General features: G+C 35.0%; 1 protein-coding gene across 4 annotated transcripts; it reads right to left on the bottom strand.

The window, feature by feature from the left end:
* Positions 1-25,746: 25,746 nt before the first annotated feature.
* ZNF280D (zinc finger protein 280D) lies at positions 25,747-136,110 on the bottom strand. Of its 4 annotated transcripts, none has more exons than XM_069459494.1 (22): positions 136,059-136,110; positions 115,597-115,642; positions 115,416-115,484; positions 113,075-113,221; positions 110,190-110,255; positions 109,950-110,089; positions 99,027-99,144; positions 95,653-95,823; positions 95,394-95,503; positions 80,685-80,908; positions 77,095-77,252; positions 76,349-76,449; positions 75,194-75,340; positions 69,889-70,023; positions 67,764-68,071; positions 67,477-67,617; positions 58,233-58,295; positions 52,815-52,933; positions 52,628-52,664; positions 37,280-37,325; positions 30,053-30,108; positions 25,747-27,696 (listed from the first exon to the last, which is right to left on the bottom strand). In XM_069459494.1, exons 3-22 carry the CDS (start codon positions 115,441-115,443, stop codon positions 27,069-27,071), a joined length of 2,943 nt encoding a protein of 980 aa, XP_069315595.1. In that variant the 5' UTR covers positions 115,444-115,484; positions 115,597-115,642; positions 136,059-136,110; the 3' UTR covers positions 25,747-27,068. The 4 variants fall into 4 exon arrangements, with proteins under 4 accessions (XP_069315595.1, XP_069315598.1, XP_069315605.1 ...); XM_069459497.1 differs by having other exon boundaries at positions 115,416-115,477; XM_069459504.1 differs by lacking the exon at positions 115,416-115,484.
* Positions 136,111-144,179: the final 8,069 nt, after the last annotated feature.

Here is a 144,179-nt window from a genome sequence, read left to right as displayed (position 1 = left end):
TCTTATAGAATCCTAGAAGTATTGCCTTGGTGGTCTTGGATAAGATCTGGGAGAGTTCTTTGGTTTACCAGGCAAACTCTCACTCTCTTCCCTCACTTTCCACCAAACAGAAACAGTCTTTCTTTGTGCTGGGCTGCTTGGAGTTGGGAGAGGGGTGACTTGAGCATTCCTATGGCCACCACAGCTGACACTGCACTGGTTCACACCAAAAGCCAGTACAGTACTGGGTCTTGCCCACAGCCTGTGGCAACTACTGCCTTGCTGCTACTATTCTCTTTCTGCATGGTACGGCTGGGGAATCAGGAAGGGGTGGTTTAGACAATGCAAGAGCATCTTTCCTACCCTCTTCAGTGCCTCTTTCCTTGATATGATGTCAAAACCAAGTACTGTGTTTGCTCACCTGATTTTTTGGTTCTTATGAAGGTGACTTCTTATGTGGATATTCAATTTGGTGTTTCTGCAGGGGGTGATCCCTGGAGTGTTCTATTTGGCCATCTTGCTCCCTAATTTTTTAATATCTACATTAGGAGTGTTGCTTCTTCAATAAAGACTTTAGCAATCCTGGGCCCTCATCAGTTGTCTTCCGTATGTACAACCATTCCACTGGACCAGTATATGTAGTTTTAGGCTTACTCCTACATTTCAGCAAACTACTATTTTAACTAATTTTGGACATTCATTTGGGTTAGATTCTTTGGCATAATCAATGTATCATATTTTTAGCCACCATTTATTTTCTCTATCAGTGAAGTCAATATACATGACATGTCTTTCCTAATAGTTCATCAAATTCTTCTCAATTTAGACTTTGGTTTTAACTGCCTGTTAAAGAACATTCATCTTGTACCTTAGCATCAGTTCTAAGTTAGTTAACCTATCTAAACCTTACTTTCATTGTCTTTAAATGATAATAATACTTGTATTACCAAAGAAAATTGTGATAGGTCATGACAAAACATTCTTAGGATAGTTTTTGGTACATAAGGTTGTGAATTATAAGGGTCTTCTGACAAATATAGTTTTCTTTGGAATCCTCCAAAACAAATAATAATCTGTTTATTGAACAACAACATGAATTAAATGTTAGGTACAAAATAGTAACATAGAGTATTAGGTAAAGACAGTGGGATATGTTCCAAAATTGCAGTGTATGAAGAACTTTTTAAATATATCTTTTTAAAATTAAGGATTAGGTTACATAAAGGAAATTGGGTGACTGATACTATGGCCCTGAGATGATTATTTTAGCAGTTATTTAGCAGTTAAAAGCCACAGAATCATTTCAGTGAGCCACATTAACATCTGTCTGTTGGATTCTATTACTGTGTTTGAAAAACTAACTTAAAAATTTATATTCATAGTTTTTATTGACCTAAACTGGCCACATCGAAACTGCTAATGATTCCTATTTTTACCACATAAAGGATGGAAAAACATTTCACTGTGAAATGTGTCATCCTCCAGGAGTTTCATCAAATTGTTTTTGCCCACCAGCTACAATAAAGCTAATGCATTTACTAACATAAAATAGTGTGCTGCTTTTTTTGAGGTTTATTTACTATTCTAATGATTATTTCAGTGAAGCTAGGGCTCCAAATGACAGCCACGTGGATAATTGCATTGTAATGTGTTTTCTTTTCAATTTAATCAGGTTTAATTCTGCATCTAACAGAACTAATGCCTTACAAATGTTGTGGTTGGTATAATATGAATGAAAAAGAAATAATTTATTTGTAAAATGTTTGAACATGTTAGTTCTTATAACATCTACTATATCCTTTTCAAAATACTGCTTAATAATAAATATCGACAAGTCATTTATTGTTCATTTGAGGAATGATCCCTGAGAGTATAGTCTTTATTGTTCATTTGATAAATTAATTTTTATATCTGAGAATAAGCATTCTAAATTTATTATAAATTCTAGTGACTAGGAAAGGAAAGATTGTCAGCTCTCTCTCCTGAAAACTTTGAGCTCTGTGATTGCTACACAATCCTACAAAGGCCACTTACTGGAACTCTTGCTTGTCATGGACTTGGCCATTTAAATTCTAAAGCACTATCACTTGCCTCTTTGTTCTCCTTATGGTATATTTTGACAAATAGAAGATCTTAATTGCAATGTAGTAAAATTTATAAATTATCTTTTATGGTTAGTGTTTTTTGTATTCTGTTTAAGAAAGCTTTCTATACCCCAAAGTCATAAAGACATTCTTTAATATTATCTCTCAAAGTTTATGATTTAGTTTTTCACACTTAGATTTATAATCCACCTTGAATTGTTTTCATGTATGATGTGAAGTAAGGTAAAGGGTACTTTTTCATCTGGATGGGATTTTCTTTCCCCTCTAAACTGCAATACTACCTTTGTCATAAGTCAAGGTTCATCTATGCATGGCTTTGTTCTAGGCTTCCTGTTCTAGGCTTCCTATTCTATTTCACTGGCCTATTTAGGAAGTTTTTGTAAAGCCTTTCTCATAGGCCAAAAGGTGTGGTAGTAAATATTTTGGGCTTTGTGGGCCAAGAGGCAAAATTGAAGATATACATAGATTTTTATGTAATGAGAGAAAACAAATTTCTATAAATTGCTAATTGATGAAAATCAAAATATGATCATAAAAACTGAGTACAATTTCTTATAATACTGGTCTACTAGTGAGAAGAATGAAATTCTTTTTTAATGGCAGGGAAAATATTTTGCTAAATTGGGATTCAGAGTTAATGTTCTCTCGCATAAAAATTAATTGCAAATGTTCATACGGTAATGTTGTAATGAGATTTTATATATTTCATCAAAAATATCTTTTCCCACAGAAAGTCCAGCCAAATACTGATATTAACTCACCCATATTTTAATTAGGCATACGATGACTTGAAAGGCACTGATTAGAATTTTTAGATTTTTCTCTTAAGGCATTGGCTTTTAGTATGTCATTACATTGCAGGTTAATCACTTCTAGTTAAAGAGTTATGTGGAAACTCCTCAATTGCACAGCTAAGTGGATTTTTTTAAATATGGATATTCCCTTTGCATTTGCATCAGGGTCCCCAAAACTCTCCTGGAGAGTTTGAGCTTGGAAAATGTATGCACTGCAAATCTGTGTGATAATGAAGATTTTTTTTCTTATTTCAACTTTTACCAGGACAAGAAGTGTATAAAGCTGCTTGCCATTTTATGTGATTCAAAAATTTGTTGTCAAAATGAGTTTAATTCAGTATCAATTTCACATGTAAGCATTGTTTTGCACTGTAATTTTAGGTTAAATTTATTAAACAACATTATCAATTTTGCAGGAAAAGATAATTTCTAAAGCAATCAGTATTTAATATAGTGGTTGAGGTGGCTCTTATTGTTCAGAAAAATTACAATCTCAGCCCTGAGCTAAAAAAAATCACAATAAAACTTTACCACTACTAAGCCACAGAATTGTTTGGTAAGGAAAGTCTGAGTATTCTAATTCTATTTCTGACAAAAATTCTTGGAAGTAATGACAGGTAAATCCACAAGACTATATGAAGTTCACAACTGTTGTCCTACTGGTTCAATATCACATGATAGATTCGAAAATTTTCTTCAAAATACCTGTTGATGAATAATACAATGAAAAACCAAAGGCTTTAAACAACTTACATTTTTTATAACCTCTGTAAATTTGTCCACCTAAGCCTTTTCCTGATCCACATGTTTTTACCACCATCAGCTGTAACACATCTTAGTAGATTCCACTTCAGGTTTTACTGAATTAGTGTTTTCCCAATGTCTCTGTAAATATGCTCACTTGTAGTTTATTCTACATAGACTATTCATAGAGTCTAATTCCTATTTCAAATTTGGCATTGACTCTTCCAGTAAACAATAATCAAACAGTAACAATAACATCTGAGGCTCATCGAGTCATGGAAAACAACTTGAAATCATCTACCTTATTTATTTCAGTGGTTATTAATATTGCTTGTCAATTCTTCGAGCAACTGTTTTAACCATAAAGCTTAAGTAAATCTATTTTTTCTAGACACTTTTCTTTTTTTCTTGCAATCAAACACAATTTAATTAACCCATGACTGGTAAATGGCTTAACTAACTTGGCTAACAAATGAGCCACTTGGAAACTTACTTTGGTGCAGCCTCCTTCACTGTTTATCTGTGTGAAGAAATTCTGTTGTGATAAAATATTCTGTTTTAAATTTTTCAATTTTTCTGACCATTGCTTTCCTGAGAGTTGGGAATATCATTATAAGTGTATAATCTGGTAAGCAGATATATATTACATTCTTGTATCATAACTATGATGTCATTGCATAATAAATACAATACTTTGCCATCCAATTTGACAACAAAATATTCCACACTTCACTGTGCCTTTAAAATATGACATTTGGAGTCTACTTTTCTCTTTCATTCTTGTTTTGACATGGTAAGTATTGTTTGGGTAAACACCAAACTCTGCTTTTCCTCTGCTGTCACACCATAATAATCATCAACACAGAAGAGTTTTGTGACCAAAAGAGAGAGACTTTCCCCACATACCAAGCAGTGGACACTAGCTGGGTGTCCTCTAACTCAATTCCAATATCATATACCTAGAGATAGTGTCAGATCCCATAGGATGTGGGCTCAGTCCCCAAAACTGCCTTCATTTTAGATACCAGTCACAAGTCTAGGCCTGTGGAACTTCTGACCAAGTGGATCTCACGACCCCCACTTTGGGTTTAATTTGCTGGAGTGGCTCACAGAACTCATAGAAATACTTATTTACATTTACTGGTTTATTAGAAAGGATATCACAAAGGAAACAGATGAAGAGATACATGGGGCAAGGTATGGGGGGGATGGAAGCAGAACTTCCATGCCCTCCCTGGGTACAGCACCCTCTAGGAACCTCCATGTGTTCAGCTATCCAGTCCTTTGGGCCTCTTATGGAGACTTCATTTGTTATCCATGACTGAAGCATGAACAACCATGTTGAAATATGATTGGACAAAAAGGGTATATTCTAAACCCAGAGAGCCCTGTCTGTTCAGATTCTTCCTGGTCTCCCTGTGCAACATTCCCTTCTTCAGCATATGGGGCAGGACCCTCTCTGGAATGATGGTTTTATGACTCACAATCAGCTTAGAGTCCTGCCTTGGGCAGATGAAAGGAGGGCAGGAGAGGGTCAGAGAGCAAGGTTCTGTTTCCTGAGGCCTGCTTCTGAGGCCTAAAGCACCTCAACATTATAACAGACATAACAAGGGCTATGGGAAGTATGAGCCAGGAACTGTGGATGAAAACATGTCTCTATATCTATCTCTATCTACTCATATCACAGGTATGCACTGGCAACAAAAAATAAAATAAAATGTTGTGGTATGGTGGTACATTGACACTTGAATTGCTGTCCAGTTATAACTGCATCACTGTGATTTATAGTGTACCAAGCAGCAGTGTGATGAGTACCACACATGATCTCTGTTGAAAATACTCAACTCTGTCATTGTAGTGCAAAAGCACAAATAAGCAATATGTAACCAAGTAAGTATAGTTGTGTTCTAATAAAACTTTATTTATGATCACTTAAATTTAAATTTTATATAATTTTCAGATATAAAATATTATTCTTTTGATTTTTCTCCAACCATTAAAACATGTAAAAACCATTCTTAGCTTGCAGCTTGCACAAAAATAGGCAGCAGGACAGATACGGCCCATAGGCCATAGTTTCCCAACTCCTGACACAGACGGTAATCCAGAATAGTATTTATCAAAATCTGTTTTGAACAACTTTACTCCTAGGCAATCTTTCTCAAGAATAAAAAGTAAAATAACTTTATAGAAAGCCATATACTATATATCCCATTCTAGATTTATGCTATACATAGTAAACACTCTGAAAACTTCTGCAATACAGAAACTCATTTATCTTTCCCTAATCCTGACGTAATGATATTTGCCAGGGAATTGTTATTTACACAGAATTCCTATTTGCATGCCTTAGAACCAAGGTGTAATACATAATTCAAGAAATGCTGATACAGTCCAGTCTATTCATTTTGCAAATGAGTAAAGTGAAATAACAAAGTGTTGAGAATAAAAAAAAAAGTTTTTATTCTTCTAGAAAAGTGCTGCCCATTAATTGGCCTTAATAACAATAACAACCAGAACCAGTTTTCAATCCATGCTAATCTACCAATAATGACATCAGTAATCAGCCAATCATTGATAGCCCCCTTTAAAAGTTAGCCAATCAACAGCCTCACTCTAGGAAACGTGCTTGTGAAAATCAGCCAATCAGCAATACTCTCATTTAAGTATTATAACTACATTTCAACAGGTTAAGGTTGTTAACCTAAAGGTTAACCAGTCATTAAACACTGTTTTCAAACCTTTAATCACCTTTTCCTATGAACCTAACCTTCTCTTAGTATTTGTTCCATTACACATAAGCTTGAAGATTTGAACACAGTGTTTAAAGAGCGGTTAACCTTTAGCTGTTGAAGTGTAGTTACTTAAATGAGAGGTTAAAGATTCCCAATACCTGTCCTAGGAAAGGACTGCATGTTCTCTGCCAGTAGCATAAGGTAACTCCCAGAATCAGGTTTTAAACGCATCCCAATCTATCGCTGAAAACTTTCCATCAGTAACCACGCTCCTGAAAGCCAGAACTTTTGTCAAGTTTATACTGTCAGCCTATCCTATAGCCTTTCTCAAGATAATCATTCAACTCTTTATTGAATACCTATTATGTGTTATAATGTTTTAGGTCAGTAGTTGTCAACTTTGATCCTATATAGAGATCACCTATAAAGGTTTAAAATCATGATGCTTGGGTTGTTAATCACACCAATGTCTCTATGTACAGTGTAGCCTGAGCACTGGTTTTTTGGGTTTTTTTGTTTGTTTGTTTTGTTTTTTATGAAGTTTGATTGGTTCTTACCTGCAAGAATTGAAAGCAGGGTCTTCAAGAGTTATTTGTACACTCGCTCACGGCAGCATTATTCACAATAGCTAAAACATGGAAGCAACATATATGTTTATCGACAGATGAATGGATAATCAAAACTTGTCATATATAAACAATGGAATATTATTCAACCTTAAAAAAGGAAGGAAATTCAGAAATGTGCTACAACACAGATAAACCTCAAGAACAATATGCCATTAATAAATAAAATAAGTCACTCACAAAAGGACAAATACTGCATGATTCCACTACTATGAGGTACTTATATTGGTCAAAATCATAGAGACAGAAAGCACAATGGTGGTTTCCAGGGGCTGGGGAAAGGGGACCATGTGGAGTTACTATTTCATGGGTGTAGAGTTTTAGCTTTGCAAGGTGCAAGAATTCTAGAGATAAATAGTGGTGATTTTGGCACAATATAAATGTACTTAATACCACAGAATTGTTCACTTAAAATAGTTAAGAAAGTAAATTTTATGTTATGTATATTAACCACAATAAAAAATTGAAAAAATCAGTTATGGACATATGATTTCTCGATTCTCATTTCTATTTCATTGATCTATATGTCTATCCTTATGCCAATACACTGTTTTAGTTACTGCAGCTTTGCAGTAAGTTTTGAAATGCAGAATTTGAGTCCTCCAACTTTGTTCTTCTGTTTTGGCTATTTTGAGCCCCTTACAATTACATACGATATTGAGTATTGGCTTTTCCATTCGTGCAAAAAAAGGAGGGGGGTTACTGGAGTTTTAATAGTGGTAGCACTGAATCTGTAGATCACTCTGGGTAGTATTGCCATCTTAACATTAATATAATAAGTTTTCCAATCCATAATCTAAGTATGTCTTTCCATTCAATTAGCTCCTCTTTAATTTCTTTCAGCAATTTTTTGTAGTTTTCAGTGCTTACGTTTTTCAACTCCTTGGTTTAATTTATTTCTATAGATATTTTACTTGTTTAGATGCTACTGCAAGTGGAATTTTCTTAATTTCCTTTTTGGATTATTTATTGCTGGTATATAGAAGCTAAATTGATTTTTGCATATTGAACTTACACCTTGCACCTTGGCTGAATTTGTTTATTAGCTCTAGTAGCTTTCCTGTGGATTCTTTGGGATTTTCTATGAATATAATTTTACTTTTTCCTTTTTAATATTTGGATGCTCAGCCAGATGTGGTGGTTCACGCCTGTAATTCCAGCAATCTGGGAAGATCACTTGAGGTCAGGAGTTCAAGACCAGCCTGAGGAAGAGCGAGACCCTATCTCTACTAAAAATAGAAAAATTAGCCAGGCATGGTAGTGCATGCCTGTAGTCCCAGCTACTTGGGAGGCTGAGGCAGGAGAATTGCTTGAGCCCAGGAGTTTAAGGTTGTTGTGAGCTAGGCTGATGCCATGGCACTCTAGCCTGGGGAAGAGAGCGAGACTTCATCTCAAAAAAATAAATAAATAAAAATTTAAAAAAATATCTGGATGCTCTCCTCCCTCCCTCCCTCCTTTCCTTCCTTCCTTTCTCCCTCCCTCCCTTCCTCCTTCTTTCTTCCTTCCTTCCTTTCTTCTTTCTTTTTTTTTTTTTTGCCTAATTGCTTTGGATAGAACTTCCAACAAAATGTCAAATAGCAATGGTGAAAGCAGTCACCCTTATCTTGTTTTTAATCTTGAGGAAAAAGCTTTCAGTCTTCCACCATGGAATGTGATTTTTAAAGTCATAGGTTTTACCTAACTGCCCCTTCTTATGTTGAGGAAGTTCCCTTTCATTTCTAGTTTTCTGAGTTTTTATCACAAAAGCATGTTGGATTTTCTCAAATGTTTTTTCTGCATCAATTGAAATGATCACGTAATATTTTTCATTCATTCTATTAATGTGATATATTACATTGAATTTCTTATGTTGAAACAAAATTGCATTCCTGGGAAAAATCCCATTTGTTCATGATGCATAATCTTTAATATGCTGTTGGATTTGGCTTGCTAGAATTTTGTTGGGGCCTTTACATCTATATTTCTTGGGGATATTGATCTATAGTTTCCTTTTCTTGTGATGTCTTTATCTGACTTTAGTATCACATTAATGCTAGCATCATAGAATGAGTGAAGAAGTGTTTCCTCTTCTATTTTTTGGAAAAGTTTGAGAAGGATTGGTGTTAATGCTTCTTTAAATGTTTGGTATAATTCACTGGCAAAGCCATCTGATCCTGGAATTTTCCTCTTTGGGAGGTTTTTTTCTTTTTTTTGGAGACAGCCTCTCACTCTGTTGTCTGGGCTAGAGTGCCGTGGCGTCAGCCTAGCTCACAGCAACCTCAACCTCCTGGGCTCAACCAATCCTTTCTGCCTCAGCCCCATGCCTGGCTAATTTTTTCAATATATATTTTTACTTGTTCAGCCAATTTCTTTCTGTTTTTAGTAGAGATGGGGTCTTGCTCTTGCTCAGGATGGTCTCTAACTCCTGAACTCAAGCAATCCTCCCACCTCAGCCTCCTAGAGTGCTAGGATGACAGGCATGAGCCACTATTCCCAGCCTTTTAATTTTTTTTTCTTTTTTTTCTATTTTTTTAATTTGAGCATATTATAGGGGTAAAAATGTTTAGGTGGCATATATTGCCTTTGCCCCACCTGAGTCAGAGCTTCAAGCATGTCCATCCCCCAGATGGTACACACTGCACCCATTATGAGTGAATATACCCATCCTCTCCTCCTCCCTCCCCGACACCTGATGAATGTTACTACTATATATGCACGTAAGTGTTGATCAATTAATAGCCATTTGATGGTGAGTACATATGGTGCTTGTTTTTCCATTCTCGTGATACTTCACTTAATAGAATGGGCTCCAGCTCTATCCAGGATAATACAAGAGGTGCTAGATCACTATTGTGTTTTTGTGGCTGAGTAGTACTCCATGGTATACATATATCACATTTTATTAATCCACTCATGTATTGTAAATTTTTAAGTTCTTTTTTTTCCTCTTTGTTTCATCTTGGATAGTTTCTATTGCCATGTCTTCAAATTCACCAATCTTTTCTTCTAGTATGTCTGATCTGCCACTAAGCCCATCAGCATAATTTTTATCCCAGACATTGTCATTCTAATCCCCAAAAGTTCAGTTTGGGTCTTTTTAGTAACTTCTTAACTGTTCTAATGCCCTCTACTAATTCTGACATCCATTCCAGTTTTGATTGGCTATTTTCCTCATTGTGATCATGTTTCCCTGCCTCTTTGTATGCCTAGTCATCTTTGATTGGATGCCAGATGTGAATTTTACCTCTGTGGATGCTCACTATTTTTTGTATTTATCTTGAATTTTATTCTGCGCTACAGTACCTTTACTTAGAAATTACTTGACCCTTGCAGGGCTTGCTTTTATGATTTGTTAGTTGGGTACAGATCAATGCTCAGTCTAGGGCTAATAAATTCCTTACTACTGAGGCAAGACTTTACTGAGTTCTCTACCCAGTCCCCCATAAATTATAAAGTTTTTAATTCTGGGTAGTGGGATTATGCACTGTTTCTGGCCCTGTTTTAAAGTGTCAAGCACTGTTCCTCCTAATTCTCTCAGATTTTTCTTTTCCACACCTCAGGTAGTTTCTTCACATACAACATAGTAGTACTCTGCTGAATACTGTGAATCTTTCTGTATAGCTCTCTCCTCTTTGGAACTTGGTCTGAAGAACTCTCATTCTCTGGGTCTTTCTGGGCTCTCAGTTCTTTCTCAAGGACTCTGCTAGCTTTTGCCTTAGTTCCCCTTCCCTGTGCTATGGCTTGGAAACTCGCAAGGCAGTAAGCAGGGGTAATCAAAGGGCTCACCTCATTTGTTTTCTGTCTCTCATGGATCACTGTTCTTCATTCCTGCCGTTACTGTCTTGACAACCATTGTTTCATGTTGTTTTTGTTTCAGGTGGGAGGGCAAATTCAGTCCTTATTACTACAAATTGGTCAGAAGTAAAAGTCCTAAAACTATTTTTTAAATTATGCAATAAGAGATGATATTTTAAAATCCCTAAAGGGACTAATATTATAAAATTACTATGCAGGAGGATAGCTTGCATAATAAAAGATAGGAAATGCGGAGATAGAGCCAAAAAAGATTAGAAAATTCTGATATGAGTCCATAGGCATTCTCATAAAAAGATTTTCATGATGTTATTAAGTCTATCAGTTAGGATAGGTTAGAATGACATTGTAGTCACCACCCCCAAATCTTAATGACTAAACGCAAGAAAGATTTGTTTCCTACTCATTTTTTAAAAAGTCCACTGCAAGTTGGAAGGTTGATTCTCTGCTCATTATAGTAACTCAGATGACAGAGCAACCACCATCTCAGATGTTGCCAGTAAACAAATTAGAAGAAAGACAAAAATCTAGAGGGTCTCAAATTGGCAATTTAATGCTCCAGTTCAGAAGTGACATGTCATATTTTCCCACAATTCACAATCCAGAACCAGACAGATGGTCCCACTCAACCATAAGGGAAGTGTAATCCTGCTATGTGTATGGTTCTCTGGGGAGAACCACTGTTATGTGGTGAATAGCTCTAATGGCTGTCACAGACCATCCTTCTGGTTAATAGTTATTCAGCGCAGCCTCCTTCTCACAGCCAAAACATTCTCTCTTCTGAAGAGAGAGAACTCAAAAGTCCCACTGGCATCAAATGGCATCAAAATTGGCATCAAAAGTTGTATTGGCATCAGTGGCATCAAACTTAAAGTCCACGATCTCCTGCTAGTCTCTAAATTGGGAGACAGTATGCATTAGTCTCCTCTTGATCTGCTAATCTATGGACTAAAAAGTTGCTACACATACAAGTTTGGAAAAGGGATAGAAAAACTATAATAAACACTTCTACTCAGAAAGAGAAAGATGGGAGACACACAGGCAGTCACTGATGTCAAGCAATTCTCTGCTACCCCTCAACAATAGGGGTATAAAAATTCCTGATTAGAATCTGATTCTGCTCCTTGGAAGGGGACCCCTAATTTATTGCTGTCCAAGGCACTTGATCCTATCATCCAGGAAGTCCTTCCTTTTATCTTTATCCTTACTGACCACATTTGAGGTGCCTGATGGGAAATATGTTCTATTTGGGAACCAAGCAGCTTTCTCTGTTTGCTACCAGCTGTAGCAGGTTGGGGGTCCAAGAGTCATAAATCTTCAAACAGTCATAAACTTTTAATCCAGGCTCATGGTTCCTTTCACAGTATAAGTCTCTCAAAAAATTGGTTTTTTTTATTTATATGATTGGAGTTAGCAAAGAGCCAAGAGGCACACTCACAATTCTTAAAGATATGTCTCCCCCAGTTCCTCCCCACACTTAACAGGAGCACCTTGGGCCCATCAAAAACTGGTGGAAGACTGACACTTTAGCACCTGTTTCTAAGACATTTGTCTAACTGAAAAGATTGGGCATTGGTATTTCCAAATTCTGGACAGACATTAACATTTAGGATATGAGAATGAAGAATCAAAATTTCTGGGAATTCTCAGGAATCCCCAAATTATACAGCATCACCATTCTGTTTATTTCATAACATTATACTTAATATATCTTTAAATAATTGTGAGTGACCATAATAAACACTGAATCTTTTTCTGTGATAATTATACTAAATGTTTCAGAAATTTCTCTTAATAAAGACATGATAAATGTATGGTTTATTATTATTATGAACCAATATATTGTGACAAGATGATATATTGCAATATCATTATTTCTGCTTGATACAGATATTAATAACAAAATGAAAGAAACAGTAACATAAATGCCAAATAAAAATCATTTTAAAAATTGAAGTACCACAAATATTTGTTTAAAAGTTGTTCTCAAAATAAAAATTTAAAACATACAAAGTATTAACTGCCCTGCCCAATAATCTTTATGCTTACTTTGTAACAAATGCTTCAGATATAAAAATATTCTCTTATTTTGCATTGATATTAGTCAAGTGGTTAAGGTTTTGTCAAAAAATATGCTCAAGTTAGGGTTAGGTTACATGCTGCTTCATAGAAGATCCTTTTCTTTTTTCAATGATAAATATTTTATCACAAGTCAAAACTGCCAGTTTAAGGACTTAACTTTGCTCCCACAATGTATTTCTTCGAACACCATTGACAGGATTTGTATGAAGTATACTCTCCATATAACCCTATTGATATTTATTATACTTACAAGAATGACTCACCATTAGCAGATAGGACATGAACATATACTTACAACAAGGCAATAGCTACAAATAAGACTGAGCAATTAGATCATGACCACTTCTCTTCTATGTGCTTCTGTTCCGGTTCCTGAAAACAGTGTCGTCACTCTTGAACTCCATGTGTCTGCATTCCCTGCTCTTGCTTTCGAGCTTGACTGTAATAGATTCCTTCAAAGAGTAAATGGCTCTAAGTCAGTTACTAAGCTTTAATTATCACAAGAGAGTCACGATACTTTTCCCTGTTTCAACAATTTATTGACTAATTTGTCTGAGATTCAGAAAATACACAAATTTCCCAAAAATGCTGTTAGAAATTCACACACAGAAACACTATGGACGGGACCTTTCCTTAACCTAGTTCGAAGTTTTAACAATCACTATAATGGCCATATTCTTTATTCAATTAAGCTTTGTTGCTTAAAAGACTTCTCCTTTTAATCATTGGGGGTGAGAAATTGTTGCTTCTTCCAACCTTGCAAGTATCTGAAATTCTAGACTTTTTCTATTCTTTTGTTTTCACTTCCCATCCTACCATTTCTTGTCTGAGTTCATTTTTTTCTTAAAATATCTTACCAAATGCAGCTAATATAACCACAATGAGATACCACCTTACCCCTGTCAGAATAGCCATTGTTGAAAAGTCAAAAAACAATAGATGTTGGCACAGATGCAGTGAAAAGGGAACACTTATACACTGATGGTGGGACTGTAAACTAGTAGAACCTCTATGGAAAATAGTATGGAGATTCTTCAAAGAACTAAAAGTAGATCTACCATTCGATCCAGCAATCCTGCTACTGGGTATCTACCCAAAGGAAAAGAATTCATTTTATAAAAAAGGCACCTGCACCTGAAAGTTTATTATAGCACAATTCACAATTGCACAGATACAGAATCAACCTGAATGCCCATCGACTGATGAGTAGATATAGAAAATGTCATATATATATATACATGGCATATATTTATATATGTCATAAAAAAGAATGAAATAATGTCTTTTGCAGCAACTTAGATGGAATTGGAGACCATCATCCTAAGTGAAGTATCTCAGGAAAGGAAGAACAAATACACATTCTCACTTATAAGTGGGAGCTAAACAAGGGACATATACAGTCATAAAGCAGTGTAATGGACATTGAAAACTAAGAAGAGGGGAGAGTGGGAGAGAGGTAAGGGACAAAAACCTACCTATCTGGTACAATGTACACTATTCTGGTGATGGGCACACTGAAAGCCCTGACTTTAGCATGATACAATTCATCCATGTAACAAAAAACACGTGTACCCCTTAAATCTACTAAAATAAAAAAAAATGCAGCTAATATAGGAATCAAAAGATGCTACTAACAGTCTGTTATCCAAAGTATTCCAATAAAGATACAAATTCATTAAGTACACTATTTGTCTTCCAAGTATTACAGGCAACAGTTTACCAAATCTTCCACCATAGCAGAATGTAGATCACTTCATGTAGCCTCACCATCTGTCACCTAAGCCAATGTAATAGTTTATGTTTTTTTTTTTTTATAGCAGCAATCCACTTTCAGGATTAATTCCTCTATTAGTCAAGGTAGGCTAGGTTATGCTGCAGAAACAAAAATTCCCTATTGCAGTAGCTTAGAACAAAAATACTTATTTTTCCCTTACATGTCCATCTGAACAAACCTCTGTTCATAACAATCTCTCACCAACCCAGCCTGATGGAGCAATCACTATCTTAAATATGATTAGTCACCAGGCCAAAAGAAAAAAAAGTTCTAAAGAGTTTCACACCAACAATTAAATGTCCCAAACCAGAAGTCACTTTCACTCACAACTCAATGGCCAGGAACCAGTTACACGGCCACACACAAGAGAAATATTTGCTGAAAAGCAAGAATGAAAATCACATTAGGTTTTTAAAAAGTAATAAATAAAATTGACTTTGAAGAACAAAAAAAAAAACCAAGATGAATAAATCCTCAATTCTTAGAATTTTATGCTGGGACAAGAAGCTTTCCACAAGTATTGTGGTAGAAGAATTTTCACATTTTACTTTATGAACATAAATATTATTTTAATATTTTTCTATAAAGATTATATTAATTTGATAAAATCAGTATGGATTTTTTTTTTTTTTTGAGACAAAGTCTCACTCTGTTGCCCTGGGTAGACTGCAGTGGCATCATCATAGCTCACAGCAACCTCAAACTCCTGGGCTCCAGCAATCCTCCTGCCTCAGCCTCCCAAGTAGCGGGGACTACAGGCGCATGCCACCAAGCCAGGCTAATTTTTTTCTATTTTTGGTAGAGACACAGCCTCACTCCTGCTCAGGCTGGTCTCAAACTCCTGAGCTCAAGCAATCCTCCTGCCTCAGCCTCCCAGAGTACTAGGATTACAGGCATGAGCCACCGTGCCTGGCCCAATATTTATTTTTAAATTAAAAAGCTGAAGACCCTTCAATCCAAAAATCACACACTTTAGAATTCTAGTACAGGTAATAAAAAAATTTACAAACTAAGTTTCACTGCAGTGTTTATATAATAGTAAAAATTAAAAGATGGTTATGAAAGTATGATATGACTATATAAAAATATAAAATAAGGATTGGCAAACTTTTTCTTAAAGAACCAGATTGTATACATCTGGTTTGTGGGCCATATGGTCTCCATCTCACGCTGTTGTAGTGCAAAAGTAACAACAGAAAATATGTAATTAAATGGCATGGTTGGTCTAATAAAATTTTGTTTATATAAACAGATGGCCAACTGTGGATCATAGTTTGATAGCCCCTAATCTAAAGCAAATAAAACGTTTTTTAAGGCAGTAGGTAAAGACTTAAAAAAAAATATATATATATATGTATATATGTTTTTTGAGACAGTCTCACTCTGCCACCCCAGCTGGAGTGCAGTGGTATCATCATAGCTCACTGCAACCTCAAACTCCTGAGCTCAAGTGATCCTCCTGCCTCAGCCTCCTGAGTACCTGAGACTACAGGTGCATACCACCACACCCAGCTAACTTTCCTATTTTTTGTAGAGACAGGGTCTTGCTCTTGCTCAGGCTAGACTTGAATTCCTGACTTCAAGCTCTCTTCCTGCTTCAGCCTCCCAGAGTGCTAGGATTAGACATGAGCCACCGCGCCCAGCCCAAGACTTAAAATATTTTTAAAGTTTAAAACTATACTTTATAGCTCCCAAACGCTCCACAAAGGACATGCTTTACTTTAATATTTAGGGGAGAAAAGGTCATTTTTAAAAAATGTTTGGAGTGGATGAGTAATACAGTGACAGTTTTTTTGTTCTGTTTTTGGAAAAGTGAAACGATCCCATATGTATGTGGGGCATCTTCTAGAAAACAAAATCCAAGGTAACTTCTGTGAGCAGCTATCATTCAAGCCATTAACATCTGCAGCTACAGCTTCATTTATTATAGTGTGGTCCAATAATCTTCATAATGATGACATACTGTGTCATCAATGAAGACTAAATTATGCATAGCATATCCTTTTAAATAATGAAGGTGATTTTACAGTACTTTTAACAAGCAATTAAAAGTTAGCTTTAGCTAACTGTAAAAGTAATTTCACCCAGGATACTTCATCCCTTGATGATATGATAAATGTTGCTACAAATATGTTTAAGTTCTTACTAAATGATCTGAGTGCATCTTTTAATTTCAAGATTTTAAGTTGAAAATTAAATATTGTCATGATTTTCAAAAATCTATTTGACTATTCATTTTGTCTACATTGATCAGAAGATGTGCCTCAGGCAAAAAAAAAAAAAATACAGTCGTGCATCACTTAATGGCAGGAATCCATTCTGAGAAATGTGTTTTTAGGTGATTTCATCATTGTGCAAATATCATAAAACATACTTACACAAACCTAGATTGTATAGCCTACTACATACATAGGAGCCTTTTGCTCCTAGGCTACAAACCTGTACAGCATGTTACTGTACAGAATACTGTGGGCAACTGTAACACAATGGTAAATATTTGTGTATCTAAACATATCTAAACATAGGAAAGGTACAGTATAAAAGAAAAAAGTGGTACACTTCTAAAGGACACTCACCATGAATGGAGTATGCAGGACTCACAATTGTTCTGGGTGAGTCAGGGAGCAGTGAGTGAATATGAAGGCCTAGCACATTACTGTTCATTACTGTAGACTTTATAAGCACTGCAAACTTAGGTTACACTAAATTTATTTTAAAAATTCTTTGCTTTCTTCAATAATAAATTAACCTTAGTTTACAATAATTTCTTCATAAATTTTTGAAACTTGGCTTTTGTAATAATACTTAGCTTAAAACACAAACATATTGTACTGCCATACGAAAATATCTTTTTCTTTATATCTTTATACTATAAATTTTTTCTATTTAAATTTTCTTTATTTTTTAAACTTTTTTATTAAACCCTAAGACACAAAAACATTAGCCCAGGCCTCCAGAGGATCAGGATTATCACGATGTCACTAGGCAATAAGAATTTTTCAGCTCCATTATAATGTTACAGGACTACCATCATATATGGTCTGCTATTGACCCAATCGTCATTATGAGGCACATGACTATTTAAAAAATAATTGTTGCTCTTCTTAAGCTTAGAAATAGGTAAGTTAAGTGTTTCATTACTTAACTGAATAAAACAAGTCTTAGTGTTATAGTAATCTAGTAAAAATGAAATACTTGAAATCCTCTTTTAGTACATATTTACATGCAAAACTCCTATTTTATTAAAGTCAGTACAAATGAGTAGTCTTGAAGCAACAATGATGGAACAAAAATGATCACATCAGCTATGAAGTCTAACAATGACATAAGAGAAGCCTACAAAAATGTAATGATATTAAAGCTTCAATAATTATTTTTTATGATAAAATTATAAAGATTTTTTACTTCTTTTCTATATCTTGATCTTTTCTAAGATTTTTTTTTTAAATTTCAATAGATTTAGGGATTACAAGTGGAGTTTTGTAACATGGGTATGTTGTATAGTGGTGAAGTCTGGGCTTTAGGTGTACCCATCACTCAAATAGTGTATGTTGTATCCAACAGATAACTTTTTACCCCTCATTTCTCTCTCTCTCTTTGGAGTCTCCAATGTCCATTATGCCACTCTGTATGCATACTCGTAGCATAGCCTCCACTTGTAAGTGAGAACACCTAGTATTTGTTTTTTATTCCTGAGTTACTTCACTTAGGATTATGGGCCCCAGTTCCATCTGACTTGCTGCAAAAGACATTATTTTATTCTTTATTATGGCTTAGTTATAGTCCATGGTGTGTATACGTATATATATATGTGTATATATACATACACACACCACATTTTCTTTATCCAGTCTTCAGGTGATGGGCACTTAAGTTCACAACTTATCTTTGCAACTGTGAATTATGCTGTGATAAACATATGAGTGCAGTTATCTTTTTGATATAATGAATTCCTTTGTCATTTGACTTTTTAATAGTAGCCATTCTGATTGGAGTAAGATGGTATCTTACTGTGGTTTTAATTTGCATTTCTCTGATGATTAGTGATGTTGAGCATTTTTTTCATATATGTGTTGGCCATTTGTCGCCTTTAAAAATGTCTGTTCATGTTGTTTGCCCACTTTTTCATTTTTTTTTATTCTTGCTAGGTTGCTTAAGTTCCTTGTAGATTCTGGATATTAGTCCCTTGTCAGATGCTTAGTTTGTGAGTATTTCCTCCCATTCTGTATGTTGTCTATTTTCTCTGTTGATTATTTCTTTTGTTGTGCAGAAGATTTTTAGTTGAATTAAGTCCCATTTGCTTATTTTTGTTGCATTCACTTTTAGGGTTTTAGCCAAAAATTCTTTGCATAGGCCAATGCCCAGAATTTTTCCTAGGTTTTCTTCTAGAATCTTTATGGTTTCAGGTCTTAAATGGCAGTCTTTAATCCATCTCGAGTTGATTTTTGTATATATAGAGAGATAGGGATTCAGTTTCATTCTTCTGAATATGGTTATCAAGTTTTCCCAACACCATTTATTGAACAGGGTGTGCTTCACCTAGGGTATTTTTGTTTGCTCTGTTGAAGATCAGTTGGTTGTAGGTATTTGACTTTATTTCTGGGTTCTCTACTCTGTTCTATTGATCTATGTGTCTAGTTTTACGACAGTACTCTGCTATTTTGGTTACTATAGGCCTGTAGTACAGTTTGAAGTTAGGTCACGTGATGTGTCCAGTTTTGTTCTTTTTGCTTCGGATTGTTTTATCTATTGGGTCTCTCTCTCTCCCTTTTTTTTTTTTTTTTTTTTTTTTTGGTTCCATACGAATTTTAGGACCTTTTTTTTTTCCTAATTCTGTGAGAAATAATGTTGGTATTTTGCTAGGAATTGCACTGAATCTGTAAATTGCTTTAGGAAGTATGGTCGTTTTAACAATATTGATTCTTCCAATCCATGAGCATGGGATGTTTTACCATTTGTTTGTGTCTTCTCCAATTTCTTTCATCAGTGTTTTGTAGCTTCCCTGTAGAGATCTTTCACCTCCTTGGTTAAATATATTCCTAGGTATTTTATTTTAATTTTTGCAGCTATTATAAATGGGACTCAGTTCTTGATTTGGTTCTCAGATTGGTTATTATTGGTATATATAAATGCTACTGATTTGTGTAGGTTGACTTTGTAATCTGAGACTTTACTGAATTCATTTATCAAATCTAGGAGTCTTTTAGAGGAGTTTTTCAGGTTTTCTAGGTAGAAGGTGATATCTTTGACAGATAATTTGACTTCCTCTTTTTCAATTCAGCAGCACTTTTATTTGTTTCTCTTGCCTGATAGCTCTGTTTAGAACTTCCAGTACTACGTTGAACAGAAGTAGTGAAAGTGGGCATCCTTGTTTTGTTTCAATTTTTAGGGGGAATGCTTTAAACTTTTCCCCATTCAGTATGGTGTTGGCTATGGGTGTGTCATATATGGCTTTCATTATTTTGAGATTTTTTTCCTTCTATGCCTAGTTTGTTGAGAATTTTTATCATGAAGGGATGCTGGATTTTATCACATGCTTTTTCAGCATCTATTGCAATGATCATACGGTTTTTGTTTTTAATTCTGTTTATGTGGTAAATCACATTTATTGACTTCTGTATGTTGGACCACCATTGTATCTCTAGGGTGAAATCCACTTGATTGTGATGAATCATCTTTTTGATGTGCTGTTGCATTTCGTTTGCTATAATAGTATTTTATTGGGCACTTTCTCATGTATGTTCGTCAGGGATACCAGTCTGTAGTTTCTTTTTTTGTTGTGCCCTTTCCTGGTTTTGGTATTAGGGTGATACTGGCTTAGTAGAATGAGTTAGAGAGGATTCCCTCCCTCTTAATCTTTTGGAACACCTGCAGAAAGATTGGTACCATTTCTTCTTTGTATGTTTGGTAGAATTTGGCTGTGAATCCATCTGGACCTGGGCTTTTATTTTTGTTGGAAGTTTTTTTATTATATTATTACTAATTCACTCTCACTACTTGTTATTGGTCTGTTCAGGATTTCTACTTCTTGATTCAAGCTTGAGAGATTGTATGTTTCCAGGAATTTATCCATTTCCTCTACATTTTCTAGTTTGTTGACACAGAAGTCTCAGATGATCTTTTGTATTTCTGTAGTATCAGTTGTAATGTCTCCTTTTTCATTTCTCTTAGAGCTTCTTTGAATCCTCTCTATTCTTTTTGTGGCTAATCTAGGTAGTGCCTTGTCAATATTGTTTATCTTTTCAAAGAACCAACTTTTCATTTTGTTGATCCTTTCTCTATTCTAGTTTATTGAGATGTGACATTAAACTGTCAATTTGTGATCTGTCTTTTTTTTTTGAGATGATCTGTCTTTTTGACGTGGACAGCACTATAAACTTCCCTCTTTGTACTGTTTACTGTATCCCAGAGGTTTTGATAAGTTGTATCACTATCATCACTTGTTTCAAAAAATTTTTAATTTCCATCTTGATTTCATTGTTTACCCAAAGATCACTCAGGAGCAGGTGGTTTAATTTTGTTATATTTGTATAGTTTTGAGAGTTCCTTTTGGAATTGATTTCTAATTTTATTCCACTGTGGTCTGGGAAGATACATGATATCATTTTGATTTTTTAAAATTTATTGAGACTTGTTTTGTGTCTTAACATATGGTCCATCTTGGAAAATATTCCATGTGCTGTTGAGAAGAATGTATATTCTGCAGTTGTTGAGTAGAATGTTCTTTAAATGTCTGTTAGATCCATTTGTTCTAGAGCCTCCTTTAAGCACAGTGGTTCTTTGTTGATTTCCTGCCTCAATTAGTGCTGTCAGTGGAGTGTTGAAGTCCCCCACTATTATTGCATTGTTGTCAATCTCTTTTCTTAAGTCTATTACTATTTGTTTTATGAATCTGGGAGCTTTGGTGTCAGGTACACCTACATTTAGGACTGTTATGTCTTCTTGTTTAATTGACTCTTTATCATTATATAATTACCTTGTCTTTTTTTTTTTTTTTTTTTACTGTTGTATTATCTAAGTATAGCTACTTCTGCTCACTTTTGGTTTCCATTGGTGGAATATTTTTTTTCCACCCCTTTACCTTGAACTTATGAAAATCTTTACCAGTTAAGTGAGTCTCTGAAAGGCAGCTGATATTTGGATTATATACTTTTATCTATTATGCCAATCTGTATCTTTTAAGTGGGGTATTTAGTCCATTTACATTCAAAGTTAATATTCACATGTGAGATACTTTTCCTGTCATTATGTTGATTGTTACCTAGTTGCTTTGTATTCTCAATTGTGTTATGAACTTCTAAGCTCTGTGAGTTTTATACTTTAGTGTTTTATAATGGCAAGTACTGACCTTTTGTTTCCACATTTAGAACTTATTTAAGTATTTCTTGTAGGGTCAATCTAGTGGTGACATAGTCCTTTAGCATTTGGTTGTCTGGGAAGGACTTTATTTCTGCTTCATTTATGAAACTTAGTTTTATAGGATACAAAAGTTTTTGATGATAGTTATTCTGTTTAAGGAGACTAAAAATAGGACTCCAATCCCTTTTGACTTGTAAGGTTTCTGCTAAGAAGTCTCCTATTAGTTCGATGGGATTTCCTTTAAAGTTAATTTGATTCTCTTTTTGGTCTTCGGATTCTTTCCCTCACACTGACTTTATAGTCTGATGACTATATGCCTTGGTGGTCCTTCTTGCAATGAATCTCCCAGGAGTTGTACTCCTTATATCTGGATGTCTAAATCTGTAGCAAGACCAGGAAAGTTTTTCTCAATTATTCCTTCATATAGGTTTTCCAAACCTTTTGCTTTTTCTTCTCCACTCTCCAGAATCCCTGGGATTCTTAGGTTTGAACATTTTATATAATAACATATTTCTTGGAGTCTTTGTTCATTTAATTTTTTTTTGCTTACTTTTGTCTGACTGGGTTAATTCAAAGCCTTGTTTTCAAGCTCTGAGATTTTTTTCTTCTTGGTCTAGTCAATTGTTAAAACTTTCCACTGTATTTTTTAATTCCCTGAGTCTTTCATTTCCAGAAATTATGTTTTAAGTATCTATCTCTTTATAACATTTTTCATTCATATCCTGAATGGTTTTATTTCTTCGTGTTGGTTTTCAACTTTCTTTTGGATCTTTATAATCAGTTTTTTTAAATTTTTTACCTGATATTTCAAAGATTTCATTTTGCTTTGGATTCATTGCTAGAGAGTTAGTATAATCCTTCGGGGGTGTTGTAGAACTGTTTACATATTACCAGAATTGTTTCTCTGATTCCTTCTCATCTGGATAGTCTATTTCTTCTTATTTTTGAATTTCCTTTCAATTGGACTGGGTTTGTTTTTCCCCACCCATTAAGGACGTGACTATGTGTATTATTTATGACAACCTGGCTTCAGCTCTGGGTGCTTTCCGTGGCAAAGCCTCTGTATGACTTCTTCAGTTATAAATAATTTTTGTGTGATAGCTTTCTCAGATGCTCCTTGTAGTAGCAATGTACTGGGTGTGTGAGCAGGTTCACTGCCTCCTGTCGGGCTTGAGTGGCAGAGTTGTCATGAAGCTTATCTAGTTCCCCAGTGTTCTGCACTTTTATTTACCAGCATTTTTTATACTGGGTCAAGTAGTTTAGCCTGCAGGCCAGTCGGTGACACTCATGGGTAAAAACCGGTTACAGCAGAAGCAGGTGGGTATATGGGATACCTCAATTGCAGGCAAAAGTCCCAGCCCAGATGAAGGTAGCAGGGAGAGCTCCTGGTGAAATGCACTGAGGTCTCTGCAGGGGGAATGGAGGGAGCCACCTCAACTCTACTATCAAGCCGGCAGGAAAGCAATCTGCCTCCCCATCATGCCCATTTTGGTGCTCAGGATATAAAGATCAAACTGACACTACTGTCCATCTGCAGAATGCTGGCATTTCATGTAGAGAGGGGGAGGGACTCCACCCCTTGTGCAAGCCTGAATCTGGAGGACAGACTTTCAGCATGTAGCTGCTCTGAAATGCCCTAGATAGGCTGTCTACACTGAGCTCCTAAAGGAGAAGCCCCACCTGTGTTCCCAGTAGTGGGCAAGTGGGAGGGCAAGTCCCATTCTCCACTTTCCTCCATAAGCACCAGGGCTGCTCAACCTCTAGGGCAGAACCACAGCCTTCCCCCACAAATCCCAGCATAGAGCCTGTGCCTTTGCTGAAAGAGGTGCAAGCAGTTCCTGCCCCCAGGCAGGAAGTTCTGGGACACAGAAAAGCATATGCTCTGGTTTCCTTTGTCCCAGGTACTGCTCCCTTGGTGGGGTACACTCCCACTTCCTATTCCCTGAAGGCTACACTACTAGGAATCCTGCTGTTCCTCTGGGTCTAGATTCCCTGTGGAGCTGCAGCAATCCCAGCAGGTGCTGGGAAATATCTGTGGGGAGATCTGGTGGAGTTAAGACACAATAGTTGAAGGTCCCTGGGCAATACAAAGTCCCACAACAGGTGTGAACCCAGTATGGCACCTGCCACCACAGCTTGGGTACTGGGGAAAAGCAAGGGACACTACATCACGAGCTAGCAGCCTGATGTAATGCCTCAAGAAGTCCCCAAATTGCAGTTGCAGTGCACTCCAGTACTTGGGCTCACAAGGGCAAAAAACTTCAATAATTATTTTATAAATTATATCTTTAAAATATATGCTATCTTTCCTATTAATAAAATGACTCACTAACCCCTCCTCTTTTGGTAAAAGTCCTCAATTTCTATTAATAAAAGAGATTATGGGCCCTCTTTCTATAGGTTAAGAAATCTTTCATTCCATATGCATATAGTCACTGTAGGGAAAATAAATAGAACTATAATTAGTACTATCAATGGGAGGGTTATTTGCAAAAAATAAGTTATTTTAAAAGAGAATATTCAATATAAATGCTAGGAACCAGAGGACTGATGGAAAAACAGTAACTTGAATCAGATCAAATCAGGTTCAAATATTGGCTTTGTAACTTTAGGCAAATAATTGCCCAGATATTTGGTTTTCTCATCTTTTTACTTATAGCCAAAACAAAGTGACTCATATTTTATTAGTTCATTTTATCAAATGTTTAGAATAGTTCTTTTAAAAATCATAGGGTGGGCCAGGCACGGTGGCTCACGCCTGTAATTCTAGCACTCTGGGAGGCCAAGGCGGGTGTATCATTTGAGCTAAGGAGCTCGAGACCACCCTGAGCAGGAGGGAGACCTCATCTCTACTAAAAAAATAGAAAGAAATTAGCTGGACAACTAAAAATATATAAAAAAGAATTAGCCAGCCATGGTGGCACATGCCTGCAGTCCCAGCTACTTGGGAAGCTGAGGCAGTAGGATCGCTTGAGCCCAGGAGTTTGAGGTTGCTGTGAGCTAGGCTGACGCCACAGCACTCTAGCCCAGGCAACAGAGTGAGACTCTGTCTCAATAAATACATAAATAAATAAATAAAAGTCATAGGGTGAAAAAAATTGTAATTTCTTCCTTAAAACACTGGAGAGCTGGAGAGATGCAAAAGGGAAGAAATAATACAAATAACTACGGTATGTAGAGTTTCAATATAAAAGTACCATCCAACAAAATGAATACCATGCTTCTTAATATCATTAAACTACACTTATAATCAATCATAACTGTATTGTTAGGTAACAGGGAGCTGTAATACATTAAGGCATCTTGATATTTCGTTGGCAGTCACTAGAGTATATCACTGGCTTTCATATTCTTATCAAAGAAGTCTAAGCACTCCAAAGCAGGAGTATTCAAACTTTAGTCCATGGGCCAAATCCAGCCAACGTCCTCTTTGTGTTTATAAAGTTTTATTGGAACATAAACAGGTTCCTCATTTACATATAATCTACAGTTGCATTCATGATACAAGGCAGAATTGAGTAATTGCAACCACATGGCCCACAATTTTTTATCATCTGGCCCTATAAAGAAAAAGTTTCCCAACCACTGCTCTAAAGCACTGCTACCAAAGTTTTGGTTTGCATACCTGAATTGCTTGCTCCTGACTGGAGATGAGATAATTACCACTAATTTTAACATGAAATTTCTTTGAACAAGTATACAATTTCTAAAGGCACCAAAGGTAATCTGAATCAAGCAGTGATCTGAAAAATAAAATTATTCAGGGACATATTTTTATTTCAAATATTTACTCAAAAACTACTATATACAGCAGAATTTTAATAGTCATTTAAAACATATAACATTCAGTGAAACAAAACTGAAGAATTCAAAGCACATTTGAAGAAGTAAAAATGTAGCATTTTAAATAAAAGTTTATTAGTACTTCAAAGCAAACTATTGTTCTTCATATTATTCATTTCTATATCTATTCTTTTCTAGATGATAGAAAACAACTGAAAAATCAATTTAGCAGCCATCTTATGGATAAATTAGGCTAAATTCCCAAAACCAATTTTTTACATCACTGCTTTAGGTCCCATTTGAAGTTTCTATTTTACAATTAAAGAAAAGTCACTTAAACATGGCTGAATACATTTCAGGACATGTTTTCAGTTTACGGCTTTACAATATTTACATTATACCATACTTTGGTTTGGCTTCCAGACCATTTTTATGGGTCTATTTCTAAAGAAGATCATTAAAACAATATTAAAAGCATAAGAGATACAGGAGTTTCTACAATGGGTTTCTGCTTTATACAACTAGTACATCAAGGAGTTTCTACACAGCTTATACAGACAAAAAAAGCACAAATATAAATTTATATTTTAATAATTTCACTTTCACTGAAAGTTTAATTAAGGTAAGCTTACAGCCTGGCAGGCTAACATTTGTATGGAGGTACACAGATTCAAATATTCTGTTTACATGCTTCTGACGGACTGGAATGTTATATTAAATCCAAAATTAAGTTTATGTTGATCCAAATTCTCATTAGATCAATTTAGCACTCTAAGCATGCTCCATTTACCAGTATCATATGCAAAATAAAGCCTTTATTAACAATGCCAATCAACCATTATTTTAAATCAATTATTCCCAAAAGGTAAAAAGTTTCCAAATCTCTTCCTTTAAGTTAATTAAAAAGGGTATATAGTTAATAAGGATTTATTTAAGGACTGATGGAAGTCTGAAAAGTTTTACTACTATAACTAATATTCTTACAATCAACTCATATTAGCAACTAAGTCCCATTTCCTCAAAAACTATTAAATGAGATCTTTCTGTTGCAAACTTAACTTTCTTTAAAATCCTGTTCATGTTTTTAAAAACTTCTTAGAAATCCATGCTAATAGTGCTATTATTGGTGAATTGACTTGTTTAATAACCCATTTTGAACATACAGGTAAAATGTATGAATGACCTCCCTCATATTTTTCTATTTCTGAACTCTACACCACCACCACTGAGTTCACCTGATAGCAGTGTTCCAAATGCCCTTACCGTTGGTATACTAAAACTTAGAATGACTAATTTCAACTTCTTTCTTTTTCATCTGCCAGGTCTACCGTTGTCTCTGTTGTGCTAGGGTTATTTTCTTCAGGAATGTGATCTGCTTGCTCAGACACTGCTTCATCAGTATTGGCTGAAGGATCACCACTACCTTTTTGAAGAATCTCTGTGGCTTCATACTCAAGTACCTCCGATGGAGTCAGAGGTTCCAAATGACTACTGCCTTGCTTGCTAACATCAGAACTAACAGATTCAGGTTCATTTCTTCTCCTTAAAAACTGATCAATGCTAACATCACCTGATGTTAACCGCAAATCCTTAATATTCTTCGAAGAAAACTTAGCTTTGCTGGAGTTGTAATCTTTAATCTGATCACATAAAGTTACGTTTTCTGAACTTTGGCACATCTTCAACTCCATTTCCTGACAAACATGCTGTATTTGTTCTTCCTTTTCCACTTTATCTGCACCAATATTTGAGTCATAATTGAAGATTTTCTTTGAGCCAGTTTTCTGGTCTGCAAGACAGGTAACATTTTCCTTATCTGAAACTGTTACTAGGCTTTCTTCACTTTTTGCTGCCGATGAGCCTTCAAATGAATTTGCATCACATTCATTTTTTTCTCCTGAAGCAGCAGCCTTATCTTGTTTACTGAAAAAATAAAGCCATTTATTATCTATTCCATCATAAAACAATGTTTTTGAACACTATCAAAATAAAGATATACTCTAAAAAATAAAAAATGTCAAGGTACATTTTCCTACCAAAAAGGAAAACAAATCCAAGTCCCTAGTCCTTGCCATGACATTACAATTTAGGAGGAAGCCAATTTCTTAGGCAAGATTGTGAGACAAACTCTAGAGTCACATATTAAAAGGAGACCTGGGGAGTTCATCAACTGGTGTTAGTCCTGGCTGTCATTATTTTCATCTGTTCATACCTCCTGCTTATTTTTAACTAAAATTTAAGTGTTTCTGTTAATTTTTGAGAGCACCTAAAATAAGGAATATATTTGGGAAAAAAATCTATTTTTCTTCTACGATTTAAACTATCTTGTGGTTGGAATGTCTTTCCCTATGCACAATTAGATAAGCATTCATAAACATTTCCTTAAATTTTAATAGCCTAATTTAAAATATATAAACACATGTCCGAAAAAAAATGTATAAACATACAACATACATATGTTTGCACATGTATTTATTTTTGTGTGTGTGTTTGACCCTGGTGTGTTAACAGAAACTATTTAGTGAATCATAAAATATCAGAAAAAGATTTCTAAGATCTCCAGTTCCTTATCCAGATCTAAGGATGCTTATTCTACCAAAAATAAATTTAATGATCATATATACCTTATGTCTCACATTTAATCCACCTAAAATTTGGACTTTTTTCTAATGAATTGCACAAATATCCAGGGAACATTTTCAATGGTCATTTATTATTTACTTTGTTATTATTTGTATAAGGTTATTTCTCTGCTATTTATAATATTTTGTTCTACTGATCTATCTTTAGACTATTCCTGGGCCAATAGCACACAGTTTTAACAACTGTTGATTAACAATGTACTTATTATCATTCACATTCTACAACTTTTCCCCATAAATTTCGTAGTTTAAAAATGTAAAAGATATTTGTCAAGGATGCTCATTAAAACAATGTTTGAAATAGTGAATACAGAAACAATCTAATATTCAATAACAGAAGAATGAGTAAATATATTATGGTATTAATAAATGGAAAAATATGAATGTTATTTTAAGGCTGTCAGTATCTAAAACAAATCTCATCGTGATTTTCAACTAAATGTTTATTAAATCCATAAATTAATTTGTAAAATGGTCTGTCATGCAAGTTAATGTATTATTTTCTGTCACAGTATATTTTCGCTTTTCTTCATTTAGCTTCTATAAATTTCTCATTTTTGTTACTAATGTGAATGAACTTGTTTGTCCATTATATTCTGTAATCATATGTTAGTGGTATAAGATCCTTATGTTTATACCAAGCTACTTTAATTAATACTTTCATTAATTTTAATCATTCTTAGCTCATTTCTTGGATATTATTGGTCAATCACATCATATGCAAAAAATTTTAATTTTTTCCTCATTCCAAATTTGTATAGTTCTTATTTTTGTTCAGATCATATTGGACTAACTACAATTTATAAAAATATTAAATAATATAGAGATAACTAGTCTGCATTTTCTAACTCCTTAGTTGAACTGTTGTTTACTTTGCCCCCAGAACTCTAGGAAAAATGCTAGGTGAAGAAAAAGCTAGATAACTTTACTAGCGAAGTCTAAGAAACACCTTCATAAAGATTTATTCCATAATTTGCTTTTTAGGGGCAATAGGTTAATCAATTTCAAAAGATTAACAAGCAACCTACCATAAAAATAAATGGCATAAACATAGAAAAGGGGGAAATTACTTAATTTAAAAGGCAAAATAAAATCATCTTTATCTGGAATAAAGTTCTAATTAGAATGCTGGGTTACTCTTTTGCTAAAAAGGTTTGTGTTCCTTAGTGTTCTACCTAAGCATTAAAATTTTAAAAACCAATCTCCAGGTTTTGAAACTCTTATGTCGAGATCCTACCACAGAAGTAGTTCCACAGCTTTTTGAAAATAGTTAAAAAAAAAAAAAGATTTTAAGATTACCTATTAGCAATCATTGTCCCCATCTTATAACATGTAGCATCATGTAACTATTTTCATTTAATAGCGCAAACAAAATTTGTTAACAGTTTACTTACTAGTAAGTAATTTTTAAAAAATTTAACAACTTATAAAATGTACCCTGTATTTTAAAAGATTTAAAAGCCAAGAATCTAGAGTATATTTTTGTTGTATTAAAATTTTAATTAAGAGTCATTACTGAAAGCAACACTATACACAAAAATTTAAATAGCCCTTCACCAATTAATGTGAAATAATTCAGCTCAAGAGTTTTTATATATACTTGCATTTCAAGAGATTCCATTTTTCCTTATATTTACCTTTCAGAATTTGATGTTTCTGTTTCTCCTTCAGCCACATTAGGTCTTGCAATTTCCTGAAAAGATTAATAATACTTTTCTTTTACATACATAGCTAAGCTTAAAGAAACCTATGTTTATTATATTCAACTTTTAGATAAAAAGGAATGTAAATGTGCAACTTATTATAATTAAGAAATAGAAAAATAATTTTTTAAATATAAAGTATGTGCTAGAATAATTCTCATAAATAAAAGCAGGATTAAAACAATTTTTTTTAACCTATAAGAATTTCAGTGTACCAAAAGGTGCTGAATCAAGGCCAAGAAGCAGTTACCAAATTATATTATACCTACTTTCCTTAACCTCTATTTCAAGGGTGGGTCATAATTACAATTACTTGAATAGAAAACTAGCAAAATACAACTTGAATCTGAACACCAAATATATCCACAGTATTTTATGTAAACATATTAAGGACAGACATTTAGATAAAACATTTCTGAATTTATGACTTTATAGTTAGAGTCATGGTAACTCTTCCACTGTCAAACCAAGAATATGAAACCAAAAGACGAATTAAAGAAATATTCTGCTTATTTCAAATGTTTTATGAGGAGGAAAAAATATAGTAAAACCTCAGTAAGCCAGAGGCCAGCCTAACAGTTTATAACAATTACCAGTTATTGAGCACATATGATGCGTGAGGCAGTATGTTAAGAACTTTACATTCACTATCTCATTTAATCCTCATATTAGATATTATAAACACCACTTTTACAAATGGGAAATAAGATTGAGGGGGTTAAGCAGAGAACCCAAGGTAATACCACAGTAAGTGGTAAAGATTCAAATCTAGGTCTAGCTCTCGACCACTATAGTAGATTGACTCAAGCCCGTAAAATTGATAATGGTGTCTTAATCACACACATTTATCTCCTTACCTCCCAAAACCCTGCTAAAATGAAGGCAAAGAAATAAAAGATTTTCACTCATAAAGACCAAGAAAACAAAATACTAATTGCTAAAGAGATCTGAACAAATTTTCAGAAGATGGAAAGTAGTTGGAGGAGTTGTAATTGACTTAGCATTATGGAGGAAGTTACAACAAAATGTCTGCAGTGGGGAAGTGCAAGTAAAAGAGAGTCAATTTGCCCAGAGAACCTAAGACATTTGGTATTTGGAGGAAGCTGGTACAATATCTAGTACATAAAGCGTAAAAATGATGCACAGGGGCTGCTGGTTAATCTAAACGCTCATTCCCCCAACTCACACAACAGGTACCTATCCCTTCTCCTCCCAAAGAGGCTACAGGTTAACTTTCTGAACTGCAGACAGTCTAGACTTGTGAACACCAGGAACAGCAAAGGGCAGGTATGAGAAACTGAAAGAAAACAGAAAGATTTAGTAAAAGTCGACATACTGAGTAGAGAGATCCACAGTCCCTCTCCCTGCCTGGCTCCCAGAATGCCAGCAGCCAGAGGACTCACTCTCCATCCTACCATCCCAATAGAATCTATAAGATTTCTCTTTGGAGAAAATTATCAGCCTGAAAGAAAGATTTCCCATAATGACTTTGGAGAGCATCCTCCTCATCAAACTAATCAGTCAGCTCAGCACCTGATTTTCCTACATTGAAGTCTAAACAATTCCCATGCTGATTGTGCAGGTTGTACAGCACACAAATCCAGAAGGCAACCTTCACACTGAAATTTACATCAGTGGTCCTCCAAGTGGGAGGACATGGACACCTGGGGAATCCATGCCACTTTCAGGAGGCAAGTGAGGTCACAACTCTTGGCACCTAAACAGTGGTGAGTAAAAATGCTGGCACTTTAACACAAACCAAGGCAGTGGCATCAAATTCAAATTGTACTAGTAGTCATTGTATTCTTCACTACCACACACAAGCAATAAAATTTATTTTATTAAATCACAATCTTTGAGTTCATATCTTTTCCATGTTTTGGGTGACAAAAATGGAAAGTTATGCATAAAGCCCCATTGTTGCATACTGGAAACAGGTAGGTCTGTGATTGAGTTGAAAGTTGTACTTAGCCACATGTTTTTTTTCATGGAACAACATTTTTATTTTGAAGAGTAACTATCAAACTATGGATATTTAGACTTGAGAATTTAATAGGCATTTTCTTGAAAATTAACGAAGTGAGTCTGTCATATCAAGGAAAACAATGAAAGTATATGTTGCTAGTAATAAAATCAAGAAAAATTATACTTCAGGAAAACTCATTATCAGCCACTGATTAATACTAACATTAATGGGCGTGACTGCTTGATATTATATAATGAAATATGCCAACATTTGGAAGATTTATGTAACTTAGTGAACCAATATTTTCCAAATGACCAATGCACAATGTTACAAAATAATGTATGGATAAAAGAACCATTCAAAGTGTAAAATAGATAAATAGATTTTGATGTAACAAAGTGCAAAAAGTTCAGTGATTATGGAGTCAAATTCCACATTTCAACAAACAAATACAAAAACAAAGTACTGGGTAAGGCTAGATATTCCTCAGACATTTCAACCAAAACAACATTATCACAACAGACTGAATAGACATAAGAATCCAGTTTTCTTCTGTTAAGCTCAAGATTAAAGAGAGACACAAAAGTGTAAAATGATGCCATTCTTCTTAAGTTTCTTTTTTTTGGACAACAGTTATTTTTTAAAAATATATGTTATTTATGTTAATATATAATAGGTTTATGATTATTATTTTTGGCAATTAAGTATTTTTTAAATTTCACAATTTTAATTTCTAATATGGCAAACATTGATAATTTTTGAGGGTACTAAGCAGAATATAGTATCCTCTGGAGTTCTGCAGTACACAGTCTGTATGGCTATGCAAGATAGCCCTGTTCCCATCCAAAGACATAGGGTTTTCAATGAATTTTTCAGGCTCACTCTTCAATTAGGTATGGGCAGCCAAGGATCACTATACAACTAATGATATCCTTTAACATGAGAAAGATCAAAATAAACAAAAAGGAATAAAGAAAGGGACTTAGAGACCTCAGAGACATTGCTGGGAATAAAAGAAAAAAATATATGTAATTAATATCCCCAAAGAGGTATGTTGTTTTACTCATTAAAAAATAGCAAGAAACTATAAAAACATAATAATTAAAGAACAAATAAAAAATTAAAGAGCTCTTCAGAATTACACATATGGCAACCAAAATAAGTAATTAAGTTTAGAAAATCTTTTCAAAAAGATCGAACAGAAAAGACAGAAAGATGGAAGGCATGAAAGAAAATACCACACAATTAAAGGAGTTGATGATTCAGAAGGCCCAATGTCAGATCAATAGAAGTTCCCAAAAGAAAGAGAACAGAGCCAATGAAAGTGAAAATTTATCAAAGAAATAATACAAGAAAACTTCCTCCAAACAGAAATCTCCAAATTGCAAAGGCTTGTCAAATGCCTACCAGGATGAATAAAAAAAGGATGACGGGTGAACGTATGAAATTTGAAAACATCAGGGAAAGACATAATCATTGAAGTTTCCAACAAGAACAAAGTAACTAAATACCAAGAAACTGGAGTGAGAATTTTTATCAGACTTAACAAAAACAATATCAGACATAAGAAGACAGTGGAACAATATTTTAAAAACTGCATAGGAATTGTTTTCTATGTACTTCAGCCAAATTATCATTCAAGTAAATATATTTTTAGATATGGAAGGACTGAAAAAAGATACACTCCTTTTGTGGAAGCTAGTAGACGGCACAATTCATCAAAATGATGACTAAACCAAGAAAAGAGGAACTCATGGTTCAGCAAATAGGACATCCAACACAAGAGAGTAGCAAAGGAAAATTTTACTAACTATACACAAGTTTAGAGAGCAACCGGTTTAAATTGAGGCAAGGAGTCTGAGAGGTCTCCAGACCCTCCAACAATTTTCTTTGGATGGGTGTGAATGTTTGGAAAAAATATTTCCAAACATAAACAGACAAATTGTGAAATTTTTAAAAACAGCATTGGTGCACAGAAAACTAAACAAATGAGTAAAAAAGATACATATTATTAACTCCAGAAAAATAAAACAAGGTATAGGAAAGGAAAAGAAATCATAGTATACTTTCTGGCTCAGCATAAGTTATAGTCTCAAAAACTGTGATGTAGCTATGCTGGGATCAGTGCTGTGCCAAGCTATACTGGAGCCTGAGACAAAAGGAAAAATGTGTGCCCGTATATATAAATTTTGTGTACCTTTAAACTTTTCCTCCCAGAATATTAAAGTAGTCAAAACTATTGAAAAACCGAAAAGTAGGTGAACTGAAACTCAGAACACTAACTTAAGTCTAAACACTTTATTTCTCAGGGAGGGAGGGAGGGGGGAGGAAAACAAAATAAACATTTTATTTCTGCCAAAACCAGAATTTTATCATTTAACTTTCCTGACCTTAATGAAAGGAAATATCAATAATATATTTCTAAATCTAATTCTTTTTTTTTTAAATCTTGTTTTCAAATGAGCAAATTATCCTGTCTCACAATTTCTCTTGACCAAATGACAATCTTAAAAAATTTTAAATTAACTTCAGTTTACTAAAACTTTTGCTGAATGCTATTGTGGCTGGAATTGTTTAAAAATTCTGAATACCACTTCCAAATCTGTATAAGATTAAGCAAAATATGTTAATAAGTTTTAGAAAACTCAAATCTTGATTTTTATATTACAAATTACTGATATTATATGTTGCTTTAAATTATTTCATATGAAATTTCTATAGAACTTAAACTGTCAGAATATTTAAGTGCCAATTCGGTGGCTGCTTTCTGTAAATCAGATGTATTTATAGAAAACACTTTTCTCCAGCTTATAAATTCAAAATCTGAAGATATTTCATTTAATTTTTCATATCTCTATTTAAAATATGAAATTGGGGCATTTATAATCTTTTTTTTTTTTTTTTTTTTTTGAGACAGAGTCTCACTCTGTTGCCCAGGCTAGAGTGAGTGCCGTGGCGTTAACCTAGCTCACAGCAACCTCAAACTCCTGAGCTCAAGCGATCCTCCTGTCTCAGCCTCCCGAGTAGCTGGGACTACAGGCATGCACCACCATGCCCGGCTAATTTTTTCTATATATATTTTTAGCTGTCCATATAATTTCTTTCTATTTTTAGTAGAGATGGGGTCTCGCTCTTACTCAGGCTGGTCTCGAACTCCTGAGCTCAAACGATCCGCCCACCTCGGCCTCCCAGAGTGCTAGGATTACAGGCGTGAGCCACCGTGCCCGGCCCATTTATAATCTTGATTTCTATTTGATAAGCACTTTCCTCATCTTTATCGATACTCTTCACCCAGTGAGTGATTCATATGTTTCCGATTTCTTTACTTTTTTTTTTATTTTCATAGTTGAGAAGAAAACGGATATCTGTTGCTAAAGTTTTATATTCATCAAACATACTTTCCAAATTACTTTCAGTTGTTGTAAGCAAAAAGATAGGCCTTTTATTAAGTGTGTAGCTTTCACATATAGTCAAGTTTTCTGATTGTAATTACAGCTTTAACTTCTACTTGTTTCAAAAATATCATCCCATATAATCTGCATAAAAATTTGTTATCTATTTGTACCAACATGCTTTCAATTTCAGTATAATGTATTTTGTTATTTGATAGTATATCTTTTAATATTTGATAAACATCTTTAATTTGTGTGCAAACTGTCTTGATTACATGTCACCTTGATGCCCAGTGATATCTGTATGTGGTTTTATTAATAATGTCATTTTTTAGAATAGACAAGAATATCTTATTTGCTTATTCAACTCCCCTGCCCCCAAAATATATATCCTTTGTACAATACTAAAAAAGATGATTATATTTCAATTCACAGATGAAGCATTCTTTCATGTTAAATTTTGATTATGAGTTAAGCAAGGCACAAATTTAGCCTAATTATTTTAGGGGGGAACTATCAGCCTATACAACCTTGTATACACCGGCCATATTTGCTCCAGGAGAATTTTTAATGTAAATGTGCTATCTCTCTCTCTCTCTCTTTTTCACACACACACACACACACACACACATACAGAGAGAGAGAAATGGAGAGCTACATAAAGAAATAAAGAGCATAGAAATGGTAAAAATAAAGGTGAATATAAAGTTAATTTTTTAAGCTTTAAATTTAAAGATAAATGTCTACAGCAAAATTGAAACACTATATTCTGTCTTTATAACATATATAAAAGTATGTCTATATGACAACAATAGGAAAAAAAAAAAAGAACACACATATTACCAGTATCAGGAATGAAAGAGGGGATTATCACTGTAGATCCAACAGACATTAAAAGGATAAAAAGGGAATACCTCAAGCAACTCTATATATGTAATTGTATAGAGTTTAACATCTTTGATAAAAATGTACCAATCCTTGAAAACCACAGGCTACCAAAACTCACTCAAGAGGAAACATAATGAAAAAAATCTTGTGTCTGTTAATCTTATGTCTGTTAAAGCAATTTATTTGTAGTTAAGAACTTCTTAAACAAAAGAAAACTTTCCATGGTAAAAAAGAAAGCTGCTTGGAAGAAAGCTGCTACTTCTGCCTCAATTTATTTCACTTATGTACTATCCAAGACAAAAAGAATGGTCAAAAGATAAATGACAAAGCTGCTTCACTTTATTATACTCAAAAAGAGGCAAATAATATTAAGCAATACTAAAATAAATTAATATCAAGAAAGCAAGTACTCAAGGAAAACTGTTTCTACACTCAGACTGTCTAGTAAATAACATTTATACAATAATTCTGAGACTTATTAAGAGTAGCTGTTTAAGATAGCTGAAATATATTTAATATATATTCAAAATATTTCTATTTTAAAATTAGTTAAAATCTTTGACAGTTTAAATGTCCCAGAAAATTAAATCATCTGGGAAGATTAATTTTCCAATGCACCAAATGATTGAGTTTGTACAGATTTCAGGATTTTTAATTCATAAATTTATCTCCCTTACTCACTAGTTGAACTAAATAAGACAAGTGAAATACATAATGTCTTTGTCAAAACAAAAACACCTACAATTTTTACTTATTTATCTACTAAAAAATTTAAAGTCTCAATTATCTTTCTTCCTGATAACATCCCAATTATTATTGATGCATGCATATTGAAATTGAAATTTTTTAAAAAATCACACCAACAATCCTTTCAAATGTATAAACCTTTAAGGTATAAAATTAAAGAAACTTTACCTTAGACCCAGGTTCTTGTTCTTTGGTGGGAGCTTCATTTTTTAATCTTGAAAACAAAATAAGCATTGAATATATTATTTTATGCTTATGACAGTAAACTATGAAACACTTTTTTTGCATGTCCAAATAACTAAAACACAAATCTAATGTACATTTTATACTATAATAGTAAATGACTTCTGTAAAAATAAAATGAGAATAAACAGTAGATTCAATAAATGTGCTAAATAAATAAAGACATATATGAAGGTATTTCCTTCTCTAAAAACAAGAGCACTTAAGAAATGTTCTCTTTGCTAAGTACAATTTAAAATATAAGATATATACATTAGTAAAACAGTTTCAAAAAAAGAATTAACTCTTTAAAAAATAAAAGCAGGTTATATGCTTATATATGTAATATGCCTCAGCATTTACTATTGGACTTAAAAAGAAAAAAAAGATAAATATTTTATGTTTTGTGAAATTCAATATGATAATGCCACTTCAGTATCTATTACAATTAACTTACTCTGGAGGCAGTAAAATCACAGAAATAAGAATTTTGAAGGATATATTCTCTTAAAAATTTTCGTAAGCATTATTCAAATATCAACTATAAATTTTTTAAACTTCATTTCTAAAAAATATTAATTATAACTTATTGTAACACTGAAAGTATATGCCATCTAGGAAATCTTGCAAAATAATCAATTTAATATAAAAGCTAGCTTATCTAAAGGGCCTTTGTTTTAGAAACTGTTGATTCTGAATACTAATTCTGATATTATATACTAAAATCAATTTTAATCTGCATGAGTGCCTACCTGATCTGAAATGCCATTAATCAAGAGTTAAGTGATTCATAACTTTATGAACGCTTAACAGCTACGCCTAAAGAACTGTATATTTAACATAAGGAACAAGTATATTGATTTAAATTTCACTGATAAAAATAAAGATATCTAATAGTATAGAAATGTCAACCTTCATGGCTAGTCAATGAAATATGGAGTTGGCAAACACCTTCCTTCTTTATCCATACTCTGAGGGCACATTTTAAAATTTAGGGCTATAAATGCTTATGCTGTAATAGATATTAATAATAATAAGCTGTGTAATTATCTATCTACATTTTATTTATTACACAAAATTGCAAACAACTTAAAATAGATCATGTCCTTTTTTTGGCAGAACCACTATATTGGTAGTCCATTACAATAATTTGTAAGTAATTTGTCAAACAAATTGAAATGAATAAAACTTGCACAAAAAATTGACAAAATATACAAATGTCGATCATATTTTGGGTTAATGATTTTATAACTGCCTCAAGTATTTGTCAACAATAGTTTTATAAAGATGAGATTACATTAAGTATATAGTAAAACTTCATTGCTTTAATGAAGGACATGGGAAAATAATACTTTTAAGAATAACATGTGGCCGGGCGCGGTGGCTCACGCCTGTAATCCTAGCACTCTGGGAGGCCGAGGCGGGTGGATCACTCGAGGTCAGGAGTTCAAGACCAGCCTGAGCAAGAGTGAGACCCCGTCTCTACTAAAAATAGAAAGAAATTATATGGACAACTAAAATATATATATACAAAAAATTAGCCGGGCATGGTGGCGCATGCCTGTAGTCCCAGCTACTCGGGAGGCTGAGGCAGTAGGATCGCTTAAGCCCAGGAGTTTGAGGTTGCTGTGAGCTAGACTGACGCCACGGCACTCACTCTAGCTCGGGCAACAGAGTGAGACTCTGTCTCAAAAAAAAAAAAAAAAAAAAAGAATAACATGTATAAAGTATCAATAAGAAAACATGAAAAATTAGTCTAAACCAAAAGTAGATATTGAATTAATGAAGTTTTGAAATAAATTTGTATATTAAAACTGATTTTTATTTCTAAGCATTTAATCGTTTTAAATTTAGTTTGAAAAACTGAAATAAATTGGTCAAAGGAGTTTAAAAATATTTTATAAAAGATTTTTTCCTTTTCAGGTTACTGTTGCAAAACTTATCAAAGTAAGACCTTATATTCTTATAAAAGAAATATTACCATGCTAATCATTTTCACATATGGTTAGTATAATAAATTAATTTTATGCAGCAATTAAAATGAGAGCCATTAAGCATGTTTAATTATCACTGCTGGCATTTCAGTTGCAGAAACTGAGTCCTCTTAGTATATCTGCAATGAGAGTTGGTTACATTTTTATTACTCTTCACTTTGCTGGCTAAGAAAGTGGTAGGTGAAAAACACAATAAGTTATTGAAATAACTAGCATTAAGAGGCCCATGATCCCAATCTTGTTTTATGCCTTTTACCTTTGTCTCTAAGGGATCGATTGTAATAATGAGTGAAAACATTTAGCAAAACAAATCTAAAAAAAAATTTAAAAAAGTACATTACAAATTTTGAGTTATAAATTCATCACTAAAATGTACACTAAAATTCTGTAACTATAAAAGTATACTTTAATAAATTTTAATACAACTAATAATATAGGATTAAGACTTTTAGAAAAGAAGAAAAATTTTCTTACCTTTAATTCTTACTCATTAAAGATACCTGCTGAAATAGTCATCATTTCAAATATTCAATTGCTTTGGTAGACAACAGTGAAATTTGCTAAGCTCAAAGTTCTGAGCTAATGACCTGCCATTAGGTAATTATACTTTCACCCATGAATGTTGCAATAATTTAGTATATAAAAATGTAGTGTAATATTTAGAACAAACCCTATTACCCTATTTAAGATTTCAATGCAAAGAGGACTGAAGCACTGACTGGCGATTGATTTCAACATCTTTATTGATCAAGATTACAATTAAGTAATTTTTTTCTTCTATGGAAACCTGCTGAAATAACTCTTTCTGATATATTTCTAGAAGACAACCCTTTCCCTCTAAAGTCTAAAATTAAGTAAACGGCCCTATTTACATTTTTCTGCAGGTCATATGACCAATCCAAGGCCACACACAAATGAATATTCTGGTTCACTTACAGTAGTATGCTCCTTTGAAGTTTCATTCACACTATAAACATACCATGGGGGTAAGCAGTGGAGCTGTAAGGGGAAAAATATTCAGATTCATTTGAGCTAGGCCACAGTCCCTTTTTTTCCAATAAATTTAAAAGTTTACAATTTCCATGCTGATTTTTAAAACGTAATCTTCAATTTAAGAATCTTTGTAAACATAGTAAACAAGATGAAAAGAGGCTGTACAATAAGCCAGTAGTAAAGTCAACCAGTTCTCATGACCTTCCACTTAGCCATTCAAAACTAAATTTAAGACAGTAATCATCACACTAAGAAATAGCAGTAAAACATTTATTGTACCATTTCTGATTATTTGTTCTGAGAAGTGTAATAGATTTCTGTGCAGAAAGGGAAACTGAGCCTAAACATTTACCATACTGCACATACATCAGGTACTGTGTTAAATGTTCCGGTCCAAAGTTAAAAAAGACAGTCTCGGCCGGGCGCGGTGGCTCACGCCTGTAATCCTAGCACTCTGGGAGGCCGAGGTGGGTGGATCGCTCGAGGTCAGGAGTTCGAGACAGCCTGAGCAAGAGCGAGACCCCGTCTCTACTAAAAATAGAAAGAAATTATTTGGCCAACTAAAATATATATAGAAAAAATTAGCTGGGCATGGTGGCGCATGCCTGTAGTCCCAGCTACTTGGGAGGCTGAGGCAGAAGGATGGCTTGAGCCCAGGAGTTTGAGGTTGCTGTGAGCTAGGCTGATGCCACGGCACTCACTCTAGGCCAGGCAACAAAGCAAGACTCTGTCTCAAAAAAACAAAAAACAAAAAACAAAAAAAAAGACAGTCTCTCCTCTCAAGGAGTCTGTTGTCAAGAAAACACACTGAAGCAAATATTTAAAGAATTGTGGAAAGTTTTAGAAAAGAGACATCTATATGATGCAATAGCTATACAAAGAACTGCACGTAGGGGTGGGGAACTTGCAGCATTCTGATTTCAGGACTGTTCTTTTTAAAGCACCAAATGAGGCAAGAAAAGCTTCATCTTTCTCTGCTGCAGCCCTTTTAAAAAAAAGGATTTGTTATTTGGATTCAGTCAAAAAGCTGCACTGAAGGATCCAGAAGGCCACATGTGGTCCCAAGGCCCCAGGTTCCCTACCCCATTAATATCATGCTAAAGTGTTCGTGCTAAGAATATTAAGGCTAATAGAAAAGTATGGTCAAATTTGTATATCAGAAAAAGAAAGGGCAGTACTGGTAGAAGACAAGTTCCAGTCAAGGAGTCCTGTTAAGAGACAGTTAATGATCAGGATCTAGAATTTGTTTTAAAAAAAAAAAAAAGAGAGAGACAGAGACAGTTAATCACTGTCTCAACTAAAACAGCAGTGTCAATGGAGAAAAGGAAGCCTCAGGGACATTTTAAGTTAAAACCAACAGAATAGAAGCATCCATTGGATAAAAGTAAATGAGGAGAACAAATATGATCCCCAAATGTCGGCCTCGAGTGGCAAGAGATTAATCAAAATAAGGAACTCAGAGGGGGTAAAAAAAGTATATTTTGTGGGGAAAAATTAATTCCATTTTGACATACTGAATTTGTGATGCTTGCAGAACATTCACATGGAAATACTTACAACTCAGACCTTCTCGCTCTTGTGTATGTTCATCCTTATGCACAATTACAACCATCACTTCTATTCAGGTAACTCCAAAATCAACACCCAGAGCATGACCCCTCCATTTTTATTACTATTTATTATTTTTCCACCAGTTCAAAATTCAGTTCAGAAATATAGTATATTAGAGTTAGACTTGAGTCCTAAGAGATTACATCATTCAACTGCCCCCATCTTCTGAACGAGAAAATATGAGGCCTAAAAATGCTAAAGTAATGAAGCCATTAAGCAACAGAACCAGAATTAAATATGTGGGTTTCTGTCAAATTTCCACTGCAATGTCTCACAGCACATTGCTCTCCTGCGACTCAGGCTCCCTTATGATCATGCCAGGAAAAGTGAAAAAGCTTAACTGATCTGCCTCTAAATGTTTTCTACTCTAAAACATGCTGAGTCTCACTGCCAAATTAATATTACTACAAGAACAATTCATGCCATTCTTTGTTCAAATGTTTTACTGTCCATACATCATAGAAATACTGCCCCAAGATTGGGAGGCTAAATTATTGTCCCAATGCTATGGCTGTGTCAGTTGCTGCCTACTCCTCTGCAGAAAGGAGGTCTTCACAATGAAGCTTAGTCCTATCCGGTTCCTTAGCCAATCATAAGCAAGGCAAGTACATTTGGATCCACAAGGACAAGCAGAGAAGCAATAGTGTAAAGTACTCAGTAATTTAGTCCCGGGAGACAGACAGCCAGAATTTAAATTGAGGCTCTCCACTTAACAGCTATGTGACTTTGGGCAAATTATTTAACATATATCTGTATCTCAGTTTTCTCATCCATAAAATCAGGACAATAATAGTTCATATTTCATAAATCTGTGAGAATTAAATAAGTAAATGCAAAACACTTTGAACAGTGTCTGACACATTGTATGTGCTCAGTAAATGTTAGCTATTATTTCTACCGTGGGTAGTCTGGAATCAATCTTCCTGCTCAGAATTTGCTTCAGCATGTACAACACAGGCTCCTTTTACAACCTAAGTATCTCTACTGTTTTGAGATTCCTCTGCCTTGCTTCTGCCACACCCTCAAACACAACACATTAGACATTAATTTTGATTGTTGGTTTACTCCCCTTAGGGGCAGCCCTATTTGCTCTACTATGAGATGATCTACCCATTTCAAAACACCTGGGTAGGCTTTGGTCATCTAAAGCAAGCAAAGATAGAGCAGAAAAATCATTCTATATGGATAGAAGAAAAAACTAGGTAAAGACAGGGAGAAAGGAATCAAAAAGACCAAAATATTTGTGTGTAAAAATGTGAAGATAAAAAGAAGACAATCAATATAGGCATAAGATTTTAATGCCAGACTAGGGCTCTATTTTGTTATCTTGTTTTGTTGGCAATATTGAATTACATCCTGGATATTTAATTTATAATCTATAAGCAACTATCCTCAGGACCAAAAAACAGAAAAAATGGCAATAACCTCAGAATCACAGGTAGAGGTTGGTACCTCTTGTCCTAAATGGACTAAAGTTTCATTTATCTTTCCATCTCACTGGGTATCACATTCTTCCCTGCTTAGCAGATATCAAAAGAAGTCCAAACTGCCAGAAACCACCATATCTTGATATACAGGTCCTGTCTACTGACTTGCAATTATAGAAGAGGGGCAAATATATTACATCTATTTTAAAAGGGAACAACTATTTTATAATTCCTGAAGATCTTGTTTGAGATATTAATGTCTGGGGTAAGATGAGAGAATCTAGGAGCATGAGCCACCAATATCTCCAATCCCAATCACATTTCAAAAGTTTAGAGAAGGAAACAAGGCCAAAATGAACTAATAAATAGATAAGTCTGCTTTTTAAAAAGTTCTGCTAAATATGTGAAATGAAGACACCCTGACCATTTTTGAAGACGTAAAACTCTCTACTTTGGATTGTGACCAAAACCAGTAATTCCTCGAAGTAAGTTCAGAATCTCACAGGAAAATAATGGAATGACCTCTTACATATTCTTCAATGGTAACAGATTCAATGAGTAAACATTTTTAACTGAAGTAGTATTTTCAAATGTAAGACTTATAAAGTGGTTGAATATAGTGATACTTGACTTTGGGAATAGGTCTAGATTCCCATCTGGTATGGCATTTCACAAAAATAATATGACATATACATGGTATTAGTGATTTAACTGATTATGAAAATCTTGGCTGGGCGTGGTGGCTCATGCCTATAATCCTAGCTTTTTGGGAGGCCAAGGCAGGAGGATAGCCGTAGCTCAGGGGTCTGACACCAGCCTGAGCACAGTGAGACCCCGTCTCTATACCCTACAAATAAGAAACAAACAAACAAAAAGAAGACAAAAAAAAAAAAATACACAAAACCACAAAACCCAGCCGGGCGTCGTGGTACATGCCTGTAGTCCCGGCTACCCGGGAGGCTGAGGCAGGAGGGTCACTCACAGCCCAGGACCTCGAGTGTGTGGTGACTATAATCACTGCGCTCTAACAAGGGACACTGAGTGACACTCTGTCTCAACAACAACAACAAAAAGAAAATCTTCATAGGTGAAGAACCGAGGTAACTTTACCATAAAGTTAGTGAGACAGCTGAGTCCTGAACTGCTGGTATTCGGACTCCAGTCAATGCCCTTTCCATTGTATTTTGCTTAGAACAATCTTGGAAGTCACTCAGAAAACTAAATGAACTTTTAAAATCACTTCAAATTGTGGCTTTTGGAACATTTGGACATTTGATTAGGAAAAAAAAAAAAAAAAACAAAACCCAGACAACTGGCTAAGTAGCCTAGTTTTCCAGGCTTGAGTTATTATGAATTTACCATGGATTCTCATGCTCTGAATATGTGCTACAGAGAATTATCTATTCTCAACTTTTTGTCAAGAAGAAGAATCTTACAAAATTCAAACCTTTACTTCTATTCTATGTTATCATTAATTTATCAAGACAGATATACTGGAGAGGATAGAGGAGGAGGGAAATGGAGATAAGATGGAAACAGAAGAGAGCAGTTTCATGATTGAATTACAACATCTCTAACATCTGAGAAAGGCAAGTTTTTAAAAAATCATTTCAAAGTTCTACAAAAGAAACAGCTACATGACTATTGCTAACTAGTGCAATTATACATTTTCATAAGTAGTATTTGAATAAGTAGCCAAGATTTCTGGAAATAAATGCCTGGTAGTAATTAATAAAAAGTTTTCTTTTAAAAAGGGTTTTTCTCTAAGAAGAAAAGCTAAGTCAGCTAAAAAGAAATGTTTTCCTTTTAAACAGAGAGGATTCTGTATTAGTTTTCAACAGGGCAATGTTGGTTCATAGTCTTTAGATAGGAAGAGCCAGAATTACACTCAATTCTGACAATAGATTCAATTAAAGCATGGTAATAAGATGCCATCCACCCAGCAGTCTGGAGGAATGTACTACAAGACCTGTGAACTCTTAAGACAAAATTACGAATAACCACAATGTAGATGTATTGCCACTAAAACAGTCAATAATGAGAAGATTCCACTGATAAGTAGTTCCCAAGGCCCCCTGTCATTAGGAGGTAGTGGTCATAACAGTAGTAACAGCAGGAATAACAGCTGGAGCAGCAGCAGTTACAGTAGTAGTGGTAGAGGTAGCAGCAGCAGCTGGAACAGCAGTGACAACAACCATGTGCATTTATTTATTGAGTGCCTACTTTGTGTAAGGCCAGTGCCAAGTAATTTAAATATTTAGCTAAATTAAATAAATGTATTTAAATTAATAATTTAAATAATTAATTTTGATACATTATCTCTATTTTTACTGCTACCCTGCAAAGAATTGTTATATATCTTCTGGTGATAAGGAAGCTGAGGTTTACAAGATTAAGTAATTTATCCAAGGCTACAAAGCTGGTTAGACACAAAACTAGTAAACCTTGTACTACCTTATTTCAAAGCTGCACTCCTTTCACAACACCATACCTCACAGTGCTATGAATAAACAGACATATTTTTCAGTGTAGAAGATTAAAAACAGTGGGATCCTTTATTTTAATAAATGATATAGAAAAGGAGATGTACAGTGGCCTCTCCAAGTTTGCAGACGACAGTAAGCTTTTCCAGGGGGTCAAATACTGAAGCGACAAGAGTGAGGCTGCAGAAGGATCTCAGAATTAGAGAAGTAGGCTGAAAGTATGAGATGAACCAGAATGTAGTCAAGCATAAGGCAGTCGAATTTAGGGGGAAATATGGATACTATTTATAAAAGACAGTTATGGCTAAAATGAACCTAGAAGCATTCACAGACATTTCCTAAAAATGTAAGTTTACTGAGCTTTACACACCAAAAATCTAAAGGTATGACTAATACGTGATACAGTAACTCTAAAGAAAGATAGACTGGGTTAGGAAAAGAAAGCTAACAGAAATGATTTGTATGGGAAAGTTAGAGTAAAAAACAGGCTGAAGATTAGAGTAATTCCATCTGAATAAAATGTGGGCAGAAATATAATCATGAATAGTAGTATAATAATAACTTTATACTTATATAGTCCTTCCTATGTGTCAATTATTTTCCAAGTACTATCTGCACATATTAACTCCTTTAATTCCTTCAACATCTTATGAGTAGGTACTTTTGTTATCTGCATTTCACAAATGAAGAATTGGGACACAGAGGTCAGATAACCTACCCAAAGTCACACACACCTAGCAAGGAGCAGTGCAGAATGCCACACTAGGCCATCAGCTGCAGAGCCTGTGCTCTTTACCCACCCTACCACGCTGTTCCAGTTAGGGTCTGAGGGAACATAATGTGCAGCTGGGTATCAAATCTCCTAATCTTACTATCAAGGAAGACCACCTGAAGCCATTTAAGAAGGAAGTAAAACTTTATAAAATAAGAAACTTAACAGATAATAAAAGGCTCGAATAGTAATACTCTCAAGAAAAGTAGGTAAGTGTGTAGATTGATAAGCTAAGCATAAAGGAGTTACAGAGAGAAACTAGAAATAATTATGAGAGATTCTTAAGCTTATTAGTGTGAAATCATGTTAGGTGACCATACTCTCCAACAAAAATATCCCTTGCTGCTAGAATCCAAGGCAGAATAGGCTAATAACTGGTCTGTCTCTGTTATGTGTTTCTTAGAGTTTACAAACATAATAATGAGAATACCATTTTTCCTAACATAATTTCTAAAAATATAAAAATGTACTTGCTGGAATCTACTGATAGTTATAAACTCTACCTTACAAATGATTCATGAACATGAATGAAATGTCTAGTTCTTTGTAGTCAATACATAACTGTTATTTTCCAATTAAGAAAATATGAATAATGATAAATCTAGATCAGCATTATACACACTATTCTATGGAGATTAATGTCAAGAAGTTAATAAGTATTGGAAGAAAAAAATTCTAAGGTCAAATAAATATCCTTAGATATTCACAGGCCACATACAGCCTGAAAAAAATCCCATATTAAAGAATCTGTTTAACTTGCATTTCCTAAACTTATTTGACCATGGAAACTCTTTCCCCAGACCATTTATAAATTATGGACATTAGTTCTACAGTACAGAATCCGGGAAGCTCTGAGCTAGTTACCTTCTTCTACCAAAATCCAAGAGACGTACCTTTACAAAGGTACATGTAGAGAATTAAACATGCCCAGGAGTAATGTGAGCATTTAATTTTCTCAAGGTCGAGTCACTGTTTTTGCTACTGGAGTTTTGTGGCATTCTAAATTCATCTTCTCGCAAGAATAAATTATGATATTTAGGTACAACCAATATCGAATAACAGAACCCCACAATTCTAGAACAAATTAGCACCCAAATTTTATAAATAGGGTCACTGAGGCTCCAAAAACACTACCACTCCCCTGGTTTTCCTCCCACATTATTGGCCACATCCTCTTAGGTTCCTTCATCAATACCTTCTCCTCTTCCTAAACTCTAATGTATGATTCCCTGGAGCTCACACCGTGGATCTTGCCCTTTCTCTGTAGCTCTACTGTATGTATCCCTGGTGATCCCATGACTTTTTTAAATTAAATTTTGATTTTGGGACAATTGTAGATTCACATGCAGGTGTAAGGAATAATATAGAGAGATCCCATGTACTTTCTGCCCAGTTTCCCCAATGATAACTTCTTGCCAAACTGCAGTACATTATCACAACCAGAATATTTTTTTTTTTTTTTTTTTTGAGACAGAGTCTCACTTTGTTGCCCAGGCTAGAGTGAGTGCCGTGGCGTCAGCCTAGCTCACAGCAACCTCAAACTCCTGGGCTCAAGCGATCCTCCTGCCTCAGCCTCCCGAGTAGCTGGGACTACAGGCATGCGCCACTATGCCCGGCTAATTTTTTTTTTTCTATATATATATATTTTTAGTTGTCCATATAATTTTTTTCTATTTTTTAGTAGAGACGGGGTCTCGCTCTTGCTCAGGCTGGTCTCGAACTCCTGACCTTGAGCGATCCACCCGCCTCGGCCTCCCAGAGTGCTAGGATTACAGGCGTGAGCCACCGCGCCCGGCCGCACAACCAGAAAATTAACAGTGATATAACACACCAATCTTATTCAGATTTCCCTAGTTTTACCTGTATTCATTCTCATGTCATTTTAAAATATTAAATAATACTTATAGCCTAGAACACTCCCCCTAAACTCATACAGGCAAATGACTATAACATCTCCACTTGGATATATAATATGTATCTCAAACTAAAATATGTCCCAAATCAAAATTCTCATTCTCCCTACCAAATCTACTCATCCCATAGTCTTCTCCATCCCAGTTTATATCAATGCCATCTTTCCAGTTGTTCAGACTATTACCTATGGAGTCATCCTCAGCACTTTCTCATGTTTCACATCCAAACTACCAAAAAATTCAAAATATATCCAAAATCAAACCACTTATTACCTATACTGCTAGCATCCTAGCATAGATCCCCATCATCTCCTACCTGTATTATTACAATAGTCCCCTAACTGATCACCCTAATTCTGCCCTTGGTCTTCTACAGCTATTCTCAAGACAGCAGCTAGAGTGATACAGACACTATTCTATATTTAGGGTTTTGTTTATTTTAGTTTTTATTGTGGTATTCTCTATTCAAAATCCTCTAATGACTTCCTATCTCAGAGTAAAAGGCAAATTCCTTATAGTGGTCCATAAGGTTCTATACCACGTGGCCCACATTACCTCACAAGCCCCACCTCCTACTATTCTCCTTCTTTTTCACTCCATTGCATCCACATCAGTCTCCCTGCAGTTCCTTAAATCAAAAATGATCCCGTTTCAAGGAATTTGCATTAGCTGTTCCTTCTCCCTGGAATGCTTTTTTGATATATATCCAACTGCCTTCCTTCTTTGCCTCCTTCTTGTCTTTACTCAAATGTCATCTCTCAGTGAGGCCTTCCCTGACCACTGAATTCAAAATGGCAGCCTCCAACTCCTACTCCATACTCCTTTATCCTCCTTCCCTACTTCATTTTTCTCCATAGTATTGATCATCACCTAACATATTATGTATTTTATTTTCTTTCTATTGTCTGTTTTTCACCACTAAAATGTAAGCACCATGAGGGCAGAGATTGCACTCCACTTTTCTAGTACCTAGAACAGTACCAGACACAAAGTATAATATATGCTCAGGAAACATTTGCTGACTAAATAAATGAAGCCCAAAGAGGCAAGATGTTTTTCCAAAATATGACAAAAAATAGGGCAAGAATCCAAGTCTCTGAAGTTTAAGAGTCATTTCTCTAAGAATGGTGATGGACTTAAACTGAACCAATCACACCTGTTATTTGGTGGTAACCAAAAAGCACACATGCATGAAATAGCTATTTCTGACCAGGTGAATAAACTAGAATAACCTGATGATAGGAGAGATTAGACTCAAACTAAAACTCATTAGCACCAAACTGGAATTCAACTAACTGCCCATAATAAGCAAGTTTTGTACTGACTATCAAGTATTTTCTGTAACCCAATTTTTCAAAAATGAAGTTACAGGTGACAGACTTTAAGAGTTCATGCTTTAAGAACTTGGTACACATTATAAAAAATAGAATCCTATGTAAAAATACAAAGCAGTACAGTCATCTCTTGGTATCCATAGGGGATTGGTTCCAGGACTACCCCCCCCGACCCCCGCTGAAAATACCAGAATCCTTGGATGCTTAAATACCTTATATAAAATGGTGTAGTATTTGCGTATAACCTATGTACATCCTCCTGTACTAGATTACTTACCTAATATACTGCAAATGCTATGTAAATAATTATTATACTGTAGTTTTATTTGTATTTTTATTGTTGTATTGTTATTTCTTATTGTTTTAATTTTCTGAATATTTTTGATTTGTGGTTGCCTGAATCTGAGGATACAAAATACAAGGATATGTTGGGCTGACTGTACTCCTATACTGCTAATGTTAAAAATGGAAAGAAGTTGCTATTTCTCGGCAAAATTTTTAAAAATTGGATAGAAAGAGGGCAGATGACAAAAATCCCTAGAGACAGATAAGGAAAAAAAGACAAGTATATCACTAAGTCCACTACTAAAAAGCAAGCCACTTTTGGAGATTTTGGAAAATTTTCCATTTACAATATAAAATTAGCTTGAAAATGTAAAACTAATAGATTCAACTTTTTTGATTATTAATTACAAGGAATGCATTACATAATAAGTGGTCATATAAACTGGCTTTAAATTTGTTTCAAAATACAAATTAAAAAGTTCTGATTTTAGAATAAAAAACCACAATTGAGTCATTATTTCAGAGCCTGCCTACCCTTATGGATTAAGACCACAAAAGGCATTTTGCTAGTCTTTAAAATTTGGGAAATTAGTATAGTGTAAATAGTAACCTTTTAATTGTGCTAGAAGAAAAAAATTCAAGGTCTACTAAGTCGATATAGCTCTCCGTCTGCAGACGAAGTAACAAGGCTTCCATATGACAATTAAAGCAATGCTCCTATTTATAGGATAATATCTATAGCTTTTATTCATTAGCAAATAATTCCTGAGACACTTTACAATTTTTTATTAAAAGAAAATAAATCTTTAGATCTATATTCAATGTAACTAAAATAAACAAATGCCAAATTTAAAATATATATAGGAAAGAAACACATGCATTATTGGTTATCACATATATATCTTTAATATGTTACCTTTACTGAAAGGAACTACATTAATAGCCAAATAGATATTATATATTAGATGTACAAATATATAACTTTAAAATTTGTTTTTAAGGTCTGCAAAAGGAAGTTTTGCCAATTCTCTACACCTCAGAACTCACAATTCAGATTATAATAATAATCCTGATAGGACTGAGGATATAATAATGTCTAATGATTGGAGTAACAGCCAAATTAAAAAGTTACAAATAATACACAGCTATAAGAAATCTGTAGAAAATTCTAAGGGGTCTCTTGGAGAGTTCTTAACAAAACAAACCAAACACTAAACAAATTTTAAAGAAAAGACTATAAAAACAGACATCATAAAATAGACATCAATAAATTTGGATAACATAAAACCAAGCTATTAAAATTAAAATTTTTAAAAATCAAAATTGAAAATTGGTATTGCTGAAAAGTTATGGAGTTAACACTGTTTAATATATTTTAAATGTCAGTAAAAATAACCGCAATTTTGGAACATAATGGTAAAGCCCTGTTGTTCCAAGGATATGAAAGTAGCCATGGTTTCCTAACAACCAGAATTTTTATATTCCTTGGACTGCATTCATGCTAGAGAAAGATTTAAGGGCAGCAGCCAAAATGACTAAACTTCAACTTGGATGTTGAAGCATTGATTTGATGGGCTTTTCTTGGTCATAAATGACTCATAAGCTTAAGATCATGAGCCAAAGCCCCCAGTGGGAAGTGTGCTCAATTTGGTGGGCCTTGAGGCCATCTCTGGCCAAATCAGCATCAGCCTTATGGGAGGCCAGCCATGTAGGAAGGGAGTCTCCCCAAGATCTGATTTCTAGAGGCCACAACCTAGAGCAGGTCCCACAGTCAATTATTCACATTCCTTGGAAAGAGTACAGGCATCAGTTGTGTCCATCGAAGGGGGACACTGTCCAGGTGTACCCTGGACATTTTTTGAAATCTCTGGGCTGCTTCTCCATCTGAAAAATAAGAAAAATAGCACAATGACAGACAACGAATGAGGAAAAAGACAATCATCTGGCCTAAAAACTTAAGACTTATAAGAAATTAAGAAAGCAGACAAAACAGACAGAAAGACAAACAGCCATATCATTTGGAATGTATTATTCTGAAGGCAAGTACAACAGAGAAAAACACAAATTATTTTAAGCAATGTAAGAAAAGACCATAGCAACAAAAGTTATTTTTAGAGGGCACCAACTGGAGAAAAAAAATGTATGTTAAGATATGTCAACCTGACACAAAGATAAGGTGGAACAAGAATCTAGTCCCATTGGAAAGCTGAAAAGAGCTAAATAATGAGAGCTAGTGTTATGAACTTGGCTGCTCAACTGCCTTTGTGAAAGAAAACATCTCAGAACTTTGAACTTAGGAAATTCCAACTTGTCTTGCACCAGGTCACGAGCTCCATAGAGCAGGAACCTATTTCAACAAGCAGCTTTAAAAAAAACAAAAAACAAAATACTTTAATATTTTTCATTGCTACTAATGATACATTTAAAATGCAATAGTGCTAATCCATCAAAGTAAAATGCACTGAATAAAAATTAAACTTACTCAGAAAGGTGTTCAGAAGTTGGGATACAAACAGAAACTGAAATTAGAAGAAAAGTTTTATATTTACAACAGCATATGAAATATGATGAGTGAGAATAATGATTCAGTAAATGAACCCGTATTTTGGCTGACAAAAAAATACTGGAATAAATATAAAAAATCCAAAATAGCAGTTATATATACATACCTTTATCTATTACAACTTGGCAAGCATGAGTTTCATGTTGACTTAAGTGTCTAGCCATATTATCTAAGCCAGAAACATCAGTTAGGAAATCACAATTAAGGCACACTAGAGTAATGCCCCTATAAAAAAAAAAGAGAGAGAGAGAGAAAGCAAACAGCATAAAAAGAAAATGTTTTTATTTTTTATGAAAATCCATACACAAGTTCAGTGATTATTTTTCCATGATCTTTTGTGTCAAACTGTAACTTCCCGTATTTGTTCCATAAATCTGATACAACTGATTCTCTAGAAAATGAAATAGCCATGTACAAATTATGCTACCATTTATTTATGAAAAGTATTTGTTTTATAAACTTTTACCTCTCATACCAATTGCCAAATTTAGGAGTCAAAAGATCTACAGCCAACGTTGGCTCCACAAATAACCTGTGTAACTTAGACAAGTCACATTTTGTTTGCCCATCTGCAAAGTGAGGATATGGCATTCATTCACTCAATAGATATTTACTGAGGGTGTCTTTATATTATATCTATATTATACTACTAGGTATTGTGAATATAATGGTGAACCAAAAAAAAGTATAGTCTGTGCTCTAAAGGAGCTTACAATATAGTGTTTTATTTAGTTGAGGATAAAATCAGAAGTTAACATGAAGGCTTTAAGAACAGATCATGTTAATAGCTGCCATCAATTGTATTCTATGTCTCAAGGGTTTTCCCATATGTTTCATTTGATCTTCACTACAAACATCCAAGATTGGTATTATCATTTAATATTGAACTAATCAAAGTAGTTAATATAATATCAAAGTCCACAAGTTTGTTTCTCATCACCCTAGCAATGTGAACTAGCCTACCTACCTGCTCATTCCCTTTAACAAAACTTGACGGTGTGCTCCAGGTCTTAAATGAAATATGTAATGATTAGAAATTTTCAGAGAGGTTAGGAAACAATTCCAATAGTCATCAATACTTTTTGTTGAGTACAGGAATAGTTTTTATACTCATTGGATCAAATTGTTTAGCATTTGCCATTTGAAGTATTTAAACATAATTGGCATAAAGTAAGAGATGCTGGCCTTAAGATTCTAATTTAAAATGCATTTAGACTTGTGATTTTTGTTGAAAGGTATTTTAAAATACTATTAAGCCCAGGAAAATACTGAAATGTTTCAGAGAACTTAGAAAGCCACTATATGTTTAATTTCTTATTAGAGTTAAGCACTTGGAAGTTTGTTGGGTCAAGCGTTCTAAGGGCTGTTTAAAAGAAAATCAAATATAGTAAATATATAAATGATGTTAGGTTGTTTAAAGTAATTTGAATTCTAAATGGAACTCTTGAAAAAATTTGGTCTGTTCAACTTAAATGAACTTTACCATACGTTAATTAAAGATCTCCTTGAAAGTGACTATTAAAAGTACTAGATTTCTAAAGGGAGTATCTATAAGCTAATCTTAAAAGATTAAGGAAAGTTAAAATTTAAAATACTTGCCTTAAATAACTAACCATAGTCTTTTCTATGAACAAACTGCCCTCACAAACACTAAAAACGGTTTCATTGGTAAGTGGTAAGCTACATGCCTCTATTACTAGACATAGTTAATTGGACAAGGGGTCCAAGTCAAGCCTTCTCTTAAACTGGGATTTCTAACCGGGAGTTTTCATCAAATTTCTTGATCTGGGAAAATGTGGGAGGCTGGGAATGTAATGTTTGGGTCATTACTAAAGAAAGTTAGTTTGTAGTAAGAAAAAAGAAAGAAATCAAAGTTCAGAGAAAATAAGAAAGATAATATTATATTGCCTCAGCAGGTCAAACTAGAGGGAAAGCATGTTAGTTCCTGATGATGTTCTTTTTCCCTTATCTGTTCTGGCTGTACCTCCCCCACTTAGGGGTCCATGAGCTTCTTTGGAAATCCCACTAATAAATTATTTTTTCCTGGGTGAAATAAAACTTGATCATCCATGTGATTGTTGTTATTATCAGTTTATTAACAAAGTATAAATATATTTCTGAAGTTCATCACATAGTATAAATTTAAGTGTTTTATCAGTATATGAATACAAACAAATAGCATACCTTAGACTGACTTCTCTGAAGCTCTAGTCCAACAGCAGGCTATGTATTTACACCTAGATGTCACACTGGTCCATCAAAACTGACCTTCATAAAACTACAATCACAATACTTCCTCTTAAAATTAGCTCCACCTGATTCATCTTTCTTATGATGCTATTTCTCTTGACACTAAAGCTCAAACTACAGTTACCTCTTATCTCTCCCTCCTTAGAACATTTAATATGTCAAGTATGTTATAATACTAGCAATTTATTACTCTGTGTCAGGCTGATTTTTAGACATATCACACCTCATCTAAACCGTACAACAACCCAAAGAGGTAGATGCTATAATTATCACCTTTTTATAAAAGACAAGAGTTAACTTAGTAATCTTTCCAAAACATAGAGCTAGTGAAAGGTCAGGACCAGGTTTGAAATTGAGTACTTTGATTCCAGAGTCCATATTACATCACAAATATGATGTAATACTCCCTTACCACTCTAACTCAAGTCCTCACTAAATCATTCATAACTACCACAATAGTCCTAATCTATATGATTCATGCATCTACAACATACCTTGCATACCCATGAATTCAACCTTCCTTCAGTATCACTTGATTCTATACAAAACATTAATGATTCTCCAATGCCCTCTGAATTAAGTACAAATGCATAAGCCTCATTTTCAATGCTTTAAAATCTGCCTCTAAGCTCAAAATTATTCTCCCGGACTCCAATTTTATGACTATTATATGAAATTTGTGCTCTACCCATTTACTACTAGTCATCCCTTCTGTATGCCTTCTACTTTTTATTTCTGCACCTTTATTTGTGCTATTTCTTCCAAGTGGGATGCCTCCGTGTCTCTTCTATGAGTAGAAACAATAACCATTCTCTAAAGTGAATAATACCTATCCAGAGCACTCCAAGTAATCTCTCTTCTCTCTGAAATAACTCTCACTGTACTTATTAAAATTCATAGTTATTTATGTTCACACCTTAGCTCTAACCCAATAAACTAGATTCCCTGAAGAGTTGGTTCCAATACTGTTTTATCACTGTCATCTTTATAGGACCTGCTACATTATGTATATGATAGATACACAATAGCTACAAAATGAATATTCCATTTCAATTAGAATACAAAAATTATCACATATAATTATAAATATTCTAAGTTCCATTCACAGAAATCAACCATTTTTCAATTTGAGAACTGTCCAAGTTGAGAGAAAAATACCCCAGATCTTTAAAATCACATAACTCATTTAAAAACTAAACACACAACTGAGCTTGACAACAGTGAGGTAAAAATCAAATTAAAATTTCGTTTTTATAATGCAATAAAATCCTATCCATTCTTATGAAAGTTTCAGTAAAGGCAACATCTAATATAGCTTAATCTATTTCTCTAGATCAGTAAAGGTCTTAAAAGTAATACTAATATATTTTTAAAATCAAATCAAATTTTTCTCTCCCTTTGAGCTATTGGTCCAATATCATAGATGGGACCTATTGTCCACATACATCATTTTCAACATATACATTAATTTATTCAACAAATATTTACTGAGTGTCTATTATGTGCCAGGCACAGACAAAAAACCAAACTACACACAATGTAGTGAGAGGACACAGACAGTAAACAAAAAGTAAAACTTATATAGTATGTCAGATGATCTAGGGAGAAATAAAACATAAAAAGGAGATAGAGAGTGCTGGGATGAAACACAGGGGAGAGGATACGATTTTAAATATATGGCCGGGTGTGGTGGCTCATGCCTGTAATCCTAGCACTCCAGGAGGCCGAGGCAGGAGGATTGCTTGAGGTCAGGAATTCAAGATAAACACAAAGTCAAGGAAAAGCTCATCAGAGTAGAGGCCTGAAAGAGATAAAGAAGCTAACCATGCAAGATGTGGGGAAAAGCGAACTAGACATAGGGAATAATAAATATAAAGGTCCTGAGATATATCATCTCCTCTTCTACCTTTTCACTAACTCAAAGCATCAAAACAAGTATTGGCTAACCTTATCTCTATAGGTTAGCTTGGAGAAGCAAAGACATGGACATGTCAAGGAGCAATGGCAACATAAAGAAAGATGGAGTCCAAAGAAATGAGAAGAATATGAAACAATGGTGCTCCGTGGATTCTCAGTGTGTGGTGTAACCAAAACTAATTATCAATGCTCTTAGAAAAAGTCAACAATAGTTCTTTCTGTATGATAATCAAGTTCCATACTTCTCTTTATTTTAAAAAGAAAAAATAAGAATTATAAAGACTATATACTAATTTCAAGAATTCCAGTAGCTTCAGGAATTTACCTCAAACTCAAAACCTGTCACTTTACTAGAAATCTTAAATAACTTTTTAATGTTCAAATGTTGTTGAAGAGCCTTATCTTTGCTCTCATTTTACAATGCAAATGCATCAAGGTTTCATCTTGCATGACCTGTCTACTGAAATAAACTTAGTAAGACAACAATGGCTAATCACCCCTCTGGTCTAAGGATAAAATGAACAAAACTCTGTAATGTCCAGCAGCAGTCATTTCGATTTTCAAATTAGTACCCCATCAGCTGGTAAAAAAAAGTTATAGCAAACTACAAATGAGATACCACTTCATACCCACTAGATGGCTATAATCAAAAAGAGAAAAATAACAAGTGTCGGCAAAGATGTGGAGACACTGGAATCCTCGCACTGTTGGTAGAAATGTAAAACAGTGAAGTTACTTTGGAAAACAGTCTGGCAGGTCCTCAAAGGTTCAACATAGAGTTATCATATAACCCAGCAATTCTAATCCTAAGTATATACTGAAGAAAAATAAAAAAAACATGTTCATACAAAAATTTGTACACAAATGTTCATAGCAACATTCATAATGGCCTCAAAATAAAAAACCACCTAAATGGATAAGCTATGGTATGTCTATACAATGGAATATTATTCAGTAATTTTAAAAAATGAAGTATTGATTCAATCTACAGCATAGAAGAACCTTAAAAACATTATACTAAAGGAAAGAAGACACTCACAAAAGACTGTATAGTATATCATTCCATTTATATGATATGTCCAGAATGGGCAAATCTTATACAGAAAGTAGATTAGTGGTTGCTTAGGGACGGGGAGAATTGGAGGGAAATGGGGATGACTACTAATGGGTACAGGGTTTCTTTTTGGGGTGATAAAAATGTACTACAATTAACTGTGGTGATTGCCACACAAACTCTGTGAATATACTAAATGCTATCAAATGCATGAATTGTATACTATGTGATTATATCTCAATAAAGCTGTTATTTGAAAAAAGTCTGAATTTTTCAACAGATAAAAAAAGATCAACTAGTTACCTGAGATCTTCTGAATGCTTCTTAAAAATACAAAACCTTTTACTTGGACGGTTACTATGAAAGCTGGAGAGACAAAAGAGATTTTAATAATCATATTAATTTATAACTGTATTTCAAGTTTATACTTCAGTTTCTAGTTTTTAATAGAAGATCATGATGTAAATAAAATGTCTGTCATTCCTAATTCCACATTTTATCTTACATTCCATTTTATCAATTTATTTTCTAATGACACATATTTCCCTAAGCATATTCTCAGATTAGTACTATACCTTGCCATTATTTAAAAAAATAGTCTTAAAAAATGTAAAAGCATCAAATTTAATTTTTTCATTTATTAAGCATTAAAAGCAATTCTGAATTTTTGCTAATAATTTTTGCTATAATATGAATAGTTATTAATAATAATCTTTTTCAATCACTTTCTAATCTTAACATGCTTGTGTGGGAGGAGGAGAGTAGAACCCAAATGATCTAGAAAATAAACGGTAATTGAACTAAATGCCACTGTTTACCATCTGAAAATTCAAACACTTAAGAGAGTTCTCTGCAATTACTAATAGAAGTTTTACAAAACAAATTAAAGCAGAACTCATGAGTTAAAACAATGCTTTATACCATGGAGTACTACTCAGCTATAAGAAATAACAGTGATACAGAATCTCTTTTGTTCTCCTGGAGAGAGTTGGAACCCATTCTATTAAGTATCCCAAAAATGGAAAAATAAGCACCACATGTACTCACCAGCAAATAGGTTTCCCTGAACATCACCTAAGTGCACATATGGGAATAACACCAATTGGGTGTTGGACAGATGTGGGGGGGGGGGAGAGGATAGGTGTATACCTACATAATGAGTGTGATGTGCACTGTCTGGAGAATGGACACGCTTGAAGCTCTGACTCGGGGGGATGGGGGCGGCATGGGCAATATACATAACCTGAACTTTTGTACCCCCATAATAAGCTGAAATAATAATAAAAAAAAAAATGCTTCCGTGGCTCACGCCTGTAATCCCAGCACTGTGAGAGGCCAAGGCGGTAGGATTGCTTGAGCTCAGGAGTTTGAGACCAGCCTGAGCAAGAGTGAGATCCATCTCTACAAAAAATAGAAAACTTAGCTGGATATGGTGGCGCAAGCCTATAGTTTCAGCTACTTGGGAGGCTGGCCCAAGAGTTTGAGGTTGCAGTGAGCCACTGCACTCTAGCAAGGACAACAGAGCGAGACTCTGTTTCAACAAAACAAAACAAAACAAAACCCCCCAAAAAACAATGTTTCCCCTAAGTACAGAAAAGAAAACCACTAACTAAACTTTGTAGACAATGAAATAGCTTTTTTTTTTTTTTTTTTTTGACACAGTCTCACTCTGTTGCCTGGGCTAGAGTGCCCTGGCATCAGCCTAGCTCACAGCGACCTCAAACTCCTGGGCTCAAGCAATCCTCCTGCCTCAGCCTCCCAAGTAGCTGGGACTACAGGCATGCGCCACCATGCCTGGCTTATTTTTTTCTATATATTTTTAGTTCTCCAGCTAATTTCTTTCTACTTTTAGTAGAGACGGGGGTCTCACTCTTTCTCAGGCTGGTCTCGAAGTCCTGAGCTCAAACGATCCGCCTGTGTCAGCCTCCCAGAGTGCTAGGATTATAGGCGCGAGCCACTGCACCCGGCCGACAATAGCTTTTATATAGCCATTTAGTTAAGGATTGGAAAGCACTGTTGTACTAGAAGGCCAGGATTAGACTAACAGCATCAACATCAACTGAGAGCTTAGAGGAGTCCCCTTATCTAGTTTTACTTTCCACGGTTTCAGTTACTTGTAGTACAGTACAGTAAGATATTTAAAGAGAGAAAGAGAGACAACATTCACATATAAATTGTTCTATTTTATTATCAGTGTTAATCTCTTACTGTGCCTAATTTATAAGCTTTAACATAGGTATATATGTGTAGGAAAAACTATAGTATACAGAGAGCTCAGTATTATCAGTTTCAAGGGGGTAACTACTATATTTAAAAATGCAAAGTCTTGAGCCCCCCACAAACCTACTGGAGCAGCAGGACCCAGGAATCTGCTTTAAAAAGCAGTAATTCTCATGCAAGTGAAAGTTCGAGAAGCAGTAACCAACAGGTCAATGGTTACTCTCAGATACAGGGTAACTGTCACCAGCACAGCATGTATGTATGGGAAAAGAAATATTCTGGCCAGCTGTGATCCCCAGAAAATAACCTCAGAAGATTTCTAGTAGTCATTTCTTCAATCTAAAAGTAACTGAAATTAACATTAGAGTTTACAAATTTAAGACAGTATCACAAAAATAAAGTTTTGTTAGAACGCATCATGAAGTTGGGAAGCTCTAAAACTATATGCAAAAATTTATATATGCAACTGTGTTTCCTCAGATTAGTCAAAGATTTTTGTCTAAATCCTAAAAAATGTGAACCAAAATAAGTTTTCTTAAATGAGATTCTTTCTTTAATGAAGTTCTTTCTTCTTTCCTCTTCAAACAAGCAGACTGTTTTTGGTTTATCTATTAGTAAGGGGAGAGAAAAAATTACATATGGTCTTTTTGATAGATTCCACCATGTCTACAACTTGTACCATATTATAATGTTGGCAATTTTAAATTTTTAGTTGTCTGGCTCTAGTTTTAATTGAGAATTCCTCATCTATAAAAAAGGACTTATACCACCTCTTTTATTTATCTGTATTTAATACACAAATGCCATACCTATAGTTTTGTGTATTACAGGAGTGCAAAAGTGGATTCACAGCTCACAAATAAAAAACTACCTTTTTTCTTCCTATTAGATCTCCATAAATTTAATATCAATATAAAAACATATAATAAATCTAAGAAAAGAGAAAAAGGTTTTATTACGATATAGCAAAAACATGTTAAGATCTAAGTTTAAAAAATCTGCTAGCTGGTTACAAGACTGTATAACATTATAAAAACTCATTAAGCTTTTCTCCATAAATAGGTGAATTTTTTTTTTTTTTTTTTGAGACAGAATCTCACTCTGTTGCCCAGATTAGAGTGCTGTGGCGTCAGCCTAACTCATAGCAACCTTAAACTCCTGGGCTCAAGCAATCCTCCTGCCTCAACCTCTGGAATAGCTGAGACTACAGGCATGTGCCACCATGATCGGCTAATTTTTTCTATATATTTTTTAGTTGTCTGGTTAATTTCTTTCTATTTTTTAGTAGAGACGGGGTCTCGCTCTTGCTCAGGCTGGTCTCGAACTCCTGACCTCGAGCGATCCTCCCGCCTCGGCCTCCCAGAGTGCTAGTATTATAGGCGTGAGCCACCAAGCCCTGCCTAAATAGGTGAATTTTATTGTGTGCAAACTATACCTCAAGAAAACTGAGGACAAAACCCTCTTTAACCATATTTTCTTAATTATCTTGCTTCCATATAACAACTTTACTTTCTAAGAAACACAAAAGGAACAATTTCCTTAACATCCAACAATATTGATGGTTAACCATATTTTCTTAATGATCTTGCTTCCATATAACAACTTTACTTTCTAAGAAACACAAAAGGAACAATTTCCTTAACATCCAACAATATTGGTGGTATGCCTACTACATTAGACATTAGACTAGAGGTTAATGATACAACAACAAAGGCAAATTGCCTGCCCTGGAGTTCATGGTCTAGGGAGGAGGAGAAGGGGAGGAAAATAGGGACTGGCACAGAATAAAAATGCTTAATAAATATTTGCTAAATGAATAAACACATATTCTTAAGTAACGCAAGATATACATCAATAGTGACACATAAAATTTTGTGGTTAACTGAAGGAAAGCTGCAGGTCGATGGGGTAGAAGTCAGCTATCAATTAGGAGTTCAATTCAATTACGAAAGTTCTTACTGCTTCACTTCCAAGCAAAGCAAAGAGTAACCATAAAGATATAGGATTTTCAGGAAAATAAAGGGAGTTGAAGGAGCTGAAAAAGTACTTAGGAATTTGATACTGAAAGGTCTTATACTTTCCAGAAAATATGAACTTCATCCTATCAATGTTAGGAAGTCAAAAGATTTTAGGCTAAAAAATGCCCTAACCAGATATGCCTACTCTAGCAGAAGACAGGAAGAATTGGAAAAAAAGGGGGGGAAACTGTAGACAGTAAGTACCTGTAAGACCAGTTATGATGCTACTGCAATAATTCAACTGTTCTTCTAATGAATATCATTTAGTGCCAAGAAATCTATATAAAATGTAAAATGAACTCAAGCAGATCTTTAAAAAAATTCAGTACTCTGTCTCTCCATTGTATAGGAACAGATTTTTATACCAACTTTCTTTTTCCTTGAAAAATGTAAAAATCATCCTTTAATGCCTAAGTGAAATGTCATTTATAGGAAGTCTTCCTTTGTTTCTTGCTTAAAGAATTTATTCTTACCTACTTTGTGTTCTCATCATCATTTATCACATTAAGCTAAGTAAATCTATCTCCCCTACCAAAAAAGTCAAGGACTTTACCCTCAATCCTAGTAATACAACTTAGAAATTAATAGCTATCATTACCTGAATATCCCCTAAGTGCAAATCATCTTATTGAGCACTTTAAGTACATTTTCTCTAATAATCACAATAACTTTCTTCTCAAGAAAAGCAAAACTGGAAGTTAGGTTAAGTCACTTGCTCAAATTCACACAGATAATAAATGGTGAAGCTTGAATTCAAATCCAGATTTTTCTGATTCTTCACCACCACCCTTGCCATAATTTTTGTTGTTGTTGTTTATTTGAGACAGAGTCTCACTCTGCTGCCCAGGCTAGAGTGCCGTGGCGTCAGCCCAGCTCACAGCAACCTCAAACTCCTGGGCTCAAGCAATCCTCCTGCCTCAGCCTCCCGAGTAGCTGGGACTACAGGCATGTGCCACCATGCCCGGCTAATTTATATATATATATATATATATATATATATATATTTCTAGTTGTCCATATAATTTCTATTTTTAGTAGAGATGGGGTCTCACTCTTGCTCAGGCTGGTCTCGAACTCGTGAGCTCAAACGATCCACCCACCTCGGCCTCCCAGAGTGCTGGGATTACAGGGGTGAGCCACCGCGCCTGGCCTTCCCCTGCCATAATTCTTAGCAAATTGTACCTTTCTAGTACACACATAAAGAATATTTACTGAAACAAACCCAGCTGAAATAAACTGCTACAAAACCGAGATATTAGTTATGTATTTTAACTTAATTCTATTATCTTTTGTTTTAAAAAAAGCCTTCTTATGCATTATTTTGAGGAATAATAGCATATTATACAGAAATTCATTTGCATTTCTTCAGATAATTTCTATTACTATCTAAAAGCTATAAGCAAATAAGGTACAATACTTTTAACAACTGAACCCAAATAATACTACTTTTTTAAAAAAAGAATCACTTAAAAATTACACATTTAATGATGCTTTTCTTCAAAAAAGTCTTACTTCAACAATGCTCCAACTTTAAGCTTTTTTGTGTGTGGTTTTCTCTGTTGTTTAGATTACAAATATTGCCTTTGCACCGCTGGAGTCAGAGCTACAAACGTGCCCATCCCTGCTTCTTTTGAGATTAAGGGCCTTTTATAATTATAACAAATGATGACTATCACCTGCAGTTTGTAATGTGGTAGGTGATATGATGAATACAAATAGTCCTCTCTTCTCAAGGAGATAATACAGACACAAATAAATGAAAGGCAAAATAGATGAACAGTACACAATTCAAAGGAAGGAATGATTCTGGTGATCAGACACTTCAAAGAAGACAGACTGAGAGGGAAGGACAGGGCATTCTGGGAACGAATAAGGAATAAAGAAAAGTCACTGTAGAAAACGAATATGGGAGAAACTACTTTGGGGAAGATTAATCAATTTATGGGGATAGGAGACTTTATAGAATGGACTGGGGATGTGAGATTAGAGGGAAAAAGACCAAATGAGAGGCTACAGAGTTGGTATGGGTTAGGAATTAAAGGCACTCATCCCTTGGAGAAAATGAAACTACTGTACATAAAGACCTGAAGCCTGTAACAAGAATCTACAATGGACAGAAGTAAGAGTGCACCATTCAGTGGGAAGTAGCTAAGGCAGTAACAGAAGCAAGGGTACCAATGAAGTTGAGGAAAAGGAACTACTAAACCCTAGGAAGAGAGGCAATGAAAGCTTTTAGTTTCATAAGAGGTTAACAGTGAGTAAGAGTTTTATGTGATGACAATGAAGTGCAAGGTTGAGGCTCAATGGGAATTGGGAAAAAGGTAAGGGAGTCTTGGGCCAGTTGGGAATGTTTTGAGATAGAACGGATTTTTGGAGGTTCTACAGGACAACTGGGAAGCCTATGATAAATAGGAGAGGGAAGGACAGAATGGCCTTTGGTTTAAGAAACAACATATTTTCAAGTTTAATCTCCTATAAATTAAGAGCAGAATTAAAACCTCCTTTGGGCAGCTGTATGTTTGGCTGAATAAGAGAATCAGCATACCATCCAGCAGTTTACTGGGGGAAAGGATGCCTGGGGCCCAGTTTAGAACAAACGGGGTATGGGTGCAAAACACTGGGAGGCAGATGGAATCTTAGGAAGCCATGATGCACAGTGGATCAAGAGAACTTCATGAGCTTCAGAAACTTGGGACAGTGAATTGTTTTCAGCTGGTTCTCCATATTTATGCAAATGATGCCCTGAAAGGGATGAAGCTTAAAGAGTACTGAGGTGGTATCATGTGAATCCTGGACAGACATAATGTTTGGCTTGTGTTCTTTTTAGATGCCAGTGAGTCTAAGGTCAAAGTATCTACAAAATAGTTAGAAACCCAGAGTTGGATCTCAGGAAAACTAAGGATTGGAATTGGAAGATTAAAAGTTGAAAGTTAAATGTGAGAGTGGTTAAGTTACCAAGAAAGGTAAAGTAAAGAGGCAAGAAGACCTGAAGGAAGAAAAGGCAATGAATTAGAGGAGTGGCCAAATAGGAAGAAGAAAAATGGTAGTAACCGTCTAAGAGGCTGAGGAAAATAGTTTCAAAAGGAGTAAGATCTAATGTTTAGTAGCACAAAAGGGCAATTATAGTTGACAATAATTGATTTTATATTTCAAAATAACAAAAGTAGATTTGGAATGTTCCCAACACAAAAAAATAAGTGTTAGAGATGATGGATAGCCTAATTACCCAGATTTGGTGACTACGTATCGTATGCTTGTATCAAAATTTAACATGTAAATACATATAACTATTCTGTATCCATAAAAAAAATTTTAAATAATTTAAAAAATTGTCTACTTCACATGGCTGTCAGAAAAATTTTAAAAATTCATAAAAAAACAAGTGAATGACAATGTCAAATACTCTAAAGAAGTCACAGAGGAGTAAAAATTGAAAAGAGTGAAAAAATGTACATGACAGATAATCTTTAAAGGGGCAGTATTATTTGGTAAGTAGGGATGATACTCAAAGAGAAAAGAAATGAATCACAAATAAAGCTGGTAACAAACACTTTTTACAAATGGTGATGGTAAAAAGGAAGACAAGAAATAAGCAAAATAGCCACTAAGGACAAATCTCCTTCAGAGGAGAAAAAAAAAAAAAACCTGAAAATGTTTATAAGCAGAAGGAACCAGATATAGAGAAAGAGATCAAACTGCAAGTTAATTGAATAAGGGCATGGTGAATCCTAGGACATAACAGATAGGGTTAACTCTAGAGAAGTGGGACATGTTTGATTTTTAAGATTAATGTCTGGATGAAAGTAAGAGGAAAAATATCTGGAGTTGAAAAATTAATTTTAGGAAAGACAAAAAGGATGCCCCCTTCAAGTGAGTAATTCATAGGGCAGGTTAACAACTGAGAAACTAAAAATCTTTAAGGTACTGAAAAAGGATTAAATAAATACATAAGGTAAAAACACAGCTTTTTAAGAAGAAAAAGATAGGACCCAATCAAAGTTAAAGATTATGAATTCAGAATTCATTGAATCAAAGCATTGTTTGGTCTAGAACTGAGTATAGAGAAAGTTCAAAAGGGGAAGAGATTCAAATCTTACATTGGCTTTTATGCCAGGTAAGCATAACTAAAGGTATAAAAGATTCTAGGACAAAAATAAAGCTGCAATCACAACAGATGACCTCAAGGGTGAGGCTAACTACAAAGGTGGATGAGTGCTGCAAGACTGGAAAAAGAATTCAAAGCAATGAACATCATGGGTAATAGGAATCCAGTAAGAATGAACAGCGTGTATAGGATGAGATTAAAATTGTACTGTGGTAAGGACTGTACAAGAATTTAGAAGTTGATGTGAACTGCTGACACTAACGAGGTCAAGTACCATGAGATTAGGCTAATCACGAAAGGGAGGAATACACTATAAGAGAAGTGTTGAAGCCACCAAGAAAGGTGAGAGAACCCTTAAAAGCAGCAGCTGGTAATGACCAAAAAGTAACATAGAGGTCATGTAAGAAACTCATTTAAATTATATATTAATTTTAATTTTTTAAAAAATGGAACAACCTCATTTTGAATAAGCAACCTATCAAGTTTATATCTGAACTTTTGCCTATTTTTTAAAAATAAAAATCCATCCTGAAGAATTAAATTATTTCCCTACTGAGATCCAAATGACAGTAATGTGGGCTCCGAAGGCTTTCCTTGGCATAGTATAAATGGCAAGTACTCAAATAATCTAAGTTGAAGGAATTAATGAAAAAGAATTGCAAAAGTGACATCATGACTACAGTATGGAAATAAGTATAGATGACCTGACAGATGGGATGGATGGATGGATGAACAGATAGATGGAATACACAGAAGACAGAAAGAAAAACAAATCCAACAAAGTTCCTAACATCACTGAAAATTCTAAAGTCTCTCGAAGTGAGTGCTTTAAAGAACATGACACTCATGAGATTACAAGTATTTGTTTAGTAAATATATTTAAAACATTTAAAATTTTATTTGAAAAATAACCATTTTTGAAACACCTATAAGAAAAAAAAAAAAACTCCCATAGTAAAACTACTTCTCTAACAAACCTATCCTACTTTTTATTAGTTTAACTATTCTTATAATTGTAGTCCAGTAATTTCTTAATTACTATGCTGAAAAACAGGACCAGGGAATATCCTAGAAGTTCCTGATTGCTAGACCCTTTTAGATCCTTGAAGAGAAACAGTGGTCTCTAATAGGAAACTTTGTTTTCAAAACAAAAACTTGCTGAACTATAATTTTATTGGCAATTTACATGTTTAACTCATCTTACCTCATCATATGATTTACATAGGCTTTGCTACAGCTAGTGTTGTATCTGCAAAAACTACAGTGCACATATGTAGGAAAGTGGTTTGCAAAATCTTTTATTTCGGAACAACATTCAATGCACTTGTGAACGCCCCGACGATACCTTATGGAGACATAAAAAAAAAATGATCAAAATATATTTTAAGATAAAAATTGTAAGGAACAGCCTTATTAATGTTCTGTTAACTAAAGTATAAAGTTTTCATATATAGGTTTAAATTAGTATTGCATATCAGGAATAAAGATTACCTTAAATTCCTCAATGCTGTATTGACTTTACTTTTTTTATTGCAATTAGCCAATGTGCTTTGTTTCTTTTGCACATTAGAGATTTTTGATTTGTATTTAGGTTTATTTCCATTGGGCTTACTTGCATTAGGTTTACTTGCACTGGATTTGGTTGTATTAGGTTTACTTGTATTAGATTTTGTGGGACTTTTAGTAGTTATATTTTTAGTCCTTGGAGGTGAGAGCTGAAGGGTAGAAGAGCTTGCACTATTGGAAGGTGTAGGTGAAGATCCTGACTGAAGAGGTCCAACTGAAGCTCGAATAGTCACCTAAAAAATGAAGACAACAGTTGCTTTAAAAAATTAATCACTACATTGATATTAAAATATCACTGTACTATAAGAAAATTACACATCAAGTATTTTGAAAAGAGCACACAGAAACAATAATCGGGTCAGTCTTCCATTTATTCTAAGTGTTCACATCAATTAAATGATATTAAAATTGATATTTATTCACTTATGATAATATATTTTTATATTGATATCAGTCATATGTTAACATAGTTATTTATGGATAATTAGAAGTTAATGCAAATTCTCAGTATCAAAACAGCAAATTCCATAGCTATTTTAATGCTCTGATATAATTAAAAAAATTCACACAGAGCTCAAAATTTAAATCTGAAATCCTGAAAAATAACTTTAGACAGGCCCATAATACCCTTTGACAACTATAAAACAAACAGATCTATAGTAAATGTGACCTCCTCTTTCCAGGGGCTCATCGCCCAGGACACATGCTTACAAATGTTATAGGAGGGATTACATCAATTCATTACACTACTCAGAGAATTTATTTAAAATTTTCTTAAAGGGAACATAAAGTTTATCATTTAGTATTCAGAAAGAGAAAATGCTCAATTATATCTGTTGGCCTACCAACATTCTCATTCATCATTTGACTATAGCCTCCGCATGTATTTGAGGAACAGCCTATATGAGATGTATTTAGGTATCATACAAAAGCACTGGACCAGGAATCAAAAGACCTTCCTAGCCATGTGACCTTGAATAAGTAACTTATCTTTTTAAGCCTCTTCATATCTATAATATGAAATTTTTAACTGATGTTTATAATAGGAGGCAGTATGTGCCTCGTTAACCTCATTGGATTGTTGTATGGATTAAATAACATAATGTATGAAAGGAACACTGAAAGCCTAATTCTAAAGTGCTATAAAAAACATTTAGTATCATTATCATTAATATTATTAATAAGGGAAGAAATGAGAGAGGACTGCACTGCTTACATTAGTTTTCTGCATGTCTAGTCCCAGCATGAAATGAATGGATTGCAGGGAAGGATGCTGGATAGCTTCTCTTGCTCTAGGTCTTCAGAGCATGGCTTTATATTGTTTTAGTTAATTCAAATAACAGACATACCCACATTCAAAGGTAAGTACCCAAAGCCAAAAATAAATGTTTTGGGGATTATTTCACTTTGGATTATCCATGCCTCTGTTTCCCTCCACTGGAGCAAATATTCAAGAGCTGACTGTATATAAAGAAGTCAGAGAAAACAGATGTATATAAGGCAAAAAGGGAAAAGTAAATTATAATCATCAGTATGCAGTCAGACATGTGTTTGCTCACTTAAAACACAATGCTATTCAGCAGCAGAACTTGCTTCTCTGAGAGTAGACTCAGAAATAACAACTGCAACAAACATCTGAGAACCTATAGCATTCAAGACACTATAGAAGATGCTGGAGATCACAAAGATGAATAAAACATGATTACTGATTTCAAGCATCTTCTAGTTTAGCAGCTAAAACCAACATAGACACTGTCAACTGGAATAGCTCAAAAATAGCCTATATAATATTGAAACGACCCACTGACCTAGGAACAGTTAATCTAGTTGCACTTTTTACAAAGTAATACCACTCCAACATAACACCCATCTCTGAATTCAAAACAATAGTTATAAGTTTTTCTTTCTAGAGATAATAATAAAAACTAAAATTGAAGTCTTAATAAAAATCGAGTCATTTTTTAAAATATTATATTCAATAAATAAAGACAGGCAGGAGTTAATTTCTATTATCATACAAAATGTTAAAATATAGCATATTTGAACTCACTTTTGTTCCAGGAGGCAAGCCTTCTAGTTGTTTAGGTTTTATAAATGTTCGATGATGCTGAGTCTTGTGATCCATTTTCTCCTTGCATGTCAAAAACTGTAGTCTGCATTTTGTACAACGATGTATTCCTTTTTTCTGTTTAGAAAAAAACAGAAAAAAGGAGGTAAAATAATTTCTACAATCACAAATCCTGTGTCCTGAAACTGCTCTAACTTAATTTTAATGATACCTAAATAATGTAAAAATTAGCAGTTTACCATCGCCTATCATAAATAATACCAAAATATCATTTCATTTTTTAAAACATTCCTTGCATTAGTATTTGGGTTTCAAAAATGTTTGTTACGATATAGGAATCAAATAGTAAGTTCTATTAATACGTTCTAATGAAAATTCTATTAATTATGTGAAAGCTCTTTTAACTATAAATTAATTATAAATTTGAAATACTTAAACACATACTATTAAAATAAGATTAATATACTGTGTTTTTATTCTAGAAAAAGTATTTTTAATTTTTGCTATTTCTAGACATAAACTCTCTAAAATAAATTAATTGAACCAGACTTTTCAAAGAAGGTTATGTTATAGAAATGGTTGTATAAACCAGCGCTGTGCAATAAACCTGTTTGCAATTATGAAATGTTCTAGAGATATACTGTCCAACATGGTAGCCACTAGCCATATGTGGTTATTGAGCACCTGAAATGTGGTTAGTGTGACTGAAGAACTGAATTTTTAATTTTGTTTAATTTTAATTAACTTAAACAGCCACATGTGACTAGTGGCTACTACACTGGGCAATGTAGATATGGAGACATAAAACAGAACTGATCCTAATCTACTTATTGGTTGAAAACCCCTTGACTGAGTGCCTCCACAAACCCAGTCCTGTCATTATTCTACAGATGGGAAATGGGACCCAAGAGAAATCTAAGTCACTTCCCCAATGTTAGTGACATTGTCAGGCTCCTGATCCAATATTCTTTCTACTATGTAATATCAACTGCAATCTTTACCCTCATTAATATAAAAATGTATTTAATATATATGTTTACAAATATAAATTTAAAACAATATATAATTACAAAGGAATATTTCCTCAAAAGTTATATCTCTGCTAGATACATCATTATTTCCATTTAAATACAACCAATTATTTATAAAATTCAAATGAGGTAATATATAGGAAAGTGCCTGGCACAGTTACTGGCACCCAGCAAGCATTTCATAAATAAAGTTCTTTACAAAGTTCAAAGCAATATATAAACATAATGTGTTACAATTCAAGCTACATCTTAAAACTGTTTTAGAAGTGTGATACATTGGATTATATCATAGGTACAGGCAGCTTAAACAAATTCACTTCTATGTGCTCAAGGAAGAGGAGGAAAAAAGGGAGAAAACCTGGCCAAGAAACAAATACCAAAATAATAGAACAGCAACAAAGTTCACCAGAGTTTAGTTCCCAGAAATCTTTTCTTTGTCTATAATCACTCCCTAGGTTACATCATCCAGTTTCATGGTTTTAAATACCATCTATCCAAGTGCCTACTTGACATCACTACTTGATGTCTAATATACTTCTCAAATTAGTATGAACAAAACTGAACTCTAGATCTCCTCCGTATCTCCTGGCCCCCCTCCTCCAAAAAAATCTGTTTCTTCTTCAGTCTTCTCCATATCTTAGTATAGGACAACTCCGTTCTTGCTGCTGCTCAGGACAAAACAACTTGATCTCTCTCTTTTAACTATTCCATATCCAACACATTAATAAAACCTATCAGCACTACCTTCAAAAACATTCATAATCTTTCCATTTCTCATTACCTCCATCCACTGCTACCATACTGGTCCAAACCACTTACCTGGATTGCTGTAAAAATCTTCTATCTTCTCCCCCTCATGTCCTTTCCTCCCTATGGTCTATTCTCCCCATAGCTGCCAGTAATCTTAAAAACATGGCAGATCTTTCACATGCTTAAAACCTCACAGTGGCTTTCCAAAGTCCTGACTGTGGCTTACAAGGACCCACATGAATTGGCCTGCATTAAATTGCTACAACCTCATCCCCTACTATTCTTTCTCCAGTTAGTTTACTATGTTCCAGCCACACGGGCCTCCTTGCTGTTCTTTGAGCATCCCAGGTATACACTTCCTTCACTGTCTGCATAATGGTATCTCTCCCAAATATCCACACAGCTTATTCCTTTATTTTCTTCAGAGAGGCCCCTTTTTGACCACCCTGTGTACAAAACAGCAAACCACTCCTCTACTCCTAGCACCTCCCCAATCCTTGGCACTCCTTATCCTCCACATTTTCTTCCCACAGAACTTATCACCAGCATATACATCCAAATACCCACACCCACAAATTTATTATCTTTCTCTACTATTATGTAAATTCTAGAAGACACAAACTGTGTTCTGTTCACTGCTATATAACACTTAAAACAGCCCCTGGCACAGAGTAAGGTACTGAATTAACATTTCTTAAATAAATGAATAGTGAGGCAGAAAGCAAGAAATATGAGCAGCAGGTACAATTTAATTACTTCAAAATGTCTGCCATTCCATTCAATGAACATTTGTCCAGAATCCTAAGATAGAATACATTATTATTCCCTCAGTTGGACTCAAGTTTTTGTTTTGTTTTGTTCAGACAGTCTTGCTCTGTCACCCCAGGTAGAGTGCAGTGGAGTCGTCATAGCTCACTGGACCTCAAACTCCTAGGCTCAAGCAATCCTCCCACCTCAGCCTCCTGAGTAGCTGACACTATGGGCCAACAATTTTTTTTTCTATTTTTTTTTAGTAGAGATGGAGTCTTGTGCTCTTGCTCAGGCTGGTCTCAAACTCCTGAGCTCAAGCAATCCTCCCCACCTCAGCCTCCCAGGGTGTTAGGATTATAGGCATAGCTACCACGCCTGGACTGGACTCAAGTTTTATATTAATATATCTCTTTTATGTATGTATGCATTTCAATGCACTAAGAGTGATGAAGATATGGTACATTTTTTAATAATAATATGTTCAACCAAAGAAATGGTGATCTAATCTAAGCATAGAAAAATAATTGTCTGTATTACATTTTTTTTTTTACAAGCATACTATTATGGTCTTGGAGACATAAGAGATTTAAAGGTAATTCTTACTATATGTAATTTCTATGTTTGGACCTAATGCCAATGTGAAATCCAACTCTGTTGTAGAGAGTAAAATCTTGAGCTCTGAAGTCAAATGTCTTACTCTGCCCTTTATTAGACAATGTGACAATAGGCAAATTACTTTCTCTAAAGCTCTGTTTCCTCATCTATAAAATACAAATAATAATATACCTATGGTGGTTGAGAGGATTAAACAAGATAATGTATTTAAAACACCAGCTGCTGCCACAAGGTAAGTCATCAGTATATGTTAACTGCTTGTTTTATTAAAGATCTAATGAGCACATTTAACATATCTGAAATTGTTTTATTTCTCAAAAGTTATACAAACTGGTTGTCAGCTCTAGAATCACCCAAGAAATGATAATATAATCTTTAAAAGAAAAAAAAGTTACAATGGAAACCTTCAAAGACAATAAAATGAGGCATAGTCAATAATTCTTATTGTCTAATACTATACTAATAATGTCCTCTCAATTACTAGTTTATAATTCCACTCAGATATGGTTTTCTAGTCTTTTGTAAATAATTATACAAATTGTAAATACCCTAAAGGATGCCTGATGATCCTTCTTATTAACGGATTGTCCCCTCTTTACTGCTGGCTGTCTACCTCCTAAGTACTCCAAACAAACAGAAAAGAAAATTGGGCACCCATGGCAAGTTAAAACATACAACTCAATGTATGAAGACTTGATTATAAATCACATAGCCCACATAGTGGGCCCACAAACCTCTATCATAGTTATCATTCTTCCCACATCTATATCTCACTCCATAATAGCTTAATAAAGCATCTGAGAAAGATTATATTAAAAGCTCCATAATAAAATAGAGCTACTATTTTATATTTCATTCTCCTTCTCAAAATTAAAGTCTAAAGATAAAATAAAGTATCAAGAATAGTGTTTCCCCAACTCTGTTCATCAAGAAGTGTTAATAGGTATTGTGTAAAGAAAGTGTTCAATGGTCAAATAAGTTTGGGGAATGATACATACTATATCCTTTGCTTAGAGAAATACAGTGTCCATTAGCATATTACTCTGAGAAGTCCTGTTTTAAAAAACAAACAAAATTGTTTAATTTTGTAAATCCAGGCATTTACCAAATTTATTTACCAGTGACAATTTTGGGGGAAACACCTATTAACACCTGATGGAATACTGTTGGGAAAACCCTAGAATAGAAAGTCTTGCCAAAACTCAAGGATAAGTGGATAGGTGATGACACAGGTGATTGCAAATGCATTTGGAAATTCTTTTATGATCTTCCCCAATTAAAAAACACAAGTTGATTTCATGATGGCTAATGACCGAAACTGACAAAGTGAGCACCAATGCTGAATAAACTGGTATGCCAATTTAACCAATAATCAAAAATTTATTAAGCTTTTTAGTGAGCTGGTAAATCCATCGGCTTCTGATTTTGGCAAGGCACTGTTATTCTTTCAAGCACTCAAGAATAGAATTAGTAGTGCATCAGTTTTTAGCCCAAACAAAGGATGGTTTAATAGCTTCAAGAAATGAACCAGTAAGCATAACATTGTACCCTTCAAGAGAAAAGTACAAATACTAATACTGGATCCCAAAAATTATATAGCAGAACTGGCAGAAGTCATCCAGGAAACAAGTTATGATCTAAATATAGTTCTCTGGAAGCGTTCATATATGGAGCAGTAAGTGTCAATGATGACAACATGTCTTCTCATAATAAGGGGGTTAAAAAGTGGAAATAAAGTTTGAAGAGAAAGAGGAAAACAAGATTCTAAGTCCTCAATCTTTTCTTTGTCAGTTCAAACTCATCTTTTTCCTTCCTCCTGATAACTCCCTTCAAAATCATTTCCATATCTACTCTTAGACCCTAAAATATCCATTTTTTTGGATATCCCACTCACCTTCTCTTTTTTCTCTCAAAACTAGGTTTCCTATTTCTAGCTGTCTTTCAGAATTTCCATTATTTATGAGCCACACCAACACCAAAGAAATAAGGAAAAGAAATGGAAATTTCACAAGTAATTCAACATAAAGTATAAGTTAATCATACTATTTGAAACAACTCTGCTTCCCTTGCAGACCAAATCTAAGTCATAATCAGTCTTTTAGCTAAGACAACATGAACAAGTAAGAACTAGTAAATCTCACCTGATGCTTCATATAATGATGCATATAGGGTGTCGCAATCTTAATAACTTTGAGGCAAAATGGACATAGCAAGTTCTTAGTGTTTTCATGGGATGTTCTAAAATGAGTTTCTACATCAGAAAATGATGAAGATCTAAAATTGCAAACCTAGAAATAGAAAGAAGGCTTAGTTTAACTTGAAAATTTATAACTGATAAGCAATTACAAAGTAACAACGATGGATCATTTGTTTAGAAAAGCACTATGTACTACCAATCCAGCTCTGATGCCTATACAACCAAGAATCCCACTAATTCAAATACCAAAAGATAATCTTTGAGACATAACTTTTATCTTTCAAATTTAAGGGGATGCTTCCCAAAACATAACTCAATTCCCTTCTTTTTATCAGATCTTTTTATCTATCACCTCCTATCTTGATTTGAATTTTCAAGCTCTGGTATCTCTTGTTCTGTAAAATGTTTTTTCTGCTATATAAAACAGCATTCTCCTTTAGACTGTAAATGGCCTCCAAGTCTACGACAGTGGCAATTTATCTTTTGCTTCCTTTCCCATTCCTTCAAATTCTCTAAAAACATAGTCTCAAAGCATTTGATAGGGTTCTTTGCAACTAATTGCATTTTGTATTTTTCTTGTATGCCCACATTTTCCCCTATATGATTAAATAAGTCCATATGTTTGTCTTTCTCTAGGAAGGCCTCTTTGTCCAGTAGAGGGGTGGGCAAACAACGGCCTGTGGACCAAATCCAGCTCACTGCCTATGCCTCATATAATGCATGAATTATGCCAAGGAACTTTCCACTGTAAATTATTTACAAGAAGGACGTTAATTTTAGTAACCAATTTTATCTAAATGGTTGAACTAACATAATACATAAAAAGCATATGAAATTCATATTTCAGCATCTATAAAAAAAGTTTTACTGGAACACAGACACTCCCATTCACTCACTTATTGTCTATGGCTGCCTTTGTGCTACAATAGCAGAGCTGATTAGTTGCAACAGGGATCATATAACACTCAAAGCCTTAAATATTTACCGTCTGGCCCTTTATAAAAAAATTTGATTTCTGGTCTAATAGGCTTAAATCTTATAACCAAAACAACAAACAAACAAACCAAACACTTAAGAAAACAATAAATTTTGAGTGTACCTGGCAGATATATGGCATTTCACCAGGTTTATGATTGTCCTTCATATGTTGCAAAAGAACATGTTCTGTTTCAAATGATAACTCACAGATTTTACAAATGGCTAAAAGGGAAAGGGAAAAGGTATGACAACATTTTAAGATATAAATATAAAAATTATATTTTATACATCGTATCAACAACAATAGTATTAGTAGTAGTGCTGGTGAACGGTTATATAGTTTAACTGTGTGGTAAGCACAGTTCTAAGTACTTTACCCACATTAACTCAATTCCTATAGCAACACTATAAGGAAGGTATTTCTATGATCCCCATTATTCAAGTACTAAGTAATGTGGTTGAAATCATGTAGCTATATTAAGAGGCAGATCTGGGATTTGGATCTAAGCTGTTAAGCTCTAAAATCTGTGATTTTAACTACAATTGTAGTTACTTTTCTTATTAAAGTTTAAATGAAGGACGCTGATACAGTATTTGAAAATAATGACGTGAGGCTCCTAATTTAGTCCCCCAAATATAAAGCACAGGTTATGCCAAGGCAGTTTTCATAAGGAATTATTTGCAAGAGGTACTTTAATCTTAGTAACTAACTTTATATAGAAGTTAAAAGTTAACTTTTCCAATTTCACCCTCAAATTCCAAAGTCTATTTCTTATTCTTATTGTTCTAACAGACTTCTAAGGTTTTCTCACAGTTTATATCATCAAAATCAATAATATTCAATATTTAAATGAAACTGTAACTCACTAGAAAATTCATGGGGGGTATGTGTACTTTCAATGTGACACTGCAGCTGAAACGGTGTGGGAAACTGGCGGTAGCAGTGCTGGCAGGTGGTGTGGTTTTCCCAGCTCTCACTGCTCTGCTTCTCAAGTTCCAAATGGTGTTTCATGTGGTTCATAAACCTATAAATGATTGTCAACAGGTGCAAAAATTCAGATTTAAAAACAAAAAGGAAATCTCACAAATAAGTATTTGAACCTAAATCTTAAAAATACAGGTATTACTCAAAATAAAATCTCAAAATTCTTAAAGTCCTCTAGAAAAGTATCTACTTCAAATAATCACGTGGCTAAACAAGCTTCTTTTCATCTTTGTTTTAAAAATAAGTCATTAATGTAATTAATCTGAAACATCACTAATTTAATATAACTCTTAATCATTATTTCAGATTATTTAAAATTTTTTTGGATAAAAGAGCAGGCTTCTTTTATACCTGAAATACTATTTACATTTTAGAGCAGAATACTGAAAGGAAAGAAACTCTACCACTAGAAGCAGCTACAGAGCCATGAGAGAAATCTTTTAAGGCCTTGAAGATATACAATAGATTCCAGCTGCTTAAAAGACGAATTACTGGTATTTTTACTTGTGTCTTTGTTTCTAAATGCATGTAATAGCAATTTTAATACCTACAATTACAAGAACCTTTTGTTTTATTTAATGATACTGGTTTACTGTTAGCAGAGACTGTTCATTTTAACTTGCAGACTATGCCCTTTGTAGGTAACGTCCATTTTTCAGTTTTACATTCTGCTATTTCAGCTTCCCTAGAAGGCTTCTTATGAGCAGGAACTATGACCTTCAATGGCAGAGACTGCAATATAAATAGGAATACCTATTTAAAAAATCTTACCGAAGAAGTTTTTTGCTGAATTTGAGAATAAAATTATTCAATCAAAACAATTTTCAGACTAGGTCAACTATTAATAATTATTCACTTTGAACCCCTAAAGTAAATAATCTTGAAACTAAGTGATAATGTCATCAATCTGGATAGCAATCATTATCAAGGTTATAATATATATCTTTTTCACACATTTACAACACTAATTCACTTTAGAATGCAGTTATGGTACACCTTGAAATATCTTTTCCTCCTTTCATGTTAACACCAGCTCTATAAACACCCGTAGAAAATCCTAGTATTGGTTATGTATTTACATAAAGATCATGAGACATTAAACTTTCAGCTCACAACTTTCAACACTTCAAGTCAATCAATATAAAATAATCCTTTAAACAGCTAGCTTCTGTCAATTATTAGATGATCCTCCATCAGGAGCTCATACTTCTCAAACCAATAGATGGAAACGAGGGAAACAAAAAAAGCAAACTTCAGCTGGGTGCAGTGGCTCATGCCTGTAAGCCTAGAATCCCGGGAGTCCGAGGTGGGAGGATTGCTTGAGCTCAGGAGTTCGAGACCAGCCTGAGCAAGAGTGAGACCCCATCTCTACTAAAAATAGAAAAAACTCTCCAGGTGTGGTGGCGTACGCCTGTAGTCCCAGCTACTCAGGAGGCTGAGGCAGGTGGATCACCTGAGCCCAGGAGTTTGAGGTTGCAGTGAGCTATGATGACATCACTGCACTCTAGCCGGGCTGACAGAGCGAGACTCTGTCTCCAAATAAAAAAAAAAAAAAGCAAACTTCTTACAAAGATGTTCACAGAACAAAATAAACCTAACTATTTTTAGTGACACTTGATGTAGAAAAAAAAAATGCCCTATCACAATGTTAATAGGGCACAGAGAAGAAAGATTGAGTTATCAATTTCTTACCATTCCCTAAAAACATCCAGTTGCCTTCCCAATTTATTGTTAAGGTAAAATATTATATAATATGTTTGACTTCTTTGGTCATGAGGTGTTTATCATTAAGGTACCTTTATTAAATTATCAATATTTTTAAAATGCTCAATTCCTGAATGTTATCCCAAATGCAGTTTGCTTAAAATGTCAATATATTCTGATAATCTAGACATATGTAACTGTCTTTGGAAATTAACAAAAAAGGAATTTCTCATTTCCATGTTTGACATTAAATGGGTTAATCTTAAAGGACAAGCCAAAAAACTACTGCTGAAAAAACTTGTAATATCATATGCACCATATTTAAGAACAACACGGAACTAAGTCAGCAAGCCACATTTCTATGCATTTTACCATAATTACTGACACAATTTTCTGATGTATTTTATTATTAAAATGGTAAAAATATAGGAATAAATGATAGAATTCTTTTGTAATACTGTTTCAGTGTTATATCTGAAAGCACAATTTTCTTTCTGTCAAACTAGCGGGATGCTTAGCTATTGATGGCTCTTAAAGCTTGATAAAAGAAGGTAAAGAAATAAGAAAACTCATACAAAATAAGATACATGAAAGAACTTTGAAAACTATAAAGCATTATCATAAAGAAACCATGAATAATTGTTACAGGAATATATCATAGCATATCTCAGCGTTTTTCTATGTTTCTTTTCTGGACCCAAGAACTCACAGGAAAATAAATAATTAAATTTTGGGCCCAGAAGTAATTATAGGTGCTTTAAAATGAGAATTATAGATGACAGCTATCATGAACAAACATAAAAAGGCATACATATATGTATATGCTTGTTTACATATGCACACACACAATGTACTTTGAAATGCACCTAAAAAATCAGATAGTTTGAAGGCAGGATAAAGAGATACATGATAAAGTAAGTATAGTAAAATATTAATGATACAAGGAAGGTGGTTAATGTACAAGTGTCCAATGTAAAATTTTGAAAACTTTGCTAAATATCTGAAAATTATTATAATAAAATGGTGGAAAAACAATCTTAATATATTACAAATATCAGGCTATACATATTATAAATATCTAGCCAATGAAAAATATCATTCAATATGCCATTACTTTGCTCTATTAATTACATAAGATGATAGCTTTGTAATATGCCATGTAACTCAAAGATTACAAAGTATAAGTTCCTAAAATTTAAACAGTTTATATATAAAATCTTTGAAATTCCATTGGGAATTAAATCTCTAGTTTTTAGAGGTGTTAATTTTTAAAATCAAAGCAGATATGTCTCCTAAAACTGGTACATCTCTAAAACAGATCACTTTTCCCACAAGGTAAATGTTCTAAAAATTATAAATATGAATTAAAAGCTTTGACCATTAAACAGATGAGTATGCAGGAGATCAAACTGGACAAACAAAGACGTAGCTCTTCTTGTGATGTGAAGAAAAACAAAATTCAAACACAGCTAGAAAATGAAAATTACTTAATAAAAATTCACATATCACTGTTAAAATAGAGAAAAATTCACTTTGTCTTACGTTAAAATAAACTTTGTCCTTTCTTAAGAGTAGATACAGGAGTCAAACTCTAAAATATAAGAAAGGACAAAAGCTTTTCAACAAGAAAATCTGCCTTTGTTGTTATAGTAGAAAATGTTAAAATCACTTATGTAGAATGGCACAGAAAAATGCAAGATAGAAATATACCATTTATATCTGCAGCATTATAATTTTCAAACATAAATAAAAATAAGTATTTACATACCTAATATTATTTTTTAGAATTTTCAAGCAACTGAAGCATTTAAAGGTTGTGTGAGTCTTCTGTTCTTCCTGGACATCTCCTTCATGTTTTCCATAATAAAAGTCATTAACTAACATGATCAATTTTCCTTTCTCTGAATCAACAGTTGTATTTTTATTTGCTGTACTTGAAAATTCTGTTTTAGCCAGTCCCAAGAAGTTATTTATCATGTCTGGACAACAATACTGAAAGAGAAAAAAATAGAAGCCTTATTTATTCTTTAAAAAAAATATGCACCAAAAAGTGAATCTGTGTTTACAGCTAAGGCCAGATAATGTAAAACTATGCTTGTTTATATATCTGGAAAAATAGTCACTAAAAATTTGTGATGCATATACAGATTTTATTTATCTTAATAAACAGAAAAAAAAAAAAACCATATAACCAAGGGTAAGCTATAGATCAAATAGCTTTTCTCTTGCAATTTAACTTTCCAGATGTAAATCTCTAATAAAAATGTGTTTGTTCCTTTACCAAAAATTATTCATTTCATACCTGTGTCAAGATATATAGAAAGGAAATGTAATTTTATGTGCCTTGATATATATTTACTTATCAAGTGATATACAAAATTTCATAAAGCCTGGCTGGAACTGGACTTTGAGCACAGCTAGCCTGTCATTCCACAGATATGAGGTACTAGAAAATGTATAGGACACAAAGAAAGAAGCATTAGTTACATCTTGAAAATTTCAACAGTTACATCTTGAAATCTAGAATGCTTATATATTGGAAGGGGAAATTTACCTCCTCATGAGTAAAATCAAGATGTCATAAACTAGTTCTAATATAGAATACTTTCATATATGAGCTTTTTAAAAAATAGGATATAACTATTTTATTTGTTATACATAATTTTCATTTGTAGTATTTCTCTAGGACAGTTTTCTCAGTGGGCAATCCAAGGAAGACCTGCATTAGAAAAGCCAGAAGTGCTTGTTTAAAATGCTAATTCCTGAGCCCCACTTCAGACCAACTAAATCACAATGTCTAGAGGCAGGGCCCACAAATCTATATTTTTTTAAACAAGTCACCCAGCTACATCTTTTGTAACTTAAATGCTACCTAACTGTTTCATTTGTTAAATTAGGAGCAACATAAGAAAGTTTGAAAACCTAAACACAACTCTATTCCATTTCTAAGATAACAACATCCACTTCCTCTCCTGCCACATGTGAAATGTCAGATCATTGATGAAACATCCTGTATTACATGGAAAGCTGGGCCTTTGATCCAAGACAGACCTAAAACATTTTGTTCAAGTTTACATTATACTTACTTTGTTTCACTTGTCAATTTTGAAATCTACAAAAGAAAAACACCCCCCCCCAAAAAAAATCTAAAATAGATCCAAAGGGAGGGAAGAAAAGAAAAACTAAATAAAATGGACCCTTAAAAAGTGACATAACTAACTTATGTTTAGGAGTTAAGGTTGCATCCCTAAGCAAAATTAGGATAAATACATTAGTTCTCAAATATAATATGATCCTTTTAGTCTTCACTCAGAATAAATTAAAAAAAAAGAAACTACAACAAAAAGGGAGATGAGAAAGGTTTTGCTATATACGTTTCTAGATTCCTCTTGAGATATATATAATATTTAACAGCTCAAACTTACGACAGTCAGATTATTTCTAAGGACTTTTACAAGGCCAAGTTCCTTCCAAAAAAATACTACCTTTTAAAGATAAATGGAGAAAAGAATGGTTTAGAGTAAATTCACCAGCATTATTAGAAAAGTTAGTCAAAATTTATGTTTTACTACTAATGATGTGCACCAGTGGCATCATTTTGATAAGTTAAAACTCTCCCATTATCTGCAACCTTCCTATAGGAAAGATCTCAAACAACAACACGGAAAAATTATAATGTGCAAAAACCACATAATACTGAAAAGTTTCCCTAATTAGAAATGTGGATAATCTTATGTCCCAAACATTAAATCTGGCTTTCAATAAAAGTTATTCTGAGTCATATTTGGCACTTGATTCTTTTCTGAAAACTACAAAATAATATATGGTAGAGTGTGCCACAAAGTTTATATTCCCCAGAAATACCAAATTTGGGATATCTATGAAAGTAAAGATTATCCTAAAATTCCCATCAATTATGATACACATAATAGATGACCAATTACTTGCTGTTCTTCTATTTTCTTTGTTTTAATATTAACTTAGAAAATTAAGATAGGATCAGATTTTAAAAATAAACACACAAACTTTGTTCACAGTGCCTTTTAACCAATGTTTCAGATCATTATAAAAGAGGTGAAGAATAAACACTGACAACCCAGAATGGACAATAAGATGTAGTAAATTAGAGTGGAGGGTTTAGTTAATTCAGAAGAAAGTAATGTATCCTACAGAAAATATCCAAACTACAAATAGCAACTTAAGAAATGAGAACTAAGCTTAGATTTAAAGAGTTACAGGAAGGCAGAATAAGCCATGGAGGGCATGGCTGAGCTACGGTCCAAGATCAACTGGTCATCTTTTATTCAGCTACTACTCCCTTTTGGTACTAGCCCTTCACTGCAACCCCTTCATTTATCCTTTATTTTCCTGGGTTAGCCATTCTGCAAATATTAAACACATACCTTTAATGCCATCTGCTCTAGTTTGACAAATTAGACACCATCTATACACCATTCTCATCCTCACTCCTCCCTGTACACAGACTATGTGTTGTTGCTTTGTTAGTGCCCTAAAAATTTAGGTAGTATTTTTCAGAGCAAAGGAGGTGGGATGCTATTTTTAAATAGTCAAATAGGACTTCTCATATGAATGGCCTACATCAGTCAACATTTTCCTCTTTTCCTCCTGGTATTTAACCAAAAGCCCCAACAACCAAATTCTACTATTTGATTTTCATTGAAACTAAAAGCCAAATAAAATCCATAGATGCCATAATAGATGAAAGCACTACTCAAAGCAGCCAACATTAGGCAAATGGCATTTAGTTGCAAATAAATCAGAGAAGGCAAGGGTAACAGATCTCAGAAAGTGTCAGTAAAAATATACATCCTAAAGTTGAAAGACATATCCTGAAGCATAAAGCTATATCCTTTGTTTGCAAAAGCAGGTACAGAAGCTGGGGCAGGAAGGATGACAGGAGAAGTACTCTAGACCTGGTCCAGTACAGAGAAGCAGCAAAGGCAATGCTACATAAGGAATGAGACACACAAGTCACACTTGCAGGAAGCCTTCTGCCCCGCAAAGAGTTGTACAAACCAGCTAGCAGGCTGTGAGACTGCCCTGGCAACCTAAGTTTCCTCCTAAAAGGAACCCTGTATAAAACAGCTAGCCAAAGAAAATCCAGCTTGTTCAACATGATAGTAATTCACACCTAAACAAAAAGATTTTATAATAAAAGAAGGCAAATAACATGAAAATGTAAAATTCTAACAAAAATACCAGAAATATGATGCCATGCAGCAGATGCAGATGTAAACAGTAGCCAAAATTTTTGCCACAAACTTCAAAAACATAATGAAGCAAATGTCTCTATTTGGAAGACCACAAATCAAGAACAGACGGTGAGACGATAAAAAGTCATAAAAGACTGGCAAAATCAAGAGAAAAAGTAGAGGAAAAAATAAAAACCCAAGAGATAAAGACAAATTACAAAGGAGTACAGTGGTGAACAGACATTGGAAAATAAAATAAAATAAAATAAAATAAAGGACACACAGGCTAGTAATAAGAAAAGCAAGTAAAAAAAATTTAAAGAGTAAAAAATGATTAAAAAGAAAATGACAGATATGCCAGGCAAAGAAGATCAGACAAATTCATATTAGAGATGTCATTGTATGGAACAAATATTGAAAAATAGAACCAAGAAAACTGTGCTAAAACAAAGGAAGACACAAATATACAGGTCGAAAGAACATGCTGTGTGCCAGAGAAGACAGATCCAAAATTCCCAGTACCGAGGTATATCACTGCAAAAGTATCAGTCTTTAAAACACAATCTTGTAAACAGCCAAAAAGATCAAATCACTTATAAGGGGCAAAATAATTCAGGTTTGTCCCAGATCCATCAATAGCAACATTTAATACTACAAAATGGGAGCTACAGCAACAAGATCCTCAAAGTGGGATCAATTTACTTTATATCTGGCCAAAGAGTCTTTCCAGAATGGGTCAAACTGCTTTGAACATGAAAGAACTCACAGAATGCTGTTCCCAGACTCTTCCTGGGGAAATAACTAGAGCATGAACTTCAGCCAAAGAGAAAAACAAAGAAACCATGACAATAGACTGGTGATGAACATTAAATAAATTTACTGTAGAAAAAGATGAAAACAAATGTGGAGAAAAGGTTAAGAAAACCTAATGTGATATTATATGCCCTGACAATGGAAAAATAATACAACCAACAAATAAAAACTAGGAGAGGGTAAAAGAACAATGAGTTAAGGAAATTCATAGATTGCCTGACATATGCTAGCAGCTCATCAAGAAATATTATTTAGAGCCACCAAATAAAGTAATATAGATATAAGCATTTTAAAACAAAGGTAAACACTTAAAAAATGTTGACTAAAATCAAGAAAGGGTGGATTAAGAATAGGAAGTTTAATGCTATTTTAATCAATCCTTACAGAAGAGAATAGTAGAGAACGGCCAAAGCAATAGAAGACTACTGAAGTTACATAATTTTAAAATTATAAAGATAACCAGGAGAAGAAAACTACAACTTTACTAAAAACCCAAACTACATACATATAAAGTAACCACATAGAGAAAAGCTTAAAATAAAGTAACCACATAGTGAAAAGCTTAAAAAAAATTGCAAGAGAACTAAGACCAATAAATCTATCCTATTGATGAATATAAACCCACTACTAAAATAAAAGAGATTTTTCATATAGTGTCATGAAGGAAAAATCAACTTTACTGAGAGCAAAGGGCACACCTAAAACAAAGTGATTCAACAGAGTTGACAATAAAAGGACAAAGAATATACCCAGGCAAATGGAAACCATAAAAGAAAAAGAAGAAAAACAGAGTTGTCAGCATAACATCAAAGTAGAATTTGGGCTAAAAGACACTAAAAATTAAGACCAGGCCGGGCGCGGTGGCTCACGCCTGTAATCCTAGCACTCTGGGAGGCCGAGGTGGGCGGATCGTTTGAGCTCAGGAGTTCGAGACCAGCCTGAGCAAGAGCGAGACCCCATCTCTACTAAAAACAGAAAGAAATTATACGGACAGCTAAAAATATATATAGAAAAAATTAGCCGGGCATGGTGGTGCATGCCTGTAGTCCCAACTACTCGGGAGGCTGAGGCAGTAGGATCCCTTGAGCCCAGGAGTTTGAGGTTGCTGTGAGCTAGGCTGACGCCACGGCACTCACTCTAGCCTGGGCAACAAAGTGAGACTCTGTCTCAAAAAAAAAAAAAAAAAAAAAGACCAAGAAAAGGATACTTCATCAAAATTCTAAAGAATGCCTTCACAATACAGTTATAAAAGTTAGATTCTTCTATATCATAAATAACAGCAACAACATTCAAACAAAATTGCAATATATCAAAGAGAATATTGATAATGAAAGATGTGAATTGTGATTCTAGTGTTCGTCAATCCAGGACAGATCAAGTAGACTAAATGTATTATAAGAGAAGATACACAAATCTAAACAATATAATTAATAAGCTAGGTTTGGTTGATAAATACTAAATTCCATACCCTAAGTGGGAAATAATAAACCTATTTTCAAGTTTCCACATAATAGTAAAGAAAATACCCCATATAGTTTTCAAAAAGGGGTAAAAAATATTTGTGAAAGATGGACTTTACCATTAAACAGACTGAGGTTTGAATTCTAGTTATGCTAATTTGCCATATAATAAGAAAAATGTCTATCTCTAAGAATTTTCTAAGGATTAAATAAAATAATGTATTTAAAGCTTAGTACTGTGTCTGACAGTCTTAGAGAAAGTTATTATTATTGTATGATATTTGACTGATTTTTAAACATTTTTCCACTGAAAGAAAACATTATTTTTATGCCAGTCATCTTCCATTTATGTATAATAAAAGCAAAATATCATTCACAAATAATCTAAAAGTCACATTTTTTCAAAATGAAAATCATTATTATAATATTAAAACTTTAGCTGATACATAAAAATGTATAAAATAGCAAGTAAAAAGTCCACAGAGATTTAAACTTTCCCTTCCTAGATTTGGTGACTATTCTTTCAGATTTCTTTATGATATAAGCACATACACTGTTCATATTTTATTCAATTTAGTTCAACAGTATGTCTTACAGATCATCCCATATTATTACCTATTGTAGAGATACCTTCATTTTTAAAGAATTTACAGTGTTCTAGTATATGAACGTTCTAGGAAGTTTTAGTTGATTCCAATACAAATAATCACAAACTTCCATAACACATAAAAGCCACATTTTGGAGAATGGTTGCCAGTCTCTCCAGTAAAGAACTATATATAATATGCTACAATTTGTATACAAAATAGAGAGGAAATAAGAACATTCAATTTTACCTGTATATGCAGAAAGAAAATCAGGGAGGATATAAAACAAACCCATAAAAAATTTTCTTTGGATGGCGGAGTGGTGGTGACCTCCTGGATTCGTGCTCCCGGACACGAAGGCATGGATCTCGACCTACCACAACACTAGAGGACCGCTCCCCCACAAGAACAGTGATGTGAATCCACGGAGAATCAACGTGGGACACACAGAGCAAGAAAAGTCTGAGGTGAACGGGAAATAGGATCATGAAATTCTGGAGAATGCGGACGGCTGCACCCGCCTCACCATTGACTGGGGTGGGGACAGCCTCTTAGGAAAGCGGCTTGTTCTCCCCACTGACTTCCACACCCACTTAATTAGAGACCTGCCTGAAGCCGGTGCAGAATCACTGCGGGAGACGTGGGGCTCTGCGGACAGGAGACATTTTTGGTAAACAGCTTAGACCCTGAGGGATCTCAGTCGAGACCGCGCTTGGCGAGGAGGGATGGAGCTGCGCTAAGGCGTAAAGCAGCAAAGGGTCGCCGAACCACAGATTTTTTTGTATTTCTTTGCTTTTGTCAGCGGTTCCCTAGCCGGGAAGTCCCAGTGGGCGTCTATGCTCGCCAGGCCCTCGGCTCTGGTGCTTGCCAGACCTGAACGTTAACCCCCAGTGCCGGCGATCTGTGGGCGCGGTCGCCATCTTGAAGTCCACAGCATAGCCGCTGTGGAGCCATAGGGTGCCAAGCGGCTCCATGGGTGGCTCGCTCCACTAGTCCGTGAACCCAACCAAGAGCTCGGGGTTTGCATAAACTCTGCAGACAGGAGACATTATCGGGAGACAGCTTAGACCCTGGGGGATCTCAGCTGAGTCCGCGCTTAGCGAGGAGGGACAGAGCTGCGCTAAGGCAAAAAGCAGCATAGGAGCCTCGAACCACAGATTTTTTTGTTTTTTTTTTTTGGTGGCCTTCTAGCTGGGGAGCCACGGTGGGCTTCGAAGCTCGCCAGGCCTCCAGCTCTGGTGCCTGCCAGACCCTGAACAGTCACCCCCAGCATCGGCGATCTGCGGGGGCGCGGTGGCCATCTTGGGGCCCACAGCCTAGCCGCTGCGGAGCCATAGGGTGCCATACGGCTCCCTGAGCGGTTCCCTCCCCTGGTCTGCGGACCCTCTATAGGGGCCCCGCCCTTGTGTAAACACTGAGTATTTCTCCAGAGGTGAGAGTGCGGAGCCTGGTCCCTGGGGACATTGGGCCAGGGCAGACTTTTGCCTGTGGGAGCTGTAGCAGCTGGGGTGCTGAGCGAGCGAGGGCACCGCCCACTCCCCGTAGCCAGTGTCTTTCTTGCGGAAAGAGACAGAAACCACCCCTACAGAGGAAGAACCAAAGGAAAGAAAAAAACAGAATTTCTGCCTGCAACTAGTGTGGATCCTCCCTGCTTACTGAAAGACCACAACACAGTGACTTAACTAGCCAAACCGGTCTTAGGTCACTCCAATCCTCTAGGGCTGGACCCACCAGAAGCAGTCCCCCAACTGAGGTAGAAAAAACTCTAACAATATACAACAGTCTCCCCCTCTTGACAAAGGAAGCAACATACCTAGATTGCTTCCCAGCCTAAGAACAGAGTACAAAGTGTGCTGTTAACCAGACTAAAACTGTAAGAAAAGATCTAATGATAGATCTAGATGGGAAGAGCCCAGTGAAAAAACACGGGGAGCACAAAGAATCAAACGGAAATCTCACCCCCAAAGAGAAATACCAGCTCTCAACCAACTGACACAAACCAGACTCAAAATACCAACATGTTACAGGAAGAATTTCAATTATGGATTATAAACAAACTGAATAATATACAAGAAATAATGGATAATCAACACAAAGAAACCACAAAAAAAAAAAATACAGGATTTGGAAGAAAAATTCACTAAAGAAATTGAAATACTGAAGAAAAACCAAACTGAACTCCTAGAAATGAAGAATTTATAGAGCTACAAAACACTGTGGAAAGTCTCAAGAGCAGGGTAGATCAAACAGAGGAAAGAATCTCAGAGATTGAAGATAACTCTTTCCAATTAAATAAGTCAGTCACAGAAATAGAACAAAGAAGTAAGAGAAATGATCAGAGTCTTCAAGAAATGTGGGATTATGTGAAGAAACCTAACTTGAGAGTTATTGGCATTCCTGAGGGTGAAGAAGATAATAAGCAAGGGTTGGACAAGCTATTTGAAGACATAATTGAGGAAAATTTTCCAGGCCTTGCTAAAACTCTAGATATACAGGTTCAAGAAGCTCAAAGGACCCCTGGGAGATTCATAGCAAATAGGAAAACACCATGCCACGTAGTCATCAGGCTGACCAAAATATCCACTAAAGAGTCCCTTCTTGGAGCTGTAAGGAGAAAGAAACAAGTAACATACAAAGGAAAGCTCATTAGAATTACACCAGATTTCTCAACTGAAACTTTACATGCAAGAAGAGGTTGGGGCCCCATTCTCACTCTTCTGAAACAGAATAATGCCCAGCCTAGAATCTTGTACCCAGCTAAGCTAAGTTTTCTATACGAAGGAGAAATTAAGACATTCTCAGATAAACAAGGACTGAGGGAATTCACCAAGACAAGACCAGCCCTCTAAGAAGTACTAAAAAGAGAGTTGCACACGGACCAGCACAAGAAAGACCCACGAATGTAAAACTACTCAAGAGCTAAAGATCAAATTCCAGCTACCACAATGGCTCAAGAGAGAAAACACAGCAGTGAAGTTCTACCCAACAAGCTGAACAGAAATCTGTCCCACTTATCAGTTCTCTCAATAAATGTGAATGGCTTGAATTCCCCACTCAAGAGACACAGACTGACCCAATGGATAAAAAAACACAAACCAAGTATCTGCTGTCTTCAGGAAACTCATCTAACCTGCAAAGATGCATTTAGACTGAAAATAAAAGGATGGAAATCGATATTTCAAGCAAATGGTAGCCAAAAGAAAGCTGGTGTGGCAGTCTTAATTTCTAATAACTTAGTTTTTAAACCAACAAAAGTAATAAAAGACAAAGATGGTTACTATATACTGGTGAAAGGCACAATTCAACAAGACATGACTATACTTAATATATATGCACCCAACTTAGGTGCACCCAGATTCATAAAGCAAACCCTACTTGATCTGAACCAAATGATAGATAACAATACTGTAATAGCTGGAGACTTTAACACCCCACTGACAGTACAGGACAGATCCTCCAAACAGAAAATAAACAAAGAAATAATGGACTTAAATAGAATGCTAGAACAAATGGGCCTGACTGACATCTACAGGACATTCTATCCAAAGTCCGCAGAATATACATTCTTCTCATCAGCTCACGGGACATTCTCTAAGATTGACCATATCCTAGGCCATAAAGCATGTCTTAAAAAATTTAAAAAAATAGAAATTATACTATGGATCTTCTCAGATCACAGCGGAATAAAAGTAATAATGAACCCAAACAGAAACCCTCATTCCTACTCAAAGTCATGGAAGCTAAACAACTTTCTCCTGAACAGTTATTCTATAAAGGAAGAAATCAAGACGGAAATCAAAAGTTTCTTTGAATTAAATGACAATGGAGACACAACTTATCAAAATCTATGGGACACAGCTAAAGCAGTCCTGAGAGGAAAATTCATATCCATAAATGCCTATATCAAAAAGACAGAAAACTTGCAAATAGACAACCTAATGAATAGACTCAAAGAGCGGGAGAAAGAAGAACAGACCGACCCCAAACCCAGCAGAAGGCAAGAAATTACTAAGATCAAATCAGAATTAAATGAAAAGGACAACAAAGAAACCATAAGGGAAATTAATAAAACAAAAAGTTGGTTCTTTGAAAAGATAAACAAAATAGACACACCTCTGGCTACACTAACCAAGAGCAGAAAAGAAAAATCTCTAATAACCTCCATTAGGAACATGAAAGGAGAAATCACAACCGATGCCACAGAGATACACGATATCATCTATGAATTGTACAAGAATCTTTATGCACACAAACTGGAGAATGTGGAGGAAATGGATAAATTTTTAGAAACACACAGCCTTCCCAGGCTCAACCAGGAAGAAATAGAGTACCTGAATAGACCAATATCAAGAACTGAAATCAACACAGCAATAAAAAACCTTCCCAAAAAGAAAAGCCCTGGTCCAGACGGGTTCACACCCGAATTTTACCACACATACAAAGAAGAACTAGTGCCCATCCTACATAAACTATTCTCCAATATCGAGAAGGATGGAATTCTCCCCAGCACGTTTTACCAAGCCAACATAACATTGATACCAAAACCAGGAAAGGATGCGACAAAAATAGAGAACTACAGACCAATTTCTCTTATGAATATAGATGCAAAAATTCTCAATAAAATCCTAGCAAATCAAATCCAAGTGCTTATCAAAAAAATAATCCATCACGACCAAGTGGGCTTCATCCCAGAGATGCAGGGATGGTTCAACATATGTAAATCTATAAATGTAATTCACCACATAAATAGAAACAAAAATAAAAACCATATGATCCTCTCAATAGATGCAGAAAAAGCTTTTGACAAAATTCAACACCCTTTTATGATAAGAACGCTTAACAAAATAGGCATAGATGGAACCTACCTAAAAATGATACAACCCACATATGACAAACCCAGAGCCAACATCATTCTGAATGGGGAAAAATTGAAAGCACTCCCACTTAGAACTGGAACCAGACAGGGCTGCCCACTGTCTCCATTACTTTTCAACATAGTATTGGAAGTCCTTGCGAGAGATATCAGGCAAGAGGGCAGAATCAAGGGAGTCCAAACAGGGAAAGAAGAGATCAAACTCTCACTCTTTGCTGATGATATGATGTTATATCTGGAAAACCCCAAGGATTCAACCAAGAGACTCCTGGAATTGATTAACAAATACAGCAAAGTCTCGGGTTACAAAATCAATACACACAAATCAGAGGCATTCATATATGCCAATAACAGTCAAACGGAGAACCAAATTAAAGACTCAATACCCTTCAAAATAGCAACAAAGAAAATAAAATATCTAGGAATATATCTAACTAAAGAGGTAAAGGACCTCTATAGGGAAAACTACGAAACACTGAGGAAGGAAATAGCAGAACTTGTAAATAGGTGGAAAACCATACCATGCTCGTGGATCGGAAGAATCAACATTGTTAAAATGTCTATACTACCCAAAGTGATCTACAGATTCAATGCAATCCCTATTAAATTACCAACATCATTTTTCACAGACGTAGAGAAAATAATTATACACTTTGTATGGAATCAGAGAAGACCCCGTATAGCAAAAGCAATTTTAAGCAACAAAAACAAAATGGGAGGTATTAATTTGCCAGATTTCAAACTATACTACAAGGCTGTGGTTCTTAAAACTGCCTGGTATTGGCACAAGTGCAGGGACACAGACCAGTGGAACACAACAGAAAATCCAAATATAGAACCATCCTTATGTAGACACCTAATCTTTGACAAGGCAGGCAAAAACATACTCTGGGGACAAGAATCCCTATTCAATAAATGGTGCTGGGAAAATTGGATAGCCACATGTAGAAGACTGAAACAGGACCCACAGCTTTCACCTCTCACAAAAATCAAATCACGGTGGATTACAGACTTAAACCTTAGGTGTGAAACGATTAGAATTCTAGAAGAAAATGTAGGAAAGACTCTTACAGACATTGGCCTAGGCAAAGAATTTATGAAGAAGACCCCTAAGGCAACCACAGCAACAACAAAAATAAATGAATGGGACCTGATTAAATTAAAAAGCTTCTGCACAGCCAAAGAAACAGTCACGAGAATAAACAGACCACCTACAGAATGGGAAAAATTTTTCGCATACTACACATCAGATAAAGGACTGATAATAAGAATCTATTTAGAACTCAGGAAAATCAGCAAGAAAAAATCAAACCACCCTATCAAAAAGTGGGCAAATGACATGAATAGAAATTTCTCAAAAGAAGATATAAGAATGGCTAATAAACACATGAAAAAATGCTCAACATCCCTAATCATCAGAGAAATGCAAATCAAAACCACAATGAGATATCACTTAACCCCAGTGAGAATGGTCTTTATCAAAAAGTCCCAAAACAACACATGTTGGCGTGGATGCGGAGAGACAGGAACACTCATACACTGCTGGTGGGACTGCAAACTAGTGCAACCCCTGTGGAAAGCATTATGGAGATATCTTAAACAGATTCAAGTAGACCTACCATTTGATCCAGCAATCCCATTACTGGGCGTCTACCCAAAGGAACAAAGGTCATTCTATAACAAAGACACATGTACCCGAATGTTTATAGCAGCACAATTCACAATTGCAAAGATGTGGAAACAACCCAAATGCCCATCAATTCATGAATGGATTAGCAAACTGTGGTATATGTATACCATGGAGTATTACTCAGCTATAAGAAATAACAGAGATACGACATTTCTATGGTTCTCCTGGAGAGAGCTGGAACCCATTATATTAAGTGAAGTATCCCAAGAATGGAAAAACAAGTATCACATATACTCACCAGAAAATTGGTTTCCCTGATCATCACCTAAATTCACATCTGGGAATGATACCAATCGGATATCAGACTGAGGTGGGGGGTGGGGGGAGGGGATGGGTGTATGCCTACATGATGAGTGCGTTGCGCACCGTCTGGGGAATGCCCATGCTTGAAGGTGCTGACTCGGGGAGGGGGGTGTGAGGAGGGGATGGGTATATACCTACATGATGAGTGCAATGTGCACTGTCTGGGGAATGGACACGCCTGGAGCTTTGACTTGGGGGGACAGGTGGTACATAGGCAACGTATGTAACCTGAACTTTTGTATCCCCCATAATAAGCTGAAATTAAAAAAAAAAAAAAAAAAAAAGTCTTCAACACCCACAACAACAACAAAAAAAAAAAAAAAAAAAAAAATTTCTTTGAGTCATGCTGGGAACCAGGTAAATAAGAGACAGGGTAAGATTCTTCTCTTGTATATCCCTATAGCATTTCTAATTTTGAATCATGTGACTTTCTTACCTACTTGAAAAATTAAATAGATAACTAAAGAACATACCCTTTTTTCCCCCTCTCCATCTATAATGCAAGACATAAAAAACAAATTGAAAGCACTTGTATATGATAATTCTATATTAAGACCAAAGCACAAAGTACAGTTATCAGGGGCTACAGTCAGGGAGCTGGAAGTAGGGATAGACCAAACACAGTTTTGTACATGAATAAAAAAATTGCATTTGAAATTTTTTAAAGCTCCCTTATTTTTTCTGCTTTTTTGTAAAATGCTGAATTTCAATAAAAATTTGTTAATCTCTGAAGTAGTGAGCAAGATCTTTTCCTAAAATACTTCTTTACCATTGCACCCTTCTTCTCCTCCTTTTCCTCATGTAATCTGCACTGCTTTTGTCTTTTCCCCCTTCCTGCCATTTATATTCGGCACACAAACAGAATACAGACTATCTTTACACAGACATAGCAGAGTACTGTACATAACATCTACCAAAATATTTTAAGTGTTACCTAAACCTCATACTTCATTAGTACTTTGAAAATTTCTTATAACCTAAATTCAAGAGCCTTCTATACCAAAAAAAGGGCAAATTTTAACAATTATATGAACTATATTCTGGACTGAGATAAAACAATTGTTTCATGTGAAATGCTCCACCCTCTGGAGTTTAGGTGTGATTGTTGAAAATTAAAATCTAAAACTCAGATTTTCTTTGTTTACTGTGACATGCACACGTTAACATGGACGTAAAAATAAGATAACAATGTTTAAGTTATATGAAAGATTAAACATATGATAAAATGCCTGCTTTACAAGAAGTCTGAAGAACAGCATAATTATGTAAATAAAATATTCTCATTTATACAGTATTTTTGTTTAAAATTAGAATATAAGCATATATTATAATGTATATGAACTTAATTTTTTAAATTTGATGATTCTGAAGGAATTTTAAAATCTTACATAATCATTATGAATGTAAATTTTTACCTAAGTTACATTAAAATACAAATATAAAAAGAGTTCTCGATAAACCATTATGTATTATAAATAAATCATCAATAATTTTAGGGCTTTGTAAACTTTTTAAAAATTAAATTTTCAAAGTTTTACCTTCATGTGATTTTTCAAAGGATCCAGAAGATTGAAATGAATATTGCACTTTGGACAAGCTCTTGGAAAAGGTGTTCCATTTTTAGATTGATTTGATGAGGAATTTGCACCTAAAATAAATTCAGAACATTTGTGATTCAAAAATTATCACTTTTCAACCTTAAATAACGAATAATGATAGTTTTTAAATTTATAACAATGTCTACAATTCCTGCATAAACACTATAATTTCCTCTGGTATAGCAGATTTCGTATTTACCTTTTGGAGACACAGCCTGGGAAGATGTCACTGAAGGAGATTTGACTGAAGGGCATACAGCAAGGGAATTTGTTCCAGAAACACTTTCACTGGGCTTAGGCTTTTTTGGATTAACACTATTTACTTCAGAAGTAGAAGGACGTTTTGATAAAAATGAACTTTCATTCATACCTGCAATGGTTTAAATAGTGAGAAGAATATTTTTAAACACTTTGGGATAGTGCTTACATCTAAGTAAAAACACTCTGGAGCAAAATTAATGGTAATATAACAGAATTATCATATCATACAAATGATAATGATAAAATTTGATGTGATCCAAATTCAGGGGGTATGAAGAAATTGCATATACATTTATTATGGACTACATACATTCAAATAATTTATAAAATAATCTAGAGAATTCTAAATACAGTTTAAAATAAAGAAATATATAAACAGCTATTATAAAAGATCAAAATATTCCAAGCAAAACAAAGACGACAGAGTGCACTCTGAACTAAGTTCCTACAAATTAATTATCTTTAGATACATAAATGCACTAAGTACATCAGGGCTTATAAAAACAAAACAATAATAAATTTTATTTGTTTCAAAAATTTAGAGCAACCCTTAAGATGCTTTTTTATTTAACAATTTAAAACACTGGAAGGAAGGTTAGTTCTTTTGCCACTTAACAAACTGACAAGTTGTCTACTCATGGTTTTAGGTGATATAGCCCATTTATGCTATGTACAAAGTGGAAATAACTAATCTCGAATAATATTTTATTCATTCACATGCAAGGGAACATAACAGAAGTAGTTAGTATAATGATTTTCACACTATGTTCCCCAGAGCTAAATGGCTTCATTTTAGGGAATATACTGAGGATGTCTGACAGAGAAACTCTTTTCCACTTACTAGACTTTCATATAAAAGACTAATCATTCATTCATTCCTAAAAATATTTTTCTATTTGAAAACTATTATCTTAAGGCGACAGGATTTTAGCCTTATTTAATGATTATCAAGATAAGTGGAGATATTCTGGCTATAACCAGGCCAGGCAAAGTCCTTTCTGACAATAACATAAAACTATACTTTGTAACAAAGATGCTAAAAATGTACGGCATATTTTAATGCTTCCAACTGTATACTGAAAGTGGTAAAGTAAATATATTAGAAATATTCCAGGCTTTTTAAATCAGACAAGTTCAAATCCAGACCTTGTCACTCACTAGCAATGTATTCTTAGCTTGTTTAATGAATTTCTCTGAGCCTCAGTTTCCTGTTTTGTAAATTAAGTTATAATATCTTATTTTACAAAGCTGCTTTGAAAATGAAATAAGACAATGTATTTAAAGCACCAAACAAAATATTCAGTACCACAGAAAGCACTCAGTAATATATGATAGTTATTATCGTTACTAACAAATATTTTATATCTTAACTTACATTAGAGGGGAAAAAATTATTCCAATAGAGTCACCTGTCAGCTTTTTAATAAGGGTAAACATGCCAGGAAAATAAGAGGATTATACTAGTTGGCTCCTCTGTTTCATCTTTTGAGGTAACATAAAAATTATTTTTTCCCCATCTTCAAGGTACTTGATTACTGATAGATACACTGGGTAAATGGGAAAAATTCTGTGTCTTGTGAGATGTGTAGGTTACTTTAAAACCAATGAGTGCTGGTATTTTGAATTCAGCAACTGAATATATAGCAGACTGAATGATAGAAAAAGACTGTTCTAATGAAAGAATTTTTTAACATAAGAAATCTCAAGGTTAAATAAAATCACTCTGTGTTAATTTTAAATTCTGACCCATTATTTATTTCTGTTGTGTTTGGCTTGTGCTATTCCCTACCCTCAACTGCTCTATCTCTGCCAGTAGAAATCCTATTCTCATTCAAGATCAAGCTACAATTCAGTCTTCTCCAAACCTCCATAATTTCCCTAGAGAGTAGTCTCTTAGTCATGCTACTGAACACACAGCATATATCATTCATAATTATCATCATAAAAACTGTTTGTTGTCAATTCTTATAAAGCTTATACTGCATTTTCACATTTCATTTATCTTATTTAGACATCAAAAAATCCCTGAGTAAAGTGGAGCAAGAATTAAAATTGTATCTCTAAATGGTAAGTTCCAGGTGTAGAGGATGAATGCATTATACAAAAAAAAAAAAATTAAAATCTTCATTTTAACAATATGAGAAAACCCAAGCATATAGAGGTTAAGTGACTTAATAGAAACTACAAAAATCTTAAGAATATCAGTTCATACCTACATTTTACAAATCATCCTACTTACTGCTCAGGTTAAAATACTACCTTCTGCAGTAGAAAAACTTAGAGAGAGAGTAGGGGTCATTGTTTGTCCTTACTCCCAAGAAGTTTCAAGAATTCACACTTTATGAATGAAGTCCATGTGGTTTGTAAAACCAGACCTAAGAAAACATTTTTCTCCCTGTTTCTTTTGGTTCTTACCTATTTTCTGAACTAGATTTTTAATAAGTATGTAAGTGACACCCAGAGAAATGAATGAATGTCAAAGTATCATTAAAATGGAAAAACAGATTAAGCACTAGTCATTACTATAATAATAATTGGAGGAGGGTGTGGTAAATTCTCCATACTCATTTATTAGTAAAAAATCCAAAAATTCCAAAAAATCATGTCTATTAAGTCACATATTTTAATACAAATCACTAATATGAAATAATTGCCATGATTAGAGGGAATTTTTAATTAGATTAAATTCTTTTATAATACACTAATTTATTTTAGGTTGATGAAGAACTTTGTTATAGCATATACTCAAAGAACTTTAAATCTTCCACAGGTAAAGTTTATTAATTCTGCAATAGACATTTACTGAGTACTTTCCATGTAAAAATCACTATTTCTTTATCGTAGCCACTTTATAACTGTACTTTATAATCATATTTAACTATCATACTAAAATCATTTATTGGAATAAAAAACAGTGACCTAATTAAGAAATCAACTATAACCATATGCTTTTTCACACTAGTGGTCACAGAAACTAGTTAATACTTCTTTAACAGAGTATTTGGGGTACCCAAAGACTTCTCTAACTCATGGTAATTATTTTAAGATTTTTCAGCCCCTGGTTAGCTCTATGTGAGACTGAGCTCAAAGCTGGTTAACCTACTTAATAGGAAGAAATAAAATATTCTATTATTAAATAAGATTTTATATAAAAATCATCCAAGAAAAGCATTCAAGAACAATTAGTGCCATTTTACCTCATGATATATGAAAAACTTCACACCAAGGGTATGGGCTTCAAAACAGTCAATCCCATAAGCATATTCATCAAATTTCTTTCTGTAACTTTTATGAAAAAGTACTAAAACCAACCTGCTATAGAAAGTGTTGGTCCCCCTTGGTAATGTGATAATCCTGTATCTTGGGTCAAGTCAAACAGTAACTCTGAAGACTTATTACATACAACTCGTGATGAGTTCATTATATAACCCTGTTAAAATAGTTCAAAGAAAGAATATTACACTTATTCAACATAGTTATATATATTTATATATAATTATTTTATATAATTGTATTGTATATAATGTATACACTATACATATAATCTCATATAATTATATGAGAATTTATCTCATAAATTTTCATAAAGATAAATTTAATTATATGTCAATATTCTAAGGATAACCTTTGATGATTCAATTATTGTTTTATTTCAGAGCATTGCAGGGGTACAAATGCTTTGGTTACATAACTTGCCTTTGCACCACTCAAGTCAGAGCTACAAACATGCCCATCACCCAGACAGCACACACCGCATCCGTTTGGTGTGAATTTACCCATCCCCTCCTCCCCTCCCACTCCTGCCCCAATACCCTATGAACGTTAATCCCACATGCGCACATAAATGTTGATTGATTAGTACCAATTTAATGGTGAGGACATGTGGTGTTTGTTTTTCCATTCTTGTGATACTTCACTTAGAAGAAAGGGCTCCAGCTCCATCCAGGGGGATACAATATGTAGTTAACCATTTTTTTTAATGGCCCAGTAGTACTCCATGGTATACATATACCACATTTTATTAATCCACTGATGTATTGGTGGCACTTGGGTTGTTTCCACATCTTTGCAATTATGAATTGTGCTACTATAAACATTCGAGTGCAGGTGTCTTTTTTATAGAATGTCTTTTTTTCTTTTGCGTAGATACCAGTAGCGGGATTGCTGGACCAACTGGTAGCTTTACTTTAAGTTCTTTGAGGTATCTACATACTACTTTCCATAAAGGTTGTACTAGTTTGAAGTCCCACCAACAGTGTATGAGTGTTCCTATGTCTCCACATCCATGCCAACATTTGTTGTTTTGGGACTTTTTGATAAAAACAGTTCTCACTGTAGTTAAATAATACCTTATTGTGGTTTTGATTTGCATTTCCCTGATGATTACAGATGTTGAGCCTTTTTACATTTGTTTGTTCACCATTAGTCTGTCTTCTTTTGAAAAGTTTCTGTTCATGTCTTTTGCCCACTTTATAATGGGGTGGTTTGATTTTTTTCTTGCTGATTTTTCTGAGTTCTATATAGATTCTAGTTACCAGCCCTTTACTGGATGAATAGCATGCAAATATTTTCTCCCATTCTTTAGGTTGTCTATCCTTTCTGATGATAGTTTCCTTGGCTGTGCAGAAGCTTTTTAGTTTGATCAGGTCCCATTTATTTATTTTTGTTGTTGCTGTGATTGCCTTTGGGGTCCTCTTCATAAATTCTTTGCCAATGTCTGTAAGTTCTTCCAACATTTTCTTTTAGGATTGTTATGGTTTCATGCCTTAGGTTTAAGTCTGTTAACCATCATGAGTTGATGTTTTTGAGAGGTGAGAGGGTTGCCGATCCTATTTCAGTCTTCCACATGTAGCTCATCCAATTTCCCCAGCACCATTTATTGGTGAATAGGGATTCTTTCCCTAGTGTATGTTTTTGTCTGATTTGTCAAAGATCAGATAGCTACATGAGGATGGTTTTATATCTGGGTTCTCAGTCCTCTTCCATTGGTCTAGGTCTTTGTTCTTTTACCAATACTATGCTGTTTTAGTTACTACAGCTTTGTAGTACAGCTTGAAGTCTGGTAAATTGATGTCTCCCAATTTGTTCTTTTTGCTTAAGGTTACTTTTGCTATATGGGATCTTCTCTGGTTCCATACAGAGCATAAAATTATTTTCTCTAGATCTGCACAAAATGATGTTTGTATTTTTATAGGGATTGCACTGAATCTGTAGATCACTTCGGGTAGTATAGAAATTGAAAGCATTCCCACTAAGAATGGGAATCAGACAAGGTTGCCCTCTATTATCACTTCTATTCAACATAGTGCTGGAAGTCCTAGCTAGAGCAATCGGACAAGAGAAGAAAATCAGGGCATCCAAATGGGGGCAGAAGAGGTCAAACTATCACTCTTTGGTGACGATATGATTTTTTTTTTTATCTATAAAAAGCCTATTTATTCAGAAATAATTTAATTTCACAGAAAACGTTTACATGCTTTAAAATGTTCAATCTTTATATATTTATAGGTATTTTAAGTACTTTAGCATTACATTTACATAAAAGATAAATTCTGTTTATTATTTCAGGATATTATGGGGGTACAAACATTTTGGTTACATGTTATGACTTTGCAACACCCAAACCATGATTTGAGGCGTGCCTTTTCCCCCCCTTCAATGCTCACCACGTCCATTAGTTGTGAGTTTACCCACCCCAACCCCCCAATCCCGGAATAATATTACTACCATGTAAGCACCATAGTGTTGATCAGTTAGTGCCAATTTGATGGCGAGTACATGTGGATCCTATTCTTCCATTCTTTTGATAACTCACTTCAGAGGATGGGGTTAAGCTTTATCCAGGAAAATATAAGAGGTGCCAGATCACCGTCATTTCTTATAATTGAGTAATATTCCATTGTATACATATACCAAATTTTATTAATCCACTCATGAATTGACAGGTGCTTGGGTTGTTTACACATCCTTGCAATAATGAATTGTGCTGCCATAAACATTCAGGTGCAGATGTCTTTATTATAGAATATCTTTTGTTCTTTTGGGTAGATGCCTAATAGTGCTATTGCTGGATCAAATGGTATTTCTATTTTTAGCTCTTTGAGATATCTCCAAATTATTTTCCACAGAGGTTGCACTAATTTGCAGTCCCATTAGCAGTGTAAAAGTGTCCCTGTCTTGCCACATCCTCACCAGCATTTGTTGTTTTGGGATTTTTTGATAAAGGCCAATCTCACTGGGGTTAGGTGACATCTCACTGTGGTTTTGATTTGCATTTCTCTAATGATTAGAGATGTTGAGCATTTTTTTTATATGTTTGCTGGCCATTATTCTGTCTTCTTTTGAAGTTTCTGTTCATGTCCTCTGCCCATTTATTGATGGAGTTGTTTGATTTTTTTCTTGTTGATTTTTTTAAGTTCTAGATAGATTCTTGTTATCAGCCCTTTGTCGGATGTGTAGACAGCAAATATTTTCTCCCATTCTGTAGGCTGTGTATTCGCTCTAATGATAGTTTCCTTGGCTACGCAAAAGCTTTTTAATTTGATCAGGTCCCATTTATTTATTTTTGTTGCTGCTGTGATTGCTTTGGGGATCTTCTTCAAAAATTCTTTGCCTAGGACAATGTCTGAAAGGGTCTTCTCTACATCTTCTTCTAAGATTCTTAAGGTTTCATGCCTTAGGTTTAAGTCTGTTATCCATCTTGAATTGATTTTTGTAAGAAGTGAGAGGTGGGGATCCAGTTTCAATCTTCTGCATGTAATTATCCAGTTTTCCCAGCACCATTTATTGAAAAGAGATTCTTTTCCCCAGTGTATATTTTCATCTGCTTTGTCAAAGATTAGATTACCATATGCAAATGGTTTCATCTCTGGATTCTGAGTCCTGTTCCAAAGATATTTATGTCTGTTCTTATGCCAGTACCATACTGTTTTAGTTACTATAGCCTTGTAGTACAGGTTGAAGTCTGGTAGACTGATACCTCCCAGTTTGTTTTTGGTTTTTGGGTTTTTTTTTTGCTTAAGATTGCTTTGGCTACACAAGGTCTTCTCTGGTTCCATACAAAGCACAGAATTATTTTTTCTAGATCGGTAAAGAATGATGATGGTACTTTGATAGGGATTGTGTTAATTCTGTAGATGGCTTTAGGTAGTATGGACATTTTAATGATGTTGATTCTACTAATCCATGAGCAAGGTAGATTTTTCCATCTGTTTACATATTCTACAATTTCTTTTCCTAGTGTTTCATAGTTCTCCCTGGAAGTTGTAGCAGGGGCTGACAGACGATATGATCTTATATCTAGAAAACCCCAAAGATTCTGCCAAGAGACTACTGGACTTCAACAAAGTCTCAGGTTACAAAATCAACATACACACATCAGTAGCATTCATATATGCCAACAACAGTCAAACTGAAAACCAAATCAAAGACTCAATACCTTTCACAACAGCAACAAAGAAAATAAAATACCTGCGAACATATTTAACTAAGGAGGTGAAAGACCTCTACAGGGAGAACTACAAAACACTGAGGAAGGAAACAGCAGAGGACGTAAACAGATGGAAAACCAATACCATGCTCATGAATCGGCAGAATCAACACTGTTAAAATGGTTCAATATTAATAAATTAAAAAACACAAGGTAATTACTACTTTGTCAAAATTATCATCTACTAAAACTGAAAGCAAGCTATTACTTAAGAGCTAGTTTATTCCTGAGTAAAAACTAAAATGGGGGGCAAATTCTAGTCCAACCTATTCAAAGTAAAGATAAAGTAAATTTATATCGGTAAGATTAATACACTTTAGAGGGCTTCTAAACATGCAGTATTGCCATCAAGGAGCAAATAATAGAACTTGGAAAACTATTTGGGCAAAAGAAAAGAGAAAAAGAGAAAACATACTGACATGACTACAAACATTAAAGGTTTCTATACCTCCAAAAACTCAACATCCAAAATAAAGCTGGGAATCAATCTGCAGTAGTGTGCAGCAGCGATAAGGATGAATATATCACATGATATGAATTTTGGAAATGCATAAGTTATGGGTCAGAAAGAGAAAGAACAGGCCCCTTATACTTTACCATGCTGGAGGAAATCTTCTGTCTCATAAGGCAAATATGAAATTAACCTGGCCAGTAGGGTGAACAGGTAAGAATGCCAAGCAGACAGGATTTAGAACAGTGGTTGTTTATAGGAGTGATTTGGGCCAGCTGCCCGACTCCTGAAGGCCTTGGGACACAAAGGAAGTTTCAGCCTTTCTATCAGGAGGAAGGGTGGTCTAAGCTAACAACGAAGATCTTAAGAGAGGAGTGAAAAGTATGAGATGAATCATAATGTGATCAAGTACAAAGTATTATAAACTTGTATGTAAGCATATATATATATATATTTTGTATAAATAATTATAAAATGTATGATCAATATTATTTCGGGACATATCCTCCAATACTATCATATATTAAGTATACCGATACACAGAAAACGTACTCCAATACTGTTTACAAAAGACACTCTGTGCAGAGTAAGCTCTCAGAGTGACTTTTAGACCATTCTATTAATATATGTCACAATATACAACAAGCACAAGTTCTAAGATTAGATATGCTTAAAAATTAAAAGTTGCTTTAAGAGAAAAATAGGCAAAAGACAAACTGAGACAATGCATTAGTAAAATACAAATAAACAACACATACAAAATACCTTTTTTCGAACTTACTAGTCAAAGAAATACAAACAATAGTAATGTTTAACTATTAAATTGGTATTGTTTTAGAGACCATACTATCTATTACAAATAAGAAAGACAAAGAAAGAATAAATAACTGTAGAAAACATAAGGAGACTTAAGAAGAAATAAATAACCACAAAGTGGGATCCTGAATAGGATCCTGGGAAAGAAAAGAGACATTAATATAAAAACTGGTGAAATTCTAATAAGGTCTACAGTTTAGTTAATGTTAATTACCTGGTTATGATAAGTGAAATGTTAACATTAGGGGAAACTGAGTGAGGGTTATATGGGAACTCTTTGTACTATTTTTTCTATAATTCTAATATAAGTTTGAATTAAAAAGTTAAAATTAAAACTAATGACAACATTCACTATAAGCAAAGTAGAAGTCAATTTTGATATAATTTTTCTGCATAAAAATTTTGGCAGTAGCCATTAAAGGCTTTAAAAGGTTCATCTCCTTTGATCTAATTATTCTACTTTCAGGAATTTATGGTAAGGAAATATATAAAAATGCTTAAGAGAGAATTATTTATAATAGCAAAAAAAATCATAACCTATATGTCCAACAATGTGGGAATGGTAAAATAAATTGATAAACTATCACGGGATCATTAACACCATGCTTTTTTAGGAATATCCAATGACATGTTCCAAGTAGAATGTTCAGTGAAAAAAGAGAAATACGTATCTGCATATACAATATGGTCCTGATGGAGGTATTCTCTTCTAAACTCTCTCCGAAAATACATTTTATAATAGAAACACAGGGATTTTATTTTATGATTATAAATTAAGGAATAATTAGGTTTTAAGAAGTTTGCTTTCTTACTAACTTTTCCACAGACATGAGTTTGTTAAGAAGTTATGGAAACAAGTTATTCAAGAAACCCAAACCACTCCTAGAATCTGAGGCCTAACAGACAGATACAGGCATTTGAGCTTTTACATGCAGTATTAAAAAAATAAATAAAGAAAGAAATCAATAATGCCATTTGACTTAACTATAACCAAACACAATCCTACTATTTTCTCCAAATATTTGCACTTGAAAAAATGAAAATTACTAACTTGCATTTTCCAAAATAGTTCTTTATCAGAAGTATAATAAAGTTAATACTGTTAAATACTCTCCTAAGCAACAACTCTGGTTAATGAAGTACCACAATTTCAGAGAGCAGGCAACATGTTATTTAATAAATAACTGGGTAAAATAATCCTCCAATAGCGAACTTTTAATGCCTTATTAAACAGTTCAGAGAGAGTAAATACAATAATAATGGTAGAATAGGCACTAGACTGGGATTCAGAAGACCTGCACATTTATTTAACTATGTAATCTTGGGCAAGTCATTTCTGAGCTTCAAGTTATTTACCTTTCAACCTGAAAGAATAGCCACAATTTAATGTTTTGTATGCACTTGCTCTTCACAGTACATGCATTACATCAAGTAGTTATCACGACAGTATTAACAAAGACCTAATATTATTTCCCATTTTATAAATGGGTAAACTAAGGTTAGGTGTGGTTGAGTAAGGCTTCCAATACAGCCCCACTTGCTGATGGAGCCAGAATTAGAACCTAGGTCTGACTGATTACAATGCCCAGGCCCTTAAGCTATATCACACTGACTTTATAAGTAATAACAATAGTAATATATCCCTTCCTGCCTACATGAAAGAAATGTTGAGATACAAAGATATTCCATGAAAAAGTAAAAAACATACAAAACATGACAAAATAAAAAACTATTAATTATAATTTATTAACACTAATAGCTTCCAAAATTCAGAGAAAAGTCCCTTAAACAGGATTCTCAATTCATACCAGAATATACCTCTGTCATTCTTAACCTTGACTGCACAGTAGAATCACTTAGAGAGTTTTTAAAAAGGTATTATTTCTAGGCCTCACCTACACCAATTGGCAAAATCTCTCTTTTTTTAAAAGACTCCCAGGATTAGGAACCATCAATTGAGGTGCTTTGATTTAAAAACTATACTACAGAAACAAAACATTCTGAGTCAGAAAAGGCTCTAATTTCTAACTTTTATAACACCAAAGATACCATCCCTTGCCTTATATTTTTTTCTCTCTGCATTCAATGTTGGAAAGATTTTTATCTATCAAACTATCAAACAACGAAGTTTTCCAGTTTTTTTGTCCCTCAAATGCCAAATAGCTTATAATAAGCGTGAGAAAACCACTGGGTTAATTTGATGCCAACTAATAGTAAAGAATTTTTACATTCTGGCTAGCTTTCCATCTTCAGAAACACTTGTTACATTTTTTAAAACATTAGAAATAGTCTGTGGAACCTTACAGGATCCAAGAGAGAGACTCAGCAGTCTCCCTTATTGTCTAAAGCAGCAGTCCCCAACCTTTTTGACAGCAGGGAATGGTTTCATGGAAGATAATTTTTCCACGGACCAGGGTGGGGGATGGTTTCAGGATGATTCAAGTGCATGACATTTATTGTATATTTTATTTCTTTTATTATTACACTGTGATATATAATGAAACAATTATACAACTCACCGTAATGCAGAATCTAATGCTACCGCTGATCTGACAGGAGGCAGAGCTCAGGCGGTGATGGGAATGATGGGAAGTGGCTGTAAATACAGATAAAGCTTCCCTCACTCACCGGCTGCTCACCTCCTGCTGTGTGGCCCAGTTCCTAACAGGCCATGGACTAATACTGGTTTGTGGCCCAGGAGTTGGGGGCCGCAGGTCTAAAGAGCAAACTTTTTTTTTAATATACTATTATTTTTCTAAGACAGTGGTACCCTAACTCTTTGGCTTCAGAACCCCTTTATACACCTAAAAATTATTAAACCCAAAAAGAATGTTTTATTATATTGGTTGTATTTATCAATATTTACCATACTAGAAACCAAAACAGAAAAATTTTAAATATTAATTCATTTTAAATAATAAACTCATTACAAATTAACATAAATATTTGTGAAAAATGACTTGCAAACACAAAAAATTAGCGAAGACTGGCATTGTTTTACATCTTTGCAAATCTCTTGAAAATCAAAAACTGCTAGTCTCACTATTTCTTCTTTCAATCTGCTAGGACAAGTTGTTCTGGTCGAAGAATATAAAAAAATATGGCTTCATAGCAATATATAAATGAAAAAAGGAATATTTTAATAGCATTTTAAGATAACTATTGATATACTATTTGATATTGTAGCGAAACTCAACAGTTGGTACTTACTTAAAGGTTTGTGGCAGTGTGAAATCTAAAGCTATATCCCTCAATTTTTTTGTACTCTGTTCCGTTAAAATCATTGGTCTATCTTAGATTTTAAATGGATTTTTTACCAATGCATAATTTTGTAACATATACATTGGTTATTTGGAAAATGATGGTTTCATCAAATTATGCAGATCTTCCAAATGTTAATATAGTTCATTATATAATATAAAAAAGCATTATTTATAAATACCACCACTTATCAGAAAAGTCTTCAACTTTTAAGAAGCTGTCAAGATCGTCATGGCAGATAAAAGTTTTCTAAAATCTTAATTTTTGCTTGAAAGTTAAAATTTTACCATTGGCAAAAAATATTACTATTGGTTGTTTTCCTTTAAGTGACAGGTTAACTTTGTTCAGTTTTGAGGATTAAACATTCAAGATTAAGTAACTGTGTATGGCAGACAAGACTCTAAAGTGGCCCCCATGATGCGCAGGTGCTGGTATCCACATCCTGTGTGATTCCCTCCCTTTGAGTATTGGGTATCACCTCTGACTTGCCTCTAAACAATAGCATATGGCAAAGGTGATAGGATATACATGATTTTGTGTACATAATTATGTTACCTAAGACCGTAAGGAAATCTTGCTAAGGACTCTCTCCCCCTTGGTAGCTTTCAGGAAGCAAGCAGCCATGTTGGAAGTCCCACCTGGCAAGGAGGCAGCCAAAAGCCAGCAAAATACTGAGACTCTCAGTCCAACAACCCTTAAGGAACTGAATGTTGCCAAAACCACGTGAACTTAGAAGCAGATACTTCCCCAGTAGAGTTTCAGATGAGAAAGCAACTTCAGGGACCCTATCTTGAATGCAGCCTTGTGAGACCCTCAAGCAGAGGATCCAGCTAAGCCATGATCTGACTCCTGACCCACAGAAACTGTAATACCGTGAGATAATAAGTGTGTGTTGTTTTAAGCCATATAAGTTATATGGTAATATTGATATACAGAAACAAATAACTAACACACCATGACTTGTCAGTATAAAAATGTCAGTGTTCAAGCAAAAATGGTATAATATTTTTTTTTTAAAAAGCAGGTAGTTTTGCCATTATGCAATCACACAAGTGTTTTTACTCAAGACAATCATCATACTTCAGACATATAAGCACTTTATGCATATTACCGAATTCATCACACAGAATATTTTAAAAGATATATACTCAAGGGTGGAGAGTTAACAAAATTAATAACATTTTAATACTTCATAAAGGGAATTTAGTACAAGTGGAATATTTTTTACTATGAATGCACAGTGGGTGACGAACACAAAAACTATGAGTACAGTTTGGTGGTACTACCTTGATTCATATTCAGGCACCAGTAATTTACCTACCATTGCTTTGGCATCATCAGTGCACATGTCAACACAGTTGAATTGGCAAATACTCTTTGACTAAGATGTCAACAGTGTTGATTCTCAAAGTCTGAAAGGGTCTTGGGGAACACCAGGGGACTGCAGACCATACTTTGAGAACTATCGAACTAAGGCAATTTCTTCCATTTTTTTGAAAGTATACATTTATATACAACATATATGTATGTGTGTATATATACACACATATAAACTATCGGTTAGCCTGTATTGGAATCTCAGATCCAGCATCTGCCAGCTATTTGATTTTGAGTAAATCATTTAACATCTATGACCCTCAGTTTCCTCAATGATAAAATGAGGACAATAATAAGTGACTACTTCATAGGGATGTTTAAGAATCAAAGGACATTAATTTATGTATAGTTTTAGCACAAAGCCTTATGCATATTAGCAGCTCAATAAATATTAACTACTATCATTATCTATTACTTTTTGTTAAAGTTTTTTTAAAATACCTAAACTATGAAGGAATGTTTTCAGAATAAAAAGCTACAATGGCCTCTTGATAATTTTTCCAATTAAGAACTCGTGGCCCAGTTTGCAATCTTAAATATTTTACCATTATGTAATATTTATTACTGATTATATACTTTTATTTCTATTTTCATAGCTTAGTTTTCAATCTATACCAATTTAAGCATGTTATCTAATTTATTAACAGGTTGGGTAAGTAGCTCCCGCAGTACTTTGAGTACTGCTTGAGCTATCATAAAGATGGTGACATTTTTGAGGCTGATTATGCTTCCACTGGATGAGTACTTGTGACAGTCCAAGATTTTAATAAGGTATTCTTGATATTGATATATCAAATCCAATGTATCCCTGAGCTGACTGTGTAGTTTCAGAAACACTTACAGGTTTAGAAAAAGGCTGAACAATAACAGAACTATCTGAAGATCTAGATTCAGGACGAAAGTTTACTGGCGAGGCAGTCACTGGATTTGATGTTGGATTCATGTAGGGTTGACTTGTAGGCTTGAATGCAGCAGTAATACCTGTATTTTAAAATATCACAATATACTAAATATATTTCTATATAATCAATTTTATCAAAATACTTCACTTTAAAATGAAAACAGTATAATAAAACTGTACCTCGACTGAGTGCACCATTCTTTAGTCCCCTTGAATATGAGCTGGGGTTAACTCTGTTCAAAATATCTACAAAAAATTATATTTATTTTAAAATTTATTTTTTGAATGAAATATATACTAAGATAATAGAAATCATGAATTGAAAACAATTAAACAGATTCCTGGAAGAAGTATATAACTTAATACTGATTTAAGAATACAGTTAATTTTAAACATGTACATCTTTACTAAAGAAAACAAGATTACCAGCATTAATTGTTTCATAGAATAAGAACATCTTTCTCATTATAACTCAAAATCTAAAAGCCAGAGGTAACAGAATCTAACTATATATAAATAAAAACATTCTGCATAGCAAAGAAATAATCCACAGAATAAAAATTTTCCAAAACTATATTTATATACAACCTATAATTGAAGGATAGATCTTTGAATGATGACAAGGTTGTACATACACTTGGGTTCCTATGACGCAAAATCAAAGCCTTGCCCAACTTTCACATTCCATTCATGCCTCTAAAAGCCTTGAAGTTTCATTATGGACCATTTCATTGGATTATCTACCATTACTTTTAAATTTTGAAGGGGAAACTATCAGAGATTTCAGACTAAAATGAACCAACAGTTAATTAACCAGGATATTTAAGTTAAGTAGTTTCAAATCTATCACTACACCAGAAGTCAATCTGAGCCTGACATGACTTTGAGGATCAGTTTAAAGTTTCTTACTCTTACACACATGTAAATTCTGTTACTTTTAGCTTACTAAACTAAAATTTGGAAGAGTGAGGATTTGCCTAAAACTTCTAGTTTGGAAAAAAGTACCCAAAAAAACCACCAAATCTTGTAAAAATTTCCTTTTTTTCCCATCATAGTAGAAAAGAACGAGATCTCATTAAGTAATTCTATAAAGTAAAGGTTCACACAAAAATACAGTTTTCTGGTAATGTCAATGCAGTGCTCTATAATTAACCACTGCAGAAATCTTACTGGAGAAAATCCTGCTCAAACAACTTGATACTGTTTTCACTCAGAAATTCAAGATTAAATATTTACTCAAACCATCAAAGAACTATTGCTGTATGACTTTTTAGTGGTTGTAATCTACAAAAGCACAAGTTTCTACCCTCCTTTCTGGAAGTTCATATTTAACTCATATTCTATATATGTTAAAATATTTTATGGCTTACATATAAAACAAAAATAAAATCATTTTAATTTTTCATCTTAACAGTTCACAAAAATTCTACTGGGGTCAATCCCCTTCTTGATAGAAGTATTTTAAACTAATATACATTGTTCTAGTTGAATATTGTTAACAGTCATCTACAATCAGTACAAATTCAACATGAATCTTAACTGCCATGTTCTCAATAAGATTTTGAATAACAATTTTGCAATATGATAATATCCAGTATAAAATAATCAGTGACTAGGAAACAATAACTAAGAGAATATAATATTATGTTCCGCTATCACCAACATGCATGCCATCATGCCTAATTCATTTTATAATCCAAGAGGCACTTCACTTAGCGCTCCATGAGAGATTATAATCTGCCACAGGAAATGGTATTAAAAATTCAATCAGTTAAATTATTCTCCCTCTGGTAAAACTGAATAAAAGTGCCATTCCAAGTTTAGAGGCAACAGAAGTAAGAACTAGGCTTTCAGAAAATTTTAAAGTAGTCTTATAATCACACTTTTCAAGCACTGCCAATGGTAAGTGAAAGCATTCTAGTATGCTGGGTACATTATATTCTTCAGTAAATTCTCCTGGCTTGAAACAAACATGTAAATGAAATGGAAAAGGATCTATCTTCTTTTTCTCCCTGAAATTTGTACATTATTTCTCTGCATTCTATCACACATTTTTGAGTGGACATCAGTATCTTTAACATTATAACAATGTCAACTCCAATTACTCTAACTAAAAGCTAATAATCCATAAAGGTACCAAGTTGTTCTGCTAAAAAGCAATAAGGATTTAAGTGAACTAACTGCTATATCATCCAAGTACAGTGGCTGTAGACAATGCCCTTCTCTTTTATGAATATAAATAGGAGCTGCTGGAAGGTGGAGGTGGTCAGAAGCTACAGCCTTTCTCAGTATACAGGCCAGAGACTGTGCTACCATTCACTGCCTATGCATTTTATAGTCATGTACAGATGACACTGTAATGAGGCCTGGATGTGAGATTTCCACCTGAGACTCACACAAACTCATTTAGTATATTCTGAAATTTTAAGCAAAACATTCCAAATCCTTCCTTTTCTGTGCTTCTGGGTTTAAGTGAGAAAAATAAAAAGGAATAAATATAAATAGGTTGTTACTTAGCTCCACTAAAAATTATGCTTTCCACTCTTAGAAGACCTCCACTGTCACCAGCTAATATTAGCTCATTTCTTTTCTCATATCTGATATTTAATCTCTTACTTCCTTTTTCAAGTCCCCAATCACATCCCTATACTGATTCCCAAGTTCTTACTGGCGTCCCACCCTATCTCTCATCTCTAACTCCTTACAGTGAAACAAGGATGATCCAGCCTGAGCAAGAGCGAGACCCCACCTCTACTAAAAATAGAAAGAAATTATATGGACAGCTAAAAATATATATAGAAAAAATTAGCCGGGCATGGTGGCGCATGCCTGTAGTCCCAGCTACTCGGGAGGCTGAGACAGGAGGATCGCTTGAGTTCAGGAGTTTGAGGTTGCTGTGAGCTAGGCTGACGCCACGGCACTCACTCTAGCCTGAGCAACAGAGTGAGACTCTGTCTCAAAAAAAAAAAAAAAACAAGGATGTCAAGTACCTATAAAACAGTTTACAAGTTTTTCATTAGAAACAATACCTCATAAAACTTGGCTTCACTAAAGTAAATGCTTACTTGAAATTGCTGGTTTTGAACTTGATATCTCTCCAACAAAGATGGGCTCATCATCGTCATCATCCTCAACCTCTTTTACTTTTTTCTGCCATGGTTCCAGCTCTTCTTCTTCACATTCCATAAAGAGTTCTGCCATTTTTGAATTATCTAATTTTCAAAAAGAGAGAAGTAAACCTTATTTTCAGAAAGAAAAATAAAAACATTTTTGTAATATATAGTATAATATTCTATATTAATAATACCAGTAGCAATTTCTGAATTGATATTTGTAGTCAGTACATGGTAACACACAGGAAACTCAGAGCTTACTCTCTAAGATATAAACTAGTAAAATTTAGATAGGTAATGGATGACATTAGTTATTTATAGTAGACAGAAAATGTGGAACAGTCAAATCCAGTCAAAGTGAGTTTCAGTCATATACTTGGACTATGATTATCTCTATAAAAAGCATGATATCTAACCATTATCTTTTTTAAAAAAAAATGTATTAACAAAAGAGAAATAAACTAAGAATAAGAGGAAACGTGGGAGATAAACTAGAAAAATTGAACCAGATTCAAGAATGCTAGGCACAGGACAAAGCAGGGAAGAGATTCTAGAATAAAATATGGAAAATAAGTGCGGCTTATTTCATCAGGACAAATTAGACATTTCTCACCTGAAGAATGTCACAAATCATTTCCTGGTCTAACGTTACTTATATGTTTAGTAGTCCACCTACCCCCCCCCAAAAAAAAGGCCTTCCCATTTTCCCAAATGTCATCAACATCAGGAACTGACCCCTATTTTCTCTAACTGTACTCTTTTACTAATTAGACAGAGTTCTTCAAGTCAAATAATTAAAAATACTAATTTTCACTGGCAATTCATAGCTTAGCATTTGCATATTTTAAATACTTGAAACACCACCCTATTTGTGTATCTCAAGAGCTAATATCTATACTGCTTGCTCTATACAGAATATCCTTCCTTCTTACCTATACACTATATCATTCTAGTCTAGAGCAAAGAGAGCATGTACTTGATATCAAATTCAATAGTACAAATCTTCACTGCACTGTTTCTAATCATGTGACACTAGAGAAATTACTTGAATCTATTTTCCTCATCTGTAATATGGGTATGATATTTACCTAATAAACGTATTACATAGCTTCAAGAAAATGCCATATAATGTACCTAACTTCAACAAAATATTAATTTCCTGTCCCCCTTAATTCTTGGTTCAATTATAACTCCCTTAGCAAACCATAAGATTTTACTTTTCTTCAAATTCTAAACTACATTGATGGTCTATATCAGGCAATTAAATATTTAACATACATTTCAAACTGCTTACCATTTCTTCATGTGTCTTCATTTTATATACCCAAGGCCCATCTGAGCTCATTGGGAGTATATTTCCCCCTACACATATTAGATGGGCAGCAGGCACATAGCACATGATAATCTATGGACTTGAAGTCAGGCAATATCTAATTTTAAACAATTAGGAAGATCTATTATATACTGATAGTAAAAGTATTATTTATATCCAGTTGGTATATTTTATGGGTTGCACTGCATTTCCCCAAAATTCCTATGTTGAAGATATATGACATATAATTACTACCACAGAATTGTGACTATATTTGGAGACAGGGTCTTTAAAGGTAATTAAGTTAAAATGAGGTTACCAGAGTGGGCCCTAATCCAATATGACTGGTGTCCTTATTAGGAGATTAGGACACAGACACCCGCAGGAGGGGACACCATGTGAAGATATAAGAAGATGGACAAGGAGAGAGGCCTGGAACCCCTTCCTCATGGCCCTCAGAAGAAACCAACCCTACAACATACTAATCTTGGACTTCTAGCCTCAAGACTTGTGAGAAAAATTCCACAATTTCCATTGGGTAAGCCACCCAGTCTATAGTACTTTGTTATGGCAGCCCAAGCAAACTAACACATTATATAATAATATTCCTTGCTCTTTTTAACAGGACATTGCCATTGTTAATATAGCCAGGATATATTGTTGAGGAAAGAAATTAAAAGACACATAATAGCTTTATAATTTTTTAGAAATAATTTTTTTGTCTATGCATAGAAGAAACATGTGATCATGTATGCCAAATTGATAATAGTAGTTACCTCTAGAAATGGAAAGAAAACACTTCATATTTCTACTTCACTCACTTTTTTATTTACATTATTTGTTTTTATGTGAGCATTTGTTACTGTAACAATTTTAAGGGTTTGTGTTTTTAAGAATACATCACCTACCTCATCATTTCTCCTAAAACAAAGTTATACAAAAGCCACGAATGCCAGTATCGGTCATGTCAGCAACACTTACTTTTTGGTTGAAAAGGGTTGTCGCCCATCAAGTTGCAGAGTTGACTTTCTGTAAATTGTCACCTAAGTACTGACACATGACATCAGTCAATTTTATGAGTCACTTCAAGCAACACCAAATTTTGAAACATGAAACTTGGGATTCACAAATTGCTGGATCTAATTTTGATCTCTAAACTCACCATGTGACTCCAGACAAGGCAGCAAGTTATGTCTCAGTTTTCCTTCCTATAAAATTAAGATACTATTAGGGCGGAGTTCATTAAATTAAATGTAGACATACTTAATTTAATCTTTTCTCCTATAAAAAGCTCAATTTCTGTGTTTGATATACACACGTAATTCACTTTACATAAATGTTTAATTCCTGAATAAATCAAAATTTAATAAATATTAAGCACTTACTACTTGAAGAAATATGATGAATCAGTAAATGACAAATAATTTTTTAAAGTATACTTTCATAAAAATGAGTAATCACCTCATAATGTATTATAGTAAATTTGACTTTGCAAATGCTAAGTGACATTAACTGTTACCTCTTCTTCACATTTCTGAAATAAATGTAATTATTTCTTTAAGAAAACACAATTTTAAATAAATTTTAGTTTGTATTTTTCTGGCTTTTTATCAACTAACTGAAAAAGAACAGAAAATTAGTTGGCCATATTTCATCATAGATTAATTCAATCAAAAAATAACTACTCATAGCCTTCTGTATGCAACGTCCTAGGGGAAAACAAAGATGACTAAGTCACAATCTTGGTCTTCAGAAGTTTACAGTCTAATATGTTTATAATTCATTGGGCTTTTAAAATGTTGCTAGAATAAATATTATCCAAAAAAATACATTTAAACCACTTTATTCAAACTATGAATTTGTTTTTTGAATTCCCATGCACACATAACAGCATAAACTTTACAAAATAAACAAGCTTTTAGAAAACCATTTTAGTTATAAAGCAAAAAAGTTCAAAACCTAGACATTGGAAATCTAAAATACTGGAATACACAGCTAACTCAATATTCACATTCCTCTTTAGCCTCGGGCTGAAAAAAGCAAGCTTTCCTGCTTTTCCATTTCCAAATTATTTGGACTGAATTAGTACAAAGAAAAAAATACTGGCCGGGTGCGGTGGCTCACGCCTGTAATCCTAGCACTCTGGGAGGCCGAGGTGGGCGGATCGTTTGAGCTCAGGAGTTCGAGACCAGCCTGAGCAAGAGCGAGACCCCATCTCTACTAAAAATAGAAAGAAATTATATGGACAGCTAAAAATATATATAGAAAAAAATTAGCCGGGCATGGTGGTGCATGTCTGTAGTCCCAGCTACTCGGGAGGCTGAGATAGGAGGATCGCTTGAGCTCAGGAGTTTGAGGTTGCTGTGAGCTAGGCTGACGCCACGGCACTCACTCTAGCCTGGGCAACAGAGTGAGACTCTGTCTCAAAAAAAAAAAAAAAAAGAAAAAAAAGAAAAAAATACTTTAATTTCAGAAGTAATTGCTATAAATGTTTGAATTACTATAAGAGACTCTAGTGAATCTTGTGTTTAACTAAATTCCTGTAGTTCTGAGGTCTATTTAAATTTCTTTTACTCAATTATTTGAATAGTAGCTTGTCCCTAAACTAGAATCAGTGTAATGCTTATGGCAAGTAGATAAATACATAATTTTTGCTTAGCATTAAGAACTTAATACCAAGAAAACAGAATATTTTTAAGATTCACAATCCACACCCTGTAAGACTCGTATGTAGTATTTTTACAAGACCATACAAACATTTTGTTATTTAAAAATAGCGCTTATTTCATATGATTATAATGAAGATTAAATGAGATCATACATGTAAAGCACACAGCTCAGTGTCTGGCAAACAGAAACCACTCAAAAATCTTAGTCATTTTTAACTCTAGGCCAAATCCCATTTTAAAGAACTCTAAGAATTGATCTCAATTCTATTTTCATACTGGAATTTACATGCTAGCAGCTGAGCACTTAGAAATCATTTTGCTATATAGTCATGTATCGCTTAATGGCAGGGATAAGTTCTGAGAAATGCATCATTACAGGATTTCCTCATTGTGAAAATATCATCGAGTGTATAGCTCTTATACAAATCTAGATGGTATAATTTACATACAATACACCTAGGCTATATGGTATAGCCTGTTGCTCCTAGGCAACAAACCTGTACAGCGTGTTACTACTATACTGAATACCGTAGGCAACTTTAACACAAATCACTAGGTGACAGGAATTTTTCAGCTCCATTATAATCTTATGGGACCACCACCACCATATATGTGGTCTGTTGTTAACTAAAATGTCATTATGTGGCACATGACTATATAAGGTCTTCATTACAGTAAAATTTCTCATGATGAATTTTTAGCTTTATAAATATACCTTCTGGAATGTAGCTGTCAAAAGTATCAGCCATATTTTCATCTTTTTAAAAAGCAATTCTAAACTAGTTAAAGTGCACAAAAAGATTTTTAAACCCTCATATAAGCAACACACACACCTATAACTTATCAACACTGTTAAATTATATACTACTAACCTAACAGAATAAAACAAGTATCTAATTCAAAACTACCAACATATAAAAATTAACATATAACATTAATGGTATAAATGCTATCTTATACCATTTCCATTAAGAAAAAAACACTATTTCATTCTGCATGGATCCCAGTATTATAATTTCTAAAAAAGACCTTTAAAAAAATGAGGGCTGGGTGTGGTGGCTCATGCTTGTAATTTTAGCACTTTGGGAGGCTGAAGCAGGAGTACTGCTTGAGACCAGGAGTTTGAGACTAGCCTGAGTAAGAGCAAGACCTGTCTCTAAAAAAATAAAAATAAAAAAATTAGCCAGGTGTTGTGGTGCACACCTGTAGTCCCAGCTATTCAAGAGGCTGAAGCAAAAGGATCACTTGAGCCCAGGAGTTTGAGGTTGCAGTGAGCTATGATGACACCACTGTACTCCAGCCTAGGTAACAGAGTAAGACCTTGTCTCAAAAAAAAAAAAAAAAAAAAAAGAGTAGCTGGTAAGTAAAATACAAAGTGAACATGAGGAATATGGTGAATAGTTCAATTCTAGATCTTCTTCCCAGATCCCATAAACTCAATGAAATAATCTAAGAAATCAAATGATAAAGTCAACCTTTGTTTTCTTTCCCATCATAAAAACGTATTAACTAGAGGTTGCATTCTTAGCCAAGAAGTTGGCAACACCAAAACCAAATATGATCAACTTAACTTAAAAGGGAAATACAGGCCAGGCATGGTGGCTCACTCCCGTAATCCTAGTACTTTGGCAGACCAAGGCAGGAGGACTGCTTAAGGCCAGGAGCTCAGGGACCAGTTTGGGCAATAGCAGGACCCCATCTCTACAAAAAATTTAAAAATTAGTTGTGCGTGGTGGTGCACCTGTAGTCTCAGCTACTCCAGAAGCTGAGGCAGGAAGATCACTTGAGCCCAGGAGTTTGAGGTTGCAGTGAGCTGTGATGACACCACTACACTTTATCCCAGGCAACAGAGCAAGACTCTGTCTTAAAAAAAAGGGAGGGAGGCGGAGCGTGGGAGGAGAGTAAAAAAAATTAATAGAACCATTTCAAACAGTGAAAATTTATACCCAAAATAAGTACTGTATATAAAATGAAGTTAAATTTACAAATTTTGCTTAAGATACCATTCTAGCTATAAAAACATGAATTTTGCATATATACTTAGAAGAGTTTCTCAGTGGAAAAATTATTTGGATGACACAGGATCATTGGTTCAGTAAAGTCTGATTCGTCACTTTTTTTTTCCCTGCCCTTCTTCCCCCACCCTGCTTTGTCACTTTTTTCCTCTCAGAAATTTCTCAAGAAATCACGCATTTAAATCATTCCACTGACTTTAAAGTTTTGGATTATGTTCTATTTCATTTTATAAACAATTATTTAAGTCTTTTGTCACTAACGGCATACTGAAATGGAGGAATATAATTTTAGAATTTTAATCTCAAGTGGATAGAGCTTAAAGGGTTCTAAGTGGATTCTTAACTATAAATAACAATCTAGTAATTTCAACCCTGATTTTCTGATCCCTCCAGAATTTCCAACTATGTCAAAGAGGTAGAAAATTAATTTTAGTTTAATGTTCATCATCTTAAAAACATACGAAACCTTTTGAGGAAAAAGGGCAATTTTTAAAATTGCTGTATACCACCTGTTGTATAGCACCTTAGTATCTATCAGCTGTTGATTCCATTATGGAAATTAATTGTAACAGGATTAGAAAAGCAGAGAATGATATCTACTTTGGCATTATAAGACAAATCACACAAATAGAAACCTTAAGTCATAAGCAATAAACCATATATAATTAAAAGAGAGACCCATGACTAAAATTTGATTTAATAAAATTTAGAATTCAACTATGAAATTTTAGAAAAATTAACTTATTAAATTTTTTATTTATAAACGTTAAGCAGATGAAATTTCAAACTTCACCTTCCTTTTGTGCCTCAAGTGTTTTTTAAAATGTTTTGGTGTTAGAAAACTAAATATCTTTTTCAGAATCAGTCCAGCTGTTACTATTAAAAACCAGTCTTGGCCGGGCGCGGTGGCTCACGCCTGTAATCCTAGCACTCTGGGAGGCCGAGGCGGGCGGATTGTTTGAGCTCAGGAGTTCGAGACCAGCCTGAGCAAGAGCGAGACCCCGTCTCTACTAAAAATAGAAAGAAATTATGTGGACAGCTAAAAATATATATAGAAAAATTAGCCGGGCATGGTGGCGCGTGCCTGTAGTCCCAGCTACTCGGGAGGCTGAGGCAGAAGGATCGCTTGAGCCCAGGAGTTTGAGGTTGCTGTGAGCAGGCTGATGCCACGGCACTCTAGCCGGGGCAACAGAGCGAGACTCTGTCTCAAAAAAAAACCAGTCTTATTTTTGAAAAGGCCATATTACAATCACACAAACCTCATTATTAAAAACATCTGATCACCAGCATCTAAAACATTACAGACAAAATACTGGAAGATCACAGAATCTTAAAAGACTTTAGAAGATAAATCTCACCTAATTTCTGACAGATTCTAATTTTTATTTTAAGAAGAATATTGCCTCCTGATAATGAGCACTCTTTAGAAAAAAAGGAAAGGATTTTAAAAAGGGAGAATATGGATACACATAGTTTTTATTTTTAAAATAAACCAAAAATGTAAAATGTCTTTTAAAAAAGGATTATACATTTGGGAATCTTAACAGTGAACAAGCAAACAGAGAAGAGGAAAGTTTGGGACTCAGTCTTGAAGGAAGTGGACTTCAAAGGAGGCTAGGACTTGAAAAGGGAAAATCTACGTCCTGGAAGAGGTTGCTCTAGCTAATTCCAAGAATAAGCCTAGGGTAATTAGGGCCAGTTTACTCTGCCCATCTCCTAATGTATACAAAAAACTTCATTCTCTGAAGGTAGCTTATCAAAGAATTAGCACTTTAATTCCCTGAAATTAGGAGAAATCCAAATGGATTCCTTAAAGCCAAAACAATTCTCCAAGTTAGTGGACACAATCAAGACTTTCTGAGGACAATAAAATACTTTACAATATAAACAATTAAGAATTTTAAAAATGATATGCTTGTTTTCAATCTAATGCAAAGCACAAATCCCAACAGTGAATAGGCTATGAAAAAAGGCCCTAACTCAAGAAATTATCTATTGGGGGATTATGATAAATACATCAATATCTTATAAAAGAGGAGATGGTTGCTATAATAATAAAAAGTAAAAGTGCTACAGCAGAGGTTCTTGATAAGGTGTTGGGAGCACCATAGAAATAACAAACTTTGCAAAATTTTGTGCATAATCAATTTCTGGGGAGATAAGACAGTACATCAAATTCTTAAGAATCTCTAGGTTAGGAGTTTGAAAAAAAGCAATCACACCTAGCTGGGGGGTTAAGAAATTACCTGCCATAGAAGAAACATATATTAATCCTTAATGGAAAAATGTTTTCATTTCATTAGCACTTCTTTAAAAAAATCAAGCATGTTTATTGAAAATAATTCAAACATATAAAGTGTGTAGAATAAAAAGTAAGAATTCTATTCCCTCTCCTGCCCCACCCTCTAATCCCACTCACCAGAGTTTGGATGAAGTACAATGGATAACAACAGTGATTGAAGATACAAAGAGGGCTATGGTTAAGTGATAAGAAGGGCATTCCAATACTTTGTATGACTTAACAAAGGGCAATATTTATAGCAATGATTTGAATTAAAGCTGTCATACTGTGTGCAGATTAAATTTATATGAGTAGACAGTGCAATGCGTGTTACGTAACAGAATGAGGCTTTAAAAGATCTCAACAAGAGAATGAATGATAAAATAACAGTTTGTATTTGCCCAAAAGACAAAATTCACAAAAATATAAATGGAGATGTATTGCTTACCAGTTTTGGTTACCAAAAGACCTATGAGTCAAAAAGGTTAGTCATTCATTTAAAAAGTATACAGTCGGCCCTCCATACCACTGGGTTCCACATCCACGACCATGGATCAAATATATTCAGGGAAAAAAAAAAAATAATGATAATGTAACAATAAAAAATAATGCAAACTTAAAAACAATACAGGATAACAACTATTTACAAAGTATTTATATTATATTAGTTATTATAAGTATCATAGAGATGATTTAAAAGTATGAGGGAGCATACACATAGGTTATATGCAAATATTATGCCATTATATAAAGGACTTGAGCATCCTCTGATTGGTATCAATGGGGGTTCTGGAACCAATCCCCTTGTGAATACTGAGGGACATCTATACTTATATACCAGAGAGGAATACAATAATGAACAAAAACTAATACTTAGTTACTGTACTCACAAAGCTTATACTCTAGAAATAGGGACAAACACTCATATAAAAAGACATAAAATGACAATGATAAGTGCTATGAATCTGGAATTATAGTTAGCATAATCAAAACTGGCTTCCCTAAAAAAGTGATGCTTAAGTTGTCACCTGAAGAAAGGACTGGAGCTAACTAGGCAAACAGGAGAAGGGAGGGTGGGTTCCAGGCAGAAGAAACAAGATGTGTGCAAAAGACCTATGGCAGGAGGGAATAGAGCAAACATGAGAAACCAAAAAGAAACCATCATGACTATAAAAACAGAAGCAAGGAGTTATATAGTAAGAGATAAGACAACAGAGATAGGCAGGAGTCAAACAATAAAACACCTTGTAGACCATGTCAAGGAAATTTGTCCTTATCCTAAGAGCAATGAAAAGCCACTGAGGGATTTTAAACTGATAAGAACAGATACACTTGATCTTAGCCAAAAGGCCCCATAAGTGAGAAGCAGGAACTGCTATCAGTTTGTGATAGTGTGAAAATGACCAGAATCTGAGCCTAAAATCAAAGAGATGGTAGTTTTACCCTATTTCACACTGATCAATCCTCAATTGGAATATTATATATTGGCCATGACGGCCATGACTTTTTTGTTTGTTTGTTTGTTTGTTTGTTTTGTTTTGGAGACAGAATCTTGCTCTGTCACCCTGGCTAGAGTGCCATGGCGTCAGCCTAGTGCACAGCAACCTCAAACTCCTGGGCTCAAGCAATCCTCCTGCCTCAGCCTCCAGAGCAGCTGGGACTACAGATGGGTGCCATCACGCCCAGCTAATTTTTCTATTTTTAGTAGAGATGTGGTCTTGCTCTTGCTCAGGCTGGTCTCAAACTCCTGACCTCAAGCAAGCCTCCCACGTTGGCCTCCCAGAGTGCTACGATTACAGGTGTTAATTTCCTTTTTTATAGGCTAGTCAAGTGAAGCAGTGGAAGTGGATCAGTAATCAGTTGTGATCAATTAGTTGTAAACACCACTGCACTCGGACCAGCCAGCCAAAACTTTTTCAACTGTAAATAACAGAAAACTCAACTCAAACTGGCTTATGCAAACGATATTAACTCATTTATAGAAATAACTACATGCATGACTCAAACAACGTCATGTGAATCTGGTTTTTTTCTCTCTTTTCCTGGGCTTTACTTCCTCTATGTTGATTGTATCCTCCAAAAGGATATAAGAATGAGAATGATTGTAACAGCTCCAACCAACTTTCAAATTCAAGTTCAGAACAATGATAATAAGATCAGCTCTGATTCAAGTTGATTTGCTTAGCTAAAGTCATATGCCCTTCCCTAAGCCAATCACTAAGGGAGTGCTAAGGGACTTTGACAACTTTAGGCCTACATCACATGCTCTCCCAGGTACCAGAGGTAGAGTCTCAATCAAAAAAGCAAAAAGTATTAGCCCAGCGTGGTGATACACACCTATAGTCCCAGCTACTCAGGAGGCTGAGGCAGGAGGATCACCTGAGCCCACGAGTTTGAGGTTGCTGTGAGCTAGGCTTACACCAGGACACTCTAGCCCTGGCGACAGAGGAGACTTGTCTCAAAAAACAAAAGTAAGACTGGGGGAAGGGATGGTTTTCCAAAGGAAAATCAAGACTTCTGTCACCAAGGTAAGGGTGAAAGGATGTTGGATGGCAAAAACAACAGATGTTCACTACAAGGAATTCAGAACCAGAGCTCTGTCTAGGTCAATTTGAAAGGACTAAAGATATTTAACCTGGGAAACATGAGACTGTCAGGCTGAGGTAGTAGAAGTAAAAGCTGTTTACAGATATTTTGTTTGTCAGAAAGAAAGACAGACAGACAGACAGAAAGAAAGAGACTTGTTCTTTGTGGCTCAAGTGGTAATAATAGTAATAATAATATTTACTTCTTCTGAATAAACTAGAGAATTTCATTTCTAGTGATGAGCTTGAACATAACTATTTCATTATAATCTACTGTAAGTTATCATTATAAATTAGAAGATAATAAAAATTATACAATTATTAATGTTAGCTAACAATTAAATGCGTACATGATCTCATCTAATCTTCAAAAAACCCTATGAGGTAGACTGATTATCCCCCCTCTTTACAGCTGCAGAAACTGAGTTATGGAGAGTAAGTACCTTGCCCAATGTAACACAATTAAGTCGTGGGGCAAGGATTCAGAGTTCAGACACAACATTAACTGCCTCCACTAAGAACAAAAGACTAAAATTACAAGAGGTAGATTTCATCTCAATATAAGAACAAAACAATTAGAACTGTAGGTGAGAAAGACCACCAAAGAAAAATACGAAAAATTCAAGCATTATGTGAAAGAAAATGATCACTTTCAAGATCCCCTCAAGGATCCTTCCAACCTTAATACTGTAAACATTTCCATCTAGAAGTATGTAAATTTTTACCTTGACTTAAAGATTTTTATTATTCAGTAAAAAAAACTGTCATAATTGAAATGCAGAATTATGAAACTTCATCTGGAATTAGGAATAAAATACTTTGGTAAACAACCTACTATATCCAAATATTTTCTAGAAACTTTCAAGTACAATATAATGAATGAAGCAGTTGGGATGAAGCTCAACACTGAATATGAAATTCTTCTGAGTTAATTCAAAACAAGCAAATTCCCGAAAAAAAGTAATAGTCAATTATCTTAAATAAACAATACAAATTTCATTTTAATAAAGCTGCTTGATGGTTTAAAAACTCCCAATGATATCAAAATCTACTTCACAGATATTGATTCAGATAAAACATCTCAAATATTCCTTATCATAGCATCATGATAAATCAACTTTTTAGAATTTTAACATTTTTGTTAACCCCAAAATTTTTCATGTAATATTATTAAGTAGAAAAGTGATGCTTCAGCAGACTGCTTAAATCTACAAATCAATCTAAATCAGCACAGTCATTAAAAGCTTCTATACAAAAGGAATCTTTCTTCTACACAAAGCATAGGGAATATCTCTTTGCATCACCTCCTATTCATCCAACTAAAACCCATGCACACCTGATCCAGGCTGCAAACAATTCGCTCAAGTTATTGCTACCCACTTTGTCACTCAAAACTGAACTGAGCACAGCAGAACAGCTACAGCATTATCTACTGCATAGTACTCTGCAGTAGATACCAAAGTATCTACCTGAAGATCCCCAAAACCCTCCCAATAGCCAATTATCTTTTCTTCATTTTCCTTACTTATTGTGCAATTATTTTAACCCCACTTCTTGCATATCGTGCTCGGTAATTTTCTATATACCAACAGTCTGGCCTGCTCACCTCTTCTTTTTTAACTCTACAGATTCTCCATATCTTATCCTCCTTAAATAAAGTAAAAACAGGTTTTCCACAAAGTTTAGACCTCAGCCCTATACAAACTGTTCCCTAAAAGACAAATCTAATAAATTCCATAGTCTCAGCTATCAATTCTCAGTAGCAGCCAATAAAATCATCAAAAATTCACCTCCAACCCCTGATATCTCAACTAAGCTCTAGTCTCTCCTCTTTTACTACTGAAAACTGCCATCTGGATACTTAAACTTACCTCTAATTCAGTACAGGGATACCTTGGAGATATGGGCTCTGTTCCAGACAATCACAATAAAGTGAATATCACAATAAAGCAAGTCACCCAAAATTTTTGGTTTTCCAGTGCAATAAAAGTTATGTTTATACTACACTGTACTATGAAGTGTGCAATAGCATTATGTTTAAAAAACAATGGACTTATCTTAGTTAAAAAATACTTTATTGCTAAAAAATGCTAACAATCTGAGCATACAGCAATCTTTTTGTCAGTGGAGGGTCTTACCTCAATGCTGATGGCTGCTGACTAATCAGGGTGGTGGTTGCTAAGGGTTGGGGTGGCTGTGGCAATTTCTTAAAATAAGGTAACGATGAAGTTTGTGGCATCAATTAATTGACTCTTCCTTTTATGAAAGAATTTTCTGTAGCATACGATGCTGTTCAATAGCATTTTACCCACATATCACTAGCCTGGGAAAAGATCAAAATTCAAAATTTGAAGTACAGTTTCTACTGAATGCGTATGGCATTCACCACGGTAAAAATCAAAAAAATCTTAAGTTGAACCATCTTAATTCAGGGACTATCTTTACTCGGTCTCTCAACATCCAGATCTCTTTGCTTTTATCCATTCAATACAGAGCCACCAAATTAACAATTTCCTGAAATAACGCATTCATTGTGTCACTTATCAATTCCAAACTCTTGAATAACCCTCCACCAACCCATGCAGAGCTGGGTTAGGTTATACTAGCACTAAAAGCTTCCAGAGAGCAGTAAGGTGTTGAATAGGCCAAATGTTCTAAGAGCCAGCATTTCTAACAGTGGCTGAGGCTGCAAGGCTAGCCTGCATCATCTAGCCCAAGTAGAAGACAGCATGTAATTTTGAGATAGAAAGGCTAAGGCTGAAGTACAGGAAGACCAAGGCATCATATTTCATAAAATGAATATGCAGTATCTGTCACCAAGTATTTCAGTGAATAAAATGAACTTTTTCTGAGACTCAATTTCTTTATCTGTAAAAGATGGATGATAATACCACCTATCTCAAAGAAGTATTTGTTTTGATGATGAAATATTTTAACAGAGAATACACTTTACCATCTCTAAAATACTACAATAAAAGAAATCAAAGAATAGAAAGACATCTCTTGTATAACTGCTCAAGTGAACACATACTAACAATGCAATGTAACAAAAGAAATGGCAATTTCCTGATTTACCTTTTTCTGTTCAATAAGGTTGTAAGATCTATTACTTATTTTTCCCATAAAATGTAATAAAGCTATTTCCACGTTGCATTTTGCTTATGAGGGCTCTTTTGGCAGCAATCAGCAATCCTGTATAGTTAAAAGTCATGTAATCTTAAACATTGAATGGGAAAAGCAGTGAGTGAGAAATCACAGTAGGAGACGCAATAGAGATTAGGATACACCTAAAACCCCCAGACTCCTCCCAAAACCCTCCAGGCTTTGCTTCTTAGACTTGGCAAAGGTAACCCACAAAATAAGAAACACACAGGAGGCAAGCCTAGAAGCAAGGGGCAAATTAGTTCAAAGGCTAATTATCTTTGCTTTAGTAACTAGCTCTAGTCAAAATGCAAATCAACTGAAAGGAATTCAGTTGTAATGCTGAAGAAACCCCAAATCTGACCCAAAAAAGATGTGTGGGTGATTAACCTTTAAGGATAGACTCTTTACCCACGAGTCCACAAACCCCAAACCTGAAAATCTTTTTTTCGTTTTTGTTTTTTTGTAGAGGTAGTGCTTTTAAAGCACAGAGAGGCAGTATTTTATTTATTTCTAACAGTAAACATGTAGGAGCTGCTACTATTAGGCCCCTGCAGTGCCTAGAACTGAGATCATTTACCCAAGACCAACCAGACCGAGGCCAGAACCCAGGAGGAAGGAGGCCAAAGCTCAAGCTTCTCCTGCTCCACGAGCCTGTGGAGACCAGCACACCCCAAACCCCCTTTTTTTTTGATTGATTAGTTCCCATTTAATGGTGAATACATGAAGTGTTTGTTTTTCCATTGTTGTGATAATTCACTTAGAAGAATGGTCTCCAGTTACATCCAGTTAATTTAACAGGTATTATTAGTTCACCATTTTTTATGGCTGAGTAGTATTCCATGGTATACCTATACCACATTTTATTAATCTACTCATATATTATGGGCACTTGGGTTGTTTCCACATCTTTGCAATTGTCAACTGTGCTGCTATAAACATTCAGGTGAGGGTGTCTTTTTATATAAAATGTCTTTTTTTCCTCTGGGTAAATATCCAGTAGTGGGACTGCCCAATCAAATGGTAGTTCTACTGTTAGTTCTTTGAGGTATCTCCATACTACTTTCCAGAGAGGTTGTACTAGTTTTCAGTCCCACCAGCAATGTATGAGTGTTCTGTTTCACCACATCCACACCACCATTTTGTTGTTTTGGGGCTTTTTGATAAAAGCCATTCTCGCTGGAGTTAGGTGATACCTCACTGTGGTTTTGATTTACATTTCCCTGATGAATAGAGATGTTGAGCATTTTTTCATATGTTTGTTGGCCATTAGTCTATCTTCTTTTGACAAGTTTCTTTTCATGTCTTTTGCCCATTTTTTAATAGGGTTGTCTGATTTTTTTTCTTGCTGGAAATCTTTTTAAATATGTATTAATTTACTTTAAAATAGCAATAGTAAAAGGACTATATATTAATGTAAATATTTTTATAAAAGTAACTATTTCTCAAAACAAAAAATTCAGAAAAGAGTGGTATTGTTTTACATTTTTGCAAATCTCATTAATATGTTTTAGTAAAGACAGCTGGATTCTCTTATTAGCTTCTGCATTCAATCTGTTACACTAAAGAAAATCCAGCCTCACAAAAAAGGCTGAGTGGTAAAGGGAGGACCTAGTTGAACCCTTAAAAGTGTCTCAAACCCCTGACTGCACTGAGAGAACTACCACACTAGATAAACTAAGTCAAAGCTTTTGTTTAAAAAAGAGGGCTAAATTACTATACTATCTGGTAAAAAAAATTTTTTCAGTTATATACCAATACAAAGAGTAAAACAACAATTTTAAACTGTTAGGGAATATTCAAGTGATAAACACATTAAGGAAAAGTTTTACTGAGAGCGTTAATTATATGTAAAGTATTATGTTTGAAAACACAAAGAAGCAAAACATACATCATCCCTAAAATCACTTTGTGTTCATCATGCTATTCTAAACCAGAAAAACATGAATGTTTACAATGAAAATTACTGAAGTGAAATATATTTTTTGCTTAATCCAGTTAACCAAAAAGCCTAAACACAACAACTTTGATCCTCCTGGGTTTTAGTTCATCATTTTTTACATAGAGGGTCTCTGAAAGTAAAGCTTGGAAGGAAGGGAAGAAAAAACTGGTAACAACAAAAATATTTTAGAACAGAAACCTTAAGGAACAACTTTCTAAGTACTGCCTGCATTCATTAGAAATGTCCTATGATCGGCTGAAAACCTATCATGGTAGTAGAAAAAGAGACAGGTAGGTTTAATGTGTGTGTTGGAACTCTATGTCTAACTGTCCAAATTAACCACTAACCTTCCATATACTATCAGAGTACAAAGGAAACCATTTTAGTTTTTTATTCTCTTTTTTGAGTAATTCTATTTAGAAAGTTGGACATTTTATGACTTACGTTGTTTCCTAGAGATGAAACAACGAAGGGAAAATTTACTTATTACTTTTAAACAAAACATTCTATCTTACAACTATTAATACTACATGGGTCTATAATAGAATCTTTTTATAAATCTAGGATATATTATAGGATCTTATGATTTTATTTTTCCTACATCTTAAAATATTTTATTAATTCCATCATCCTAGGTATTATTTTTCACGATTGCTCATCAATTAATCCCAACCTTGCTAGAAAATAAGAAGAAAATGGAAGAATAATTCAGTTGCCTACAAGAATGACGCATAGTGAAATAAATCTAGACGAATGTATTATCCTTCACTTCTCTTATTTTTTTTTTTTCAGTTTTATTGTTTTGCACAAAGTTTTGTACTAACTTTTTAAAAGGTATAGAAGACTGAAAACAACTTTGTAGTCTGTGTTAGGAAGGAAAAACTTTTCCTCTATCCTCTTAGGTTCAGTACCTAGGGGCCTGTGAATTAAACTAAGAAAAGACAGATTAGCAGGAGAAAATACATACAGTTTTTAGGGACTAGGAAATATATGGGGGAATTAATGGAAAATAAGGGTTATTTTAGTAAAATATTTTTATGCAGACTCATCTCTGTGCTGACTCTCCATCTCAGGGAAACAGAGTTGCTCTTCTTTCCCAGTTATATAGTGGAAACACCTTACAAAAGGAAATTTATGCCCTATTGCTGGCAGATAAGGGGAGGACAGAGAACTCTTCCTGCATCTATTGATTTTCAGTTGCCTTCAACTCAAAATAATCCTGATGCTAAAGAGGCATATTTTGGAGTAGCACACCCTGGTTCCCTTTATCTGCTTTTAGTTTTCACTGAATACACTTAAAAACTCAGAATTTTTTATTTTTTGCCCATAATAGAAAAGAAGCAAATTAACAGAGGAAGGCACTTCACAATTATTAGATGAACCAGAAGATGAATGCAAAGATGGATGCACTTTAGACTCTAATGTAAACAGTGAAATTGACTATACAAGAGAAACCTCAGACTGAGTCTTCAGATGAGTTATCCTAGGTAAATGTTCTCAAACTCAACAATCAATGAGGGAATAATATAGTTCTAAAAACAAAAAGAAAATATGGTATTCTCATTCAGCAGGAAGGAATTCATCATGTAGTATTTTTGCAATAAGAATACAGACCATGCTGTTTCTGATAAAAAGAATATCTGACAGTATTCTTTCATGTCTTACATTTGTGTGCTAAAATTTTACTTGATAAAATTCATAACTGCAAAAGTGTTGAAGGCAGGTGTATGCAAAGGTGACTGGAAGGAAAAAGAAGATATAGAAATTTTTAGAATTCATTGGATTGATTATTCTAATTGGTTGTTTATAAATCTGAAATTGAAAATATCTTGCAATTGTGGAGAAAAGAAGATGGCCATCCTTTCTGCAACAAAACTATGAACAATAAAAGGTTTCAAAAAATGCTTCCAGTATTACATTTTGATTATACACATACAAAAAGACCCAGAAGAAATGACAAGCTAGAACCTATCAAGGAAGCATATGAAATCTCAAATCAGTATTTACAAGACAAATAGTTCCAGGGTCATGTATGACAGTTGGTAAGTACAGACAGTCCCTGACTTAGGATGGTTCAACCTACAATATTTTGACCCATACAACCATTCTGTTTTTCACTTTCAGTACAGTATTCCAAAAATTACATGAGATATTCAACACTTTACTATTATAAATAAGCTCTGTATCAGATGATTTTGCCCAACTGCAGGCTAATATAAGTGTTCTGAGCACGTGTGGGGTAGGCTAGGCCAAGCTATGACGTTCAGTAGGTTAAGTGTATTAAATGCATTTTGGACTTATGATTGACTTTGCAATGGGTTTATCGAATGTGTTAGATGCATTTTCAACATATGATATTTTCAACTCATGATGGGTTTATTGGGATGTAACCCTATCGTAATTCAAGGAGCATCTCTAGTTAATTGCATTCAGATTATGTTACCCACTTCAGGTACAAATACCTTCAAAATCTGGAAAATATGGAATAAAAATCTGGGTAACGTGACAGTGAAACATCATAGGCATGGAATTTGCAGATCTACACAGAAATTCAGAAAAGGGGTGAGAGCAGAACCAAGAGTAACAAGCATTACAAGAATTGACAAATTTAAAAATTCTGTCAGAAATATAACTTGTGATAATTTTTTACAAATTTAGTCTTGGCTGAGTATTATACAGCAAGAAACTTTCCTTAGTTGGCTCTCTTTGGAAGAATAGGGTTGAACTGTGAATTTTCACAAATGGAAAAGCAAGAGAAGTCAATAGCACAAAATCTGGATTTTAAATATACTCATTGGGTCTTATTGTCCCAAAAAAAACTACAATTACTCTTCTCAGCTCAACTCATTCTCAACCACCAATGAATTCAAACCCCCCTGCATAAATTAACATAATTTATAATTCATAATATAAAAACATAATTCATATATTCAATAATTCATATAACATAATTCATAAGTGATCTGTATTATAAAAAGACTACAGGAGAGAGAGATACATTCAAAAAGAATGTCAGAAACTATACTTGCAAAAGAATGAGTTGAAGATGGCTTATGACTGATATTAGTGCGGAGAATGTTTTCATTGTATGGGAAAAGCTTCAGTTACAAACCTGTAAGTTATCAAGAAATTCCTCATGCAACTAGGAAAAGAACTTACAAGACCTCGGAAGAAAATTTGTCTTACCCTCTAACCACAATGTTCTTTTTGCACAAATCTCAAAGTAGGAAGACGAGAGGAAGATGTTCTTTGTATAGATACAAAAACTCAAAAAAAAAAAAAGCGTGCTGCAATTATAATCAGAATATTTGCCAAAAGCATTCAAATGGGACTTATATTCATTGTACAGGTGTTATGTAATAAAATGTATGAAACAGAGTTTTTGTTTTTCATGTTTCTAAGTATATACAAAAGCGTTTGCTATGTTTACATTCTCATTAAAAGCTCCAATAAGGCAGGGCGAGGTGGCTCACGCCTGTAATTCTAGCACTCTGGGAGGCCGAGACCGGTGGATCGCTCAAGGACAGGACTTCGAGACCAGCCTGAGCAAGAGCGAGACCCCGTCTCTACTAAAAATAGAAAGAAATTATCTGGCCAACTAAAATATATATAGAAAAAATTAGCCGGGCATGGTGGCCCATGCCTGTAGTCCCAGCTACCCGGGAGGCTGAGGCAGTAGGATCGCTTAAGCCCAGGAGTTTGAGGTTGCTATGAGCCAGGCTGACACCATGGCACTCACTCTAGCCCGGGCAACAAAGCAAGACTCTTGTCTCAAAAAAAAAAAAAAAAAAACTTAAAATGTAAAGAAATAAAAACAGTCCCTTTCAATCTAGATGGTAAACAGTAATAACTATTTTTTCTGGCACACTGAGGGTTAAAAGAATCCTTAAAAGAAAAGGGCTTTGCAGAAATGAACCAAAATTCTAAACATAGTTTTTGATACAAGTTACTGAGTAAATCAAGTCATTATTTAAATCATTTAAAACAATTCAACTGAAAAACCAAATATTTTTGAGTCCCTCTCTGAAGCAGGAAGAGGAAAAAAAACTATTCAGGATTACATGTTTAGTTAGTGACTATGTTGTAAGTATTTATCTTTCAAAAACTGCTTTTGAAATAACAAAATATGTTTTCAATATAAATTTCCAATTTCCTGTCACCTAAGACTAGTTTACTTTTCATTTACAAATATTGCTATTCCTATTAAGTACATCCCCTGCCCAATCTGTATAGAAAAAATTCTTGGTATGATTCTAAATTTTGTCTTGAATAAAGAAAACAAGCATGAGAGGAGGTACAAAATTATTTATTCTTTTCTTTGCCTTTCTCTCCCCTACTAAAAAAGTCAATCCTGAGTAGTAAAAACACTAGACTGAAAAAGGACTGGACTAGCAGCCTAACTGGAAAGATGCTCCAGTTGAAGTGGGGGGATAGTGAGATTTCAATCCTCCAATATCTACTTGAGAACTTTTCTATTTTTCATAGCTCACTACTGCTACGATAGTACTAAGCAAATTTTGAAAGAAGGTAGTCTTTCTGATGTCTCCTTTGTGCCTCCTCTTCCCTATCCTCTCTAGGCTCTGATGCCTTCAGGTGGCAGCAATTCCAAGTTCCTTAAACTAGACAGTTTAGTCTTATCCTCCAAAATTGCCCCCTCCTTCTTCCTAACTCCCAAATATCCATTCCTAGGGCACTGCTCCCAACTATGTGTTTATCAGATTACTTGCAGCTAAATTCACACCAAGTACTAATGCCAAAATATCACCTCACAAATTACTTGCTAATTGCAAAAGGAACCACTTACAATGTAAAGATAGATCAGATTTTGGATTACTAACAGGACAATCCTACTTTATGTGTCTTCTGATGTTGAATGAAATGAAGTACACAGCATGTTTACGAAGTATTCTTGTCAAAAACACTAAATCTGAATCTACTCAAGCCTTCAGACCTAACTTCAAGTTTACAGAAAATACAGGGGCTAGAGGGAACAATTTAAACACCATGAGGACGAACTATCAGTAAAATACAGAATATGGGTTATTCTGTATAAGACTACTGACCTGGTCTCTTCAAACAGTCAATGTCATTAGAAAAAAAAAAAATGAGGGAACTATTGTAAATTAAAGAGACTAAGACAAACAAATGTAATAAATGATTGGATCTTGGCTCCAAAAAAAAAATTAAAAAGGATATTTTGGGCATAATGGAGGAAATGTGAATATATACTACACCATACATTAGATTTTGGGAAATATTTTTAACTTTCTTAAGCATGATTTTGGTATTGTGTTATCAAGATAAAGAAAAATGCCTTAATCTTATGAGATACACACTAACACACATACAGCATTTAGGGGTGAACTGTTATATCTGAAAGGGACTTAGAAATGTACAGTAAATAGAGTGTGACAAAGCAAATATGGCAAAATGGTAATGACAACTGTCAGAACTAGGTGGTAGGTATGAGTGCTCAAATGGGCTATTCTTCGAATTTTCAATGTCTGAAAAAAAATCATTACTTGAATAATAAAAAGTTGCAACATTAAGAAATTAACCCAAAAATAAAAATGTAAAAGAAAAGACAACTGATTAGTATTTCTTAAATTTTTTACGTGAGCCTCCTTGCCTATTCTCATCCACTTCATTCCCACAAAAATGGGGCATACTAGAGTTGAGTACTGGAAGAGGAGTCAGAAGACCTAGGGTTCTATAATTGGCCCTGACTTTTCCTAGCCAGGTGACCTCATTAAAGTCCTCTCCCTGAGGCGTTTCCTCACCTTCAAAACAGTTCCATCAATAGAGACCACTACAAAAGGGGCTAAGAGGTAACAATCAGGTGTATCTGACATCAATGACAGATACAAATACCAGAGACAATTACAACGGTACTTGCAGTGATGTTAAAACACAGCCCTAACTTAATTTTATAATCAACCCAGTGCCTTCACAAGCACAGTTTCTGCGTCTAGACAGCTTGAGTTGGCACAGTGATTCCCCAAAGCAGGAAACCTTACAAATGCTAACTGGAGGCTTTTGTACTTTAAAATTCTCCTTCTAGCTTTCAGTTTTATGTTTAATGGCACTAAAAAACGTCAAATTCTGTCCAACCCTCAAACCAATAAATCCAATTTTTTTAAGCTGACAGAATTTTTATTTAAACAAATCTTCGCAAACAAAGAGAATCCCTTGGCCAAAGATCTCTCGTGCTTGCAGAAGCGGGTTCACTTTGACGTTTTTCCTCTCCAGCACAGTTCTCCTTAAAAGCGTTAAAACTTGAGATAAGTTGGGTGGAACTCCTTCCATCTCTGGAGCAGGCTAAAACCTCAGAGTGAGATCATTCTTTACGTCTCATTAAGTGAACGCTGTAAAGCTCAGTTAGAAAACTGTATATCCAACTCCACGCTTCTCGGGGCCCTTCGCCTTCTGCAGACAGTAAGAGGACTTCTATGGCAGAGCGGGTGTAATCGTGGAATGACGGGTCACCTAGGCAAACTGAGAGGCCCTGTGCCTGAAAGTTCCGAACGGCCTATGGTCTCTTTTCCTACGACTGAAGACACTCGGGGATGGGCTGTGGTGTGAGGAGTGGGGGTCTCGGCCAAACATCGGCACAAAATGTATTGAAAGACCAATGGGAGCTGCCTCCCGAGAGAAAAGGCAAAACTGAGGCTGAGGACAAACAGGCGCACAGGCCTGGAAGGCGAGGTGGCGGAGGAGCAGGAGGCGGCGGTGGCCTGCGCAGCCCTGGCCTGCAGCAGCCCAGTCGGGTGCCGCGTCGCGCCGGGATTCCTCCCCCGCCGGGGCCGACGCAAGATGGCGGTCTAACCGCCGCCGCGCAGCTGGTCTCCTCCCCCGCGCCCTGGGCGCTCCCGACGACCCGCGCCGGCCTCAAGACCCCCAGCCCAGCGCCCCCGGAGTGAGGCGGCGCAGGCCGCGCGGGAGGGCCTCTGCCTGCTGCAGCGCGGGGCGGGCGGGGGCGGGGGGCGCTTACCGTGAGCGGAGCGGATCGGCCTGACTGGAGCCCTGAGGAGGAGGAGAAAGAGGAGGAGGAAAAGGAGGAGCACGAAAAGCTACACTGCGGCGACAGTGACGGCTCCCATTGCGGAGCAGGCAGCTGAGCCGTGGAGAGGGGCGGGGGGGGGGGTGGTTCTCGTGCAGCCAGCGCGCTGCCTCATGGGTAGGCTCCGGGTCAGCCTCCCCGCGTCCGGGTTCCCTGTCTTCTCGCGGGCGCGGGGGGCGGGCGTCGGCATGTGCGCCGCGTCTCTGGCCCTCGAAGCCCGCCGCGCCCAGCCATGCGCCGGCCCCGGGCGAGGGCCCAGGTCAGGCCCTGACGTGGGTGCAGGCCAGCGGCAGTCCCGGAACCCGGCCGGCACCGAATCTGCAGGCGCAGAGCTGTGAGTTCTGGGCCCTTCCAGTCTGTAACGGCCACCTCTCTCCATTGGCTTGGAAAGTAAAAAGGTTACGGAAGACGGCCACCATTAAAAAGAAATACTGTGCCTGTTGGGCGAAGACAGCGGATGAGAAAAAGGAATAAAGTCAGGTTCTTCTACCAATTGCAATTGGTTTTACCAAATTTGTTTTAAACATGTGGTTTTGCTTGCATCCCATGTCGAAGTCAAATATGTAGAGACGAATCTCTAAGTTTAACATTATTTGGGATATAAGAATTGCAATTTGTAGCATACATACAGACCTGGTGGTCTTCCCTATGTCCAAAGAACAAAGAGAAGGTTGGAGGTTTTATAAGAAGGAGAAATGTTACCTGTTTTTCCAGATAGTTCTTTGGCACTAGAAAAGTTTTGGGGAGCTGGCAAGCTGTGGAGGTAGGTAAAACTAGTCTTAGAGTTGCAGCTGCTTGTTTCGGAAGCTCCATCAGATTAAACTGGCTTCAGGTTACAGCAGGCAGCTTCGGCAGCCAGACTTCCCGAGAATTATATTCTTGGAGCAATGTTATGTATCCTGAGTGCTCTCTCCCCTGGCTTCTCTACTGTTTTAGTTGGGTATGACAAAAATGACCCAATTTGTACGATCAACTTTCACATTCCTAACTCTGCTGTATGGATATTAACCTTTAATAACAACCAAAAAAAAAAAGTTACGACCAATATACTTACAAGAAAAACACTTGCTCTCCTCAAAACGGTGTTGGAAAAAAAGAAAAAAACACTTGCTAAGATACTGATTGCTTGCATAAACTTGTTGAACATTGTAATCTGATCTGTAAGGAAAGTTTCCTCAAGCGATTGTCCTCACAAGATCAATGGGCAGTAGACCTGAACTCTTGTCTAGCCAAGTCCTCTCTCTCACACAAACACACACCCACACCCTGTTCAATCACTTAATCTTACTAGTTAATCTTTTTACTTGTATTAAATTTCTTCTTACCCAGACTGCTCCCAGCTTTCTCCAGGTGTTTAGCATTACTGTAACACATTGGCTACCACTCTCCAATTAATCTTCCCTAAGGGCAATTTGGATCACCCCTGTGAAATGACAGGTAACCATGACCTCTTCTCCCCTTGCCCCTGAAAATAGGCTTTATAGTAAAAGTCAAAATAATCAAAATAACACAAGTTTTAAAATTCCAAAATTTTGGAGCATTCTTAAGACATTGTTTTTCAAATACATTTCCTAGAGGTTAGCGAAACTCGTGTCAATGGAAGAGAACCCAAACTCTGAAAAAAAATTTAAAGAGGTTTATTCTCACCCAAGTATGAGTGACCGTGGCTCAGAGCCACACTCAAGAAGCCTTGAGCAAGTGGTCTCATTGTGGTTGGGTTACAGTTTGCTTTTATATGTTTCAGGGAGACAGTAATTATACATAAAGTCATAAATCAGCACATAAATCAGTACACTAGTTTGGCTGGATAAGGCAAGACATCTCAAAGAGGGGGACTGCAGGTTATAGGTGGGTTTAAAGATAATTTGATTTGTAATTGGTTAAAGAAATGAAGCTTTGTCTAGGCTTAGAATGTTTTAAGAAGTCTGTTAATCAGAGACAAGTCACCAGACAGAGACTTACGAGAAGTGTTGAGTAAATTGAAGACCTACTGGTGTGGGTTAAGCTTTGTCTTGCATAGCCTTAGGCCTTAATGAGTTACAAAGGATGTCTCCAAGAAGGGCAAGGGGCATGATAAGGCATGTCTGACCTCCCTTTTCTTGGCCAGCAACTCAGCTTTAGGGTATTTCTGGGGTCCCCTTGGCCAAGTGGGAGTCCAGTCAGCTGGGGGGCTTAAGATTATATTTTAGTTCGTATTTGTTATAGTGCCAAAAGATAAAATTACAAAAAATCTAAAGATTTCAATTGGCTTTATTGCAATTTTAGAATCGGGGCAACACTTCATTCCATAAAATAGAGTAAGTGTTCCAAAGAGTTAAGCAGAGGAGTTTGGCTTTATAGACAGGAAAAGGGCTAAAGAAAGCAGAAACAAAGGGAAAAAAGCAGTTTGGTCATTTCAAAGTTACTTTCCTTATAAATTGGGGACAGTGAGACAGAACAATAGAAAGATAACTGGTTAACTTCAGATTACTCTTATATGGATTAAAACAGAGGGAACTAGATTTATATGGTTGAGGCTGTAGCTCATTCTTCTGCTCTTTACTCAGGAACTCTGTAAATGCAGATTCTCAAAAAACAATTTTGAAAGAGAGGGGTGTACATCTCTTTTCTGTTCATTCAGCTCTTTCCAGAAGTTGTGCAAAACAGAACTGCAGGGTGCCTGTTAGTGAGAAAACTCATAGTATTGATCTTTAACTGTTACTGGGGAAATTGTGGGATTAGGTATTTTCCTGTTATTTTTGTAAGGCTGCCCCTTTCATTCCCCCTTTTCTGTCGTTTAAATTAAAATTTTTATTTAAAAAATGAACTCAGAAATAGGGAAAGTGGGTGGAGCTCTTTCTTCCTTAACTGCTTCCAGCTGAGAAGGGTGTAGAGATCTTATGGAGTGAGTTCATTTGAATTATTAAAAGGGAGGGGGTTGAAAATGGAAGGTCTTGAAAGCTAGAGGCAGGATGGGGGGGTCTCACTGGAGAGAAATAGTTAGGGCCTGAATTTCTGTATGAATGTTACTAGAATTCAGGATTTGAAAATGAGAGCTAAAAGCAGAGCCACTAGGGGCATTAGCGAAAAACTTAAGGCCACACAAGGTGTGAGCAAAGTTCACAGTTCTGGGAAGGATGAGAGTCTCTTGGACTATAGGCAGATAGAGATGTTATAGAGCACCCATAGTGGGGGTATGGAAAGTAAGGTGGTGGTTATTAGGGCTCTCAGCATGGGCAAAGGACTGATCGGCCCAGTATGTAGGCTGGGCCATGGCAGCATTCATAGAGTGGCACAAGAAGTATAAAGAGGAGGCAGAGGGCAATAAGGAACCATATGTACCACAACATATTATCAGAGCCTCATATCCATGATAGACTGGACTTTCAGGGAGTTCACCGTGGGTGGAAGCAGATTCTGGAGGGTCTGTACATTTGATTCTAGAGAGATGATTCTAGGATGGGATTCCCAGAAGCTCAGCTATAGTGCTGGAAGCAGCAAGAATTATTTTTAAAAGCATCTGTTTAAAGGTTGAAGGGAACCCAGTTTGTTTTGGGAAATCTTTGAGTAAAATCTAGTCTCTAGGCTGTAAACGTTGCAGTCCCTTTAAGAAGTCCAGTGAGTTTTACTGTCAGGTAGGGGTAGAGAAAGGCTACAAGGGAACTGAACATTTACTAATTTTATCCCTTGAAATTGGCCCTTACAGCAGTGAATAAGGTTGGGCCAGGCAGGATTTAACAGTTTACATCCTGAAGATATCAGATAAACTTCGTTATTTATTTAATACAGTTTAACATACCAGTAAGCCTAATAAGTTTTTTCTTGAGCTTCCAGTGTCTCTACTATTAAAAGCTAGTTTGAAGTTAAAAATGAATTTAGAATTTTGTTCTTGGAAAGCCTATTAACCTTTATAGGTCTAAAGCATCTGTTTAAATAGAATCACAGGTCACTTATAAAATAATTGCTTTCATTTACCCAAGAGTGATGGTCTTTAGAAGACTTTAAAGGCAACACAGGAAGTTATATGGGTGCAAGATTCAACCCTCAAAGTTTACTTTTTCTAGTTAGCTAAAACCAAACAAAGATAACACAGGGATTATTTTAACAAAGCATAAAATCCTTGTCTCTTTCAGGCCAGTCACAATAGAGGCAAAGAAAAACTTTTCTGTATAGTATGACTGTTATCAGTGGCCATCTCATATAGTTATTTTCATTGATGTATTAATTATGATCTTAAAACATTTAAACTTTAATAACAATTTTTAAAACTAGTTTCATTTACCAAAGATTACCAAGGTCACGTGAACTAAAAGGCTTTTGAGTTCTTTCTTCTGTTCTTAAACTATTTGATGTAAGCTTACTTTTTCTTTAAGCCAATTAATTAGAGCTCTTTTACATATTTTGCTGGTGAAACATTACATACACATGGCATATACAGACACACAAACATATAGACAATTTTTTTAATCAAGGTGTAAAGTTTATAGTTTGAAAGTTCAGAGCATACCAAGGAAAATGTTGCATGTAAAGTTCCAGTTAAGCTTTTTCTAGAAGTCAGAGAAAGGAAACCATCAGACTTTTCCAGTGGGGGTAATTGGGAAGCACAAAAAGGGCTGGACAAAGACTTTATCTCCCAGCAGACAGAGAAGCTGTGGAATACACAGGGGGGTTGTATTTTACCTTTCACTCCAGCCATGAATGGGGGTAGGAGAGGGAAACAGAGGCCTGAAAAATCAGGAAGAGCAGAGGACATGGCTCCGGTGTTTGTTCTTACCTGTGCCAGAGGGAGCTACCTACGGCTCGGCCATCCTGTGAAATTGAGTCTATTCCAAAGCTAGACATGTCCGTCAGACTGAAGCAGTTTCAGAGGGTCGGTGGGTACGGAGGACACCAGTTCAGGGTGGGTCAGCCAGTTCCGGAATGCAGGCATGATCTGTTTTAGGAAGAGGGCACTCACTCTTCCAGTGCCTTCTTTTTCAGAGGGGGCACGGTCCTGGTGGAGCCTGCTTCCTGGGGCATTTTTGCTCCAGTGACCCAATTGGTGACAGCTAAAACAAGAGTGTAGTTCCGGGAGAAGGTCATAGTCCTGATGTCTTCTTGCGTAAGCCTGTAGGGCATCCTCCCTGTCTCTGGGGAGCCTCTCGTCTTATGGCAGTCACTATTTGAAAGGCTTTTTCTGCTTTCGGGGCTGTTGTCAGTCCCACTCTCTTTTCCTCTTGCCTCTCTCCATTTCAATTATCAAAGACCTTGAAGAGCAGGTTTAAAGTTCCGCTTATGGAGTGTGAGGCCCATTTTCAAGTTTTTGGAGTTTATGTCGAATATTGGGGCCGACTGGGAGATGAAGTGTATTACTAAGATGGATTGTCCCTCCCTAGTATCAGGATCTAGATTAGTAAAGAGGAGAATGACTTCAGACAGGGAAAGAGCTGGAATTTCATCCTGGCTTCATCCAGTTGGGTCCCTGATTTACAAAAGGGAGCTGCTGATGTACAGGGGAGGGAGTTCCAGAATGGCCAGCCAGAGCAGGTGTGGCCAGGCGAGAGAAATGGAGATAGAGAAAAGGAAGGAAGAACAGGGGATCCAAAAGAGAAACATCATCTGGAAAGTGAAGGCAGTGAGAGACATGCAGGGGTAAGAAGTAACATGAGGCAGGCAGAGTGAAGACCGGAAAGTCTACCAAGTTTAAAGAAAGTTTGAAAGTAGAGGACTTTAGACTCTTCGCCAGCCAGTAGCAATAGAAGGTCAAGTAGCCTCATGCAGACATTCATTCCAGGGCCAAATTTTCTGGTCACTTAATTTACTAAACATTTGGAATGGGGGTCGATGACTCCCAAAGTTCTGACCGAACATTGACCATGTCGGCAACTAGGAGAAAGAAAAGGATGTTTTAGGGAAGGTCATATGTGGAAATAGAAGAAGTCTGAGAGGGCGTCCCCAACTCAGATGACCATTGAAGGTCTGATCAGACATCAGGCATCCCCAAAATTTGAGGTCAGACCAAAATCTAGTGATCTGGCCAGAAGACTGGCGTCCCAGGATTCTGCCTCAGATGTGACCCTAATTCTTCCCAATAGCCAGGCGTCCTGGGTCTGGGTGAAGACTGATGGGGGCAGTGCCCTCCCAGGAAAGAGTGGTAAGGAAGCGTCCCTCCATTCCACCCTCCCAAGTGGTAGACCCAGTGCTCAGTTTCCCTTGACCAAACAAGAAAGCCACCACCCTCCACCTTGTGCATATGACCATTCCCAAGGTTTCCAGAGACCAAATGACTCACCAAATTCCAAGAGATTTGAAGGCACTGAGAGAGACATCTTAGGAATTGCAGAGGAGGGAGCATTTCAAGGCTGAAGCAGCCTCCCATCCAGAGATAGAAAAATGAGAGAATAAGACAGTCCCCTCAAGGGCGAGAAAACTGACTTCTCCCTGTGTGGAGACAGAGATAAGTCCCCATATGGAGGCGGAGAAATGATTTTCCTTTGTCGCCATGCAGAGGCAGAGAAGTGACTCAGTCTTAGTCCCCGTAGGCGCCACCAAATATTAGGGTGGAAAGGCCAGTAAATGATCATGGCGCAGGTGAAGAAAGATTTCTCAAGCAGAGATTAAGCTATAAACGCAAAAAATTTATTTTATTCTTCTTAGAGGAGAGAGAGAGAGAGGGAGAGGGAGAGAGAGGCATGCCAAAGAAAGAGAAGGGGATGCCAGCAGCGAGGCCAAGTGACCTGCTGATTTTAAGGGGGACGAAGAGAGAAAAAAATAGCAATGGCTATCAGTTGATAACAAAATCAGCATCGGGGAGATAACAAAAACTGCAAGATCAAAGTCCGAGAGTTGGTTTCCTGCCTCTCTTTGGAGAAGGGATTATCAGAGGAGATGTGACTGTGTCCTTGAGATTTATATGGTTGAGGCTGTAGCTCATTCTTCTGCTCTTTACTCAGGAACTCTGTAAATGCAGATTCTCAAAAAAACAATTTTGAAAGAGAGAAGTGTACATCTCTTTTCTGTTCATTCAGCTCTTACCAGAAGTTGTGCAAAACAGAACTGCAGAGTGTCTGTTAGCGAGAAAACTCATAGGATTGAACTTTAACTGTTACTGGGGAAATTGTGGGATTAGGTATTTTCCTGTTATTTTTGTAAGGCTGCCCCTTTCACTAGTGCAGGAGTTTAGTCCAAAACAATGGTGTCCTATAAGTTTTGATTAATAACAGTATGAATGTGAAGAATTCACCTTCTATTCTACAGTCTGATCCTCACTTTGAAAACTTAATGTTGCCAACCTCTGGAACTAATTTAAATCTATGGGGATGATTCATGCCAACCAAACTTACTAGAGACTGATGTATAAATCAAAATTCCAATTTTTTTTTTTCGTGAAAAACATAACTGCCATGAAGACCAGAAAACTGGTCAACATAGTTTCCTTCAAAAGGAACATTTACATGAGAAGCCAAATTAAAAAGGATGCCTGGTAAGTGGAATCAGCAGACAGGAAGTTATTTAGATGATTTTGATAAAAGCATTCTTAACATTCCTACCTCAGCTTCTAGAACACCATTCTCTTGGTTCTCTTGACTTGCTGTCCACACACCTTCCTGTCATTTTTAAGAACTTCTTTTCCTCTGACCTATTATATTTTCAGCTCCTTTTACATGCTATACACTTGCTCTAGGTATCCTCACAGTACTTACTCTCTTCAAGTGAGATCATGCTACACTCTCTTTCCTGACTGATTGTAATGGACGTGTGATTTCCCTGCTTCCATTCCATGACTCCCTTGTGTTCATCCCTGTAATTTGGGCAGAATTAATCCCTCCCCAACAGGTCCAAGAATGGTCCCACTGACCCAAAATTATCAGAATTACCCTCACGCTTGTTTTTGTTTCAGAGGCCAATCAGAATAAAGCCCAGGATTTTTGTTTTATTGCAGGAAAAAGAGAAGTTCTTTCCCCAACCCCCATTGTATAGTATTAGAATGTAAATAGTGGAAGAGCTACAATCTTTTGTTTTTTTGCTATTTAGCAGAGCTTAATGAAATAAAGATAATGCATGGAGGGAGGGCTGGGAGAATGAATCATAAGG

Source organism: Eulemur rufifrons, chromosome 2 (genome assembly GCF_041146395.1).
Source record: "Eulemur rufifrons isolate Redbay chromosome 2, OSU_ERuf_1, whole genome shotgun sequence".
Taxonomy (NCBI): domain Eukaryota; kingdom Metazoa; phylum Chordata; class Mammalia; order Primates; family Lemuridae; genus Eulemur; species Eulemur rufifrons.
This window is presented reverse-complemented; position numbering and strand designations above follow the sequence as displayed.

Coding starts and splice junctions, on each gene's coding strand:
- ZNF280D (XM_069459494.1), bottom strand. CDS start 115,443: ATGGGCGACAACCCTTTTCAACCAAAAA. Junction 80,909..95,393: donor CTTTGAAAAATCACATGAAG/GTAAAACTTTGA, acceptor TTTCTCTTTCAG/TATTGTTGTCCAGACATGAT. Junction 30,109..37,279: donor AACAAGAACCTGGGTCTAAG/GTAAAGTTTCTT, acceptor TAATCTTTTCAG/GAAATTGCAAGACCTAATGT.